This window comes from Ceratotherium simum, chromosome 5 (assembly GCF_057802395.1).
Source record: "Ceratotherium simum simum isolate JZ-2026a chromosome 5, ASM5780239v1, whole genome shotgun sequence".
Taxonomy (NCBI): domain Eukaryota; kingdom Metazoa; phylum Chordata; class Mammalia; order Perissodactyla; family Rhinocerotidae; genus Ceratotherium; species Ceratotherium simum.
The window spans coordinates 25,758,736-25,891,735 of NC_141904.1; the positions used below are offsets into that span (position 1 = coordinate 25,758,736).

General features: G+C 38.1%; 3 protein-coding genes across 3 annotated transcripts; 1 reads left to right on the plus strand and 2 right to left on the minus strand.

The window, feature by feature from the left end:
• Nucleotides 1-11,604: 11,604 nt before the first annotated feature.
• EFHB (EF-hand domain family member B) lies at nucleotides 11,605-59,617 on the minus strand. Its single transcript, XM_004419412.3, has 13 exons — nucleotides 58,654-59,617; nucleotides 42,636-42,698; nucleotides 42,035-42,178; nucleotides 41,120-41,300; nucleotides 38,997-39,107; nucleotides 35,249-35,378; nucleotides 30,490-30,573; nucleotides 29,849-29,916; nucleotides 25,745-25,899; nucleotides 19,618-19,825; nucleotides 16,227-16,439; nucleotides 14,269-14,450; nucleotides 11,605-11,891 (listed from the first exon to the last, which is right to left on the minus strand). The coding sequence occupies exons 1-13, from the start codon at nucleotides 59,587-59,589 to the stop codon at nucleotides 11,718-11,720; spliced, it is 2,649 nt and encodes an 882-aa protein (XP_004419469.1). The 5' UTR covers nucleotides 59,590-59,617; the 3' UTR covers nucleotides 11,605-11,717.
• Nucleotides 59,618-64,011: 4,394 nt separating this feature from the next.
• Nucleotides 64,012-96,456, plus strand: RAB5A (RAB5A, member RAS oncogene family). The gene is made up of 6 exons (XM_004419413.3): nucleotides 64,012-64,358; nucleotides 67,994-68,250; nucleotides 88,449-88,600; nucleotides 88,903-89,025; nucleotides 90,830-90,923; nucleotides 95,020-96,456. Exons 2-6 carry the CDS (start codon nucleotides 68,088-68,090, stop codon nucleotides 95,133-95,135), a joined length of 648 nt encoding a protein of 215 aa, XP_004419470.1. The 5' UTR covers nucleotides 64,012-64,358; nucleotides 67,994-68,087; the 3' UTR covers nucleotides 95,136-96,456.
• Nucleotides 96,457-96,615: 159 nt separating this feature from the next.
• On the minus strand, nucleotides 96,616-115,634 carry PP2D1 (protein phosphatase 2C like domain containing 1). Its single transcript, XM_004419948.3, has 3 exons — nucleotides 115,612-115,634; nucleotides 110,631-111,694; nucleotides 96,616-97,472 (listed from the first exon to the last, which is right to left on the minus strand). Exons 1-3 carry the CDS (start codon nucleotides 115,632-115,634, stop codon nucleotides 96,616-96,618), a joined length of 1,944 nt encoding a protein of 647 aa, XP_004420005.1.
• Between the last annotated feature and the right edge of the window lie 17,366 nt (nucleotides 115,635-133,000).

Sequence of the window (133,000 nt, forward strand, 5' to 3'; positions counted from 1 at the left end):
AAGGGCAAGACAACATGCAAGAACGGGTGGGTAATATAAGCAGAGAGATGAAAACTCGAAAGAAAGAATCAAAAAGAAATGATAGAAATAATAAGCACTTTAACAGAAACAAGGAACGCCTTTGATGGGTTCATCAGTAGACTTGACATGACTGAGAAAAAATCAGTGAGCTTGAAGATAGGTTAATAGAAACTTCCCAAACTAAAATACAAAGAGGAAAGAAAAAGAACAAAACATCCATGGGCTGGCCCAGTGGCACGGTCGTTAAATTCACACACTTTGCTTTAGGGGCTTGGGGTTCACGGGTTTGGATCCTGGGCACAGACCTACACACCACTCATCAAGTCATGCTATGGTGGCATCCCACAGGCAAAATGGAAGAAGATTGGCACAGATGTTAGCTCAGCGACAATCTTCCTCAGGCAAAATGAGGAAGATTGACAACAGATGTTAGCTCAGGGCCAATCTTCCTCACCAAAAAAAAAAAAAAATCCAAGAGCTGAGGGACAATTTCATTTTCAAAAGACCTAACATGCATAATTTGAATACCAGGGAAAGAAAGGAAGGAAGGAAGAAAAGAAGGGAGGAAGGAAGAAAGGTCAATATAAACTCATGTTTAACTTAATGTATATACAGATGTTTACACATAGAAATATTTGTAAATATGTGTATATTCAGGTTAATGTACACATGTATATTTGCTTGCTCTATCGGCTGAGAAGACATAGAAGCAAAGACACCCCAGTAGCAACTAGCACACTTAGTGCCCGGAACTTGGTTTCCAATACCATTCTCTACTTACAAGGGCTGGTTAGGGCTCCATGGAGAAATGGCTAATTCTATGACTGGGGCAGCAAATATATTAAATGAGCCTAGAGCATCTCGTAGTGCCAGAAAGTAAAAGAATGCTAAAACACAAACAAACGAAAAAGAAAAACTGCAAAATTTTGAGCAACAAAATAACGTAGTATGGGATTATAACCCAAAGTATAAAATAGATGTCTATGATATAAATAAGTGGTTAAATAAACATATAAATGAGAGGAAAATAGACAAATCTCCCATGCAGAAGAATTGCAAATAATTTATGTAGATACTCCACCCTCAATGAGGTGGAACATAACTTTCCACTTCTTAAGTGTGGGCTGCGCATAGTGACTTCTTTCCATAGAGTACAGTATGGAAAGGGGAGAAAAGTGTAACTTAGGGTGGAGAAACTTGACAAACACGACCTCAGCCGGGTGATCAAGGTTAACGTCAACAGTGATAAATGATGTTGACAGTATGTTCCTTAGATATGATGTGATGAGAACGGCCTTTACCTCTCTGGTCTTCCCCCCAAAACAAATAACGGCAGTCTAATCATGAGAAAAAAATCAGACAAATCTCAACTGAAGGACTTTCTACAAAATCCTGAGCAGCACTCCTCAAAACCGTCAAGGTCATCAGAAACCAGTAATGTCTGAGAAATCATCATAGCCAAGAGGATCCTAAGGAGACAGGACAAGTAAAGGTAATGTGGATGGATGGGATCTTGGGACAGAAAAAGGACGTTAGGTAAAAGCTAAAGAAATCTGAATAAAGTGCGGACTTCAGTTAATAATAATCTATCAATATTGGCTCATTCATTGTAACCAATGCACCTTACTAATATAAGACGTTAATAATAGGGGAAACTGGGTGTGGGGGACTATCTTCACAATTTTTCTGTAAACCTAAAACTGTTCTAAAATTAAAAGTTTACTTTTAAAAATAAAGTGAATGCTACCAAAAGAGAGAGAACATGTGCACACATGAGCAAAGAACAGGAGTGCAAATAGTAAAAGATCTATATAAACCAGGAAAGCGAATAATTGAGAGCTGATCTGCATAAAACATAGTCACAGAACTGCCAGAAAACTTAAAGCTTTGTCACTCCAAGTGTGATCCCTAACCAGCAGCATTGCATCAACTAGAAACTTTAGAAATGCAGAATCTCAGGCCACCTGGACCTACTGAATAAGAATCTGCATTTTAACAAGATCTACAGGGTGACAAAATTTAAAAGGCACTAGCTTAGTGACTATCAAATATAAATTGCCTATTTATCCTGTCTCCCCAAACCTCACCTGCCCCCAGCAAAATTCTTCTACCTGTAAATCTCAAGAATTCAGCTTTTCTGATAGATGTATTTACTACAAAAGTTGATGAATTTACCAAGGATTCTACTTGTGAAAATAGTTCTAACAGGACAACTACAGGCTGGATCTCTGGACCAAGACGTTCTTAGTCTTAATCTAAATCCTGTACTAGTTTAACTCCCCTCTCACAACAGACAGTTGGGATGGGGAGTGCCTTTTCAAAAAGGTAAGTGTATATTAATCAGTTCAAGATCTTGATATACACAAGCTCACACCAACAGAGAAAGAAAAAGACTTTCCCTCTGCCCAGGTGAAGGTGTGTTCACCTCCGTGTACAGAGTGGAAAATCAGACAGAGTAATTACAGGTGAAATAAGGACTATACGCTCCAGATTACTCTCAGGAAACATTTCTGAGTCTAAACGCACTTTTTAATTAGCTCTTCTAATAGCATCAAGCTAATTGGCTAATTTGGAAATGATATGAGACCCAGTGTGCTTTAAAGAAAATCTGTTTGTTGATATATTTATTTGCACCTGAGACTGTCTTATTGCTGGCAGGACAGATATTATTAAAACAGAATCACCTGCTTATTTTAACCAGATTTTTTTAACGAACACACATGAATTGGATTATCCCTAGGGTTTCAGGAGGAAGTATTAGCATTTTGAGTGACGGGGAACTGCCACTTAGCTGGGAAATAAATGAGCTTTAAATAGATCCCATTATTTTTTACAAGGTTATTACTGTAAATGTTTCATAATAGAAGAAATGCCCTTCAAGTCTATCCTCATTGTTGGTTTATGATTGGGGTGTTAACCTCTAACCAGCTCTTCACATCAAGCCACAGTGAGTTTTCATAAGTGGTTATTACATAAAATAAAATTACCTTTTATTGGTCCACATATTTCCAACAAGTTTCTCGGTTTGTTAGCTATGTTGTGAAGAAAATGTATTAAGTTTATTTGCCTGGGCTAGGAAACAATGGCTTTTTAACGTGTTTATGGGTTTAATATATTCTACTATTAACAAGACTATCCTGAACACTATAGAAACATGATTTAGGTGAGAACACGGTGATATATTTGGATATTTATTTATATCTCACCTGAATATTTCACACTGCTTCACTTGTTTCACTAAGAGGTGACACTGTATAATCCAAACAAACCTCCCCTCTAGTTTACTATTTTAAATGTTCCTTTCCAGCCAATTACTGCCACTAAATTACATAAGAAGAAACTGTATGGATCACTCTGGATTTCAGAAAGTGCAGTGGTGAACAGTCTCCTACCTCCAGTTGAACATTCTCCTTTTTTCTGAAAGTATTGTTGAGTGGGCTGCAGCTAGTTTGCGCTGTGGGCCAAGGCTCATGGCTGTTTGGAAATGCTAGGGTGCCCCCTACTGTTGCAAATGGGGAAGCACTTTTCTTGGCCGTAATAGTCAGAGAACAGGATTCTTCCAACAAGGACATTTTACAAAATTTCAGATAAGCAATGGTTAGTCACATGGGTGAATGGGTGGGTGGATGGATGGACAAACGAATGGAAAATAGGGACATATAAGTAAACCTGAGGACAAATTTAAAATTTTGGAGCAGAGGGGTTTTTGTTGTTGTTGTTGTTGTTGAGGAAGATTGGCCCTGAGCTAACATGTGTTGCCAATCCTCCTCTTTTTGCTTGAGGAAGATTGTCACTGAGCTAACATCTGTGTCAATCTTCCTCTACTTTATATATGAGACAACGCCACAGCATGGCTTGATGAGCAGTGCGTAGGTCCACACCCGGGGTCCAAATCCGCAAACCCTGAGCCGCCAAAGCAGAGCGTGCAAACCTAACCACTACGCCACAAAGCTAGCCCGGAGCAGAGTTATTTTAATGTTCACCTGGTCCAAAGATCATGGGTTAGGGTGTGGGGGGGGGGGGAAGAGGTGAATATTACATGACCAAAAGTCTATGTGTATGTGCACTTTTCTAAAATGACAGTGTATAGCTTTCATCATGATTCCAAAGGGTTATGTAACCTTCCCTATCATCTTTCTTTTCTTTTCTTTTTTTTTGTGAGGAAGATCAGCCCTGAGCTAACATCCATGCTAATCCTCCTCTTTTTGCTGAGGAAGACTGGCTCTGAGCTAACATCTATTGCCAATCCTCCTCCTTCCCCCCCCCCCCAAAGCCCCAGTAGATAGTTGTATGTCATAGTTGCACATCCTTCTAGTTGCTGTATGTGGGACGCGGCCTCAGCATGGCTGGAGAAGCAGTGAGTTGGTGCGCGCCCGGGATCTGAACCCGGGCCACCAGTAGAAGAGCGCACGCACTTAAGCGCTAAGCCATGGGGCTGGCCCCCATATCATCTTTCTTGATATCAACATCCAAGTAAATGTTCCTTCTACTGAACACCAGACTTCTCACTTTTTGAACTCCTCTCCTTCAATGATCCTGTTCTCCACCTACTTTAGGCACTCAGGCCCATCCTAACATTGTCACTACCAACTCTACCACCTCCAGAATCTCACTTGCAAGCATTCCACTCTCTGATCACCAACTCCTATTTTTCTAGCTTATTCTTTTTATAGAACTCCTTCTTCACAAATCTTTGACCCACTGGGATGGCCCAATCCATTGACCCTGCCATCTTTCACCACCATTTCTTTTCTGAACTTCCTCTTTACCCATCTTAGTTTCCATGGTACATCACTAGAATCACTTCCTTCCATGCACTCAACTCCTTTGGCCCTTCCTCCCACCATCTTATTCACCAGGTGAAATTCCAACCCTAGCTAAATCCAGATGTCCACTTATTCCAAATCTGAAGTCCAGCAGTTGCATATGAAGAAACTAACTGAAGGAAAACACAAAACCAAGTGATCAGTCTCACTTTAAATTTATAATCACAAAATTCAAGAGGGCTGGCAATTTTACTATATTATTGATAAATTGGACTTCATCAAAATTTTAAACTTCTGTTCTTTGAAAGACTGTTAAGAAAATAAAAAGACAAGCTAAAGACAGGAGAAAATATCTTCAAAATACATATCTGATAAAGGACTGGTATCTAGAATATATAAAGAACTGTAAAAATTCAATAAAAAGAAAACAAACAAATCAATAAAAAAATAGGCAACATATTAGAACAGACACTTCACCAAAAAGATATATGGGTGGCCAACGAGCCTATGAAGTCATTAAAAAAAATGCACATTAACAATGTGCTATTACTGCAGACCTATTAGAATGGATAAAATTTAAAACTTCCCATTTAAAGAAACTGACAATACCAGGATGCACTAGAACTCTCATAAATTGCTAGTGAAAATGCAAAATGATACAGTCATTTTGGAAAACAGATTTTCACTTTCTTAAGTGAAAACATTACAGTTAAACATATACTTGCCATATAGCCCAGCAATCTTACCCATAGGTATTTTCCAAAGAGAAATAAAAACTTATGTTTACACAAAACCTATACACGAGTGTTCATAGCAGCTTTATTCAGAATTGTCAAAGACTGGAAACAACTCAAATGTTTTTAACTGGTGAATGGACAAACAAATTGTGGTATATTCATACGGTGGAATACTACTCAGCAATAAAAAGATTGTGCTACCATGCAATGACATGGATGGATCTCAAAAGCATTGTATTAAGTGAAAAAAAAGAGTCTCTAAAGGCTGGCTACATATTCCATGATTCTATTTATATGACATTTTGAAAAAGGGAAAACTATAGAGAAAGAAAACAGATCAGTGGTTGTGAGGGGCTGGAGTGAGGAGGGGGAGATGTTTACTACAAAAGGGCCCAAGAGAATTTTGGGAAGTGATAGAAAAGTTCTATACTTTGCTTGAGATGGTGGTTACGCAACTGGTACACATTTGGCAACACTCCTAGAATTGCACACTAAAAAGAGTGGATTTTACTGTATTTAAATGATATCTCAATAAACCTATCTAATAATTGATACAATTTATCACAACATCAAAAACAACAAATACTTAGGAATAAATGTAACAGAAAATGTACAATATTTCAACATGGAAAACTAAAAAGTGTTCCTGAGATAAAGAAAAGCTAAATAAATGCATGGATGTACCAAGTTTATTGTTTGGTAGTAAAAACATTATACAAATGTCAATTCTCCCAATTGATCTTTAGAGTCAATGTAATCACAATAAAGATCGCAGCAGATTGTGTGCATGCACGTTTAAAAAAAAAAAAAACAGAATGAGGAGCTCTGCTCAAAGCATAGAAAAGTGATAGACACGCCATGGTAGGTACTCTGAGTTACCTAGAGCTGTGGCCAGTGGGAATTGTCAAATCTGCCAAATTCAACAATGGACACCCAGTTAAGAAAAGCAAGAATCTCAGGGATGAGAGCAAAACCAAGAATAAGTCAACATAATGATTACATTAACAGATGGGGAACAAACCATGAACTACGACCTAAACTAGGCCTTTTGATTAATATTTACTGTGCTAGGTGCTCATATATCCATTATTTCCATAAACATCAAACCACCTTACAAGTTGATAAAAAGCCATTGTTATTTCCATTTTGTAAATAAGAAAGCCACAGCTTTGTAAGATTAGGTGTCTTTCCCAAGGTCACAAATCCAGTGAATGACAGAGTTATTATTCATATCTAATGCTCCCAGTTTGCTCCTCAGGAGGGGTCTGATTAACAAAGCAAAATTGCTAAGCTTTATAACACCTCACAGGTAGACTTAGTGAATCATGAGGGCCTGCAGACTGTGTCATGCTAGGGACTAGGATTCTTGCAAATGAGAATCAAGAAAGCAGCACTAGGTATCCGATGCCATAAGATTTGGGGAAAAGGGTGTCACTGAAGCAAAAAGTAGAAAAAAACTAAATGAAGAACTAGAAATCGTTGAAGGCATGAAACTTGACCGAGATTACAGTTCTTCATACTTTATTAACACAGCCAAAAGTAAGAGAGGGAAATCACAAGATGCTCATATTCTACATGAAAAGAAAATTTCTAATATCATGTACCTTACAGCAGCCTGAGCACCATGAGCAGCCATACAACTGTTTGATTTCAGGAGTCTACGTGGTGAAATGCAGCTGGCTTCACAGTTGGGCCATCGCTTTTTTGAGCCCCGGTCAGAGATGCCTGCAGCTTATGGCAGCCTGGTGCACAGGTTAAAGGCTACTCCTTTAGCGACAGGACTACACATGCAAATGACATCAAGCAAACAGCAGAGATGCTGGCCTTAACTAAAGATAAACTGGAAAGTTTCCAACTGCTCAGATGTTAGGAAAACCACCTTTATAAAGCCTTAAGGGGGCCTTGGTGACACCACAAGCTATGGAGGTGTTCTCAGCCAGACTTCTGGCAGTCCAACACCAGCCAGCAGGCCTATAATAGGCATGGGTGGCCTCAGGGTGCAGCCTGCTGCAACTTGACTGTACACTTCAGTTAGAGCACGAGGTATACTTGTAGAGGGCAGTGACCTCGGCTGATAGCAGATTACCAAGACCCGGTAAGAAGCAGCTAAGGCAAGGATTCAATTCTAGAAAAGAGAGTCTTTCCACATACATAAACCTTTTAGATATTAGCAGGTGAAACTTTTAAACAGTAAGTCAATTCAGATGCCCTTATGCTACAGAGCTTGATAGTGAGGCTCTAGCTTTTAAATAGGGCTTATGCAAATAGGCATCACTAGCTCCATTGCCCCAAAGCCATCCCGCTTTCAGGGCAGGGAGCAAACCATCAGTCAGCCTAACTTGGATTCATGTGGCCCAAGGATCACCCCACCACATCCTCCACTTTGGCTCTAGATGGTTTAATTCATAGGAGAAAGAAAACTTCATGAGAGGTAGGTTTCTGAATCCTAAGCAATTCCAAAGCAAGAAGCAATGGAAACAGTTCCTGAGCACAGGATTGAAGGGGTCTACCCACAAGAGACTATTGACAATAGGCTGTGATGTAGCACCTACACTCAATCCTGTCCCTAGAGGCTTGGATAACACCAAGAGTCATGAAGCCGAAAGATAGAAGAACTGTTTCAGATTAATGGATACTAAAGAGTCATGACAACTAAATGCAGATTGTATGTGTGATTGTAAATGTGATTGTCGACTGGATCCAACCTAAACCAAGAGAAAATCTGTACTTTTTCTATGCGCTTTAAAGGACATTATTATTATAAAGGATTAATGGAGACATGTGACTAAAGTCTATAGATTATATAATAATGCCATAGCAATAATAATTTCCTGATTTTGAAAATTGCACTATGGTCAGGTCATAGAATGTCCTTGTTTTCAGAAAATACATACCAAAGTATTTAGAAGTGAAGTGTGCATGTGCATATGTGTGGATGGGTGGATAGGCTGATGGATGGATGAATGGATGGATGGACGGATGGATGGATGGATGGATAAATTTTTTAAAGAAAACATAGCTGGATAGTAGTTAAAGCAGTAAAAGATAGATGTTATTCAGAAACTATTGCAACAGGGAAAAAGAGACCTCAATATAGAACTGGGCTCAATTCCAAATACAACAGAGAAATGTGGGGATTTATAGCCACAGATCAGGTTGCAGGAGGTTGGTGGATAGAAAATTATTAAAAGGAGACATCATGCGTAGGGGGAATTCTTGCTAAACTGACTTAACAGGAGTTCTTGCTAAAGGCAGGCCAAAGTTTTATACATCAAAGATGGGGGATGAAGAATTTGATCGCAGGTAAAGGGTAAACATATATCAAGGGTGGGAGGATTCTCTAAACTGATTTAGTAGAATTCTTGCTAAAACTGGGCAATGCAGGCCCAGTAAGGATAAACACAGAAACCCAAAGTCAAGACTTAGTTGAGAAAAGGGCTCAGAGGAGCCTGACTAAAGTTTGGTCAAGAGTCTGTCTTTGTCAATAGATGGATAGATAGATACACGACAGATAGATAGAAAGATAGATAGATAGATAGATAGATAGATAGATAGATAGATAGATAGATAGATAAGTAGATAGATGTAGATGTGCTTGTAAATATTTAACAACTGGCTCTTTGGAGAGGAAAAATTCCTGATCGGTAGCATTTGTTGGTTTCCTTAGTGTAAATACTCCCACTATATGGGCAAAAGAACTGAACAGACATTTCTCCAAAGAAGATATACAGATGGCCAACAGACACATGAAAAGATGCATCATTAATTATCAGGGAAATGCGAATCAAAACTACAATGAGATATCACCTCACGCCCGTCAGAATGGCTATAATTAACAAGACAGGAAACAACAAGTGTTGGAGAGGATGTGGAGAGAAGGGAACTCTCATACACTGCCGGTGGGAGTGCAAACTGGTACAGCCAGTATTGAAAACAGTAAGCAGATTCCTCAAAAAATTAAGGATAGAACTACCATATGATCCAGCTATTCCACTGCTGGGTATTTATCCAAAGAACATGAAAACACCAATGCGTAAAGATACATGCACCCCTGTGTTCATTGCAGCGTTATTCACAATAGCCAAGACGTAGAAGCAACCTAAGTGCCCATCAAGGGAAGAATGGATAAAGAAGATGTGGTATATATACACAATGGAATACTACTCAGCCATAAGAAATGATGAAATTCAGCCATTTGTGACAACATGGATGGACATTGAGGGTATTATGCAAAGTGAAATAAGTCAGAGGGAGAAGGTCAAACACTGTATGATATCACTCATTAAGTAGTAGATAATAACAACAAACGAACACATAGAGACAGAGATTGGATTGGTGGTTACCAGAGGGGAATGGGGGAGGGAGGAGGGTGAAAGGGATAATTAGGCACATGTGTGTGGTGATGGGTTGTAATTAGTATTTGGGTGGTGAACATGAGAACATGATGTAATCCATGCAGAAACAGAAGTATAATGATATACACCTGAAATTTATACAATGTTATAAACCAATGTTACCACAATAAACCAAAAAAAAAAAAAAGAAAATACTCCCACTATAGCTGGTTTCAAGCTAGCAATGTGAGGTCATTGAACACAGTGCTGGGAAAAAAATGCTCACAATTGACTTTAGAGAACCATTAAGATCAGGTTCCCACACACCACTACATAAATTACCTATATAAGAAATGTATTATAAAATTATTTTTTCAAGGGGGCCAGCCCTGTGGCACAGGCGGTTAAGTGCGCGCGCTCCGCTGCAGCGGCCCCAGGGTTCGCCGGTTCAGATCCCAGGTGCACACCGACTCACCACTTGTCAAGCCATGCTATGGCAGCATCCCATATAAAGTGGAGGAAGATGGGCATGGATGTTAGCTCAGGGCCAATCTTCCTCAGCAAAAAAAAAAGAGAAGGCTTAGCAGATGTTAGCTTAGGGCCGATCTTCCTCACAAAAAAAAAATTATTTTTTTCTAGAGACTAGGTAAAGCAATTTTTCAAACCTTAGGTCTCTTTTTTTTAAAGTAATAGAGGGCCGGCGCCGTGGCTTAGCAGTTAAGTGCGCGCGCTCCGCTGCTGGCGGCCCGGGTTCGGATCCCGGGCATGCACCGACGCACCGCTTCTCCGGCCATGCTGAGGCCACGTCCCACATACAGCAACTAGAAGGATGTGTAGCTATGACATACAACTATCTACTGGGGCTTTGGGGGAAAAAATAAATAAATAAAATCTTTAAAGTAATGGAAGACTACAGTATAACCACAAGATGTAAGTTAAACAGTAATTTTTCATACTAATAGACAGACAAACAACAAAAGGTCAAGATCTATCACCAAGAAATATTGATAGAATACATATTATTGGTCATTCAATCAGTCAAGTTATATTACTGACAAAGCTTCAGTCGTGGATTCAACTGACACCAGGACTCTTTTGATATACAGAAAGAGCACACTGTGCTGAGATCACACACCCCCACCACCCCCATCTGAGCCAGGCCAAGGCACCACATTTGTACATCAAAGAGCCAAGATGATCGGAGGGAGGGAATGATTCAGCACAATTTGCTACTAATAACTCTCTAAAGGTACATCTAATGGTGGGTCAGCTGCGTCATCTTCAGATGCTTCAAGGACAATAAACTTTTCTGCTCAGAAAAAGATATTAAAAACTAATGGCCATTATGTCATTGTTGAAACTCAAGTTTTTGCTCTCTAAATTCGGCTCCTTGTGATTAAATTTGTCTTCTTCAGACACTAATAGAGACTAAAAGCCCGCTAAACTTAAGTCACGTCATAGTGACACCTAAAGAGAAAGATAACAAAATGTTGTAGGCAAAATCTTGTGAACCTGGCATCACAAACCAGACTTTGAATTTCAGACAACCTACTAAACCGGGTAGAATTCTTCGGCATACTAAACATTACAACTTCTAATGTCATTCTGAACTACGCCTTTGGTGAAGTTAAAGGTTAGCTCCAAGTGCTTGTCAAGTTCTTTGGTGCTTTTATAGAAAACAATAAAATAAATTTTAAAATCCAAAATCTAATTTATTAGCAACACATACAGGCATATGAGGCCTACCACAGTGATTGCTGAATTGTAACAGAATATCTAAAACCAGAATGGACCGAACATTTTTTAGATGAACACAGATTTAACAATTTTTTTGTTTAAATGAATGAACTCCAAAAATATCACACGGTTGTTTTACACTTGATCCGGTCTGCATGTTGTAGCTCATCTAAAACATTTCTGATGTTCTCGACACAAACTTCTCCTCTGTGATGTTTCTTTGATGCAAGATTCCATATATTTTCAAATTCTTCATCAGAAAGCTTGACGCCAATGTTACATAGTATCTTGGCAATCTAGAAAAAAACATTGACAGTCAGACCAAGATTTATATGTTTTTTTAAATTTGTATTTTAAAAACATCTTTATAACATCTAAGACTATGGATATTTATCCCCAAAAAAGTATGTGTAGAGGGAAGGAGGATATTTGTATGTGTGTATGTGCTCATTACATATAATGAGCAAATACCAAAATTCCAGTATTTTCAGTTCCGGAATACTTTTGTTAATAAGAATGTGAGGGTGTTTAACTAGATTAGCAAATATATAAAATTACTTTCAACTTTAAATGTTTCTGGTTATTTTAAAGAGAGGCAGGAAAATTCAAGCAGAAAGAGTAAAAGAGTTAAAGATAGAAAACTTGCTGGAGTTGCGTTCCATCTCAGTCACTTCTTGTCACGATGACCTTATGTATGTCATGTAAACCCCTTGAATATTAGTTTCTCTTCATTAAAATAGGAATATTTATAAAACGTCTCTACTTGGCCTGTTGTAAACTTTAACTAGAGTTGTGGGTGTGCAAATGCCAGCAAGATGGCGCATGCACAAGCAACTGAGCAGACCAAAAGTGGAGCATATTGAAAACCAGTTATTAATAATCTCTCTGCAACGATAATTACAAAAGAGATGAAGGGAGAGGGAAAACATGCTTCTCCCGTCCCAGGGAAAATATAAGAAAGGAAAGATAAAAACTAGTAACAGGGAGAAATGTTAGAATGAGTGTAAGGAATAAAAGATGTGGGTAAAAAATGAAACTAAATTTAAAAGAGGAAAAGCATTTACTATGAAGCATACAGAGAAAAAGCCAAGAGGGAAATGGAAAGAAAGGTTAGATAGTGAATAGGAAAGCCAAAGAAATGGAATAGTTGCAGAATCCACCTATTAACAGAATCTTAACAACAATTAAAAGATCCCCTAGAAATGACGGGCCCTTGTGGGAAATTAATAGTCTAATCAAATACACTTGAAATTCAGAAGAGCAGTGCTGCCAGCAGCTGCAGCTGTACAGCAAAAACACCTCGATGCTCCCCCACATCGCTGCTATTTTCCCCCCATCCAGTGGCAGGTAAAGAATGTCCCCACAGAGTGAACTCGTGAAGGGGTCCCAATCAGTCTTGGGCACCCCAGACGTCCTCCTCTGCGTCCTTCCCACTCCTCAGGAGGCATTCCTCCTCTAGTTCAGCATTCCATCTTGGTGTATTGATTAGCTAACACTTTTACAGAAACCCATCTATTCTCAACTTAACATTATTACTCAAACCAAGCCTTTGGGTTCTTACTTTTTACCCGGACTTTTGAGATAAAGGATGACTTCCTACTTAAAAGAATTTTAGGCATCACGAAACAAGCAGGAGATTTTTGTTTCTTTTGGCAACCGTGAGCTTGTATTTCATAGGCCCTTTGGAGCAACTGAGGGAAGTGAGAATACACTCTGGGAGTGTCTCTTGTCTTACGTCGTGGGGAGGATCCTGGGTTCCTTCTTGGGGACCAGCCAGTAGGCATTGTCCTCTGAGTTTCTCCCTTCCTTTCTCCCCCACCTCAGTGGGAATGCATCCTTGGAATGGATCTGTTATTAATTAAGTTAGTATTTAGCAAGTTTTCAAGCCATCAACCCTTCATCTGAAGTCCCAGAAGGCACCACATGTCTATTCATATCATTTCTATCTCTGAAGAAGCACTTGCTCCCTAGATCACACCCTGTTTTCCACAAGTACAGATGGAGGCAGGCTGGTCTGACCAAGCACTGTTATTTATCCTTGGCCCTTAGAACCCCAGTGAGTGTTCTGACCCAGCCGATTGCTCCTGCTTTATAATCCATTTAGGAAGAAAATCATCTGGGATGTGAGGACCACGTTTTCTGAGTGAAAAATAAAACAAGATACATGGGCCGATATACGGTGTGGCAACAGGACAGAATAGTTTAAATCAGTGCTTGTTGCAGATACTCTGAGACATGTGACAGCAGTACATAAGGAAGGTGGCAGAGTGGCCCTCCTCATACTTACTCTTTGGTTTTGGAGACTGAAGACCATAAGGATACTTACACAAGGAAGGGATTGATCCTTTTTGCTTTTTCTCAACTAAGAATAGTGTTGAACGTCTTAGGAAAACGTTTTTCTTTCTCTACATAGGTCATAGTGAATATATGATGTGAATGCAATGCTTCCTAACATAGAGTAAATTCTACTTTAGGACTTGTACCAAAATGTCACAACCAAATTGAACATTATCCTCAAGAATCCTATATTTGGGGATCCTGATGACTTTTGTAATATAAAAGCTCAAGCTTTAAAAAGTCTAAAATAGTAGTTGTTGATAAATAAACATTTTCATCTTTGTGTGTTTATGAAGTTGACATTTCTTTCAACCCTTTTGAAATAAAATGCTGTACCTCTTTTTTCGATCTGGTCTTGAAGAAGTCTCTTTCAAACACTCCTTTCTGGCCAAAGATGGTAGGGTGTAGCAACGAATAGGCATTGCCTTCTTCGCCATAATTAGTTCTATCACTGATGCGACGAATTCGGGGGGCAGGAATATCAGACCGAATAGTCGGAACACCATAGATGGGATAACCTAGGACGTCAATGAGAAAGGAAAACAGACATTCTAAAAGTGAGCTGTACAATACAATAGCCACCAGCCACATGTGGCCATTGAGCACTTGAAATGTGGCTGCTCTAAATTGAGATGTACTGTAAGTGTAAAATACATACTGAATTTCAAAGATTTAGTACCATAAAAAGCATGTGAAATATTTAATTAATCATTTTATATTAATTGTTGAAATGACAATATCTTAGAGATATATATTATATATAAAATATGTGTTATTAAAATTAATTTCACCTGTTTCTTTTTCTTAACGTGGCTACTAAAAATTTAAAAATACATATGACTCCAATTACATTTCTATTGGACACACTATTCTAAAAGGCGTAGCAAGATCTCATTACACCAGAATGTATAGAATGTCTAAAAACTCCAGTTGAGAAAAATATGTGAACTCTTAATCATGTTCTTAGTCCAAGAAAATGATCTTGACCAACACAAAATAGTCTTTCTAAATAACCAATATTCATCATGCTCGATATTGAGATATAGGGTGTTATGGGTTGAATTAAGTTAAGATGAGATCATCCTGGAGTAGAGTGGGCCCCTAATCCAATATGACTGGAGTCGTTATAAAAAGGAGACATTTGAATATAGACACTCACACAGGAGAACACCATGTGAAGACAAAGGCAGAGATCGGGATGATGCAGCAGAACTCAAGTAGTGCCAAAGATTGCCAGCAAACCACCAGAAACTAGGAGAGGGGTCTGGAACAGATTCTCCCTCACAGGCTTCAGAAGGAACCAACCCCGCCAACACCTTGATCTTGGACTTCTAGCCTCCAGAACTGTGAGATGATAAATTTCTGTTATTTAAGCCACCCAGTTTGTGGTACTTGTTATGGCAGCCCTAGCAAACCAATAGATGGGGGACGAAAATAAAAGAATATTTTGCAAGAGCTCTTCAAATATTTGAAAGCAAATCTGTTTGTAGCTAAGAATCATGTGGTTTAAAAGTCTCCTAACACTTGAAGTTTGAATTACTACAATGCATAACATGCAGTGTTCTGAACCATGATGGTTTCAATTTCATTAATACAGAGAGAATCATTTTACTTGGGTCATTATAAACAATAGTTCAGTTCAGCCTACATTTATTGAGACCCCTCAGGTGCTTAGAATACATAAATGAATGGAAGGTCCTAGGCTTTGAGAAACCAACAATCTGATGGAGATAGAGGCTGGGGACAATGCAAGGACAGACAAAGGACCCTTCCCTGCTACGTTTGCTGATCCTTTTAAAACTCAACAGCTCTCTCAGCCTTAGCGCCATCTTCCTAGAAACCTCCGCGCCATGAGAGCCAAGTGGAGGAAGAAGCGAATGCGCAGGCTGAAGTACAAAAGAAGAAAGATGAGACAGAGGTCCAAGTAAACCACTAGCTTGTGCACCCACGGAAGCCACAGTAGCAGAAATAAGGAAGCCAGAGGCTGGGAACGCTGGTACAAACTGTTGGACTGCATGCCTACTGTCTAGAACTTGTCTCAGTGGATCTAGAACATGTCTCAGTGGATCTAGAACATCCATCACCATCTGAGTGCCGTGACCACGTTTGAGAGAGCCACCCTACTCACACCAAAACAGTCCCTTTTGGTCCTTTGCCCTGGACCTGTGACATTCTGGACTAGCTCTCTTCTCAGCTGTGGCTGAATGTAACACATGTACAATAAATCATCTCTCCTGCTGTCTTAGCTGAAGGGGGAAAAAAAAAGAAAACCCAACAAATAACGTGACACTCACAAGTGGAAGGAACAGCTCCTACAACCGCACTGATCTCAGCAGAAGTGGTCTTATAGTGATTCGAAACTCTGTCGCTTGGCCTCAGAAGTGTCCGGAGAGTCTTTTCTGAGCTCCCTGGTTCTTTTAAGACAATATCTTCAGGCTTTATCAGGAGAGTTGGTTCAGATTCATCAACATTAGCTTCAGCAGGATTTGCACAATCTGGTTTTCTACCTTTTAAGTAAAGAGGGAAATGGGAAAAAAAAAAAAAAAGTACAGGAAGAAGTTACTACTTGGTGTTTGCCGCTTTGCAACAAAATCAATTTTCCATTTAGTCTCTTCTTGCCAGCAGAAAGCGAGACTGGGCTGGTGTGAGCCCTCCACTGATGCCAGTACCCCACTGTGGAAGAACAAGTTCAGGCCAGCGTCAAAGACCAGGAAATCTGAACACGATCTCATGTTTCTTTTTACCACTCCGCTCACTTTACTCTAGAATAAACCTTTTAAATCTGCAAGACCAAAGGTAAACATAGAACCTATTATTTTTCTTTCCTCTTGTTTTAAATTAGAGTTTATTTTCATATTTAACTTGAACTACAGGATTACCAGAGTTGTTCCTAGCGTTGGGTCCTAGGGAGGGATAAGAGAAGACATTTGGAGTTGTAAATTCCACACATACCCGATCATGGGGGGAACCCCTTGTATTTCAACACTTGGAGAGGCGATGAAAACTCACTGTGAGGTCAGGAACCGATTACATAAATATAAATCAGTGTATTTACATAAGTATAAATACACTTCAAATCAGTGTATAAAAGAAAACCCTGAGGTATGACTGAAATTGGAAGACTGTCCTCTTTGCAGATTTGCTTTGCTGAGTCAATTCTGAAATTTAGGAGTCCATTCCTGACACATTCTTTTTCACAGAGCTGGTGACTCCAGAGCTGGCACTAGAGGGCGCTATGGTCTTTCAGTGCCTAAAAGAACTCCAGGTCTGGAAGGCCCAGACAAGGGTTTCAAGGGCAAATGGTGCCCCAGCATCAGAGAAGGGTGGGAACCATGGCAAACCAGAAAGACAGCCTCTCTCAAGTCTGCACCCCCCATGCAGCTCCTGCGAATCGTTGCCGTGAAAGCGTTCGGGCCCAGTGTTCCAGGTTCTCTAATCCCCTGCCTACCCTCAAAAAAGCAGACACCTGTCAAAAGTATGAAAAACAGCTCCTCAGAAAACCGTTTGAAAGCCATCGTCTAAGACTACTTACCCTCCTTTCCTCCAGAAGTCAACAGTAAGATAGAATTTGATGTAAGAAAATTCCTGGCAAAACAATCCTGAGCCCCTTCTGGCCCACTGGCCACTATCTTAGAAGACGAAACACCTCAAGAACTCCATTGAAAACGGCTGATGAAGTCAGGATCCAAAAACCAGGAACAATCTGAAGAACCATCTGGTTTGAAAGCAGCCTTCTGCTTCCCCTACTACTTTATGAGTTGTGCCACGAAAAAACACACCCCCTCTTTATTTCAGAAAGGATTGGAGTAGAGTTGTTTTCTATAAAAAGCTTCTTTAGGTAGAGAAGATTCTCCTGCTTTCCTAGTAGGCAGAATAGAAAGGCCATCCCACAAACTTGTAATGGCTCGTATCATCAATAAAGCCCAAAATGTGGTTATGGCCTTGCAGAACGGCATGACCAGAATAAATGTGAAAACAGTAGTATCTTCACTTTTTAGAAGAGAGATATTCCAAGAGGAAATAAAAATGCAAATAACCTTTTTAAAAAGTTAATCCTCTCTAATAATCAAGACTTGAAAATTAAAGCAAATGATGTATCATTATATACCAACTAAATTACAAGAATTTTCAAAATAACACTCAATGGTAGCAAGGTTGAAATAAAACCTTCTCACAACCTTGACTGATAGAGTTGCAAATTGGTACAATCACTTAGAAAAGCAAAATGAAAATATATAGAGTTACTTCTGGGACAATAATAACATTCATAAGAAATGAGATATAATTAGAAACAGAAAGCTTTCTGAGAGACGATAATCGTTATAATGTTACCCATATTACTTTAAAAATATCTGGAAATAACCTAAATTTCAGAGTGAGGAAATGGTTTAGTAATTCATAATGTATCAGCATGAGGGAACTGAAAATGAAATTTACAGAAACCATAAAAGTATCTCTTCATTCCATAGAAATTCGAAAGCCAAATTTTACAATTCCAAATAAAAATGGTACATTCATTGTGATTTTAGCTACATTTAAAATATGTGCTTATGTATGTATGTGTATCCATCTATATATGGCTAGTGATGCAGGAGGGTAATATGTAAACATGAAAATATTTGAATAAAGGTAAGGATTATATTTTCCCTTTTTTTACAAAATTTAAAAGATCAAATTTTCTTAAGTCAAATTCTATTTTACTATTGACTTTTCCTGGGAGTGGGGAGCTCTACTCTAAGACAATGGTTTTCAAACAACTTTCTGAGGAACTGTCTTTCATATTTGGGGTTTCTGTGTAACTTGTTTGGTTTTAATTTTTTTTCTTTTGAATGAGTAATAGTTGGTTCCAAATTCAAAAGATACAAAAACATAGGGGCCAGCTCCATGGCATAGCGGTTAAGTGCACACACTCTGCTGCTGGTGGCCTGGGGTTTGGATCCCGGGTGTGCGCAGATGCACTGCTTGTCAGGCCATGCTGTGGCGACATCCCATATAAAGTGGAGGAAGATGGGCACAGATGTTAGCCCAGGGCCAGTCTTCCTCAGTAAAAAAAGAGGAGGATTGGCATGGATGGTAGCTCAGGGCTATCTTTCTCACACACAAAAAAAAGATACAAAAACATAGATTAAAAAGTGAGTCTTGCTGCCACCCTGTCCCTCCCCTACCCAGATGCCCCTCCCTGGAAATAATAAATGTTATCAAATTCTTTCTTATCCTTCCACAGATATTCTATGCATAAACAACCAAAGAGAGCCGGCCCTGTGGCTTAGCGGTTAAGTGCGCGCGCTCCGCTACTGGCGGCCCGGGTTCGGATCCCAGGCGCACACCGACGCACCACTTCTCTGGCCATGCTGAGGCCACGTCCCACATACAGCAACTAGAAGGATGTGCAACTATGACATACAACTATCTACTGGGGCTTTGGGGAAAAAAAAAAAGGAGAAGGATGGGCAATAGATGTTAGCTCAGAGCCAGTCTTCCTCAGCAAAAAAAGGAGGATTAGAATGGATGTTAGCTCAGGGCTGATCTTCCTCACAAAAAAAAAAAAAAACAAGCAAATAAATAAATATGCATATATGTGCATATTTTTAAACATGTAATAAAGTTGACGAGAGTTGAGCTCCTAGAAAAATGAAAATATAAAAGTCCACTTAAGAATTTAGCAAACCTTCAAACATTACATACCTTTAATAATGACCCTCTCTTCATATTCTTTAAGAGGCATTTTATCTTTCCAGTTAAGAAAATTTGCAAATTCTAGGTAGTTAATCAGCCCATCATTATCTACATCACAGTAGTCAAATAGCTGGTCCAGGAGCTTCTCATTTAAGTGCAAGTTGACCTGGTCACAAGCTTCCTGAAGCTCGGCTTTATCTATCACTCCATCTCCCTTCTGTTAGATACGAAGCAAGAAAAGATGAAGTGAGCATTGCCTTCAAGAGCAGAGTATACAACATCTATTATTTTGTTTAAGAAAAAAGAGAGAGTTCTATCACATAAATTCAAAAAAGTTGTCTCAGTTTTCACATAAGAGAAATCAAACCTTAAATGAGATTGGTCCTCATTGTATTGACCTGGTATGTGCACAGTAATTTCAACCCTGGTTGGAGTGGGGTATGGCTCAGAATCTTTGTTCATTCTATTTTAATAATTTTTTCTTTAAATCATGCTGTTTATACCATGGTAGAGCAGGTATGACCATGATTTGTGCTTGACATTTCATTTGACCAGTGTTGTGTACTTTGATGGCTCTCTACAATTTTCTATGCTTTCAAAGTTTTTAACCCCTCTGATGTTCCACCCGGGCAGTAAATGGTCCTCCACTCCATTGCCTGGTGATGAGGAGAAACTGGGGAGGTAGTTGCCAGCCAAGTACACAGAGGTAGATTCAAAGACAGTTGCCTGCTTGTTGCTAACACTCCTAGGGGCAAGAGGGATGTGCTACCCATCTGGTGTTCAGCCCCCATTGTAACAATTAGCACTAAGATTCATCCTGATAGGGGGAGGAGGAGAAGTTTCCACCCTCTTTCAGACAATAAAGATAGGAGCACCCACACTGAGTGTGGAAGGAGGGAAATTTATGAAGGCTCTGGGCAGAGCTGGCTGATTCATTTGGGAGATGAAGGAGTGGAGCACATAATTCTCATTAATGAAGAATGGCAAGAGCTAGGACAGCTTAGTGCTCAGCCCCTCCTGCCAATCAAGCCAATCTTAAATCCATTCGGAGATGACAGTGAAAAACGATTTTTGTAGTAGGTCCTGGCTGCTATAAGGAAGCTTTGGCCCACTCAGAGAGATTTCTCTGAGACAAACTCCCAAGGGAAACCATAAATGACTCATTGACTAGTATTTAGCTCTTACGACCAGGATTGGATTTACAATGCTGATGAAGGTGATCCCCTGGAAATGAGAAACTGACCCAATGAATTCTAGATAAATTCCTGCAGTCAGAGCCATAGGCCTGGAAAACATCCCTAACCCTTATGTTGAACCAGAATGAGAATTTAAAACATATTATCTTGATAAGGGAGCTGTGCCCTGGATTAGAGTATACTCCTTTATAAAAGTCTCTGCTGCAAGCCCAAATCAATGCAAACCCCACAGCCCTAGCTGAAAAGCAATGTAGGGGGTAGCTGTTGAAGCCAGAGGTCTCCAAAATTGAAATAGATGGTGTCATCAACGATGACTTTGTTGCCCAATATAGGGCTTTGTGTGGACTGAAAACATTGGTGGTTTGTTTCATTGAGCTGCATGCCACCAACATACCACTCAAAACTCAGAGTAAGTGTTTCTTACTCACCGGGTGCCGAGCCACTCTCTCCCTCTGCACCCTTGATCTCTCCCTTCCCAATACCCCAACCTCAGATGCTCTAAGGAGAAAGATGACTAGATGTGGGACCAAGGTCTCCCTGTCCCCAAGGAGGATCAAAGGCCACATGCCTCTGTCCAGTGAAACTATGGACAGATATCCAAAAAGCTATGGAACTTTAGGGGGGCAGAGACTCAACTTTCATGTCTTCTTCGGATATGGGTGCCAAAGTCATCATCCTACTCAATCTGTAGGGGGAGAAGAGGTCTGGATTGAACCAGCAGGGTTTGGGCAGGGTTTGTTTGAAGTGGAGAAGGAAAGCTAACAACATGGTATTTCTGTGGCTTCCACTGCTGAATGTACAATTGGTATTGATACTTTATATGCCTGTATTGTGAATGTTCATAAGTGCCAGAGGCCACTTACAATCAAGAAGAGCCACATGCAGAGAACTGCTAGTACCTTTGGGGCCCCACCACCCTAATGACCACTTTGAGCTACAAGTCTCTATGACACTTAGAGCCTCTGAAAAAGAGAGGCAACCTCCACTTGGAGATGCCCCCTTGTGTTTAGGATTCATTGCCTCCCTAACCCGGTTACCAGGTAGACACCCTTTGAAAAGCAGCTATTAGCCAGTTCCTGAGCTCTTGATTAAATTGAATGTTTGACCTATGGAGGCCTGTGACTCTCCAATATGATAATCATTTTAAGGTGAGCCAATTTGGACTCAATGACTAACAAGGTGGAAAGGACCCAGGAAGCCTCATTGTGAAACAGTAATGGTATATTCAAGAAGGCACCCAGCCTGGCCCCAGTAACATCTCAGCTCTACATGAAAAACTTTTAGGAAAAACTATTCACCATTGGGCCACCTGAAGCAAAGCCACTTGTTCAATGAGACCCTCAATTCACAGAGGCTTCCCTAAGTGCCTGGGCCTGGTTCACTAACCTGAAACCCAGTGTTCTTCACTAGGCTGCAGTGGCTTTCAACCTCAATGAGAGCTATGAAGGACCAAAGATGGACATAGTCACTCTACTCAGTGGGCAGAACTCAAGGCTATTCTCATGGCTCCAACCAATACTCCCTTTGATGAACCTACTATATTTTTACTGACTTTTGTACTGTTGCCAATGAACTACCTGTTTGGTTTGCCACTTGGAAAGCTACGGACTGGAAGATTAAAGACACCTCTTTTTGAGTCTGAAAACAAATCATGGAAACAAATCATGGCGCTGATTGAACCATCTGCGTAATTCATATAGATGCCCATGATAAGAATGACTGGAATCAAGCTTCTGACTAAGCCTGAACCATCTAGATTGCCACCATTGCTGCCTGGATCTATCCTTGTACCAGACATGGCAACACACCCACCATTCCAGACAGGGCACAAAATAAAGCACTCTACGTTTCTGATGCAGAGGCTACCACCTCGTGCCAAACTTATGACTCCTGCCACAAGTTGGCTCATTTACCTCATGGTGAGGGAGGACATATCACACACAAGGCATTGCCCCCATGCTCCTGGCAGACTGACTACATCAAACCTTTGTCCCCTCTCAGAGCTACTGGTGGTGCCTCACCACTGCTGACACATTTCCAAGTTATGGAATTGCTATTCCACTCCAATCAGCCGGCACAAGTCACAACAGTATGGCCCATGAAATTAATCTGAGTCATGTGTTTTGCTTTCCGGATCATTTTCAGTCTAACAGCGGTGTGGCTTATAGCACAAAAACTACTCGACAATGAACTGTTAGTTAAGGTGGTCATGAACCTTTCCTACTCCCAACCACCCACAGCCATGTGGTATTCCTGAGGTTTGTCTTCCTTCCTTACCAGCTCCCGTTCACACATCTTAGTAGAGCAGTTTTGTCCCTGAAGGCAGCTGTCCCCAAAAAAGGAATCATCTCATCTCACCTGTTTCTGGATAATAATTAAATGAAAGGAGTGGGAATTATATAGACCTATTTTGAAAATTTGGGTCTCTGCTATGACCATTCTGGACAGGATGCGTCTTTTTTCCCCTCTAGATTTTAAGTTCCCTAAATAGAAAGTCTACACGTTATCCAGAATAATGTTTGATGTATTGTGAGTGTTCCCTAAATAGCAGAATTAATCCTCTAAGCCGAGAAGATTCATTCAGGAAATCACGGTTTATTTGTTCTCTTTTGTTTTGTTTTTCCATTAAATTAAATCTGGGCATTCAACAATATAAGATTCAAATAATCAAAAATTATCCTACAGCTATACTTAGGAAGAGCCACATCTTATTACCCTCTCAGAAAACAGCTCCTCAAGGACACTGAGCACTACATTGTGCATATGAGAAGTTAACTATTTAAAAGGTATATCAGCATTAAATAATTCTCAGTAATTTCCTCCCTGGTTAATTTAATTTTATCATAAGGAATGTGCCTGGTGGTTCACTAAGATAATCAACAGCTATTAAGATGATCATCTTGTCTATAATTACATTTAAAATGAAGAATTTTTAAAAAGCAGAGCACTATGTATTGTGGTAAGTTCTCTTATTCACGTCACTAATATGTAAATTTCCCCCAATATCATCTTTGTAAGACACACGGACGTGAGTAAAGTTTAAAATGTACTTATTTTAGCTTACATATTTTAACTCTGAGGAATCATTTTTAAATTACCTGTAAATAGTAATTGGTCTCTATTAAAAACCAGAGAAACAGTTGAATACTTACATTTTCTTTAAACACAACTTTGTGAGTAATGTAGTTGATGACTGATTGGTGCTTGTCCCTACATAATTGGTACAAACTTAAATGAGATATTTAACCCACTTTTTATGCATCAGTATGACACAGGCACACAGGCCTCTAACCTATAAACAAATAAAATGAATGGACTCAAAATGAATTAGTCAATGAGTGATCAAAATTTTTTTAAGATAAAAAACGTGAAATGTAACTTTTCCAAAACTGTACTCAACATTGGAAGGGAGATAGAAATATTATCTCTTCCTTTTGAGATAAACCAAAATTATTCTGCTCTTTTTTCCTTCTCATATCAAGATTACGATGCACTGCATCATCACAGATTTATGAGGGTTTTTTTGTTTATATTAATTCTAAAGTAGTTTTGAGGCTGCCTAGAAAAATAAGTACAATTAAACAGAGCCCAAAAAGTGAGGAAATCAGGGCAAAGGGAAAATAAAGAAGGAAGAAAATAAGATGAAATTTGGAATAATAAAAGCACACAAAATGTATGCTATAAGATCACATTCACAAACGAGATGTGCTTCATTGAATTGGCTCTGAGCTTCCTGGCAGCCAAGTCAAAAAGGTATGCACAATCAGTAAAAAATTCATGCTGTTCATGAGGTAAAAACAAACCAGATACTTAGATGAAGCACAGCGATTTCCTTTAGAAAGACTGGGTTTCCTTATAAAGAGGATACATGTGACAAAAATAAATAACAGCTTCATGGGCATACTAACAAAAAATATGCCATGTTTCACAAGCAGTTTGTATAACAGTGCTCCTTAGAGTAAGTAAGCTAAAGGCAGTGCAGCTTGGTAAAAGCAATTTGTGATGGCCTAAAATGATGTGCGGTAATTATGCAGCCCTAGATTGATCTGTAGGAAGGACCTGGCCACCCACTTCCAAAAAAACTGGCCATGAAAACCCTATGACTAGCAGCACAGCATCATGTGATAAAGCATCAGAAGGGAGAGGATGGCACAAAAAGACCTGCAGGGTTCTGACTGCTGTACACAGAGTCACTGGGAGTCAGAACTGACCCAACGGCACTAACAACGAAAACTGATCTAACTATATTAGAGGATAAAATTTAGAGTGGCTTGAAAATTGAATGATCTTCCTCTCTCAAAACTGCAACCACACTCTGCTCCCCCATGGGAGAGATGGTCTAAGCTTGACTTGGACCTAGACAGACAGTCCCATGTGTACATATTCAGGTTTGGTATAGATTATCTAGATCCCAGGAGTCTTCCCAGGGATCCACAGTGCTGTCCTCGCCTTTCTCCCAGCACACCTCAGTTTAATAATCTACAACAACGGTTCTCGGACTTGAATGCACATCAGAATCACCTGAAGGACTTGTTAAAACACAATTGCTAGGCCCCAACCACTAGCTGCTAATTCAGTAGGTCTGGGGTGGGACTTCAAATTTCTAATACGTTCCCAAGTGATGCTAACAGTGGCAAAAGAACTACACTGTGACGACCACTGATCTACTCCAGGGGTAGGGAAACATTTTCTGTCAAGGGCCAAAAAGTGAATATTTTAGGTTTTGCAGGCCATCCAATCTCTGATGCACTACCCTGCATTTGTAGTGCAAAAGCAGCCATAGACAATACTTAAAACAAATGAGCACATAAAACTATTTACAAAAATAGGTAGTGGACCAGATGTGACCCACCGGCCATCTCTGCTGACCCCTGATCTACACCAGCCTGCTGGGGTCTGTAAGCCCACGCATAGACAAAAAGCTCTGCTCCACTACTGGCCTTGTCATAGTGCCTGAAGGCTGCCAGCAAAGTGTCAAAGTTTTGGTAATTAACTTTCTTCAAGTGGTGCCGAACTGCTGCAGTCAGGGCTCGCTGTCTATCCGTGCCTCGAAGGCATTCACCTGGAGGTCTGTTATGGATGAGATCACCAGCTCCTATTGAAGAGGGAAGAAAAGTCTTTTATCTGAATTTAAAGTCTGTCAATATTATTCCCATCCTAAAAAAGAGAGAGAGAGAGAGATCTAGCAACTTCTGTGAATGAAAAAACCTCACACCTAACTCTGACGCTATTAAACAGCATCACAGAAAATCCTTGCACATAAAAATGTACATCAAGTGGGGCCAGACCGGTGGTGTAGTGCTTAAGTTCATGCGCTCCGCTTTGGCGGCCCAGGGTTTGCAGGTATGGATCCCAGGTGCAGACCTACACACTGCTCATCAAGCCATGCTGTGGCGACATCCCATATACAAAATAGAGGAAGATGGGCACAGATGTTAGCTCAGGGCCAATCTTCCTCACGAAAAAAAAAAAAAGTACATAAATTGAAAAAAAATTAATATTTCTGTTTTATGTGACTCCTTTGCTTTATGAAAAAGTCTGAAAAAAAGAATCTTGTGGGGGAATCCAGCCCCACTCAGCTGCCAAATCCTTTCCTAAGACAGTGAAGCCCTTGCTAAGAGGCAGACATTAGTCTACAACGCTGAGGATCTGACAGCTGGGGCTGCTTTCATGTGGGGACCAGTCTGTGTGCCTCACAGCTGACTAGTCCTCTGGGAGCCCTTGTAAAAACTGGACTCAAATTTCCTACTCCCTCCTAATGTGAGTTTCTAGTCTGCCTTCAGTCTGCATATCAAGTTTCCATTTCTCAGCCCTGCTTCCCCCTATACCACCACCAGCACAGGAGACCTGCCCCCATCAACAGCTCCATTGACTGAGTCCTGACCCACAACCCCCTCAGTTATCTGGACGTCATGAACTCCCCAGTCTACCTACTACATCCCCCCAGACCTGGCCCTTACTTTCATTTATCCTTCATGACTTAAAGGAACTTCCCTGAACTATGACACAAAGAAAGTACACACAACTACACTGCCTGTAAACCCCATTCCTTGCCATTCCATTTTGGAAAACATTCTTGGATGTTAATGGTGGCAGAGATCAGACTAGAGTTGACCATGTTGCTTCAGACATGATGGCTTGGTGGATGTCACCAGAAGAAATCTTCTGCCTCTGTTCATTTTCCCCTGGCCTACCCCTTCCTTTCCTGCTTTCTTGGGGCAGGGTCATGCTGGCAGTTGGCTGTGATATCTTGGATGGATTAATTTAAATTACAACATAGGTTGCAGTTAAAGGCAACTGATATTTACACCCACTCTGTACAAGGCCCTCTATTAGGCTCTGTCAAGGGTCTCTTTTAGTAGGTTCTCATAGCACCTCTAAGTTTCTTACTTATTATGAAATCAGGAGCTAGTTCCACACACTCTGAGAGAAGTCTTGTTTCTAAGGGTAGACCCTGAGTATGGGTGAGAAGCCCACAACTAATGCTGGTTCCAGGAACTGGGCAAGTACTTAGACCAAGGTCATCTGAAATGGGGTCAGCAGCCATCCCACCATCCTAAGACAGGCAAAACACAAGGCTCTGCGAGAGGAAATCAAGACGCTTAGGGGTGATTTTTGACAAATAAGCATGGCTTCCTTTCCTCCTCCACATCCCTTCCGGGAAGTAAACACTTCGGGTGGCTGTTCCGTGTAACAGAGGTCCTCCCTCTTCCACAAAATGGCTCTTGGTTGGGTTTTTTATCTTCAGAGGTCTTCCCTCTCCATTAACATCCAAAAATAACCTTTTGAATGTTTTAACAACTCCACCTGGTTGTCCCACAACCCTATCAGGTGTAACTGCCTGGTGAGTTGTATGCTGATACCTGCTTCTGGCCTGGCCCTGAGAGAATATTTACGAAGCTCGTATCAAATCACTTGTAATTACTCAAGAGCCATTTCTAAAGAGCGGCAATCAGGAAGACAAGCTCTGGCCCTGTGAGAGAGACCCATGACCTAGCTACCACACCGCGACCATCAGAAAAGCTAAGCGAGCTCCTCAGTCAGACTCTGCCTACAACCATTTCCCACAATGCACCACTGTCCACCTGCCCCAGATTCTCCTTCAGATTGCCTCTGCTTTGGTGCGTTCTGGAAGTGGGCACTGCCCTTGCATTCTTCCTGGAGGCATCTTACCATAACCAGTAACTCCAGGCCCTAGGAAGGAGTCATTCTTTGGGCAGCTGCCTTCATTTCCCTAAGCAAGGGTAAGGGAGAAATCCAGGCCCAGTAAAGAAACCAATATGTCCCTGAAAGCAGGCAGACCCTGAAGCTTCCCAGAGAACAGATGCTATTAGTAACCCCAATAAGAGTCTCAAAGGTAAGAACTTAGAGTTAATCTGTGTCCATCCATGAGCTCCAGAAAAAGTCCAGAGAGGATTTATAGTCCTGTTTCACAGTTACGCTAAGCAGTACCAAGACTGGTACTGATACTTACATATTTTTTAAATTATTAATGTCAGTGTTCTTCCTTTTCATTTTATAACACTATTTTATCATTCAATTTACAAGAATAATGTTGATCAACTATTAGGAAATTTGTCAATGTTGTCAAATTGTCAAAATGACAAACTGTGTGTTGGATCCATCGATTCATGCTATAAATATTGGTGAAAAATGTACTGGGTGCTAGACCCCAAGGATCCAACAGACAGCAAGACAGAGCACCCACCAGCATGAAGCCTGCCCTCGAGTAGGCAGAGTTTACCAGAATAACCTACTTGTTTTTCAGACTAATGATGGGTTTCCTAAATCATCCTTTACCCCCTCCTACAGGTTTGAAGAGCCTCCAAGATGGAGAGGCATCCATTAAACATATAACAGTTTAGGGCCGGCCCCGTGGCTTAGCGGTTAAGCGCATGCGCTCCGCTGCTGGCAGCCGGGGTTCGGATCCCGGGTGCGCACCGACGCACCGCTTCTCTGGCCATGCTGAGGCCGCGTCCCACATACAGCAACTAGAAGGATGTGCAGCTATGACATACAACTATCTACTGGGGCTTTGTGGGGGAAAAAAACAATAAATAAATAAAATCTTTAAAAAAAAAAAAACATATAACAGTTCATCTAAAAACAGAACCAAAATATCATCTCCAAATGTGGAAATTTATGATGCTCTAAAACACCATGTTGCATAAACTCAATAAATATTTATTTTATTTGTCAGTGAGTAGATTTCAGCTAAAGCATTTTCAGTAGTGGTTCTTAAACTTTAGTGTACATAAGAACCTACTGAATCACAATATGTGGGCATGGGTCCCAGGAACCTGCGTATTTAACAAACTCCCTGGGTGATTTTAAAGCAGGTAGACTACAGACTATATTTTAAAAACCACTGATATACAACCCAATCCTAATAAGGTTTAGCATAGTTTTCCCTTTGGATGTCTGCTGTTTAGATTGCTTAGAAATAAAGACAAAATCCTGCTAAGTTTTTCTGCCACTTTATGGATTGATGGATTGATTGATTGATTAGCTGGTGGGAAGAGAGTGGTTCTTAATTATGTGATTGTGGAGTATAGTGCTTTCTCAAACTTGAACATGTCTACAATTCATCTGGAAATATTGTTAAAATGCAGTTTCTGATTCAGTAGGTCTGGAGTGAAGCCTGAGATTCTGCACTTCCAGGAAGCTTGCATGGGATACCAACACTGCCAGTCTGCAGACCACAATTTGAGTAATAAGGGCCTACGACATTATTTGAATTCATTAAAAAGCTGCTTCACTTCACTTTTGCTTGTTTAATGCAGGCCATATTATTTTCTAAACAAAATTCTGAGCCTTAATTACACTTAAGGTATTCATTACAAGGGCTTTAAACTGTACCTATTTCAAACATAATATGAAAAACTTTTTTCTCTCTTGTGCTACAAATTGTTCTCATTAATGTTAATGTAATATTTAAGCCTCTAAATTTAGAAGCTTTGAAAGAAGGAGATAGCGAACTTAACTGCATCACTTTGTGCGGATGTTGTTTGTTTGTTTTTTAAGAAGAAAGTTTGCATATTTACCATACTCCTCAGGACGGAGACAAGCTCCAAATGTGTGGTCTGGGGGAACGTTCATTGTTTCCGCAATGCTATCAAAGAAAACAAATCCTTTAGTTAAAATACCCACACACGGCATCTCTGGAATTTAAAATATGTTTGCCATATGTTTTTAATAGCCTATATTTTGTCCTAAAACCAAACTATGAAGATCAAACAGAAGTTCTCCAACAGATCTTTTATCTAATCTTCCACTTGCATTAACAATGGCTGAATATTTTCACTTGCTTCTGGTAGTCTAGATTTAAAAAGGAAAAACAGAACATATTCAAAGCAGAATTATGGAAGTATATATAGAGAGACAGAGACAGAGAAGGGAGAGAAAAATGCAACACAATAAGTTAAATTTCAGATATCCTAGAAATAAAGCTTTACACACAATTCTCCCTCCCTCTTCTCCAAAAGCCCTCTCCACCTTGGAGAACTCAGCACTTTCCTGGAATTCCAAGCTCTACAGAAGCTAAAAGAGGTCCCTGAATAACACAAAAGGATTTTTCTTATTTAATAGATAGAATATAATAGAATACAGACCAACATTGACCACAAGAGTACTTTTTTAATTCAATACAAAGACACTATCAATTCTAAGTTAATCATCAACTTACGGATCTAAAACTCTTCCAAGTTTATGCTGAAACTTTTCTTTGAAATCATCAACTTTCTTGGATACAATCTTAGCTCCTCTTTTCCTATAAAATTAGAAAATTGTCAAGATCTATATTACCTAAAGTGTTCTTGGCTGCCAAATATACATATGGTGAGGAATACTATAGTATCATTTGGGCCATCAAAAAATAAATTCAGTTTCAAAAGAAATTCTATACTAAAAAGAAAGCTTTATGTGGTCACGCATCTATCATTTATATTCTATTATAGAGACAATTTTATAATAGAAGATAAAATTTTGATTAAAGAATAAGACAAAGAGACTCAAAAATTTTTTCAGTAAACAAAACCAAAGTGTTAATATCATTATGTGTTAACTCCTAAAATTATAAAAGAAAATTAAGCATCAAATAAATAAATAACCAAAGGATATAAACAGATAATTCACATCTAGTAGGCAAATATATGGAGAAGTTGTAATACTGTCTAGCAATAAAAGAAATGTAAAATAAAATAACAGCAAAATGCCACTTTTAACATAGTACATAAGCAAATATATAGAGAGAGAAAGACAGAGAGAATATCCAACATTGGCAAAAACTATGGCAAAACACTTGTAGATTGCTAGTGTAAATTGCTATAATCCTTTAGGAAATAATTTGGCAATACTCAAAAAGCATAAAAATGTTCATTCCTTTTTATCTATATCTGGGAACCAGTCATAAGGAGATAATCCACATAATTAAAAACATGGAAAAGTTATATTTATAAAAATGTTTGTAGCCTCATTGACTATAATGGAAAAAAGAATCTAAATGTTCAGTGATGGAGGGTGATTAAATTATGTCACATTAACAAGAATATACTCTGCCTACATTTTAAGTGTTGGCTATTAAGAATACACAACAATATAGAGTTATTTTATGTTAAGTGAAAAAGCAGGATATAAAATGGGATTGCACTCTGATTAAAGCTATGCAAAAATCTACACAGGAAGCCATGCTAGAAAGAAATACATTAAAAAGATAATAATGGTTGATTTAAGGTGACAGGATTATGGGTGATTTTATTTTGCCAATTTTCTGTAATATAATTTCATTACTTCTATCACTGTGATTAAATGAATAAGATTCCTTTTGAGAACTGTAAAATTACAATACTACTATTTAATAATATTAAAATTAATAAATTATTATTTCGCTAAGACTAAAAACAATGAACATTAAATTCTTAAACTCCATTTGCTTTTAAAACTACTTCCTGTACTATAGAAATATCGAGCTGAGTAAATTTCTGGAGAAGAGTGACACTCTGTGGAGAAACAAAAGATGAAATATAAAGTCATTCATCTCTTATTTCTTCATTTACTTCCCATTAGCTCAAAAAGGAAAAAAAAAAAAAGAACAATATGGGTAAAGTCAGAATAAATCAATGGCAGTTTAAGGGACATAATTTGAACAAATAAAGTTGACAATCTGAAAACCAGCTCCAAGGGGCATAATTAGGAATATACAGGGATTACAAGGGTAAGGATTTTAAGTCATGGGGCCTACTCTTTTCAGTCAAAAAGTGCCTGGATTATGTTTCTGGGAGAAGTAGGAAGTATCTATGAGTAGCCATGTGTGTCAGACTATAGATAACTGTAAAATCATTACACAGCCTCACAGCATTCACTAACCAACTCAGAATAAAGTCCTTTGTGTACCACTGTATTTTTTTATTTAGACACACACACACACACGTGCACATGGTTCTAACTGATTCTTCAAACCAAAGGTTATAAACAGAATATAGATAAAGGTAGTTTTTACAGAGGAAATATACCCCTTAAAAGCTAAGAGTAAAACAAATTTACATTAAAATAGTGCATATAACATTGAGATGCCTTAAAATGTAAACAAACATGCTTAACTCCAAGTTTATAACAGAAATTACACAAGAATGAAGTAGTGAATTCTTTTTAAAATCTGACAAACCAAAGGAATAAAGAATCTCTCTATTGTTTTAGCAATAATTTTCCAATTAAGCTTCAAAATACAAAAAGTACTATCAAATAAAACATTGTTTCATGAAGGATGTTTCCTTGGGGATAGAGACAAGTTGGAGGAAAATGAACCCTGCCTATTGCCTGCTTTTATAAATTCAATGTATTTTTTTAATTGAGATATAATTGACATGTAGCATTGTATTAGTTTTAGGTGTACCGAGTGTATTTTTCTATGACTATCCCAAATCACTGGTAAATATGTCCTTATTAATGACCCAAAGGCTCTGCTCTTGGGATGTTCTTAAGTACCAGATTGTTGTTAATGTGTTTATTTCATATCTTTTATAAATTGATAGCACGTTCATATTTTTAAGCTTTCAAAAGTGGATAAGCCATATTTGTCATCTTCCTGTAAGTAGCAATTTCTATATTTAATTATAAATATCTATAATTCTTAAATATTTCAATCATTTGTTCATGTTTCCCTTTATGTAACACCTTAATGATAAATTAATGAATATTTGTTGTATGAGCTCTTCTATATCTTAAAGAAAACTCTCATATGGGTTTACTATAATACTGTAAGAATTTCCTTTGTGTTTGTGTTTTACCATTATCGTTTTGAATAATTCAAGTATCAAAAACTCATGAAAAAGGAGTGGAAGAGGAATGGAAATCAGTATTTCAGGCCTGTGATCAGAGAATCAAGTGCCTATACACCTGGTATGGTGGTTAAGGGCAGCCTGTGGAGCCACACTGCCTGGGTTTCACCCCTACTCTCAGCACTCCTTAGCTGCATGATCTTAGGCAAATGATTCAACTTCTCTGTCCCTCAATTTCTTCATCTGTAAATGGAAAGGATAAAAATTATCGTATACCTACCTCATGGAGTTGTTGGTAGGATTAAATTAATAATATATAAAGCACTTAGCACTTTGCCTCTACAACTGAGAGCTGTTATCAAGGCACCAGACAGGCAATCGAGCGAGGCAGGTTGGGTGCCTGTGGGAATACAAACTTTGTGTGCACACTGGGGCCTATGGAAACTTGGGCCAGTGTCTCCTTTAAAGAGGGCAGAGGGCAAAATAAATCCACTCCCACCACTGATGTGCAGAAATGCAGGCCCAGGGCCGGCCCTGTGGCTTAGCGGTTAAGTGCGCGCACTCTGCTACTGGCGGCCAGGGTTCGGATCCCAGGCGTGCACCGACACACTTCTCTGGCCATGCTGAGACCACATCCCACATACAGCAACTAGAAGGATGTGCAACTATGACATACAACTATCTACTGGGGCTTTGGGGGAAAAAAAAAGGAGGAGGATTGGCAATAGACGTTAGCTCAGAGCCAGTCTTCCTCAGCAAAAAGAGGAGGATTAGCACGGATGTTAGCTCAGGGCTGATCTTCCTAAAAAAAAAAGAGAAAGAAAAAGAAATGCAGGCCCAGTATATTAGTTTCCTGTGGTTGGTGTAACAAACTACCACAAACTGGTGGCTTAAAACAACAGAAATGTATTGTCTCAGTTCTGGAGGTTAGGAGTCTGAAATCAAGGTATCGGCAAAGCTGCATTCCTTCCAAAGGCTCTAAGGGAGAATCTATTCATTGCTTCTTCCAACATCTAGAGGCATTCTTTGCCCTTCCTTGGCTTGAGACCACATCACTCCAATCTCCTCCACCTTCATATCACCTTCTCCTCTGCTGTCTTCTCCTCTTTGGTCTCAAATCTTCCTCTGCCTTTCCCTTTTAAGGACACTTGTCATTGGATTTAGGGCCCACCCAGATAATCCAGAATGATCTCTTCATCTCAAGATCCTTAACTTAACTACATTTTCAAAGACCACTTTCCCACATAAGGTAACATTAATAAGTTCTGGGAATTAGAACATGGACATATCTTTTGGGTGGCCACCAGTCAATCCACTACACTAGTGGATTTTTTATAAGTATAGTAGGAAATATGGATATTTACAAGTAATTTCCCAGCGTTTTAAGTGTTGCTTTGATATATATTAGTAACGCTATTGTTATAACACTATAGAAATGAAAAATTAAAGAAACATTTTAATTTTCTAGGCAATTTGTCATCTATAGAATGAAAGTGTAAAAAGGTCACAGTTTGCAAGAGTTAAATCAAGATGCTCAGGTGCCCAAATAACTATTAAACAAAGCTGAATGATAAATGATAGGTTAATTATACATGACAAGAATGTCTTCATAGAGATTTGAAAGCCCATTGTCTTTAAGAAACATAAATAGAGTTGATCCCATAGATTAAAAACATGCATATATGTTTTCAGATCTGCTCATAAAGACATGAAGTAACTTTACAATGATACACACACAAAACAGTATCGTGGTTATCTCTGGGGGAACTAGACAGTTTGGAAGACATATCACTATATAGGTTTTTCTATTAATTATATGTTTGAACCATGCCAATGCATTATCTCTTCAAAAAATAAATTTAGTGCCGGCCCTGTGGCTTAGTGGTTAAGTGCACGCGCTCCGCTGCTGGCGGCCCGGGTTTGGATCCCAGGCGCACACCGACGCACCGCTTCTCCGGCCATGCTAAGGCCGCGTCCCACATACAGCAACTAGAAGGATGTGCAGCTATGACCTACAACTATCTACTGGGGCTTCGGGGGAAAAATAAAATAAAAATAAATAATTTAAATAAATAAATAAAATAAATAAATTTAATAAATAAACTTTTCTTTAAGTCCATATGCCATACATTTAACACTTGTTCCAGGACACAATATAATCAAACTTACATTTGTAGTTCATGGAGCCAATATAAAGTTTTTGCCATGGTTCGTCCATCATTAAAATGTGGTGTTGGAACCCCATACAAGTTAAACCTATGAAAACTTGAAGGGTTATACTTTCGGTTCTTTGCTTCTCCTGTGGGAGAAAAAAGAAAGCTTCTGACTTAAGCAACACAAATAAACTTATCTTGCAAGAAGCACATTATGTTCTCATTGAAAATGAAAATGAGAGTGGGAAAAAGAATGAAACTGCAACAGTGCGAGGCATGGCACAGATTTGGCTGCAGATGACAGAAGCATTCTCCACCTGAGCTGGGAGACTGGTAGGACAGGAGCTCCCTGCATTAATACTTGGAAAGTAAGTAGGGAAATGATGTAGGAGAAAAGACAGATATAAATGATGAAAAGTGTAGGCCCCATTAATGTTACAGAATTCCGGAAGCTCAGGGGAGGTACTACAATGCTTTGGGACCCCAGCAGTCTTTTCCACTGTGCCCGGATTTGAGAGGTTGGTGTTTTGTACTTGTTCTCACTGAGATTTAGTGATATCAGCAGAACATTGCAACTCTCACATTTCATTATAATCACTTAGCTCATATTAGAAACATTCAAAGGGTGATTGAGGGCTGAGAATCCAACAGGGAGGTCTTTATATTTAAAATCTAATACTGTACCTTTTTCAAGTCATGAAGTGGTGTTAGTATTCTATTTCTAGGTAAGAAAGTAAGACTGAAACCACAGATCAGCTAAAAGCTTAAGAAATGATGGAGAAAAGATTTTCAGCCTCACTAGTAACCCAAATAATGTAAATATAAACAATAATGTGAAATCATAATTTGTCTCTCAGTTAAGTAAAAATAAAGAAGATTGGCAAAGCTCACTATTGGGGAGGATGTAGGGAAATGGAAATTCTCGTACACTTGTGGGTGTGAGGGCAAATTGGGGCAGCTATTCAAGTGAATAAGAGTGAATATTTCAAATGCTCAGAAATCTAGGAATAAATCCTAAGGAAATATATCACAGTCACAAAGATATATAAACAATATATTTTCATAATACTGAAAAATACAATATAGATGCTGACATGAAATACAACCAAGATATTTCATAAAATGGGGGAGAAAAGCAAATAAAAAAAAGTATATAGAGTAGGAAACAAAACACACACATATACTCATATATGAATGTGCAAAGAAAAACATCTATGAAAGTATCATCTGTGAAAGATTGGGAATTGTGGGAGATTTTCTTTGTATTTTATATATTTCTATGTAACTGCATTTTATGAAAGAAATATCTATTACTTTAGTAATGATTAAAATTGAGTATACTTAAAAGATGTTGCAGATATATATTTATTGTTTTTTAATGGTGTCCTTGCATATTATTTTAAGTAAATATTTAAAACGTATATAGCAGGTTCCCCAAAAGGACGGAGAGTATTATCCCATTTAACTAAAGATAGATGGCTCAGTGGACGGAGGTTAGAAAGATGTTGAATATATCAACTGTAGTTAACTCTGGCTAATGGGATTTCTTTTTTTTTTTTTTAATTTTATTTATTGATTTTTTTCCCCCAAAGCCCCAGCAGATAGTTGTATGTCATAGCTGCACATCCTTCTAGTTGCTGTATGTGGGACACGGCCTCAGCATGGCTGGAGAAGCTGTGCGTCGGTGCGCGCCGGGGATCCGAACCCGGGCCGCCAGCAGCGGAGCGCGAGCACCCAACCACTAAGCCACGGGGCCGGCCCCAGCTAATGGGATTTCAAAAGATTACCTTTACTTTTTCATCTCTTTTCCTGATATTTACATTCTCTACAATTATTATGTATTTTTATAATAAAAAATAAAGCTACTTGCATTATGAGAAAAAAATGACAATATTAAAAAGACTGGATTCTATGACTTTTCAAGAAGCCAATGAAACTTCTGTAAAAATCAGCAAATGCTGGTAATTTCAGTCATTTTATAGTCCATTGGAGCTCTTGTAAATGTAAAAAAAATCTACACTCATTTTCCTCCAACTGCTAAATGCATGTAAGATATCTCATTATAGGTTGTCTATATATGTGTTCATTGCTATAGTTCCTTTCTAAAACAATTAAAAGACATTGGATTAGATTGTGTAACAGATGCTAAACTTTTTCAAAAAATGAATAAAATATTTTCCCAAGAGAGGGAGGGAGAGGAGGAGTAAAGGAAGGGAGGACCAGAAAGAGGAAAGGAAGAAAGGGAGGGAGCAAGCCAAGGAAGACAAGATGGTAGAGATATGGAGAGAAGTCAAGGTTGTGAGAAGGAACGTGGTGACCTGTGACCGAGTGGGTAGAAGCAGTGGCAACCTGACAACCTGAACGGGAGGGCAGAGACAATCTCAGGACTGGGATCATGTTAGAGAGTATAGGGAACCAGCAGAGACTGGCCATGAAAGAAGAGAATGGCAGATTCCAGACAGTGGAGCAATGGGCATAGGAGACAAGCCCCAGCTATGAGAAGAAATTTAGGAGGAAGAGGATAGAGAGGGAGTATGGTGCAAGAGGGTGGTGGAAGAGAAAAAGTAAAGAAACAAAGAGGAAGCGAGGGAGAGAGGGGCCTTGCACTGCAGTAAAGGACCAGTCTTGCTTCTAGCTAATGAAGATTGAGGTCATAAATCATGCAATCCATCGGCTTTCTCAGGACATGTATTAGAGTCTAATTCTCAATCCTTTATTATATTAAGACTCTACTTAGCATCAACATGTCAACAATTAAGTTGTATTTTACAGCACTATAAACATCTAATGCCTTTTAGTTGTGCTATAGTGTAATTCTAGTAATAGGCTACTATTATACAAGATCACTTAACAATAATAATAATAATAATAATAATAATAGTTATTGAGCCCTTACTATGAACCAGGCACTATGCTAAGCATTTTGCAGGCACTCAGTTAATCCTCACAATATTATTATCTCCATTTAAGAGATTAGAATAGATGATGATAGGATAAGTAAAATATCCAATGTCTAAACATTAGTAAATGGATGAGCTAGGATTTGAACCTGATCTATCTGTCTCAAAAATTTGTGCACTTGACCGTTACCCAATATTCCTCATATAAAGCTAAGCACTTAGAATAATACTGACATTTGAATAAGAATAGTATTTTTAAGCCTAAAACTACTAAAATGAGATAAGACTAACACTTAATATTTCTTAGCTGTTTTTTCATTTTAACGATACATATATTTCTACATTTTATGTACAAAATGCAGGGCCGGCCCCGTGGCTTAGTGGTTAAGTGCGCATGCTCCGCTACTGGTGGCCCAGGTTCGGATCCTGGGCGCGCACCGACGCACCGCTTCTCTAGCCATGCTGAGGCCGCGTCCCACATACAGCAACTAGAAGGATGTGCAACTGTGACATACAACTATCTACTGGGGTTTTGGGGAAAAAAAAAGGAGGAGGATTGGCAATAGATGTTAGCTCAGAGCCAGTCTTCCTCAGCAAAAAGAGGAGGATTAGCACGGATGTTAGCTCAGGGCTGATCTTCCTCACACACACACAGACACACACAAACAAACAAACAAACAAAATGCATAAGTGTATGTGTTCCCAGCTATCAGGGTATATGACCTTATGAATAATAAGTTATTATTTATTGATCATCTATTATATGCCAGGTATTTAACTATATGCACATTATCTCCTTTATTCCTCTTCACAAATCTGAGAGTCCTACATCCTCATGCCTATTTTATACCAGAGGACACCTACCCACATAATAATCATTGTGAGAAACAACATACAGATCATGTCCTTCCTTTCCTTCTTTAAACACTTCTTCATAGGATTTTGGTGGATTCACCACATCTCTAGCAGATAATTCTGCAGGAAGAATTAATGAAATCAGTTTTAAGGTATTATTCATCTATTTATAACATATTTAAATTGACTAGAACAAATGACAAATGCTGATTACATAGGCTACACAGGCATCCTGGGAGAACAGAAAGCCAACATAAATGAAGATTTATCAAGAAAGACAGGATATAGCCTAGGTGTCACTGTCCTAGGGACCCCCACTTGACCTGGCTCACTCCAAGAATTCTGAAGAATATCAGAACTCTGTATTGGTTAACCATTTAGGTTGTTCTGAGCCATAGTCCAAGCCTGGTTAAATTCCTGATTCTGAGAATCTCAGGACAATTTTGATATCAGCTTGCTCCAGACTTCCCAAGATGATCTAAGCAAATTTGAATTACAAATCAGTTTCAGAAACCTAATGCCTTGTGGTGCCTTAGTGCAAATTTTCACAGCTGTAGACCGAAGCACACATCCTGAGTCTGTTTTGATCTGAATATCCATCTTCAAAGTGGCCAAAGTGCAGGGAAATCACTGGAATCAGGGAGAAATTCTTCCTACTGGTCCCAAATCTAGAGCTTTAAGATGTTTGTTTAACAGCTGTTTTCCCATGACTGGTGGTCCCCAGTTTTGTATACAGTGAATTATTTAGTTTTTATTGTTTTATTTAATAATTTTTAAATATAATTCCATTTACAATTTCACTCTTTCCTGTCAACCTAACAACATAGATTAAGATGTTTTCTTCCTTTTGGACTTTCTGCCAAGAACTGGGATCTGTAAACAAACAGTTAAGAATACCAGAAGGTGGTCCTACTCAAAATAATCCTATAAAGCAGCACTTCTTTTGATATATGAAGCATTACACCTATTAATACACATATACATGTTTTGGAACATTCTTTCTATTATATATTTAAATGAGGTACACTTAGTACTTTCCATATTAAATAGACTAATCCCAGATAGCAGTTATGATATAATTACTATAATACTATAATGCCATGTCTACATAAATACAATTTTTTAAACTTATTAAAAAGAAAGAAAAGATATTTTATCTGTTCTAAAACACATTTTTTCATGTTTCAAATTTTAACAAATTTTAACTTTAGATCTGATACAATAAAGTACAACTGCAGATTTTGCATTCCAAGAGAGGCATAATTTATCTCCAGAGTGGATGTTACTATGTTAAGGAAAATAATCTAATGGGCCTTCTGGTAAAAAAAAGATAAAGTTCCCAGAGCAGAGCCTTAATGGATGCACAGGGACAAAGAGAGAACCGAATTTCTCTGCAGGATAAAGAGAGATGGAATTTGAGGTCTCCTGTGTTAAGACCCCTGGGGAAAGGAGGTAAGAGACCTGAAAAGGGCAGTAAGAGATAAATGTGAGAAAGGTATAAAGAAAAACCCCCAACAACGTGGCAGGAGGCTGGGGCTGCAGAAGAAATAATGGCCTGTGACCAATTCCATTATAAGCTGTTGTTTGTTGAAAGATGTGCTCCACTCCCTCTCAAAATGAGAAGGAAAGTGTGCTCTACACACCGCCTGTGTTTGGTTAATACGCGAGTAGACTTCGCGGATGCGCATGAAGGGAGTGCAGTGCACAGCATTTACCAAACTTATTTGCTCCATAGTCTATTTTATGAAACAGAGTTTCGTAAAGACGTAAGAGTTATGAACACATCAGAGGCATTGGTGGAAATAAAACACACAAATGGACTTCCAGGGAGAAAGGACTGCAGCCTTCACAGCTGGCCCTAACGTCAACTTTCCCAAGTCTCCTTCCTGTCTTTATACCATCTCTTCCATGCTCACTGATCTCCACTCCGAAACCTGAATTTTTACTGCCTTGACACACATAAAATCTAAGAATTCTGGGTCTGAGAGTAACTTTCTTGCTATGATCCCATCTTTCACTCTTGAAGCATCATTTACACCACCACTAAACACCATACTAATGGGATATTTAGCCCCATTTTCTAAGAAAACTTACCTCCCCACCCACTCTCCACCCCTTATTTTTTTTACTACCTTTGATGACTGCTGTCCCAAATGTGGTATTGAGTACATCCAAGCCTTTGGGTAATCCTGGCGTTTGATCATGAGATTTTCCTAATGGTGCCCGTTGATTGCTAAAATATACTGATTCCTTTTTATCTTTAATTTTCTGTTGAAACGTTGTAATAGGCTGTGGGTTTATCAATACTTTTGCCTAAAGAAATCACACAAAGCACAGATGTAACAACAAAAAAAGTAAAAATCTGAAAACTAAAATTCTAATCAATAGCTGGGGAGAAGAGAATATGATTGTGGAAAAACATTTCATTATCATTGCCTTTGCGCACCTTCAAATGAACTGTCAGAATTGGGGCTATGAAGCTTAAACATGCCTAAACATGAATTTTCAACAAGGTTAAAAGGTTTCAATGTGGCTAAAAGGTTTATGAGGGGAGCTCCCCAGTTACTCAATTCAAATATTCCAGAGAAGTGGGAATGTCAAGCACAAGAACCATGTGATTTCCACAAGTTCTCTCCAGATATGTAGATAAGGCCTTAAGAATCTAAACTGGCCATTCCATCAATGCAGATAACGGTCAGGCCCCACCTCCACTCAAGGTATATAAAAGCTCTCTGTGGTGCCTCTAGACAATATCACCCAGTCTTTGTCCTCTTTGTACCTAACAAAGCCGGATCGCATTTGTCTTCACTGCGAGCAAGTAGAGTGCAATTCGGCTTTTTTTTGTCTGAGGGGAGAATATATAGTTTGTGGCTCAAACCATTAATTTCTCTACACTCTCTTGACTGTTGCTTTTTGTTTTTTTTTTTCACTGCTCGAGATTAAGAGTGAGAAGGAGATTGGAACTAATGATTTCACTAATACCTCATTTGTGCATTTTCACCTCAGTAAATTAATAATGTACAAGGAAAAAAAAGAAAAGAAGTTACCGGTATTGAAATTTTAGATCTTATTCCATGTGTCAAAGAAGGTGCAATTTTGGGATCATTTGCTCTGCCATAAAATACCCTTTCGGCTCCAGCAGGTGGATATCTGAAGTTGAAAAATTTTTTTGCCTCAGGTGGAGTAATTAACTACAAACAGTGAGACAAGAAAATAGAATTATTAAGTGTAGTTTTCTAAATATTAGCAGGACTGATATATACCAATCAATGAACAGCCTTCATTGCATGAGTGTAGTAAGTACATGAGAAACTACAGCTCTGAATAATGAAACTGCCTAAAATGTATTTTTTTCTGGAAATAAACAACATATTTTAAAAGTTATATTTAGAAAACAATCAGGAAGTATCCAGGTTAGAAGGCATACCATAAATGACCATTTCCTGTTGAAATAAATGGAATCTCCGGTAGTTTTGGAGAGCTGGAAATTGTAAGCCTGGAATTTTTACTTCTTTGGACAAACTCAATAGAAGGCCTCAAAATACAGTAAAGAATCCAACTGACCACATTCAATTTATACAACTTTCATAAGGAATATTGAGGGTTGTCTATTTTATGTTCATACAAATACATATTGAAAATGCTCACCGTGGGAAGTTTTTCAGTCAAGCAGTCTGCAACTCTGTATCCAATTGGAATAACTTTCCCTGCCTAAGGAAAAAAAAACGCAATAGTTGGTCATTGTCAGGGTAAAGGGGGATTATTGTGAAGAATAGAATTTACTTCAAATTTGGCCTATGCTTCTAATGCTACAAAGTTACTTTCAACTACTTAACACAATTAAGAAAAAAAGTAAGAACAAATAGCAGATCAAAAGCAATCCTGATATAAACACTAAATGCCAAATACATATAAGTATACCTTTATACAGCACTAGGATTGTCAGCAATCCAGCCAATTACAGGAGCTTTGTGACATGCTGAGGGATTCAACTTTCAGATATAATCTTGTCATCATTCACAGGTGAATCGTGGGAGTATGGCTGCATTCAAGCTTAACTCAAGATAAAAGTGTTAGGTGTTTCTGAGTGTGTGTGAGAGTGTCTGCGTGTGCGTGTATTCCCACTAACACCCTAACTTTCAGCATTTGCAAACATGTCACTTCTTGCCAAATGTCTTCAGTGAAGGGCCCGAATCTCACTTGGCTTTGGTCACTTAATTCTAACTTGGGTCTTATCTGCCCTGTCTGTGCCCAAGGCAAAGATTATAACTGTTCATTCCCAACAATGCACCTCTTATCTAGTTCCCCCTTATCGTTTCAAGACAGCTGATAGTTATTTCTGCAAAGCACAAGTTTCTCTTTGAAAAAGCTGAGGGAAAGAAACTTCCCATAAAGAGTGTTCTGGGCCTCTGGAGGGGCCTGGGGGGAATCAGTGAGGACAGAGAAAAGCAGAGAGATTGAGAGTTGGGTGGATGGATGAATGTATAGATGGATGAATGTATAGATGCTGGCAGGGGGATGGATACATTTAGATAAATGGAGGGATGGCTGGATGAAAATATAGACAGATGGATACAGATGGGTAGGTGAAAGGTGTTTATTATGTTAAATGTTGAGTACAGAATTCCTCTTAGGGGGAGAACTATCAAGGTTTAAGAGAGTATCTTGAGGCATCTCTGTATATGAAAAAGGAAGCCCACAGACACGGCCAGACAGAGAATTTAATTGCTGTGCTAAAAAATGGGAGATAATATGAACTATTGATGGGATAGACTAAGGAAGGAAGGATTAAAGGACATGATAGATAGATTGAGAAGAAAGTGAAAGGAGGGCAAGACCCAGCAAGGAGGTGAGAGGCCAGGGGGCCCAAGATGAGAAACTGGCCAGCAAGAAGCGGCCCAGCCTTCAGGCCAAATCTTGAGTAAATTCTACTCACATAACTACATTATGTGTGGAGAACCTTGCGTAAAAAAAGAAAAGGCTGTGTTCTAACCTGGGCTGAAGCAGGGTGGAGAAAAGGGAGGAGAGATACAAGTGATTTGTAATTCAGCTGGAAATTGTGAGAAATCTCAGAGATATCAGGGAACATAAAGTCTTTCTTGCTATGCGTGTTAGAGGAGCTCGAGCCATTCTTTTAAATATTCAATAGAAAGATGACCCCATAAGGCTGAAGAACATGGAGATACCAAGGCAGCTACTCTCTGGGTGATAGGTGGTTAGAGAGAGAAGGATGGATGGATTGATTGATGGATCAATCAGTCCGTGGCCTGACAGATAATTTTACTTGTCCCTCATCTGCTTCCCTTCCAAGTGTTTACAGTGGATATTCTAGGTTTCCATAATTGTAAATATTTTATTGGACAGAAATGCCCTTGGTATTCCTCATAGAGCTGCCCACAGTAAAAGGAATTTGATTGCAAATCAGCAGCTGTGATTAGGTTTTGATATCCTCATGCCATTTGATTGGGGACACAAAAATGAAAGCCATTATGTTGGATTTCTATCTACAGTGTCATAATATGTTTGACAAGTCTCCCCCACTCTACCCCAGTTATGGATCTCTTTATTACAGTTGTTCTCAAGGATGTGTGTTCATCAATTTGAGGTGTGAAGGGTAGCAGAATATGCCACCCCAAAATATGCCTCTTCGGCATAAGAATTATTTTGAGCTGATTATTTTAAGAAACAGCAGATGCAAGAGAAGCTCTGAAAACAGAGTAGAAGCTACCCTTTTGTAAGGGACATTTATATTTTACAAAGGAAGTCATTTGTAAAGATGTCTACCTCTCTGAACCAGGAAGAAAAGGATGACTCCAAAACTCCAGAAACTCTTATCAGCGTGAGAAGGCACCGACTTAAATCTACATAACAAACCTTACCCTTGTTTACCATGCCTTCCCTGGTAACCTCCCATAACTGGCCTTCTCCTTGCCCCAAGATCTTTCTTTTGTCTTTAGCTGAAGATGGTATTTAAGGTGAGGGCGTGGGCCATCTTGGGGAGTTACTCAGTTTTCCTGGGTATCTCCCCTGCATACATGAGGTATATATGTTAAATACTTCCGTTTGTTTTTTTCTTGTTAATCTGTCTTTTATGATGGGGATGTCTCAGCCAGGAACTCAGAAGGGTAGATGGACAATTATTTTTCCTTCCCTAAAGTTTCTCCACTGATTCCCACAATATAAACACGTTCTTTTTTTCACAGTCTACACTTTGAATCTGGCTATCCCAAACATACTCTCCAAGTTTGGTGAAAATCTATAGTGTCATTTTTCATATGGTCCAGTAAGAGACAAACAGAATGAAATTGTGTTTTATTATAAAGATAAATTAAACACACTAAATATGCAGCAATAGGTAAATGGCTAAATAAATTATGGTACTGTCCAATGATATATTACTGTGGCACCATTGTAAATGATGTATACAAATCATTTTTAATGGTATAGGAAAATGTTCATGATATAATATGAATTAAAACAAAGAGGTAAATTTGCATCATACAAATATACATCTCTATAAGCAGTACGCCCAGAACACACAGACAAAAAGTAATCACAAGATTACTTATGATTCTATTTCTGAGTGGTGGGATTACAAGTGACTTTTATTTTCTTCTTTGTATTATTCTTCTCAATATTTTCTACTATGCATTGCTTTATTAAGCAAAAGAAAGCAATAGTTATCAAAAAGTCTATAAACAACATGAAACAGAAGGAAGAGCAAGAGCACTAGATACTAAGAATGATAACCAGGCATCTGCAGACCCATGACCGAATTTAGAAGCAGCTTTAATGGCCACCTTGAGTTCTACTTCCTGAACTCTAAAAGGTGGCCTAGGGTGATCCTAATGACCTCCCTCATCTGAGAAAGAGAATGATGATCTTCCCTGAGATGTTCTTCTGCCTCAGGGGCCTTTGGTGTTAGGATCCAGCCAAGAAACATAAACAAACATTAGGTGTAACCCACACCCCAACAAGCCCTAAAACACTCTCAGTACTGTGAACTCCTAGCAGGGACCTCTTCCTGCACCACCAGCAGTGGGCGGAGCTCCTTAGCACTGTTTCCCGAACTTTAGTCCCATGAACACTTACAGTTAATAGACATATTTTAAAAAATTCTGCTGGCAAAAACTTGGGAAATGCTGGACCTTTAACATACTAATGTACATTTTAAATCTCAAAATGGAAGATCATTTAGTGATTTCCCATTAATTTGACCTTGGAGGCTTTGTTTTTTTGTGACATTAGACCAGCCTTGCATGAAAAAACCTATAGGAAAACCTAGCTGGAAGTTTCATTTCTCTAAGTATGTTTCTACTACTGACTTCATTTATAAAATAAAAGTCATATTTTCCAAGGTTGACAATCAAAGAAAAATCTCCATATAGGTAAGACAGTGGGTTTTTTATAACATAAATCTTGTCCCCTTTCTCTTTTTTTTTTTTTAAAAAGATTTTATTTATTTATTTTTTTCCCCAAAGCCCCAGTAGACAGTTGTATGTCATAGTTGCACATCCTTCTAGTTGCTGTATGTGGGATGCGGCCTCAGCGTGGCCGGAGAAGTGGTGCGTCGGTGCGCACCCGGGATCCGAACCCAGGCCGCCAGCAGCGGAGCACACGCACTTCACCACTAAGCCACCGGGCCGGCCCTTGTCCCCTTTCTCTTAAAGATTTCTTCCCAGTTACCATCTCAACCACAGATTGGTTTTAGAGGAAGAAGAGCTGCCCCCTTAATTCTTGGGTTCAAACTTATATGAATTCCCCACAACATGACTAAGACCAGCCTGGAAAAAAACACTTCAACAATGGCTAGCAGATTATTTCAAAGGAGAGAGGGAGAAGAAGCTCAAGTCTCAAATCCAGGGAAGAAAAATGACACCAAATAATCTATTTTACAAGGTGTATGCATCTACATCTTTGTGGCTCCTGCAGCAAGGACTCCCTACCCGATTCGTCACTCACCTCCACATGGTATTGTTTTAGCACCCACCACCCAGAAGGACAAGCTGCTCCCCTAAGTTCAAGTCAAACATTTATACATGACAGACACCGCAAGAAGTCCATACGGCCGGATTCAAAAGTGTTAAAAGAATGAATGCCTGCTGCTATTTTCTTTCTTTCTTTCCTCTCTTTTTCAAAATTAATTTTTGTCTAAGTAATATACGTTCTTCATTTAAAAATCAAAGGGTTGTAATAAAAAACAGCATTTCTCTGACCCATTCATACCTAGTCCTGCTCTTTAGAGCCAAACGTCTTCTACATGTCCAGCTATTTCTTCTGGTATTTATCTTCACATTTCTATATAATACCCTTATAGTGCTATGTATTAATTAGTTTTAGACATTATCTACTGACTCCCTTTTTTTTTTTCTTTTTGTGAGGAAGATCAGCCCTGAGCTAACATCCAGGCCAATCCTCCTCTTTTCGCTGAGGAAGACTGGCCCTGAGCTACCATCCCTGCCGATCTTCCTCCACTTTATGTGGGATGCCGCCACAGCACGGCCTGACAAGCTGTGTATTGGCGTGTGCCCAGGATCCGAACACAGGCCGCCAGCAGCAGAGCGCACACACCTAACCGCTACACCACGGGGCCGGCCCCCCTGACTCCCTTTTATAGTCGAGAAGGCTATAGCTCTCTTACACCATCACTTCCCCTCCCCCATCCTCTCAGTAAGGTTACATCACAATTTTTGATAAAGCCAATAGCATTTACATCATCATAATTAGATTACTGTTCGCTGCTGAACCAAGAAGGTGTATTATAAATACGTTGTTTTTTCCTAATCATTGCCTTTGGTTTGCTTTTTGTTTTTTAATGTGCCCATTTCTAAATTTTTCCAAGTGATGCAACTCATCTGTTGAACTTCAAAGGGTGTATTTTTTTCTACTATAAACTCCCTCCTACAGTCCTTCCTCTTCCTGCTTCCATCCCAGCTGGTTGCTCTTTAGGTCTGGTGCAGAGCTCTTGTCCTCAGAATGTTTCCTTTGCCATACTTTACAGCTGGATTGCCCGTTCCTTGAATTCCATCTATTTCTCCTTTTGGGTTTATGCTCCCACTTCACTGAGGTAAACTCTTTAGTCATTTCCTAAGAAAGAATGCATAAAAAGCCAATTTTTGATTCCTTGAATCCTTGAAAATGTCCTTATTCCATGCTTACATTTGGTTAATAGTTTGGCTAGTTACAAAATACAAAGTAGCAAATAACTTTCTTTCTGAATTTTGAAGGCCAACGCCAATTTTTTACGCCAATGTCCTTCTAAAACATGGATTGACAAGTCTGATGCAGTTCTGAATTTTGTCCCACTGTATGTGACTTTTTTTCCCCCATGGAAGTATTTAGAATCATCTCTGTATTCCTAGTTTTCAGAAATTTCACAATAACGTTCTGTGGTGTGGGTCTTCTTGCTTTCATTTGGCTTGATGCTCAATTAACTCCTTGGAATCTTTATTTGTATCCTTCAAGGAAATTTTGCTGTATTTCTTTGATAATTTTTTCCTACCTTATCTATTCTCTCTTTCTGGAACTACTATTAATCAAATGTTTCCTAATGTTTTTCTTTTTGTTTTAATGCCCGGGAAAATGTCTTTTATTTCATTCTCCAATCTTCTATTGAATTTTTATTTAGATTATCATATTTAAGTTTTAAAAGCCTCTTTTTTCTTCCCTGGTTGTTCTTTTAAAAGTTTCAATCTTGTTTTATAGATGCAACATCTTTTATCTCTCAGATAATCCTTTTTGTTTGTTTGTTCACATTTCTCTCTGTTCGCTCTATGTTTGTATATATATTTTCTGTTAACCTGTTTTGGCCCCTCCTTTTCAAGCTGGAGTCTGATCATCTTATTAAAAAGTTAGGCACTACAAAGATGATTAGTAGTTATGTGTGTATTGCAGGGTTTGTCGACTCTTGGGCTTTCCTATAAGGAGATCAAATGATGAGGCAGCCTTTATTTTGGTAGAGTCCCCAATATCAATCTTTTTCCTCTAGACTATTGAGATTTTCCAGAGAATGGTAATAATAGCTGACAATTATAAAGCAAAGAGCACATACTGAACACTGTTCTAACCATTTTCTCTTTATTAATTCATTTAATACTCATAATGATTTCTATGAGGTAGGTACTATTATCATCACCATCTCCATTGAGTAATAGGGCTACGCTTATATATTGGCAGATATCTGGACCCAAGAAGGCTGGCTTCCAAATCTCTACTCTTATTAATGATGCTCTACTGCCTCTCTATGCACTGCCTACTGGAGAGGGCTGGCTTTATTCCTGGCTGCTGGCCCTCAGGGGCCCTTTGGGAGGGGATGCTAGGGAAACTGCATTGCAGAAAGTACATTTTCACTTATTAATGCCCCCTGGCCTTATCGTGGGCTGGTGTCTGATTCCAAAAATCACTTAGGGAAAATAAATCTACAGCTTTGGAGGAAAGGAGTGGGAGCCAGTACAGAGAGGTAGGGAGTTAGGGTACCATAGGATGGAGAAGGGTACTGGAAACCCAACTATGCTGAATACAGACTTTCAACCAGTCCTTCGATTTTCAGATCCAAGCTTTACTACACCTTCTTCCAAGGACTGAGCTTCTCAGGGATTATTTCAGGCAAATTGAATCATTTCTGGTGGTAATTACCACTTGATTTCCCTCAAATTTCATTTTTCCTTGCTCTGCAAAATCAGTTACCATATCTCTACCTTCCTATTTTCTAAAGTTCATTGAAATTTCTTAACTATTGTCTCTTCTTCTATTTTCTTTTTCCTTGTGGTTTATTATCTTAAAAAACAAAACTATTACAGGCCTCAAAAACAAGGAAATTAACACTAATAATAGTGTCTAATGTAAGGGCCCCATTAAAATATCACCAGTTGCCCCAAAACTATCCTTTGCAGCAAAAGGAGCAAATCCAAAATCACAGTGTGACTGGTTTCTCAGCAGACACCATAATTAGACATGTAAGAGATTTATTAGGAAAAACATGCACGAAAGATAAAGGCGCAGGAGTAGGCAGGGAGAGCTTTCAGACCATGACACCTGTGAAAGGAGAGAGGGAACGAAGTATTAAGAAGGAAGAGCTTCAGACTACAGCACAGTTTTGAGAAACTTTTGGCCAGACCAATGAGTGGTCTCTGAGGCTAAGTTTCCAATTAAAGGAATCCCATGTTGGATAAAAAGGGTCCAGTTCTGGTATCGCTGCCATGCTCAGGCATTGGCAGCATGGCCTGGTGAACGCTGCAGTAGATCCATGGAGGCAGCAGGTGGAGGCTGTCAATCACCTGTACTCCCCACAGCAGGTCCTCCTGAAGGGACATATGAGCCAGGCACCGCCATAGCCACCACACATGCATAGCATTTAGTTGTCATGTCTCTTTGTCTCCTTCGGTCAAGAACAGTTCCCAATGTTTCCTTGTCTTTCATGACTTTGACATTTTTTGAGTACAGGCCAGTTATTTTGCAAAATGACTAGTGTTTTCTTATGATTAAAGTTATACATTTTTGTCAGGGATATCGTAGAAACAATGCTGTGTTCTTCTATCAGGGGGCACACACACTATCAATTTGTCCTATTACTAGTAGTGTTAACTTTGATCACTACTGAAGGTAATGAAGGTAACGTCGGCTAGGTTTCTCCACCATCAAGTTATTTTTCTTTTGTAATTAATAATTATTATATGTAAATATCCAGTTCCTCATTAAACTTTCACCTACTGTTTTAATATCCATTGATGATTCTTGTCTAAATCATTACTGCTATGATGGTTGCCAAATGGTGACCTTCTAATTCTATCATTCCATCCACATTTATTAATTGGCATTATACTGCAAAGAAGCTTTCTTATCTTGCTATTTATTCAATCATTCATGTGTTTATATCAGTATGGCCCATGGATTTCTATTTTATTCAACGGTAATTTTATTCAATGCTCAAAGTATAATAGTTTGGGCTACTGGGAGCCCCTTCAAGCTTGTTTCTGTGCCCCTTCGACATACCTCCATTATTCTTTGAAAATTTTCTTACTTTTTGGCTCTCAGAGACATTCCAAGTTCACATTGTACTGCACCAGCCCTACAGTCAGCCATTCCTCCAAAGAGTCCTGATTCCTTTTAATAGACAATGGCATTTAGAAATCAAGATCTGGATTTTGGTGTGCTCATTGCTACTAGATAAACATCGCTTCCAGGTCCTCTTAGAGGATAGAGTTAGGAAATGTATAGATGTTTACACACCCCACACACTAGCATCTACATCAATTTTATAATTTTCTGTTTAGTTAAATGTGTATACATACACAGATGTGGATTTTGACATGGACATAGACATAGATATAAATATAGATATACCACTGATACCTCCAATTACAGTCCAACATAATAGAATTCCTTCTATCCTTCTCCTTTTCATATTTGTAACTCTTTTCTCTATTAGCGAGAAATCTGGCTCCTATTGTCCTCAATGTGTTCACTTATACGCTCAGGCCCTCTTTATGTAACCAAAATCCCAACTGCGCTGACCACCTCCTCACTCAGCCACCTCCCTGCTCAGTTCCTAACCACACCAGTGCCACCTCACTTGGCCACTCCCCAATCAGCCCGCAATATTACAGCTTTCAGTGACCAAGTACCTCTTTCACTTCTCACACAATTGGTTTCCAAGATTCAGGTCAACTCAGGAAGGTTGACACAAGACCATTTTTAGCTGCTGAAGACCCACAGGCCCATAATTATCATGCCACCTTCCATTCTCCAAACTCAGTGTGGGCTAGCATAATGGTCCCATCTCTCCCACGGGGCCTTGGTCAAGATCACTCTGTTTTACCCACATATATCCCTAAATCTGAATATCTCAGAGGAAAAGTTAAAAGTGATAGCATCAATTCCTTTCTGCCCAGAAGGCTCTGAACCCATTGTGCAAATGAAACCATTCACTACTCAGAATTCTGCAAAGATGGGCTCTTTGCAAATTAGGAGAAAATGAATCTTTGTACTTTTTTTTTTCCAGTACCAGGGCTTGCATAACTAGCAAGTTTTCACAAGATTTACAAATGGGTGACCCCTTTGCCTCTCTCCATTCCCCAAATAGCTATCAGGTTCTCTTAATGTAGAACAGGGGAAAAATAAGGCATCTCTCTGCATGACATTTACCATATTATAAAATTATTTGTCTATTAGTCTCAAATCTCTAGACTCTGTTTCTTGAAAGTAGGTACTGTATCATTTTTCATCTTTGTAGCCCCAGTGCCTAACATACTGTCTCCTCATTGTAGACACTATCATTTTTTTAACCTTTCTTTGAACCTTTCCTTCCTTCTTTCTCTTTGTACTTCAGGGCTTAATACTATTTACCACTGCCCTTTGTATGGTTCAGTTGTTTTTTCACAATAACACCAGGGTTTCTGCCATAGATAGTGCATTAATGACCATCAAGGGGTAAACTCAGAATGTCTTGGAGAAATAACCATTATAGAGATTTTTATCTCTACCAGAGTGCTTTCCAGAAACCAAGAGCCCTTTCAAGAGCTCCCAGGCCTTCACACAGAGAGGACCTCTTTTTACCAGAATCTTTTTGGTTCTTTAAAGATACTCTAAAAAATCTCTCCTCAGACCACTTTTTCTTGGAAAGTTTTCCTGACTACAGGTCCTTGCTGCTATACCAATAACTGTTTTACTAGAAGGACTAAAAGGCCTAATGGGGTCTCATAAATCCATTAGAGTAGACCTTCACTTGCAGCTCAACACCAACTTTGGGCAGCAACTTCAAACCACAGGATGAGTGTCCATACAGTAAGATGTATCTGCTCCCCTTCTCCCAACACAAGAAAGGCCTGTCATTGAGATGAGGACCCCAATTCCCTGAATGCACGCTGACACAAGCAATTGTCCTCAGGGATTGATTTTAGCAGGCTCTTCACAATAGGAATTTCCATCTAAACTCTCCTCACAGTTTTGAAACTGGGTTTTGACCTCACTCAAATGCACTTCCTTCTCCTCTGAGACTGGATGAACTCAGGGACATCAAAATACTTTACCATCCCATCCCTTGGTCAGGATATGGGGGATCTCCTGTCCTTCCCCTTTCAGCTTTTCTACCAACCCTACTAGTAGTAGATAATACACATAATATATAAAGTGTGACAAGCATAAAGAAAATTGACAAGATGGAAGGCTCCCCAATTCTTTTTATATACTAGCATTACCCTAATACCAAATTCAGAGAAAGATAGCACAAAATGGAAAACTACTGTCCAATTTTACGTGGGATCATAGATGCAAAAATCACAGCAAAACATCGGCAGATCAAATCCAGGAATATAGTGTAATAATAATATATCACAACCAAGTAGGGCTTAGCTCAAAAATATGGAGATAGTTCACTATTAGAAAATTAACCATTTCAGGGCCTGCCCCGTGGCTTAGCGGTTAAGTGCTCGCGCTCCGCTACTGGCGGCCCGAGTTCAGATCCCGGGCGCGCACCAATGCACCGCTTCTCCAGCCATGCTGAGGACACATCCCACATACAGCAACTAGAAGGATGTGCAGCTATGACATACAACTATCTACTGGGGCTTTGAGGGAAAAATAAAAAATAAAAATAAAAAAAAAGAAAACCATTTTAATTTGGAAAAGATATATTTTGACAAGTGTGGAAAAAGCTTTTCAGACTTCGAGGTCTAGTCCTGATTTTTTTTTTTTTTTTGTGAGGAAGATCAGCCCTGAGCTAACATCCATGCTAATCCTCCTTTTTTTGCTGAGGAAGACTGGCTCTGAGCTAACATCCATTGCCAATCCTCCTCCTTTTTTTTTCCCCCCAAAGCCCCAGTAGATAGTTGTATGTCATAGCTGCACATCCTTCTAGTTGCTGTATGTGGGACGCAGCCTCAGCATGGCCGGAGAAGTGGTGCGTCGGTGCGCGCGTGGGATCCGAACCGGGCCACCAGTAGCAGAGCACGCGCACTTAACCACTAAGCCACAGGGCGGGCCCTCTTGTCCTCATTTTTAAGCATTCTTAGCAAACTGGGAATGGATATAGGTGTCCTTAACTTGATATATCAGAAATCTTCAGTAGAAATAATATTTAATAGTGAAGCATTAGAATTATTCCCACTAAAGTCAGAAAAAAGACCTTACTTTCAATATTGTGTTATTGATCATAGACAATGCAATGAGATAGGAAATAGAAATGAGAGGTATATATACTAAAGAGGGAAAGACAAGTGTCAATATGATTGTCTACCTAGAAAATCCAAAAGAAATAATGGTAAGCAATTAAGACTAATAAGAGTTCATCAAGGCTCGATACAAAAATAAGAAAAACGATGAAAACAAACATACGGTGCAATTTTCAATCTCATTATAAATCAAATAAACATGAATTAAAACAATGTCTAACAAATCATTATCAATTTTTAAAATTTAGTGATACAATGTTTTGGGAAGGTATTCGGCAACAGACCAAAAAGATCAATCCTCCTACTTCTGTGGAAACTCTATCCTAAGGAAATATGCGAAGACATATAAAAAGATATATGCATAAAAATGTTCATAGACCACTGTTATAGAAAAATCTGGAAAAAAGTCAAATTCCCAACAAAAGAGGGAATGAGTTAACTAAAGAATCATATATTGACTTATAGAAATATTGTTTTTTTATCATTAAAAGATCTCTTAAAGTCTCTGTAATAAATCATATTAAATAATAAGTGAAAAATCAAGACAAATTTTTATGCTTGATTTTACAACTACATAAAAATGCATTTGGAGGAAAGCATCACAGAAAGTGTAGTATACAGTTGGCCTTCTGTATCCATGGGCTCTGCATCCGTGGATTCAACCAACCTTGGAAAGGCCTACCATGGTTGCATTTGTACTGAACATGTACAGACTTTTTTTTCTTGTCATTATTCCCTAAACAATACAGTATAACAACTATTTACATAGCATTTACATTGTGTTAGGTATTATAAGTAATCCAGAGATGATTTAAAGTATATGAGAGGATGTGTGTAGGTTATATGCAAATACTACGCCATTTTATATAAGGGACTTGAAGACCGTCAGATTTTGGTATTCATGAGGGTCCTGGAAGCAATTCCCCCGTGGATACTGAGGGACGACTGTAATCAGGAACTCAGACTCTTGAGTCAGAAGTTGTGACTTCAAATTCTGGGGCACCACTTTCTAGCTGTACGACTTTGGCCAAATTATCTAATTCGCCTCAGTTTTCTCACCTGTAAAATGGAATTTACTAATAGGAGCTGCCTCATAGGGTTGTTATGATAGCAAATGAGTTAATACCTGCAAAGCTCCATGAATAGTGATGTTGATACTATAAGCTGCCAATAAATGTTAATGTGAATGCAGCATAATGCCAGTAGGCATTGTGTTAGGGTGATAAGATTGTGGGTATTTTCATTTCTGTTTTCTAAATTTTCCATAATGTTATCATTTTTGTTTCATAGTAACAATAGATATTTTAATATACAAAAAAAAAAAACCACTTTTTTAAAAAGGAGGCTTATTTCCAGGCAAGTCTAATTTCTCGTCTTGCCTATGATCCTAATTCCACTCTCTCCTGCTTATGTAGAATCTTGTTTTACCCATTATCTCCTTCGTGTTATTTCAAACTCCTCTACTGATTCACTAAGTAAAGAAAAAGATTCCTACATGGAATCTTTACTCCCTTCTATTCACTGTCATACTTCTTGAGGAAAAAAAAATTCACAGTAACTTTCTTGAATTGTAATTTCCCATTTGCCCTTCAGTATATTGGAATCTGAATTGTCCTTCCTTTATGCCATTCTAACAATGTTGCTAATTTACTTAATTACCAAAGCTAATTAATCTTTATCCTATCCTATTTACCCTATCAGAGAAGTTTGAACACTGCTAGTCACTTTCTCCTTGAAACTCTCTTCCCTGTTCTATCACATTTAGAAGGAAGGATGTGAGAGGTAGGAGTAAGCAGAGGTTTTAGAATTGCCTGTGTTAGAAACTGGAACCTGCTGTCTGCTTGTGTATGAGATTAGATCTGAATCCACAGACTGCAGAACCAATCCAGAAAGAAGAAGCAGGAGAGGTCCAGTGCGAAGAAAGTGGCTGGGGAAATTCAATAAGGGAACCAGAAAGCAAAGTGGGTCAAAGACAAAAGTACACCCTGAGTCCCAAGGGGAACAAAAGTCTACAGACCCAGACAAAATTCTGCAGAATTCCTATGACTTCAGCTGAATTGTACTCTTAAATCTCAATGTGTGGAATCTTTATTTCCAGAATGCCTTAAGGATGCTTCCTTTATGTTCCTCAATACCACCCTCTCAGACTTACCTTTTTCTTCTCTGACTGTTCTTTCTCCCATTTAATCATCCAGCAGTTCTTTACACTTTCAAGTATGTTTACTGAGTGACTACTATATGCCAGGCCTTGTGATATGCCATGAAACTACACAATAAATAAGGTAAAGTCTTTGTCCTCAAGAACTCATCTAATTGATATTTCTTTCTTTGACCATCTTATAAATGTGTTTCCCAAGGTTGTTGCTTAGACCTTCTACCATCACCACCCATGGCTGCAACTGTCTCACATTAGCAACTGTCTCCCTGGCTTCTTCATCTGATATCCTATAGATATCTCAAACTCAGGAAGGCCAACACCAGATATTCATTTGCCACCAAACCAGAGGAGATCATTATCAACTTAGAAATTCCTAAGTCATCCATCAACCTCCCTCTCTTTCACCACATAGATCTACTACTGGATGGCAATTCTTAACAATATCATCTCCTAAAAAGCTCTCAAAATTGCACTCTGCTGTCTATTCTTTATAACTCTACATTAATTTCAGGCTGTCATTACTTTGGAATAGACTTCTAACTTTTTCCTGTCATCCAATATCTCCCCCTTCCAGTCCATCATTACTTCCAATATCAAAATTATTTCTAAAACACAAATTTATTTATTTCTCCCTTTGTTAAGATCTACCATTGTTTCTGTACCCATATGTTTTACCCCTGTATTCCAGACTTTTAGATTTCTTCCACATATTTCTTCTTCATCTCTTAACACCATGCTGGCTAAACAGAATTGCTTATACATTTGATGAAAATAATAATAATAATAATTTTTCACATATTGAGGTATATGGGGAAGCCATTCTGGTTTAAATCTGATTTGGCATAAAACTTGTTTTTCCCAGAGCAGCCTGACTTATGGCCCACCAAACATGCATTGTACATCTGCTTCAGACATTTTCTCAAAACAAAGAATGCACCCTTTAAAGACAGGAATGTAACATCTCCCTTTCTCTGATGCCAATACCAGTACTTCTTTAAAGATAAGCTTGTCTTCCTGGAGAACTAAGGTCAAGTTGACCTGCTGTAAAACTGCGGCAAAACATCTCCTTGTGACTTTTTTTTTTTGTGAGGAAGATCAGCCCTGAGCTAACATCCATGCCAATCCTCCTCTTTTTGCTGAGGAAGACTGGCCCTGAGCTAACATCTATTGCCAATCCTCCTCCTTTTTTTCCCTTTTCTCCCCAAATCCCCAGTAGATAGCTGTATGTCATAGTCGTACATCCTTCTACTTGCTGTATGTAGGACATTGCTGTATGTGGGACGCGGCCTCAGCATGGCAGGACAAGCGGTGCATCAGTGCGCGCCCGGGATCTGAACCCGGGCCGCCAGCAGCGGAGCGCACGCACTTAACCGCTAAGCCACGGGGCTGGCCTTCCTTGTGACTTTGGGAGAAAAAGAAATTGTATTCCTGTCATGTATGTTCTTTGCTCTGAAACAGTATATAACCATGCTGTAAACTATGCTTCCCGGAGTGCTTTCTTCCCTGTGGAAGGGAGTGCTTCTGGACTAGCACTCACATCAAGCTCATTAAATATCACTCTACCTTTCTTGTCTATAGATTGGTTATTGACTATTTCTGCCAACACATATATCTCCCAAACACAAGAAGCTTTAGTCATGCTCTATGCCTTTCTTTGCCCAAAATGCTCTCTTTTTTCCATCTGACAAATACTGATACCTTTCTAAACTAGCTCAAATATTACATGCTCTATAAAGCCCTTCCCATCTCCTTCAAATGGAGCTGTCCAATCTTTCCACTGAGCTCAATGCTTAGAGTGTACTTATATTAAGGAAGAATCACATCTGTTTTCTATTCATTTAGATATCTACATCATATTTGTTTAGTTATCTGTCTCCAACATTGGAGCGAGTGCCTAAACCCAGATGGTAGGGATCAAGTGCTTTTCGTTTTATATTGCCTTATACCCAGCATAATGGCCAACACAAGTCTTTGCTGAAGGAATGAATAACTCACAGAATAAATAATGAATATTAGGATACAATATGTATCTCAGTGAGAGGGATGAGAAAATACAGATAGAGGAATGAAATGAAGGTCAAAGGAGAAAGGAGAGAGAAATCAGGAGGAAACACTGGTGTGCACAGAAAACAAAGCTGACAACTGGGAAGCAACGCAGAGAATCAAAGATCAGACAAAATAGCAGTTGGAAAGAGTCCACTGGGACAAGGGATATCACAACCCCAAAGAAACCTTTGCAATTTGACTCCACAAATCCAAACAAGTCTCATCAGTTTATCATCTCAATAAAGAAGACATAGCTATACATAGTTCCTACAGAAGGCACTAAAGAAAAACTTACACTTGGCCAGCAAGGCATCCGATCAAAAAATTTCCCGGAGTATATGGGTCTGACGTGATCTGGAGGTTCTACTCCTGGTTCAATGTTTTCAGCCTCCTTTTTCTCTTCAGGTTGTTGGGCAAACTGGCACTCAGGAGGTTCTATCACCAAGCCCATTTGGGGCTCTGTATTCTTAGTTTCATCTGGCTCCTCTGCTTGCGGCAGCCCAATGTCCACCTCTACAGGAGGCTTCATCGCTGTACTGGGCTTCATTACCATACAGATCGACTCTTTGTCCAGTTCCTCTCTAGGTTCTGTACCCAAAGCAGGCTGCTTCCTCAGTGAAGCCCCTGACCCTTCAGAGGCAGCAGCCGCAGGACCTCTCCTGCTCCCTAGAGCCTGTGGACTTTCACACACCATGCCCAAGGGAGGCTGTATTATCCTTCCAGGAGAACACTCTGCCAGAAGACACTCATTTTCTAAACCCACTCTTCCTGGCAACATACCCAGAGGTTTTGTTTCCTGTGAGGCTGAGACCCTGTTGACTTCTAAATTATTTTTCTCCGTGAGCGTTCTAGAAATATTCTGTCTTTTTAATCTCATTTCAAGCCCCTTGCTCAGTGGAGATTTTGTTTCTGGTGATGCCATCCTCTCCTCGTATTTATTACTAACCAAGGGGCTCTCACTCCATGGGGAATGTTCTTTTCCTAATCCCACTCTGAACCCCAACTCCGTGGGAGATTTTGTTCCCATAAAGACCCTCCTCTCTCTTAAGTCATCTTTTCCTTCGTGGGTGAGGCCGACCTTCATGCTCAGGGGAGATTTCCTTTCAGACACTCTCATTCCTTCAAGGGCACTCATCTCTAAGGGGAAAGCTGTACCTGGCTCGAGGGAAGTTCCCAATTCCTTGAGGGGGCCCAACCCTTTGGGAGACTCTACTCTCACGAAAGAGCACATCTCCGCTCGAACTCCCTGCCCGCTACTTAACACCTAGCGAAGTTCACAGGGAAAACGGAGCTGGAGGTCTGTTTACCCGGTTACCTGGGAAACAGGGGCGTGGCTTGGCGTGCAATTCTCTCTCCCGAGCAGATCCCCGCCCATCTCTTCCTCTTTCTCTTCCGTCCGTTTCTCTCTCTCCTCTTCTCCCTTTCCTCTCTGTCTCCCTCTTTCTCTCTCTCCCTCTCTCTCATTCTGTCACTTTTCCCCGCTTCTTTACCAGATTTGGAGGTCAAGAAAACTTGAAGGATGTGGTCTTCGGCACTAGAGCAAATGCTCACCAACTTCTCTCTAGTTTCCCAAGCAATGCAATCCTCTTAGGATGGGTTCATCCATGGGGTTCCTCCTGGCCGGTGGCCGATTCATTTTACCGGTGATCAGGGAATAAATAACCCTTTTTCTGGTGGTGGCCACTAATTTTAGGTCCTTCCTTGTGCAAGTACATGTACACTGCATGTAGTTTAAAAGCACTAAAAAACTACTTTAAATTCTGTAAAGTTATATTTGGCAGCTGTGGTATAGAAACATGTTCAAATCTTTGAGAACACATACTTTAATAACTAGCCTTTAAATATCATTTAAAGTAAATATATTAAAGTTTGAGATGTGTTACACAATAATGCATACTGAATTTTTAAAATATTGTGGCAAATTCAGACTTAATGTTTTTAAGTATGAGATTTTCTTTAAATTGGGGTTACACCTCTGTCAGGTTTTAATGAGAGCGTGTTTGGTGAATATTTGTCATGTTCTATACATACAGGAGACATAGAACACCTAGTTTAGAATTTGAATGGAATTTATGGGAATCCAATTTTTTTAAGAACTCTATGAAAAACTTAAAATCCAAAAATTTTTAAAAAGTGATAAGGATACTATTTCACATTTGTAAAAACTGTGTAATTTTCTAGATAGTTAATATAAATATTCTTCTCACCCTAATCACTTTAAATGACTTGATAGTGTATAAATCAAGGTATGTTTGGATAAGAGTTCATTCAATTCTTTCATTTTACAAATAGCTATTGAGTCCCTACCTTGTGTCAGTGCTCGGAATACAGTGGAATATAAGCCAATCCTTATCTCATGGAATTTATATTCTAGTGGGTATAAATAACCATCAAGTAAACCAATAAATAAGATCATTTCACATAGTGATAAGTGTTATGAAGAAAACAACGCTTTGATGTAAAGGGAAGCTACTTTAGAATTGGGGGGCTTAGAAGTCCCTTAGGTAGGTGACATTTGAGCTTGCATGATGCCCTGCAGAAACATGCTTTTTAAAGATGACTAGCTCAAGTTTCCACAGCATTTTTCTCACTGTCTTGTCATCATGCCTACAATTCTTTATGTTAGAATTACCTTTTGGTTTGTCTCCAGACCCAGTCAAAATGTTACCATTCCTTACCACTGAGGCAGACTCATTCTTCAACTACACAATGGAGGAAAGATTTCCTGGAAGGGAAAGTAGAAGATAGGGGGTGCAGTGGATGATTGAGAGATGCAAACTGCTGGGAATTTGTGAGTGGGTGTTTAGAGATTTGAGGGCAAAGGAAGCACTAAGAACAGTGTTCAAGTCTTTATGACTTTATTTAGGGCCCATCCATTTTATAGTTAGTCTATCAACTAGTAGGATCCCACATTTCCCACTAAAATATATACAATTATCAGTCCTCAGTCATCTGGAGTTAGGAAAAAACACAGGCATATTGTGAGTGGCAATATAAGAGCAAAGCTTACTGTGGCATTTCAATCTCTCCAAAATTACCACAGGATTCTAGAGGTGCTAGCCACTGGAGCAACACCCTCCCAAGCAAACACTATGACTAAACAATAAAATATAGTGGAATGTATTCATGAAGGAGGTGAATTAAAAGATAAAATTGGTAGAAAGAAATGAATGAGGAAGCAATATCCTAGAACAATGAAATGGGGAGTTTCTAGCAATTTATAAATTTCAGCATCCATGTGTTATTTGTTAGGTCTTCTTAAGTCATACGTTCACCATTCTAAATGTAATTAAGTTCACCAATATTTTTGGGGTCCCTATTATATGAATCAAAGGTCCTCTGGAGGAATTGATGATTAAATTATGGTCCAAGCCTTCAAGAACTTTAAAATCCTAATGGGAATGAAAGTCTAAGGAGAAAAGTCTAGGCACACTCTAACTGTAAAATAAGGCAGATATTAGAACCATTATAGACAGTAAGGCAAAGTATCATGAAACTATAGGAAAAAGATAACTAAATCCAGTGGAAGTATCATCAGATGTGGTCCAGAGGAGTTGGCATCCTGGCTAAGGTGAGACCTGCAGTGACAGGCAGTAATGGTGTTCCAAGTGGAGAAAACAAAGCGATCAAAGACACCAAGATGAGAACACACAAGCAACATTCTGGGAACACAGAGTAGACTGGTATGATTAGGGCACAAAGCACGAGTTTGGGATAGAGGGAGGCTACAGAAACAGAATGAAAGAAATGTGGGTTGGGACTAGAGTTGAAGAACTTTGGACTGTATTTAGCAAGTAATGAGATATCATTGAACATTTTTGAGTAGGAGAGTGACTGGCTACAGCGTAAAGAACGGATAGAAGAGGCAGGAGCATGTATTAATTCCGGTTTATATGAATACAGGCTTTGGGATTACATCTCAGATTTAGGGATTAGAGAATTTTGGGTGATAGAATGGACAACGGTTTATGAGGGAAAAAAGGACGAGCTGAAGATGATTCTGCTCTTTCAAGCCCATGTGACTGGGAGGCTATTAATACCAGTCACCAAGCAGAAGCAGGTTTGGGGTGGAATAGGTTTGGTTTTGCACATACTGTTGACATGCCAAAACTGATGTGACATATCCTATTTCCTGATTCTTCCTAGGATTGTCCCAGAGGTATTACCATGACTAACACATCATATTGGAACAACCCCTGGGGATAAAGTGCCACAGACACCACTTATGTATGACACATTATGCTCTTCTGGTTAGTAACTGGGGAGTTGATCTGAAAGACTGGCTATTCAAGGGTTTAAATCATCTTCATTACATAATGTTGACTGAGCACCAACAAGATACCTTACCCCAAGTACACATAGTAGACAATCCATATCGATGTCCTCACAACAGGGCTATAAACGGTAAACTGCACACTGAAAAGTAGCCCTTATCCTGAGGGAAAATCATTTTAACATTCTACCAAGTTACAAAATGAATTTTTGTTTTGTTTTGTTTTGTTTCAGATGCCTGGTCAGAGACTGTCTATCGTGTGAGATTTAACCAAAGAAGCTTGTCTTATATAGGTCTGCAGTGGAGGATAATTAATGGCTTGTTTTTCACTGCAGTCGTGCTTAAGCACTCAGGTTCTGGAGCCAGCCTGCAGGTTAGAATGCAATTTCATCACCAACTCCGCGATGATTTTGCACAAATTACTCAATCTCTGTGCCTCAAATTCTTTACCTGTAAAACAGGCACGCCTCATTGACTAATTCCACACGCATGACTTAAGACTTCCGGCTGCCAGGCACTGTGCTAATCAGACAGCGGTGAGGACCACTTTGGGGAGTTAACATTCTAATGCAGGGAGGCAGACGATGAAGTCAGTTTCAGAGTGAAAGCTTCATGGTGTAAGAATAAAATGGGATAATTCCTGTAAAGTGCAGGACCCGTGAAGGGAAACTCTGAATGAAGTTAGCTATTATTCTAGGATTTGCCCCTCCCCACCAAAAACAAGTAAACTCGCAATAAAAGCATGTTATTACTTTAAGACTTCCCCGCCTAAAGACAACTTTTGGGATGGGGAGGGTCTCATCCTCCTCCCCGCAGTAAACACCACTTACCGGCCCTGACCGACCCAACCATCCACAGGGACACGTTGGGGGGCTCTCTCGTGGTAGAAAAGTCCCCTCAAAAAAGCCTCTTAGCCGAGTTACCAGGGTTGGGGTGTCGCGGGGTAGGGTACGGGGAACTGTGAACTCATATACACAGAGGGAACTTCGCCGCCCCACGTAGGCTGGAAGCAACAAACCCAAGATCTCTGGGGCTTCCCCGAAAGCTAGGCGGTAATGGAGCTTCCCCCCCGCCCCTCCCGCCAGGAGGCCAAGACCGCCGTCCAGATAACAATGGCGCCGGCGGGGGCGGGGCCGCGCGCGCCTCGGGTGAGGGAGGGAGGAGGGAGGCGGCGGGATCCGAGCCCACTGCCCGGGAGTCAGGTGACAAGCCCCGCCCCGCGAACTGGCCCCCGCTGGGAGGGCTTTGAGAGGGGCGGGGCAGCGGTTGGAGCGGTCGGACAGGTGACGACCGGAAGTGACGAAGGGGCGTAGTTCGCTACGTGCAGCGACGTGGCGGCGAGGTCGGCGCCGGGCGGCGGAAGTGGCTCCCGCGCTGGGACTTCAGTGTTTGTGTTTTGGTTCGCGAAGGACCCGGCGGCCGGCCTGAGGGGAGGAGGCAGAGGAGGGAGGAGGAGGAAGAATTAGTCGGAACTCGAGCGCCGGCGGCGGCGGTGGCGACGGCGGCGGAGGAGAAAGGAAAGAGGAAGGCGGAGCGGAGAGAGGCGGAGACGGAGCCCGACGGGGGCGGCACCACGGCACGAGCACCGCACCGTCCAGTCTAAGGGGAGCAGCGCGAGGAGACGCGCCGCCGCCGCCAAAGCCACAGCCTCGGCCTTCTCTCGGGACACGCCTGTGACCTGCTCCCGGGAAGCTTCAGCCCCGCGGCTCCGCGTGCTGCGGCCTCAGGTAACCAGACCGTCCCTCGCCCTGCCCACAGCGGGCCGGGACCCCGGGCTCTTCGCGGTCCCCAGTCTGTCCGCGGCCCTGCCGGCCCCGAGCCCCCCGCCCCTTCTCCCTCGCGCGCGCGGGTGCCCTGGACCGGAGTGCTGTCGAACCCGGCGTCTCGTCCTGCCGGCCTGGTGACTCATCCTTCAAGGGGCTCTGGAGACCAGGATTTGGGGACTGGCTGCGGGAGCGACGGGTGTCACCCTCTTCCCTTCTCAAGATGGCGCCGTGAAAGAGTATTGGAGGCCGCGGTCCCGCCTGGCTCCTGCCCTGGCAGCCCTGGGGGGTCCCAGCCAGAGCCAGGCCAGGTTCAGGGGAGGAGAATGGGAATGATGGCCAGGAGGCCTGGCGGGTCCTGCTCCTTCAGGCGATCCGGAGTTTGGTGTCAGTTGCTCAGGTTATCTCCAAGGAGGCACCGGGGCCTACGGCAGGTGTGAATTTGGGGAGCTCCGCCTGCCTTAGACTTCCAGAGATGGCTAATGGAGGGAGGAGGAGGCTCGTCAAAATAGGCTGTCTAGAGACTCTTGTCTCATCTATGGAAGGTGGTGAACCGCAGCTTTGAAGAACTCAAGACAGCTAGGCCGCTGAACACCCTCAGTGGGTAGAGACCATTAAACCTGCTCTGCTGTTCTCTTTCCTGGAAGCTGCTTACCCCCCTGAGACTTTTTAAGCTCTGAACGTCGTAATTCACATATTTGGTTTTTGTCTTTTGCTTAAGTGGAGTCACAGTGTTGAATCAGTTGGTTTTCGCATAACTAGTAGGAAAAAAACACGTATACACCATTGATAATTCAGGACAGCTCACAAACTTTATTCATAAGGTAAAATGGGGATAATCATATAAGCTCATAGGGTTGTTGTAAGCAAAATTCATAGAATAGTGCTTGGCACAGAAGTATCTAGTAAATGTTAGCTGCTGCTATTAATACAATTTTAATCAAAGAGCACCCAGAAGGACTTTAACTATACAATACCAGTTATTTTCAAAAGATTAAAAATGCATTTTATGGAAAATCTTGTTTTGCAAAATAGAAAAGTTTCAATAGTGAATACAAGTGTGCGTTTTTTAACTGTAATGTTATGCTAACTATATATATATATAGTTAAATTTATTTTCTGTTTGAGAGCCTTAGGAGGAACCATAATCCAATAGCTTTAAACCTTAAAAGGCAAAGCTAATTCGTAATTTTTTTTAATGGGAATCTGATGTTTTCCCTGAAATTTTGGAAGTACCATGGAAATTCGGAGTATATTGTCCTTGATGAGTAATTTAGTTTACTGTTTGTAGGTAATCAGACAATTGGGAAGTGTTTCAATTGCTGTTCTATGTAATCTAAAGGTGTGTTGGTGCATTTTCATCTACGTGACATTCTGTTGATATTTGCTCATTATCTCATCAACGGTCCACTTTAATTGCCAATTTTCAATCCCTACTATGTGATGACCACTGTATTAGAGGGTTTTTACATATATTCTCTCATTTAATTCTCTCAGCTATGTAAGTTAGGTATTCTGCAAGTAGAGATTTGGAAATGAAAGCACTTGTTCCAGCAGAAATTGGTATAGCCAACCAGGATTGTATCCCCAAATCTGGTGTGTTTTGAAGGGGATGGGAGGATAGATATGGGGGTTGTAGCATTTTTTCATTATGGAAAATTTTTTAAATATTCAGAGGTAGGGAGGATAGTGTAATGAACCTGTCACCTGACTTCAATTATCTTATGGCCAGTCTTGTTTTATTTACATTCCCATTGTTTGGAAGCAACTCAGACATATCATTTCACCTGTTAAGTATTTTGGTATGTATTACTAAAAGATAAGGACTCTTCAAAGCTGCTGTTTAGATGAGGCAGAGGTGATTTTATTGTCTCGAGAATGTAAGGGCTCATGGATAGGTTTATTAATGAATTCATTGTCAAGAGGAATTCTTGTATAAACTCATTTCATGGGGAAGGCAAATTTGCTTATATCAGGTTCCTAAATGAAACATAACAGTGATTTTAGGGAGAGAATCATCAGATTTAATATTATTAGTAAGCCCATGATCAGATTTTGATTAAAGATAGGAGAAAACTATTATGATTGGTTTGTGAATGGATTGGAAAAGAGTTCTTTAAATGTTTACTAATTTTTTTTGTGTGTGTGTGAGGAGATCAGCCCTGAGCTAACATCCGCCAATCCTCCTCTTTTTTTGCTGAGGAAGACGGCCCTGGGCTAACATCTGTGCCCATCTTCCTCCACTTTATATGGGACGCCGGCACAGCATGGCTTGCCAAGCAGTGCGTCGGTGCACGCCCGGGATCCGAACCAGCGAACCCCGGGCCTCCGCAACGGAGCGCGCGCACTTAACCGCTTGCGCCACTGGGCCGGCCCCAAATGTTTACTAATTTCTTTGAGATTGAAAATTAGCGTTATTAGATAATGGTAAGAGAATACATACAAGTTGCCATTCCAGCTAGTTTCTTCTAAATGTGTTAAATACAAAATAATGACATAGCCCCAAAACTACAGAAAAGTATAAGTAAATAAGACACTAATAAGCTCACCACATAAGAGAACCATGGTTATCATTTACCTGTATGATGTACTTGAGCACATGAGGAAACAGTTCTGTCTTATAGCCACTAGACACAAACTTGGGAGCCTTTAAATATTTGTTGCTCCAAAATTACCATTAATTAAACAAAGAACATGTACCATTTATTTTATTTATATATTTTTTTTTAGGAAGATCAGCCCTGAGCTAACATCCATGCTAATCCTCCTCTTTTTGCTGAGGAAGACTGGCTCTGAGCTAACATCTATTGCCAGTCCTCCTCCTTTTTTTTCCCCAAAGCCCCACTAGATAGTCGTACGTTATAGTTGCACATCCTTCTAGTTGCTGTATGTGGGATGCCGCCTCAGCATGGCCAGAGAAGCGGTGCGTCGGTGCGCGCCTAGGATCCGAACCCGGGCCGCCAGTAGTGGAGCGCACACACTTAACCACTAAGCCACGGGGCGACCTGAACGTGTACCATTTAACGGAGGCCTTCAGATTATAATGGCCAACATTTATTGAGTTCTTACTCTGTTCTAGGATCTGTTCTACTTATTAACATAATTTTCCTCAAAACTGCTTTAACCCATGTAGTCTGGCTCCAGAACCTGAACTCTTGAGTCACCTCTCGGGTCTCCTGGCTTTGAAACTCAACTCTATCACAGTAACTGTGTGACCTCAATCAATTTACTTAACCTCTCTGTGCCTGTTTCCTCATTTTTAGGATTGTAATAATCTAACTTTATAGACTTTTGTTCAGTGGCTATGTTAGGTATTTAAAACTACCTGGCACAAAGTTGAGTGTTTAATAAATGTTAGCTTTGAAAAATAAGAAAAAGCCCTAAAAATTACAGCATGATTTTAGGCTCAAATCTCATGCCTTTACATTATTTTGTTACAAAGGTAGTGAATTAAGCTAAATGGCATTCAATGTCCAGTAGAGGTTATAACTGTCATAAAGTAATGGTATAGGCAAAGTTTACTAAAGTGATTAACATTAGATTTTGTTTTGTTTTACTGATTTGTATATTTAATTAGTTCATATTTGATTTCTTTACAGGTTTCTTTACCTCCAGAAAGAAAAACGTTTGACACCTTGCATCCTGGAAGTTCATTTAAGAGAGTGAAATTAGGGACTTCTTTCAAATTTGGACATGGCTAATCGAGGAGCAACAAGACCCAACGGGCCAAATACTGGAAATAAAATATGCCAGTTCAAACTAGTACTTCTGGGAGAGTCTGCTGTTGGCAAATCAAGCCTAGTGCTTCGTTTTGTGAAGGGCCAATTTCATGAATTTCAAGAGAGTACCATCGGGGGTGAGATTTTTTTTCCCTTCTTCATTTAATTGAATCAAACATTGGCCAAAAAGATTTTGCAGTTCCAATTGTGTGATGATGAATACCTAAATAGGTCACACAGTGAAGAAAAGAGCTGTTCAGTAGACCTCAAGCTTTAAAACTTTTCTTGATTTTTGTTAAGATAACATCTTTTTAAATTTTGATTTCCTGGTTATCCCCAAGATGGTTGTATGAAAGCTAAAATACTTGTATGAAAGTTAAAATACAGATGCAAACATAAGTAGAATCAGTGTGCCAAGTGATAAGATTTGATCTGGTATCTATGTCTTGATAATGATTAGAAACTTCTTCAAATTAATACATATTTGTGCTGAATTATATTGGCTTTAGAATAAATAGTGAAAATAGTAAAAGAAAATAGTAAAATTCTAATTCTAAATAACTGGACTATTAGTAAATTATACTGATTTGTAAAATTAATTAAATTGTGTTAAACTTGTTTAAGAATGCTCCTAGGGTAAGGGAAGAGAAAAGGTTAGTGATTAATGGAGAAGGACATGAAAGGAAAATGGGACCTAGGGAGGAAGATGAAAGAAGAGGAGCAAGAAGTAGAGTAAGCACTCCACACAGTGGTTGTAGAAGGACCGAGATGAGGGGAAGGTAAGATGCAGGACAGAGGAGACAACTAACAGTACGGTGTTGTGGATAGAAGACAGGAAATTAGATAATTGAATTAACTCCAGAACTATATAGCAGTGGGGCAGAACAGCCTTTTTTGGGCCGCAGTTTCATCTGTCAGATGAAGCTTTTGAATTAGATGATGTCAGGGGAAACACACAGCTTTAAGATTCATAATGTTTTGCAAGGGGTATGTAATTAAAGCGGTACTGTATTTTTTGAGGTATATATGAATACATTGTAACCTCATAGATTTAAAAAGTCAGACTTTTGGAATTCATAAGACAGATACCCACTGGCATGTAGCAACTTATAGGATCTATTTTTCAGAAGCATAACTTTATGCTGTGCATTTACTGTATGTTCTCAAGTAAGTATGCTTGAGGATTTTATTCGTAGTCTCAGACCCTTCCAGTAAAATACATTACAGAACTCTACTGCCTCCTGGCTTTTCCCTACATATAGGAAATAGATAAGTGGTATTTCCACTTGAATAGACTCAACAGTATAATAGTGATTGTCAACTGCTTACATTTATGTATCAGTGTTACTGTTTTAGTGCTTTATGTTTTTTATAATGGATGAGCATCAAAAATGTAGTCCATATCATGGAGCTTTTATTTAATAAAAAGTCAGAAATCTTGGTGTTTTAAAAAATTTTAGTGAAAAATATATCACGTTCTTCATGGCTTCTTTTTTTTCTTCTTTTTTTTTTTTGTGAGGAGATCAGCCCTGTGCTAACATCTGCCAATCCTCTTCTGTTTTTTTTTTGCCAAGGAAGACTGGCTCTGGGCTAACATCCGTGCCCATCTTCCTCCTCTTTACATGGGACACTGCCACAGCATGGCTTGACAAACAGTGCGTCAGTGCATGCCCGGGATCCGAACCGGCGAACCCCGGGCTGCCACAGCAGAGCTCGCGCACTTAACCACTTGCGCCACCAGGCTGGCCCCTTCATGGCTTCTTTGTTAATACATTTATATACATATCTGGTTTAGTAATGAAATATTACCTCTCAAGGTTTAGCCTGCTCCAGAAAGCAAATTGGGCCAAAGCTAACTGGCCCACATGGTAGGAAGAGTTTTAAAGACTGTTAGGTCATGTCTACCCACCTTAAACTGGGTGCAAAAAGTTAGTTAGTGTAACCGTTTGTTGGCAAGTGATTGGCAATGGCAGCATTTCCCGAAGTACATATGCATTCTAGGCTAAACACCTGGGCCAAATGGGTTTAGGACTTGCTATATTCTGTCCCCTGCCCGCTCCCCCTTCACAGTACATATTAAAATAATGAAAACAGTGAAGTACTGTAGTAAAGAACTTAATTCTTGGGTAACTTTGTCAGAGCCTCAGGAGCCTAAGACTAGAATTTTTGTTTTTGTTTTGGATACTTTGATTGTCTTCTAAGTGTATTTTTTCTTAATAACATCTCGAAGATGTTTGAAAGAAAAATTTAACCCCATATCAGTGCATCATAAATATACATATTCTCTGATATGTGTATGTATATATACTCCATTTCCATTTAATATCAGTTACATTGTCTACATTTCATTAATGAATTTTTCAAAAGGTTTTCGTTCCTACATGTAAAGCTTCCTTAATATTTTCTACTTGTACAGATCAAGTCTGGCTTTTAAAACCAACTTTAAAAATAGAGTTTACATCCAAATTTCTGTGTTAATGGTTATTGGACACTTTCACCATGTTGACCACATATTAATATCTTCAGGATGTATGACAGTGCCATTATAATTACAGCTGTGAGCACTGTTTTTTTTTTGAGATATAATTGACGTATAACATTGTGTAAGTTTAAGGTGTAAGACGTGTTGATTTGATGTGTTTATATAGTGAGCACTATCCTTTTATGCTCTTTGCTAACAGCTCTTCACCCTTAGGGACTATGATAGATTCTAATCATTCAAGGATTTCAAGGTTTGAGCTATTTAATGATCAACACCAAAGGTCCATAACTTGTAAGTAATGTGTATTTTTGTTTTCGCTGATGTGTGGTAAGAGTTATCTAACAAATGAACCTGGTCAAATGTTTTGTATTTCACCTGTTCTTTCTTTTTCACTTGACTATTTATATCTAGTAATATTGGTTATTGTCTGAAGAGCTCACTTAAAATTTTCATCTCTGTTTGATTTTGTTTTAAGATGGAAATCATATGCTGCACTTTTGAATTTGTGTATCCTAGAACCTTATATTCATCAAGAATATCAAGGTTTCTTCTGTAGTTTGTGTGGTTCTTGCTAGACGTGATAGCTTGATTTAAGAATCCATGTTGTCTCGCTGTACAGCGTACCCTGCTCCTTGACCCTATAGCACTCATGAGATTAGGTAGTTAGCTGGTGGGTTTAGCATTTTGGGGGGGTTCCAGCTTGTTTGTAGGAATTTAAAGTGTGCATGAAATTTGTTCCTGTTCTTTGTCTAAGACTAGCCCAGAGGGTTAGCAAGGAGCATTACGCTCAGAAGATAGTTTTTCTTTTTTATTTGCTGTCTCATCTGGAGGCTCAGTAAGTCTTCAGCAAATACTTGTTAGATGATAGGGCTGGCCATTTTTCACTTAGCACCTTGAATACCTAAAGATTTCTAGTGAGTTCCTCTTGTCAAAAAAAAACAATATTTGGGGGCTGGTCCCGTGGCATAGCAGTTGAGTGCACACGCTGTGCTGCTGGCAGCCTGGGTTCGGATTCCAGGTGTGCGCCGATGCACCGCTTGTCAAGCCATGCTGTGGCGGTGTCCCATATAAAGTGGAGGAAGATAGGCACAGATGTTAGCCCAGGGCCAGTCTTCCTCAGCAGAAAAAAAAAGAGGAGGATTGGCACGGATGTTAGCTCAGGGCTGATCTTCCTCACAAAAAAAAAAAACAATATTTGTGTTTTAAAAGACATTTACATGATATTTATAAACAAATAGATCCTCAGCGTAAGTCAGAGCAAGATTAGAATATATGAGATAGCATGCAGTCATTCAATCCTTCTTTTTCTTTTGAGAGAGAAATGTTTGATACCACAGTTTAATTTTGTATACACTAGTCATCTAAAGAAATGTCTTACATTTCATTTTGCATAGATTATGGAACTGTACATGAGAATATTAACAGCATTCCTCTTGCTGATACTATAATTTTTGAGCTTTAGTTTACAGGAATGGTTCTCAAAGAGTGTTCCCTGTACTAGAAGCATCTGCATTACCTGAGAACTTGTTAAAAATGCAAATTCCTGAGCCAGCCTTGATGGTCTAGCGGTTAAAGTTTGCCACACTCCACTTCGGTGGCCTGGGTTCGATTCCTGGGCACAGAACCACACCACTCATCTGTCAGTAGCCATGCTGTGGCAGCAGCTCACATAGAAGAACCAGAAGAACTTACAACTATACACAACTATGTGCTGGGGCTTTGGTGGGGGAAAAAAGGAGAAAGATTGGTGGCAGATGTTAGTTTAGGGCAGATCTTACCCTGCAAAAAGAAAAAAAATGCAAATTCCTGTATTGAATCCAAACACTGGGCCAGTAATCTTAAGTTTTAATAAGTCTTGCAGGTGATTCTGAGGCATGCTAAAGTTTGGGAACCACTGCTTTCTGTGTTCTGAATAGTCAATATTACATTTACACTAAAGTTGTTCTCCCATAAATGGTATAATTGCTTTTCTTTTTTTAAACTGTGATTTTTAAAAACATATTCATCCAACTACTCCAGTTTAAGAATTATAGATATTGTGTACTGCTTACATCACATATTGCCTTCCTATGAATCTGTTAACCTTCTAGGCCTCTTAGAGAGAAGATGGCCCCTTCTTTGTCCCGTCAAGGATAGCCTGCCTTGTCTTTACTAAGAGAGTATCTGTAGTTTTCAGTCATCTGTACCAGTGCTGCTCCCTTTTATTGCCACAAGTAATCAAGGACTGATTATGTACTAAATTAATTAAAGAAATAAGTGTCTTTTTAAAGCTACTTTCAGCAATTATTAACTCTAAGTAGAGTACCTAAAGTAATTATTTCAGGCATGTTTTTACTGCAAGAACAAAGTTCATTATACTACATTTAAGGTTCATCCAACTTCCTCATCGGGGGGCTAGCAGGACTTGTTTTTCTGTTCAGACTCAAAAACACCGAATTGGGGAAAAAATTATTCTTAAAATTAAGAAAAAGAAGGCTGATTTCAAAGTTGTTATTAACACAGTCTTGTACCTTATCAGTTTATGGCCAGGACTTTCTCAAGAGTCAAGCATTGTGGTTAAGAAAGGGGATTCTGTCTGCATTGTCTGATTTTAAATTCTAGCTCCAGCACATACCAGGTGTGTGATCTTGGGCAAGTTATACCTGGCTTTATTTTCCTCTTATATGAAATGGAAGTAATAGTACCTAACTTGAAAGGTTTTTTGGTCAGGATTAAATAAAAGTATGTATAAATTTTTTAGCACAGTGCCAACACAGGGTAAAATGCTTATTAAACGTTTAGCTGTTACCACTATCATCACCATCATTACTTTTTGCCGAGTTATTTTTATCGCTGTTGATATTTTTATTGTATTATCATGACATGGCATTATTTTGGCATCATGACTATTCCACCTAGGGCGTAGCATTTGATTTAGGATTTGACAATGTTAAAGACTTTTATGTCTAGATTATCTTCTCTTAGAAGGTAAAATGTCTCATTAAAAATATTATAGGAACAAATAAGATTAAAAAAACTTTATAAGCAAATACTTTCTAAATTTGAACCTTCCTAAAAGTAAAGTTTTTGTGATTCATTCAAGTAGATAGCATGAGCATTTACAACTAAGTTTCTTAAAATTCTGTGTGGTAAGTTCTTACTAATTTCCCCACAGTTTATTGGTTTCCACAAAAGTGGTTAGTCATGTATATTACATTAAATGCATGCCACCCACGTCAACTAAGTTATTTTTGGAAGTTTTCTCAGAGGGAGAAGTTACACAGTTAAATAGAATACTACATTTATGTTGATATTTAAGTTGCTTCCTAAACTGAGAAACATAAAGGCAGCCAGAAAATTGAAATCTGAAATTAAAAGTTAACTTGAAGTTAAAATTTAAATCTAAAGGTTTTCCTGTAGTAGTATGCTTTCTACTATTGCCCCTCACTTGTTAGCCTTTATAAAGACTTATTTGTATAATTGTAATCTATGCATTTATTTAGTTGCCTTTCTCTTTTTGCATCTGCACATTGTTTTCAATTAAAAATACTTTTGAGAAAGGACAGAAGACCTAGAGACAAACCACCAGCATATGGTTTTTGATTCATGAGAAAAATGGTTTTTGAAATATTCATTGTTCTTTCTGATAGAGTGGGAATTAAGATTTGTGGAAGTTAATCATTTGGTTTCAAGTGAAAGAGTATTATCTTTATGCATAGTATTATTCTAGAAAGTAGATATTCAGTAGTTGAGATAGGTTATATTACTCAGAGAAGTTGGTAGAGATTTGATATTTTATGTCAGTTTCTACCAGTTTCTACCAATTATCTGATAGTCTTCGCATCAGTTATTCTCCAATGTGCTAGTTTAAAATGGCTCCGTAAGCATTGCTGTGAATTAGGAGTCAGTAACCTCAGTTCTCATCCTGGCACCCTTTATAAACACTTGTGAGAGCCCTGTTTACGCATTTGTAAAATGAGAGGCTTGAACTAAATAAGGATTCTTCTCGAGCAGACTTTCTTTTAAAGTGTGTACTCTCCTCCACATTCAACAATGCAATCAATACAATTTAACTTTTTTTCCCTCTTAAAATTTATTTCACAATTTGGGATCATGAACATCAGTTTTTGTTCCATGTTATTCAGATGCTCTCTGGTGCTGCTGAAGTGTTTCGAGCTGTTTAATAGTATGATTTTTTTTTTTTTTTTGGCGAGGAGATCAGCCCTGTGCTAACATCTGCCAATCCTCCTCTTTTTTTGCTGAGGAAGACTGGCCCTGGGCTAACATCCATGCCCATCTTCCTCCACTTTATATGGGACGCTGCCACAGCATGGCTTGCCAAGCAGTGCGTCGGTGCACGCCCAGGATCCGAACCGGAGAACCCTGGGCCACCGCATCGGAGCTCAAGCACTCAACCACTTTCGCCACCGGGCCAGGCCCTAGTAGTATGATTTTGCCAATTAGCTCTAACTATAGTGAACTGCCTCTATTGATTCACTGATGTGCTGCTTTTATTCTGTTCCATACTGGGAAATAAGATTATCAAGCTTCTCTAAAATTCATTTACTCAACAAATTTACCAAGCTCCTAACACTGTGCTAAGTACTAGAAACCAAAGATGATCTCATGGTTTAGGATGGAAGACAGATTGAGTACACATAAGGTATGAAAAGTGGTATTATACCACTTTTTAAATTAAGCCTAAATTTTCAACTCATCTTCCTGTTTTCATTTGTTATATATATCCCAAAAAAGATATACGTAAAAAGTATATTCTCGGTTACATACTGAAGAAATCTGTAAGTTCGTATAAGCTTTGGTGCATGGACTTTATGACATCTGTTTTGGCTGCTTTCAGTCTATATTGCTACCTTCCTGTTCTTTGCTCTGTTCTGAATATTTAAGGTTTCCTGATAATTGACCTTTTCATAGACACAGAGGTATATAAAAGACACTTGGTTTTTAAGGGTATTTGGGGAGGGTAGTGGGGTGGGGAGCTTTTTTAAAATTTGCTTTTAATAGAGTAAGACTTTTGACTTGATAAAAATGTAAGAAACGGGGCTGGCCTGGTGGCGTAGTGGTTAAGTTTGTGCGCTCTGCTTCGGCGGCCCAGGGTGCGCAGGTTTGGGTCCTGGGTGCGGACCTACGCACTCCTTATCAAGCCATGCTGTGGCAGGCATCCCACGTATTAAGTGGAGGAAGATGGGCACAGATGTTAGCCCAGGACCAGTTTTCCTCAGCAAAAAGAGGAGGATTGGCAACAGATGTTAGCTCAGGGATAATCTTCCTCATCAAAAACAAAAATATGTATATATAAGAAACTTTGTTTTTGAAAAACGTTTCCTTTCCCCTTTTAGGTCTTACACTGTAGTAATTTGATACTTCTTATACGTGATCTTGCTTATGATGCATATGAATTAATTTATCATAGGATAACATCTTTTAGAGTCATCATTGAGAGAGCCTTTTGTTAGCAGGCCTCTTGGTGGAAGAGAATAGGAATGTGTAAGAGTGAGAAAAGCAACAGGAGTAATTCCAGAGGTTTTTGAGTTTTGATCATTGTCTGTGTTGATGTAAACATGATCTCTAGCTACCAAAGTACTAAATTCCTCAAGATGGAAATGAGTATTACTGAAGTTACGTATTGAATTTTGAAAATAATAAATAATCCTTAGTGTTTTACAAGTGTTGCAAAACAATATTTGAAGTAAGTGTTGATGAATAGCATTCATCCTCTTTTCAAGGTAATACAGGTAAAGAAAGGTAGAAGCAAGATGAGGAACCAGTCATTCATGGTTTTTTAGCTTCTGTTTCCACAGTTGAAGATAGCAGGTGCCCTTTGGACTCAAAAAGAAGAGAGTAATCTGATGATATGGGACTCTAGTCACAATGTAATTATTGGACACCTTCAGCATTTCTCAGTCAAAAAATAGTTCATCTTTGCATAAAACTAAAGCTGGAGGGTGTTCCACTTAGTTGTTATCAGTTCTGTTTGAGGTGCAACATGACTGTATCTTGGACACGTAAGTTACTTTAATATTAAAAGGCTTGTAAAGAATCCTAATTTTTCATCTATTGCATTCGTAAATACTTTGTAAATTTTAGAAAAATGTGACTTCTAGGAAATACAGGGTAATTTTAAGATAATTTGTAAGATAATTTTTAAATGGTTACATGTTATGTGATACAATCTTAGAACTTAGAAGGCATTTTCACAAGTCTCATCTGGACCTTACCGTGGCTATATATGAGGAAATACTGATTTTATAGATGAGGAAACTACGGCAAGAAAAGTGATTTCCCTGAGGTTTCACAGCTCAGTGGCGGCTGGGATTAAAGACAGATCTTTCTTTAATGCCACTTGTATTCTGGAATTGATTTTGTGTGTGTGAATGTGTGTATCTGTAAATTTTTTGCCTTCTTTTTTCCCAAATTGCTAAAGAAATTATCAGACTAAAAAATCTGGTTCAAAGTTAGAGTTCACATATGCATGACGTAGCATTCTTTTATAAAATGTGTGGTACTTGACAGATAATGGACCCCTGTATAGATTACTTAACAAGGAAAGTAATGTGAAAGTATTTTGAAATAAAAATTCAAATCACCCATATTCAAAAATTACCACCACTGTGTTCGGTTTTATGCCATCCACATGCATACATTTTAAAATTTTTATTTTATTAATTTGTTCTTGTGAGTCAAAATTCAAATTTAAAAGATTTACTTTGAAAAGTCTGCCTCCCCTCCCGTCTTCTACCCCACTCAGTTCTTTTCCCCAGAGACAGTGTTACTTTATTGTATGTGCTTGCAAAGTTACTATTACGTTCAAATCTATATGTTCTCTCCCCGTTTTTATGCAGTTTGAAACATATCAGACCTACTGTAATATACCTTATATTTTTTACTTTAATACTGTTCCAGTTATCTGTTGCTCAGAAACAAATGACCCCAAAACTTAGTGATTTAAAACAATCATTTTATTATCTCTCATGATTCTGGGAGTTGAGTAGGCTTAGTAGATGGTTTTCTAATCTCTCATGGGTGTGTGTGCTAGAATCATCTCAATATATCTGGCAGCTGATGCTGGCTCTTGGTTGGGAGCTCAGCTGGAGCTGTCAGCCAGGACCCCCTCATGTGGCCTTGCCACCTGGCTTAGGTTTCCTCACAGCATGATGGCTGGGTTCAAGGATGAGTGTCCCAAAAGTACCAGGTGGAGGCTGGGTGGCCTTTGATGACCTTGCCCCAGAAGTCACATAAATAGCATCAATTACGTTCTAGTCAGAGGCTCACACAGATTTGAGGGAGGAGTGGCAATGTCATGTTGCAGGAAGAATGTGGTGTGGGAAATCTTGTTGCAGCCATTTTGGAAAATATAATCTGCCAAAGTTTTATCCATATCGTGTTATGAAGAGCATCCTCATTTTTATTGGTCGCATCAGTATTCCATGCATGGAACATACCAATGTATAATCTAGTTTTGGATTTGCACCTTGTTTTATATTTTTGGCTGTTAACAGTGCTGCAGTGAATAATTTAATTCATAGTCATTTCTCACATATGTTAAGTATTTCCATAGTGTAAATTCCTTAAGTTGATTGCTATGTCAAAAGGTATATACTTTTGTAAATCTGATAAATTTTTCCAAACTTCCCTCCAACCAGCAATGCACAGAAGGCCTGTTACCCTACACTCAAGGTATTATACTTGTCGATCTTTGCCATAGTCTTATGCATTGATCCTTGCATTTTTTATGTCATTTTTTCCCATATTATGTGCAAAGTCAAGCATCTTTTCATATTTTTAGAGCCCATTGTGTTTCCTTTCTCTGCAAACTATTTATAACTTCATAATTTTTTATATAGATTCATTTATAATAGTCATACTATTGTATTCTGTTTCATTTATTAATGATAATAATTCTCAATACCTCTGTATTGTATTCATATTTATTTTGCTAATTGGTAATCTCATTTTTTAACCATACCCTTATTGTTGGACATTTAATGTATGCATTTTTGTTTGCTGTTTTAGGTTATCTTCTAATAGTGGATATTTTCTTGGAACTTTTTTCCCTCTGGACTTATTTCTGTAAGATCAGTTTCTAGATGTGGTTACTAAACCAAAAGTAATTTTATCTAATGATTGTGGGGTCAAAAGGATTCCAGTCTTTTCATCACTTTTTTCCTCCTTTAGAGATACTCCTAATATCTTTGGGCATTGCTTGGCATAGATAAATATGTTCTGGGATTACAGGTTTCCTGTACCTGATACTCTGGGGGTTAGAGTCTTCCCTGTGGCTTCTTTCTTCTTTAACTTGCCCTTTTCCATTCCTGTGTTGTAAAATTATCAGATACAGAACTTTTAAGCTCACTGAGTGGATAAACTTATTGCTAAGTATTAAAGAGTCACTTTTCAAGGCCAGTAAAGTTTTAAAGGTCTAGGAGATGCCCTTGAGGTCTGGGAAGCATTAAGTGCTGAGTTCTTATTTTTTTTTTTTCATAATTTTATTTATTTATTTATTTTCCCCCCAAAGCCCCAGTAGATAGTTGTATGTCATAGTTGCACATCCTTCTAGTTGCTGTATGTAGGACGCAGCCTCAGCACGGCCGGAGAAGTGGTGCGTCAGTGCACACCCGGGATCCAAACCCTGGCCGCCAGCATCAGAGTGCGAGCACTTAACCGCTAAGCCACTAAGCCACGGGGCCGGCCCAAGTGCTGAGTTCTTGAACCAAAAGGAGAAAAAGGGATATCACTAATAAGAAGGGGGAAAGAAACTTACTTGCAAAATAGCCTGGGCACTATCCTTGCTTTTCTTAGTTTGAAAATGGTATGCTTAGGTGTAGATATTTCAGCATTTATCTTTCTTGATGTTCTCTGAGCTTCCTGGATCCGTAGTTTGGTGTCTGATGTTAATTTGAGGAAATTCTCAGTCATTATTGTTTCAAATATTTCTTCTATTCCTTTCTTTCTTCTCCTTCTGATATTCCCATTTTGAATGTATTACACCTTTTGTAGTTGTCCCACAGTCTGTTGATATTCTGTGTTTTGTTTTGTCTTTGTTCTCTTCGTATTTCAGTTTTGGAGGTTTCTATTGATATATCCTCAAGTTTTGAGATTCTTTCCTCAGCCATGTCCAGTCTTCTAATAAGCCCATCAAAGGCATGCTTCATTTCTGTTAGTGTTTTTGATCTCTGGCATTTCTTTTTGGTTCTTTCTTAGGATTTCCATCTCTCTGCTGACATTGCCTGTTTGTTTTTGCACATTGTCTTCTTTATCTATTAAGGCCCTTAGCACATTAATCCTAGTTGTTTTAAAATCCCTGTCTGATAATTCCAACATCCCTGCCATGTCTGATTCTGATGCTTGCTCTCTGTCTTTAAACTGTTTTTGCTTTTTAGTATGCCTTGTAATTTTTCTTGCTAGCTGCATATGATGTAGTAGATAAAAGCGGTTAGGCCTTTAGTAATGTGATGGAGAGTTGTCGGGGGAAGGGAAGCATTCTATAGTCCTATGATTAATTCTGTCTTTTAGTGAGCCTGTGTGTCTGGACAGTGAACTTCATAAGTGTTTGTCAGTTTTTTTCAACCCCCTTAGATGGGGCAGGATGACTAGAGTGGGCTGGAGTTAGATATTTTCCTTCTTCCACATGGAAGGCTAGAGCTGGCTGGAGATGGGTATTTCTTCTCCCAGGTCATTTAGACTATTAATCCCAGCAGGTTATGCTCAGATTAACTAGTTTCTTCTGAGGGCAGGCCTTGTTAAGAACAGAGTGGTCTGGCTTATTTCAAAATAGTTTCTTTTCCCCTCACCCTGCCAGAAGCACAAGGGGATTTTTTTGTGATATTTACTGTGAGAACCTGGTCAAGTTCCTGGAGGTAAAACTCACAAAAGCATGGTGGTCTGCCTATCACTGGGTTCTCCTGGAGTGTTTAACTCAGACTTGTCCATACCTAACCTCCAGCAATTTGTCAGTTACAGTTTGGATTTTCCTACTCTGGCACTGATTTCCTCAGGTTTCTGCTCTGAGATGTGATTTTCTGTATCCATCTGTCTCTCCAATTTGGGGGGCAGCAGATTGCCTTGTGACCTCACTTCTCTTGCAGATCTAAGAAGAGTTGTTGATTTTTCAGTTTGTTCAGCTTTTTACTTGTTGTCAGGATGAAGTGGTGACTTCTAAGCTCCTTACATGCAGAACTAGAAACCAGAAGGCATCTTTTCCTTGCCCATTATAGGAATTTAATAAAGTACTATTTAAACTATTTAATAAAGTATCTTTTGTCCATAGATAAAATGTCTTTCATAGACATATATCACTTAAAGCTAAATTAATTTAATTAATTTCATTAATTTCTTCTCTGATATTTGTTGGGGAGCATTTGTTTGATACTAGTTAGTAACCTGTAACAACCTCTCCACTCTCTCCCATTTCTTTACCTTTCCTGTAGTGTGTGCCTTCATTCTGCTTTCCAGTTCAGTATTTGGTACATCTTTGTTATATAAATCCAGTGTAGTGGTAAAGACTTTATAAGGGTTGTTCCCTTGATGGGGTAACCACAGGCTCTTAGCCTTGGAGGTTCAAATACTGGTTTTATCAGTTCATTCTAGGGTGATCAGGTTTGGGGTACTAACTTAATACTAAGCAAACTCAAACTCCTAAGACTAGTTTTAAAACAATGTATTAGTTACTATCAGAAGTACTAGTATGATAATATTCAGCTGGTGACGTGACTAGCTTATATCCTAGTTAGTGGATTCCCTTAAGGAGAGTTGGGTGTCCTTTACGAGTAACTATCAAGCTGTGAAAGTAAAAAAAGCGCATTGACTTACCTTACTCTTGGGTTATTTCTGAAAAAATTACATAAATTAGTCTTTTTAAAATACCTTTCCCCTAGACAATATTGGAGAAATACTGATTCTTATTCTTTACCTCATTTTGCTTGACTTCATGCAAACTCTTCCCTCTGTATCATTAATATTTTCCAAGATTGCAGTTCATTTGGCAACAGTTACCTCAGATGTTGCTGAATGTTTTTTGTTGTGGTAAAATATTCATAATAGAAAATTTACAGTTTTAACCATTTTTAAGTATACAGTTCTGTGGCATTAAGTACACTCACATTGTTGTGCAGCCATCACCCCTCTCCATCCTCAAAACTTTTTCATCTTTTCCCAGTGAAACTCGGCCCATTAAACAGTAACTCTCCGTTTCCTCCCCACTGCCACCTATGGTAAATACCATTTTACTTTCTGCCTCTATGAATTTGACTACTCTAGGAACCTCACATAAGAGAAATTATGCAGGGCAGGCCCCATGGCTTAGCGGTTAAGTGCGTGCACTCCGCTACTGGCGGCCTGGGTTCGGATCCTGGGCGCGCACCGACGCACTGTTTCTCTGGCCATGCTGAGGCCGCGTCCCACATACAGCAACTAGAAGGATGTGCAGGTATGACATACAACTATCTACTGGGGCTTTGGGGAAAAAAAAGGAGGAGGATTGGCAATAGATGTTAGCTCATCTAACATGGGCCCAGTGGTCAATGCCTGCCCAGCTCAGAAGGGAGTTTGAGGCTACTTTCTCAAAAAGAGGAGGATTAGCATGAATGTTAGCTCAGGGCTGATCTTCCTCACAAAAAAAAAAGAAAGAGAGAAATTATGCAATATTTGTCCTTTTGTAACTTATTTCACTTAGCATGTCATCAAGGTTCATCCATATTGTAACATGTCATTCCTTCCTTTTGAAAGCAGAATAGTATTCCATCATATGTATATACCACATTTTGCTTATCCATTCATCCTTCGTCAGACTCTCGGGTTTCTTCCATATTTTGGCTATTGTGAGTAATGCTGCTATGAACTTTGAGGTACAAATAATCTGTTCAAGTTCCTGCTTTCACGTCTTTTATGTATATACCAGAAATGGAATTGCTGGATCATATGGTAGTTCTATGTTTAAATTTTTGAAAAGTCTCTATACCATTTTCCACAGCAGCTGCACCATTTTACATTCCCACCATCAATGCACAAGGATTCCAATTTCTCCACATCCTTGCTAACTCTTATTTTCTGTTGTTTTCATAATAGTTATCCTATATCCTAATCAGTGTGAAGTGGTATCTCATTGTGGTATTGATTTACATTTTCCTAGTGATTAGTGATGTTGAGCATCTTTTCATGTGCTTCTTGGCCATTTGTATATCTTCGTTGGAGAATTGTCTATTCAAGTCCTTTGCCCATTTTTTAATTGGGTTGTTTGGTTTTTTGGTGTGGCTGAGTTGGAGTTCTTTATATATTCTGGATATCAATCCCTTATGAGATGCTCATAGCTTTTTAAGAATAAGTCCTATATGATTGATGTTTATAGATCATCTTATGATGGATTTACTTTTGGGAATATTGCCATCTTTTTAGGTGTTATTTATATAGTAAATTTTTTTACCTTGTTGCTAGGCTTTTGTAATATGAATTTCTGTTTGGCTTTAGTCACTGTGTATGCTTTTCTCTCTGCCCTAATCTATTTTTATCCCCTTTGTTCTCTTCTTCTTTGCATTAATTGAAATGTAACTCTTCCCTGAATATGTGGTTTTCTTTGCTGCCATAATCTACTGGGTACTTCCCCCTATACACACATACAATTTTAATGAGAAATGAAAATGGCCGCAGTTTTTATTTTGCCTGTTGTCAGCTCTAGACCATCCATATATTCTTCTCTGTGTACAATTTTATCATCTGAAATCAGTGTTCATCTGTCTGAGAAAATCCATTATATTAGATTACTCCTGTTGATACTCATTTCTCCAGCAAACAAATTTCTACCTTCACTGATAGCTTTGGTACTTGGTTCTTGGTGCTACTTGGTCAATTCCTGCCGTCCTTCACCCTGATTGGATATTCGTGTTGAAGTTTGATCCAGATTCACTGAACTCATTTATTGAATTCCTTGGCTCTAAAAACTTTTGCTTCCCCCACATATCACTTCCAGACAATCTCTAACTTGGATTTTATGGTTAGAAGCCCCTTATTTCTGAGATCTTGAACAAGGCCCTTCCCCTCTCTAGCAACTGTATCCTTTACCTTTCAGTTTTAATAGGGCCTCAAATCCACCACTTCTGGAGGTTTTCCATAAGGGAGAACACTCAGTCATGATCCCACTGTGGGGACACTACTGCTATTTCAGTTCCTTCTCTTCTGTGCTTTTCTCTTCATGTTTTTACATAGAGTACATTTTCCCTACCCTGAATTTATATACTTTTTTACTTTTTGGCAATTAAATAGATCATTATAACTTATCGAGCCACCAGTACCTTTTCATTTATACATTTAGGTTGTTTCTAATTGTTAAATACAAAAATTCTTTGAGCATAAAGATTTGTTCTCCCTATTTTGCTGCCCCTGCCGTCCCCCCTCCCCCATACCATCTTTTGGAGATTCTGTGAGATATTAGGTTAACAAGTATCAGCATTTTCATGGCTTTGCCACATGTTGACAAAATTATTTCCAAAACAGTTATAAGATATCACTGGCAGTGAGTGAGTTTTTGCCACACTCGCTTTTTTTATTTTTTCATTTTGCTAAGTTAGGAGATAAAACTTAACTGTTTTTGCTGTGTGGGTGATTTTGTTGATTACTAGTGATATTGACTTTTTTTTTTAAATGTATATTCCTTTTGTGAATTTTCTTTACACATTTATCCTTGATGCTTTTGTAGTTTTCTTAAGATTTATATGAGCTTTCTACATAATAAAAATTAATCTCTTTAACATCTACTGTAGACATTTTAATGTGTTCACCCCTGTGTTTTGGGTGTATGATACATGTTTTGCAAACCTGAAGTCTCAGATTTTTGTGTAACCAAACCTAATAGTCTTATATAGGATTTTTGGTCAGTTCTAATAAAGTAATTCTTTCCTATCAAAAATTTGATAAATAAGTTAAAGGTTGGGGTGGTATTGGTTCCTTGGTTTTTTGCTTTTTCACCCTTCTGTTTAATTCATGTAGAATCATTTTAGTTTAAACTTCTTTTCTCAGTTGTTAACCTTTGGTTAATGCTATTGATTTAGATATTCTTTCCCTTGCTGAGTGTATTGCAGTGTCTTCTCCTTGCTTATTATTTGTTAAGTCCTTACGCGTTGTAGGCCTTTGGATGTGCAGATTTAACATTTACAGTTTCAGCTATTCTCAGCTGACACCAAGGTCTATGATTCAGTAATTTGTAGTCTGGCTGAGACTGAAATGTTACTTGCTTGCTGCCTGGCTTGCAAATAGGAATTGATCATGTAGCTCAAAGAGGGAGCCTATTAGACAGGCCAGCACCCGCATCTCAACGCAGCTTTGTTTTTCTCTACTTGTCGTCGCGTACACAGTAACTCTCGAAGTGATAAAAGCTGTTTCTTTGTGAAATATGGGCCCGAAAAGAAAACCAACTGCTAGTGCTGGTGATGGAAGTGAAGAGAAAATGAAGAGGTCTAAGAAAGTGATGGTTCTTAGCCAGAAAATAGACGTTTTGGATAAATTAAAGTGGTTTTGCAGATTCAGGTAAGTTTGTGGTTGGTTAATGTTGTATTGATGTAGTAGTTTTTATTTTGAGTGCCAGAATTTATTTTTATAACTTTATAAATGACTAATAATGTATTTTTAGAAGCACCAAGGATTTGAAGATGTCAGCTATACTTCACTGAATTTTATGGGGAAGTTAAAAGCTGTAGTAGTATTTGAAAACTTGAAAACTTTGGGGAATCATGAAGGTCTTGTGGTATATAATGTTTATAATAATACTGGGTTATCCTATTCCCATAATATTTCTGTCCTTGTGGCACTATAACACTTTTAATTGTTTTAATGTGTTTTTGATGAAACAAACTCATTCTCCTGGCCTCTAATATTGGCCTTTTTCTCCTCCTCCAAAATTATACTGTTTATCATACCACATGAACAACGGTACAGTGTTATAAAGTTAAAAGATCTTGATGGTATTTTGTTTGAGATTGTGTTAGTTATGTAATAACTTGAGTAGAGGCCTTTTGAAATAGACCTATGTTTTCCCATTTGGGAACTGTCTATTCAAATATTATCTAAAATAGCCCATAAATAGTTCCACATATCTTTTATGAACTTGTTTTAGCAAACATTTTTATGCACTGGGGTTTATATTAGATGTTGGGTGTGGAGAAGAATAGCTAATAGTGATTTTTCAAGGAACTCCCAGTCTAGGAGAAGAAAAAGATAATATAAACCAGTGATTATACAGTGTGAAACATGTTATTGCATAGGTAACTCTGGAACCATGAGGTATAGGGTGTGAATGGAGGATGATTTCTTAGAGAACTTGAGGAGTGAATTGATTCTTTTTGTTCTTTGTTGATATGATTGGAATCCATTCTTCCCCCAGCACAACACTGAAAACCTGGTTATTGCCAGTGTGTAATGCTGTTGACTTTGATCTGTTCCAGTCAATTTAAAGAACTCATTATTATCTGCTTTATTTTAGTTGATGCCTTTGGATTTTCATGTCAATCTTTCTGCTTCCAAATATGGCTCTTTCCAATAATTTATTACTTTTATTTTAAGGATGGCTGAAACAGTATTAAGTGATGGTCATAGTGGATATTCTTGGTTGGTTTCTAGACTTAGAGAGACTGCCTAAGAGCTTTGTTATTAATAAGCAAAATGCTGAGTTTAGACTTAAGGATGGAATGGACACTTGATAGATTTTAAGGAAGAATCCTATGTGTATATTAGGAATGGGTATTGACTCAAATGCCCTTTTGTAATTTATTTAAATAATACCTGATTTTTCTTTTTTAGCCTGTGGTGTAAATGCTTTGTATTTCTGAAAGAATCTCTTCTTGGCATGGGCTTTTGTTCTTTTAATGTATTTGTTGGAATTTCTTTGCCTGTATTTGTCATTTTTGTACATGCATTTATAAAAAAGATTGGTGGCCTTTTATGATATCTTTAACTGGTTTGAGAATCAGATTATATTTCTTTTAAGGCAGCATAACTAATAGTTACTTCCCTGAGGATAGATGATCTATGAAAGTGTAAGTGAATGGTTTTACTATCAGTGTACTTTGTGGTCGTGAAAAGAGAAAGCAAAGTCTGAATGCAAATTATAATCCATCTTTTTTTTCAAGTTGCATCAAACTGTGCTTGAGAAAAGACTTATATATTGTGATCCATTCCTTTCCTTTTTTCCTTTTTATTGAAAAAGGAGTACTTAGAGGCTTAATTTTGTTTAAAAATAATTTTTGATTCTAAAGGAGAACCTTTCATTATAGTGAAAAAGTGACAGTGTTTTCTTGGTATCTTTTACCATACATACAGGATTTTAGAAAATGGATATTTCTGCTAATTATGTATGGTAAAAGAAGTTTGATGAAATAGAATATATTTTAAATATGACTAGCCACCTGTGAGAATTCACAGAACTATTACTTAGAATCTAGCTCAAAAATAAAAACATTTCCAATTATGATGTTTGCAAAATTGAGAAGATTATAGTTGCTAATATTAAAGCCAGCAACCACTTAACCTAATAACAATGGTATGAAAAATTAATATTATATCTAATATAAAAGAAATATAATATCTAATTAGACTTGGCTTATTCGGCACATTTGATATTAACTAGTGAATCTCTTACGAAATATTGCCATCACTAGATGAACTGCTACAGTTTACAGAAATGGATCCTAATTCTTTTGCATGATAGGACAGAGTTCTAGAATATTTTGTAACTTAATTCCATGCCAATTTGGGAGAAGGAGTTGAATACCACACCTTGAGCTGAAAGGAAAAGAGAAGAGCATACCAATTAATGATGAGTAATAGAGCAGCAGGGGTTTAACTACCAAAGTTAATGAAGAAAAGAAACTGTAAGGTCTGGTTACTGTTGGCCAGCATGCTGCTAAAAATGGCTGTGTGTAGGTCTTGTTCGTAAGTATCTTGAGCTAGCTACGCTTAGAAGCTTACTCTAATAGTTGATATTTTAAAGTTCAATTCACTTGATTATAACCTGCTTTTTATAAACCAATTTCTTGTTTTTCATTCTTCTTAAGTATCCATTGTGGTGTCTTTCCTGATGTTTATTCCTAGAGCTAAGAGAATTATATTTATAAGAGACATTTTACTTCATAGTGCTCTCGTGAAGCAATTCAGAAAATAAGTGATACAGTAATTCTTTGCAAGATTTGACAACCTCTTAATTTTAAAAGCAAAAATATTATTATAAAATGATGCTTTCTTATTGTTAAAATTAAATCCAGAAAATTTTTATGGCAGGGAATGAAAGAGCTATAGGAGTTAATATTGAACCTATATTTAACAAATTAAGCCTAGGTTGAGGTAATAATGATTACAAAAATTAAAGTGTCGTAATGTTTTGAAGGAATAATATCATAACAAAAATATTAATTTAGTGGTAATGGACTGAGACTAAATCCCCAGAGTATGCCAGTAAAAACCAGAAAACTGGAGCAGGGGGCGTGGTGTTGGCAATGTAGATGGTAGTTATAGGTATGCTGATATCCCTCTCCTCCTATTTTTCAAGAATATCAATATATATACGTTTCTTAAATTGTTTTACTATTTTAAATTTTTTAAGTTACATGTGGCAAAACAATTTAAGAAATGTATTAAACTTATTTAATATTACAACAAGCTTTAAGAATGTAGAAAAAACTTTCAATCTGTGATTTTACTATAAAGGTCTTATGTGTAAGCATATATATTTTATCTAGCTTTGAAGCACAGATCTTTTAACATTTAAAGCCACTATTAACTATGGGTGTGCAATATATCAGGTTTCCAGATGTTTTCTATATTATGAAAATATTAGGGGGAAATGATAAACTTATTGCAGACATTTTCTTCTTTCAGCTGCTTTTCTAACCCAAACTGTGTGTCTTGATGACACAACAGTCAAGTTTGAAATATGGGATACAGCTGGTCAAGAACGATACCATAGCCTAGCACCAATGTACTACAGAGGAGCACAAGCAGCCATAGTTGTTTATGATATCACAAATGAGGTAAGTAGAAATGCATTCTACAGTGAAACTAGTTTGAATATCCGTTTTTGGCATTCAGACTTTCGATTAGAGAAAAGATTTTTTAAAATCTTTTTGATAGTCAAGCATGACATTTCTGCCAAAGCTTTTGTGAGTTAGAAAAGCAGATTTAAAAATGTAGGATGAAAGTGTCTCATAATACAATAATCCTAAGAATTTCTTTCCAAGAGTCACATTGGACAGTCTTTAAAGGCTTGTCTCACAAAGACGCTCCCTAACCACTTTTTGAGCCTGTGCCAAATAGCTGTTTCTTTGTTTCCCAGGAATCCTTTGCCAGAGCCAAAAACTGGGTTAAAGAACTTCAGAGGCAAGCTAGTCCTAACATTGTAATAGCTTTATCAGGAAACAAGGCTGACCTTGCAAATAAAAGAGCTGTCGATTTCCAGGTATGTTGAATTTAACTTTCACTTGAAGGCACATCTTCATTGTAAGTTTTTCTTCTGTATCCACACTTGAATTACAGTTATAATTTTAAAACCATGCAAATAATAGAAAATACAAATTTTTAAAACAAATTTCATGTACTATATGTAATAAAACGCTTCTCATGATAAACCTGAATTTTTTTGTGTGAGGAAGATCAGCCCTGAGCTAACACCCGTGCTAATCCTCCTCTTTTTACTGAGAAAGAGCGGCTCTGAGCTAACGTCTATTGCCATCCTCCTCCTTCCCCGCCCCCCCCAAAGCCCCAGTAGATAGTTGTATGTCATAGCTGCACATCCTTCTAGTTGCTGTATGTGGGACGCGGCCTCAGCATGGCCGGAGAAGCGGTGCATCGGTGCGCGCCCGGGATCCGAACCCAGGCCGCCAGTAGCGGAGCGTGTGCACTTGACTACTGAGCCACGGGGCCGGCCTAAACCTGAATTTTTAAATATCTTTACATAATTGTAATATGTAAATTGATTCAAAAATTTTGTTGATCTAAACAATTACAAAAGAAGTAATTGTTTACTAACAGTGCAGAAATAATATAGAGCAAAAGTGATTGCCTCCTACCCTATTCCCTCCACCCCTACACATAATTTAGTATTCTTTCTAACCTTTTTCTGTTTATCTACCAAAAAATATATATCAACACATAGCCACATGTACACATACACTTACAGTCATGTGGTTATTCTTAAATTAGGCCTTCAAAAATAAAGATGAAAAATCTAGCTGATAAAGAATGTTCCCTGCTACAAAATAGAGAAAGTATAATCATTTAAAACAAAGCACGTGTCTCTAGTTAGACATTTTTAAACTTCCCCTGTTCTGTAGCTCTTCAGCTTCTCTACCAAGAAGTTTGGTTGTGGCCATTGTACATATAATTTCAGTGAGGGGATAATTTTCTTTCTTGATGATGGCTCTAGATGGAGTACATGTACCGAGAGAAAGGGAACTGATATTTCTTGCACCATTAGGCAGTAAGCTGAGCATGTTGCACATGTGGTTTCATTTAATTCTGGTGACAACCATGTGAGGTATAGGATCATCTATTACTCTTTCTAAAATAGTTACCTCCCCAGCATAGAGTGGTAGATAAAGCATTTACGTTATAGTCAAAAGTCGCCCTGTCACGTAACAGTTCAAAGGAACCTCATTTTTTCTTTGTCAAATGAGAAAGATAATTGGTTGCTCTTCATAACAGCTGTGAGGATCAAAGGCATAATACATATAAATTGTAAAGCATGACAAAAATGTAGAGTAGTAATATAATTTTCAAAGGAGTGATTCATGATATATTGAAAATCAAAATGTTGCTCGTAGAAGTCATTCAGAATTAAATATAAGGGTGTCTTTAGTGGTTGAAGCCAGTGTTGGATGTTTTGTTTCCATTTGTCTTCATTGCAAATAATGAGCATAAGTAAAATTTGCCATAGAGATCAAAGAGAGTTTTATGTTTAGGATAGGATAATTCCCTCCCACCCCCCTGGAACTCGTCATTTGAAAGCAGATTTAATGTGAGACCAGATGAATCGGGATGGAATAGTGCAAGAAGTTAAAATAAAAAGAAAATTATAAATGTATCCTACATAGTGCTCTTACTTTTGTTTTACTTTAAACTAGAAATAATTGCTTATTACACAGTTGTTGATTATAGGTAATCAAATTGGAGTAGTAATAAGGGAGCCTCTTTTTTTCTAACAAAAATAAAGCAGGTATAGGATGTGCAAAGGATATATCTCATTTTTCTTGTTCTATAAACAGGAAGCACAGTCCTATGCAGATGACAACAGTTTATTATTCATGGAGACATCAGCTAAAACATCAATGAATGTAAATGAAATATTCATGGCAATAGGTAAGATTAACTTTTTTCAAACAATAAATATAGACAAAACAAACTGGGACATATTGGTTTTCTTTTACATACTGTCTTCTTTTAAAAAATTCTTGGATTTTCTCCTTGTGTTTTTTTTTTTTTTTTTGTGAGGAAGATTGGCCCTGAGCTAACATCTGCCAATCCTCCTCGTTTTTGCTGAGGAAGTCCGGCCCTGGGCTAACATCCGTGCCCATCTTCCTCCACTTTATATGGGACACTGCCGCAGCATGGCTTGACAAGCGGTGCGTCAGTGCGCGCCCGGGATCCGAACTTGAGAACCCCAGGCCACCGCAGCGGAGCGCAAGCACTTAACTGCTTGCGCCACCGGGCCAGCCCCCAATTTCTCCTTGTTTTTAATGATTATGTTACTATTCTAGATCCCTTCCACCAAGCATTACTTTGTTAGGAATATTGTTAAATTTGAAAGATTATTACTCATTAGTTTATAGTGCTTTCAGTTTAGTTAAGTTTCTTCTAGGTGAGTTGAAAGCCTGAACTTTGAGCTGATAGTTTAAGCGATAGGTTTTCTAAAGATTTCACTGAGAATTTTGGAGAAATATGTTTTTCTATTAGATTATACTTTTTATATAAAAGGAAGATAAACTCAGAGCAGTATTTTTCAATGCAACATGTAGGCATAATGAGATTTCTTTCTCACTGATTAGTAACTATTTTCGTCTCTTCTTTGCCCTGAATAGAGCACTATTTTTGTTTTTCAAGTTTTAAATCATTGATTATTGACAAATATAACATAGAAAGGTACATGATACATAAGTATACAGATTGACAAATTATTTTAATGCAAATATTATAATGGAAAAACTTTCAAAGCATTGAGGCACAGAGAAAGAGGGGAAGCAGAACAACCTCCAAGCTTTGTATAACCTCAGTGGTCATTTGATGCTACACAGTACTCTTACCTTTCCTTTAAGGGACTTTAAACTGATGATGATTGCTATTCCACAGTTGTTGATTATAGATGATATAGATGTAGTAGTAATAAGGAAGCTTCCTTTTTTCTATAAGAAACATAAAAGTATTTCTATTGACTCTAACCTCTTTCCAGTAGTTTTAAGGTGCAGATTCTGTGGGAAGGTCTTGGGTGGCTCTCACAGTTTACTGTCTCCACACTAGTCATATGCCACGCACTCTTCTCGTCCTATAACATCTTTTATTCAGCAGTGGTGATTAACTAGGGTGTCCACATTTCTATCCCCAAATAAGAAATATTCTTTTATATTGAAGTCATACAAATTAACCAATTAACATCTGCTTCAGAGGTTAAAGAAAACTCAGTAAAAGCTGCAAGTACTGTTAGAATATCTTTCACTAGGTGAGAGAGATAATGGTGGCTCATTTAGGAAAAAACTTACCTGTTTGTTGTGTGAAATATTTTCCTGAGAAACTCAGGCTTGCAATTTGCTAGGGAAATAGTAGCACAGTTGTGAAGGATTGTGCCAGCAATATGTTCTTTTTATAAATTGGACAGATTATACCCAGAGCCACATGTGAAAAATTAATAACAGGAATTAAGGAGATAATAGGTCCCTCAAATCAGGCTGAACTTTAAACCTTTCTGAGGGTATGAAGACTCCCCAGATGAGCTTTATTTAATTTGTACATTTTATTCAGATGTGCTAATAAAGTCATTTTTCCAGTCAGAAAGTACCCTACATATTAGAGCTTTTTTTCTGAAATTACAATATTTCTTTCCTTGAAAGAAATCCCAAGTGTAAATTGAATTGTGGCCTTTCCATTTCTTTTACCAGATTAGTAACTTAAAGAAGTCACACAGTACACTCATATTTTCACTATTGATGAAAGGGAGTAGTGGGAGAGAGTACAATAAATTTATCATCTGCTTTTAATTTGATAAGATCTTGAGTGGCTTCTTTCATTGCACATGTTCATTAACTTGATCCAGGATTTTTTAGCTTCTCAACAATCCTAATCAATTCAGAGACAAATTGATAAGCTGCAGTTATCCATATGCAAAACAGATGGTACCAACTTCACCTTGGTAACATTTGATAAGACACGAAACAGGAGACGACTACTTTTGAGACCCCCAACATGTGTTTTAGTTTATCTTCACACAGCAAAAATTAACCAATAGAAGTTAAAAGTTCCTAATTTCAGGTTGCTTCCTAATTTCACTCAGATCTAGTTACAGAAAACCCTGGAGAAGTATGCTAAAGGGAGAAATGATCACTCAGTCCAAAACCTAACTTATTGTTAATTATAATAAAGTTTATAATGCTAGTCTACTCTTTGTCCTTACAGGGCTTTGTTTGTAAATACATTTGGCTGGGTATTTACCATTTTATTACCATTTATGCTGCCATTCCTAGAGAAATGGCCCAAGGTGAAGGCTTTTCTTCCCAAATCTCAATGCTCCTGGCTCCCAGATCTATTGACCAACCCAGCATGTAGGATTTTAAAGATAATTAAACCTGACGTGGAATACTATAACAAATAAAGGATAAAAGATCCAAAATACAACTAGGCTTTTAGATTTTGAAGTAGAGCACGTTCAGCTTTTATGTAACCCGAGCCAAGGTGCTAAGGTAAAGCTAGTGTCTTACCATAGTAGTCGATCCCCAAGGGTGATAGAGACCAGTGTGTCTCGCCACCCTTAAAATCAGTACTCTTGGCAATATTTAAGATTTAATGAAACCAGGACATCAAGGATCTTTGGGATCCAAGCAGACTACATCTAGCAGGTAAATTTTTCAGTCGAGGGAGCAACGCTCCAGAGAACAGCTATTAGCTGTGTCGAGCTTAGCCAAGTTAAAGCCGTAACTGCTGGTTGAGGAGCTTTGTCTAAATGTGGCAAGCCACGCTCATCTGACTCAAGATTGGGAAATAGTTTTTTCAGATAGAGCATTTAGGATCAAATCTACATATATTAGGCAGAGCTACTGGTGAATCAGATTAGAGTGTTTTTTTTTTTTGTGAGGAAGATTAGCCCAGAGCTAACATCCGTTGCCAATCCTCCTCTTTTTGCTGAGGAAGATTGGCCCTGGGCTAACATCCCTGCCCATCTTCCTCTACTTTATATGGGATGCCGCCACAGCATGGCTCGACATGCAGTGCGTTGGTACGCGCCCAAGATCCGAACCCGTGAACCCCGGACCGCCGCAGTGGAGCGCGCACACTTAACCACTATGCCGGCCCCCAGATTAGAGTTCTTAATCAGCTAATTGAGAGGAAAATGGTATATATTGGAAGGGCAAAGTCTGTGTAAACTAGAAAGAAAATAGGAGATGCAGTCTCTCGTACTTTAGGTTAGTAATTAGGTTGCACATAAGAGGACAAGTTCTGCTGGGGTAATCGTGATGGTATTTGTTTATATCCCAACTTGTTCCAAAAAGTGTTTGTGATAGTCCAAAGAAAATTATGAGCTGAACTTTTTAACCAGATTGTCTGGCCATCATCTTTATTAACTTCGATTTTCTTTAAATAATAGAAGTATTAATGATTATGAAATACAGTACTTCTCTGGTTATTAAGTTAATTTGTATAAAGAATTCAATATAGCTCTGGTGAAGTTAAGTTTTAATTGTGTGTCTGCAGCTGGTCCACATTTTACCCTTCCCTCAGTTCACTAAACTCCCTAAGGACAGTGACCAGTATTTTGGTATTTAATAGATGATGCTCAATAAACATTTGAAAAGAATGAACATATGGTTATGTGATACTTTGGGATAACCTAACTGGAAAGGAAGATTATAAGTAAGCAGATGAAAGTTATTCTAATATGAATATTCTTTTTAAAGACCAGCCGTGAGCTAACATCTATTGCCAATCCTCCTCCTTTTTGGTTTTTGTTTGTTTTTCCCTTTTTCTCCCCAAAGCCCCAGTAGATAGTTGTATGTCATAGTTGCACATCCTTCTAGTTGCTGTATGTGGGACGCCACCTCAGCATGGCTGGACAAGCGGTGCGTCCGTGTGTGCCCGGGATCTGAACCCGGGCTGCCAATAGTGGAGCGCAGGCACTTAACCGCCAAGCCGCAGGGCCGGCCCCCTAATATGAATATTCTAATTGTGTTTATTTTGATAATTTCTCTCTCAGCTAAAAAGTTGCCAAAGAATGAACCACAGAATCCAGGAGCAAATTCTACCAGAGGAAGAGGAGTAGACCTTACTGAACCCACGCAGCCAACCAGGAGTCAGTGTTGTAGTAACTAAACCTCCAGTTTGAACTAGCTGGAATATTCTTCTGCTTCCTAAATGTTAATAACGGTGGAATTGGAGCATTTAACCAGCCCAGTATGGCTTCAAAAAGAAGAGACTTATGATAGAGTCAAGTTTCTAATACAGAATTATTTTAAGTGTTTTGAACTTAATTTTTAATAACATGCATGTGACCCTCTGAATAATGTTTCAGCAGTAGAAGGGGGAAATGAGAGTTGTGTGTACACTTGTTTCCTTGGAAGGTTAGGGGGAATCGTTTCTCATCACCAGGGATGTAGACAAATGACTGTCTGAACCCACAGTTAACCAGCTAGTAATATGAAAAAGATTTGGAACTTATTCATTTGGGCTTTTCAAAAACATTCTTTTTTTAGAAGGGAGTTCTAAAGATACTTGTGCTTAACTGCAGTATTCAGGCAACCAGTAATTTCTCTTAGTATCCATATTTAAAGTGTACATTCCATATTTTAACAAATGAGCCACAAGAAAACAGTCCCACATATTCAGGGGGAAAAAATGAATAATAGTGGCATCTAAATTATAGCCAGTCTTGTTATTTTTTAAATGGAGTAAATCAAATGTAACTCCACCTTGTTTTAGGAATGTGAAAACTGATAAACGTATCTTAATGGATAGTGTTCCCTTCAAACGTATGAGCTCTTCTAACAAAAATGAAGCAAACCAGGTATTTGTGATTCTGTTTAATCACTGCTGGCCATTACATAGGGTTTGTTGTTTAGGGGCAGGGAGGGGGCTTTTGTTCCCTTTGGACATAATGTAGTCAATGCACTAACAATTATGTACATTCAAACTTGATTATTTTAAATTTGATCTTCAGCTGTACTGTAAATAGGGTACTGCATTGTAGTCTCCATATATGTTTATTACTTTTCTGTAATATTTAAGAGTTGCTTAAAGTATACAAAATGTACAGTTACTAAAACAGCTAATTTTTTCCTTCTCTCCCCCTTTGAAAGGAAGGGGCTTCAGTTGTTCCTACACGGCTAGAACCATAATAAACAATGTACCAGTAATTTGTAACATAAGTATTGCAATATGTTAGTAACAATCTGGCAGCCTTGTTTTCCAAAGTTCATTTTATTTTCATCAGTTCAGGATATTGCACTAATTGTTTTAGGTATTTTCATTATATGAAATCTACCATGTGTCAGAGATGATTTAATCTATTTAAGTGTTGAACTGCTAGCAGAACTTGTACATTTACAGTAATTCAGAATTAGTAAGGAAAACAGTTCACCAGTGTTTAGTTTTATATTGAGGTGCTCAGGTTGGAATAAAGTGGTATAAAAAGCAAGTACTGGTTTTCTCTCTTTTTTGGCATGGAACAATGAACGTATATAAATGGTATTATGTAACATAAAATCTGCTATTTTCTTTATTTACTACATTCTTAAAAATGATTTGCATGGTATTGATGTATTATCCTAATATCTGGTTCATTGAAGAATTGTCTTTATGTTTTTGTACTCTGGATAATAGAAACTTTATCTTTTATGTCAGAAAACTGATACTCACTTCCATTGAGAAGTATTACCATAACTGTAATGTTGTCTCTGGAGCCAGCTGCTAAAGCAGCATTTACAAGTTCATGGCTAATATACTCAGCTGCACCTTCGTAGAAACCCTTGGTGCGTGATTCTTTTTCTTTTTCACTTGAATCTTTTGGCACACCATCTACATTGGTTCGTCCATCAGTTTCTTTGTCACTGCAAGGATCACGATGAGTCATTTCTGGTGGAAATGTTTGTTCATTTTTAGGGTTACAAGTGAAACATTTAGAATATTTTGAATCAGACAGATTTTCTTTTGAATTTGTATTTGACACACATTCTTTAGATTCGGATTTATACTGAAACAATATGTGGATATTGCTTTCTGATTTAGTAATGCTTGGTTCATTGATTGGGCAAAACAGAGGCCCTTTGGATGGTGAAGATTTGTTTTGTGTGATAGAACAGTATGTTTCTTTATACACTTGAAACATTGTCATTGCTAGTGCAGTGACTTCCTTTTTATCCAGAACTTCCCAGAGTCCATTAGTAGCCAAGATAAGGAATTGACATAAGTCATCTATAGGGACAGAAATAGTTTGAGGAGCTGGAATAATGAATTTTTTCAGTTTGAGATTTCCATGAAATCCAAGTCCTCGTGTAGTTTTTATTTGCCCTTCTAGGAGCCCGTATGGTTCATTTGGACTAATTATTGCTCCATTCTCAAGCACTCTTCTTCTTTCCTTTATGTTTCGCGTAGTGTGTTCTTTAGTTAGGCAAAAGCCTTTCCCATTTCTGCATAAGACTGCTTGCACACTACCTAAAAGATTATTTTAAAAAATTGATCCTGGAGATTTAATAACCAATTGTATCAAAGTATGCTGTCAACTTCATTAATTCTGTATTTCAATGCATAAACAGCAGGCCATTTAAAAAAATATTTTTAAAATATGCATAATATTGATATCATCATTGGAAGATTTATAGTAATTCAGATTTCAAACTGGGAGGAAATCTAGTGTTTAAAAAAATTTAGTGTTTAAAATACTTTATTTAGTATTAAAATAACTAAAACTACAGATAATGAAAAATAACTAAATATTTTACGAAACAGCTTCCGAAAATTATTTATTTTGTAGAGCCAAGAGTTGAACTTTTTTATAACTAACTTATATTCCATAGACCATTTTTAAAATGTTTAAATAAATGCCTTTTCAATTAAAACCACAAACTTTGATTTTTTTTTTTTTTAAAGTGCAGTTTAGTAATTTTGTAACTGGTAAAAGTTAAAACCTGAACATATAGGTATGGGTGATGAAAATATTAGATTGCCGCTGTTAATGTCAGTCTTATGAGGTTTCTAGTATGTGTGGTTAAAAAGAAATTAAGTCAGCTAGGCCTGTGAAGAAAAAATAGTATGTGTTATTAATGTATTAAATGGATAAGAGCTAGCCAACATTAAATTAAACCCTTTGATTGAAAACTGAAATCTTAAAGAGTTGGCTGTAGTTTGCTCATGGTTCAGATGAACTTGTGTTGAGTGCTTCAGTGAAATCTTTGGGAAAACTAAACATAATGCTCTGATCAGATTCTGGGATGGTTGTATTTCCAAAGCTTTCTTTCATTTATAAAAAAGAAGAGACTCAGAGTTTTTTTAGTTTGTTAGGAAAAATTGATTTTCCCAAAGTTTTTAGGAACATAATTGTATATTAAAGCATGGGCAATAGTTTTTCTTGATGCATATTCATTTATCACTTATAAAATGATATCTAAATTATTCTGATAGAGTTAATGATGTTTGAATATTATAATACCTTTCAGAATTCCTGGAATCATGCAAAATTTACATTAGAATATTCTGGTTTCAAATGTGGTGCTGTACCTGGAGTCAAAATTTTGTTGCTGTGGGGGTTCAGTTCTAATCCTCCAGTTTTTTAGGTAAAGGAATTTAGGTTTCAGAAGTCTGAGGTCCACGTAGCTAGTATTGTTGGACAGAAAGCATAAGTTGGTGAAACATTAGTGTCAAGCATAGACTGAGCCTACTGCCTCATTTACATAATGGGAATTGTTAATAACTGAGCTATTGAATGGGACCAAAAGATGATAATGATGTATGTGGAAAATGTTTTGGAAACCTGAAGACTGTATAAATGATGGTCCTCAAAACGACATGACTTCTTTTATTTCTCTGTAGTTTGGTTATTAATATTTTGTATTGTCTTTTCTGCTGGTCATTCTAATTACATTCTACAGAAGGTAAATCAGTAAAATAACTCTTGACTTTTGCTGAAAATTGTAAATTATTACTGTACCAGCAAAGCAACATGGGATGGTATTGAACATGCCAACTCGGTAAAACTGAATTGTTCTATTGGAGGGACGTATGATTTAATAATACCTCTCAAATTAGAAAATTTCTTTATGTGTGTACATTCACATACAAATAGTGCAACTGAACCTCTGAAAACACAGAGGACAATTTGGCTCGGAATAGTCAAATCCACTGACTTGCTAACTGTTTGTTTGCATGTGGCAAGCCAAAGCCCACTCAGCAAAAAGAAAAAGCTTTGTTTCTCTGCTGTGTGATTTGAATTTAATACAACTATGTAGCTACAATGGAAGAGTGGTAAACTGGTATTTTGATTTTAGTTGCCTCTGCAGAGAGAGAGCTTGGTAAACATAGCCTTATGCACTATTTGCCACCTTTTTTTTTTTTTTAATTCCCTGGCTAAAGAGTAGACAATGCCATTTTGGCTGATTTTACTATTGTGAACATCCCTTGGGCTCAGCACAATAAAATTTTGTAGAAGAAGGAACATTAAATCCTGGTTGCAGTTTTTGCTCAACCATTGACTTGCTGTCTGACTTGAAGTGAGTTCATTTCTTTGACAGTTGATTCATCCTGATAAAAAGGGAAATAGTGCCCTCTGAATAACTCATATCCTTACCTGTGTGAATGGTGCATGAAGGAAAGAGAAAGTGAAGGAGAGGTACCTAGCATTTCTCAACTATTCATGCATAGCCCAGGAAGTAGAGGATAAGAAAGATTCAGGCTGTGAAAGAATATTAATAAAAACACATGAAGAAAAATTAGATGTGCAGTTAATAGTTTTATTTCCTGAACCTAGGGTTACATATGCAGTTAGTGGCAAATGGGATATTTGAAACAATTGACTACACTAAACTGAAAGCTAGAATAGAATAATGAACAAAACCCCCAAGGAAGATGGGAATTTGGAGGAAGATATAAAAATAACACTGTTATGTCCATTTGTTTGGAGAACTGAAGGAAGAGAGAGGAGCAAGTCATCACAGTTTAAGAGGGAGGACAGATTGGCTTTAAAGAAAGGTTCCTGTAACACCTGTTTGGAGGAAATGAGAATAAGCAGTGAACTGTGTGATGAAGACCCTTACACAAAAATTTGAATGAATCTGAGCATAAAAAAGAATTCAAATTCCTAGACATAAACTTATTAGCTTTCAGTAGTTTGAGAGATTGTGCTCTTCAGAAAATGTTAGAAAAATGGAACAGAGCTACTGCAAGAGCAACATGTTTAGGGACCTTAATCATATGGGAATTAAAACTGCTTTGAGATGATACTCAAGCTTTTTTAAGATGATGTGTATGGTCAAGCAAATTGTTCCACATGCAGAGGAAAATGATGTGACTGCCTCCTGCGATGGCTGGGTTATCTCCAACTTGTGAAAAGGAAGAGTATCCCTGTAAACGTGAATGGGCAAGATCAAGATTTTTTTCACATAAAGCCAGCAAGGTCACTTACTGTTGAAGTCAACAGGAAAGTTTTAAGAAAAAACTGGAGGAAAGAGAAAGAGAGGTTTTATGTGGTATTAAGAAAAGAAAATACACCTAGAATGCATGAGTGCCCTGGGATAAAAAGATGACATGGTTTAGAAGAAACAGCATGAGGAAGTAGAAAGACTTTGGGAGCCTGACACACTTGGACTGCAGTCCCAACTTTGTGCCTGTGTGACCTTCATTAAGTCACTTTATTTCCCTGAGTAACAATTTTCCACCTGTAGTGTTATTTTTTTGGTCAAGGTTACTGTGAGGATTTAAGAAGGTAATTTCATAAGTAGACACCTGATAAAGGTTACTTTGTGTTCCATGAAGAGGAAAGCAGGCGAAGAGGCTATCCAAGAGATGGAGACAAAGCTATAAATGTTATATTTTAGACCCATTTATAAAAAAAGGTGTAAGAAAGTCCTTATGAAGTAGAATTATAGGCTTAAGAGAGTAGGGAGCAGTAACTTGAAACTTGGAAAATGAAATAATTGGGGAAAGAAAAAGCAATTAAACAGGAGCACAAACAAACTAAGGAAATTTAAACAAGAGTGAAGTGTACCTAACTTGGAAGCATAATAGAAATGCATGTAAATGAGATTAGGGAAACAACTTACAACTAGTTTTCTTCGGGACTCTAGTTTTGGCAAAAGAGGCTGAATTTGTATGCATGGACACTGGGTTTATGACTCTTCCTACTGATAATTAGCATGAGAGCCTTACTGATGTGGAGCTAATCTTCATTGGATGTTCAAAAGATCCCTTTGTTTTGTAAGATGTATGAGCATGAAACTCATGTTCCCTGTTGTACATCTGGAGCCTAATGATACTTTACACATTAGTCTCAACTATTTGTCAAATGTTTGTTGAATGTATTCTCAGAATCAGGTTTGTATGAATATGAGTCCACCACCAACACCCCCCAAAAAGGGAGAGGAGGAAGGTAAAGTATATAAAAGATCAATCTTAAGAATATGGTTTCTTTCCTATATGAAATAAGGCAATTCTGGAGTTGAATTAAGTTTTAGGGAAAAAGGATAGGGCTGGAAATAATTTTAAAAGCAATTATTAAACAACTACGAGTGAGCAGAAATATTCACATCTATAAGAATAATCACATATAGACAGGAAAATCACAAAAAGTCAAATGAGATCTGCAAATACAGTATCAGTCATGAATGAAGAAAGTGAAGGCTACATAAGAATGAAGATAACACCATAACAACAGAAGAAAGCTGTTGGTGTTTCTTTGAAGTAGCAGGACTTAGAGTCTAAAGGAAATAAGTCCTGGCTCACTATTTATGTATACTTATATAATACTCTGGTGAGCTTCAATCTTCTCATGTATTAAAATGTGATTATCCATACCTCAAAGGTTGTGAAGTTTTGATAAAGGATCGCTTGGTAAACTTAAGAAGAAGAGAAGGAAGGGGGCTTGAGGTGGCCAACAATTATGGAATTGTGAATAATATAGAAGCAGTGGGTAAAGTCATGGTTGGTGTCTGTATCTAGAGTGAGCCCATGGGACAGAAAACTAGGACACCAGGAAACTTAAGTTTCTGGAGGCTCATTAAAAAGAATTATTAAGAATATGTACAATCTAGATGTAAAAAATATTACAAAGGAACAGTACTGTGGCAGTGTGGGTCTTGGATTGACTCTCACTGGGAGCAAGAGAATATCTGGGTTAATATATATGCTTTGTCATACACATTGATGAGCTAATAAGAAAGTAAAGATTCTCAGGTCAAAAGAGTAATGGCTGAATCCCAGAGTTTGACAACAGCAAAAGCCAGCTTTTACCTGAGGGCATTTATTGAGCTTAATAAGTGAGCTTTGAATTTTCACAGGGTTGTGGAACAGGAGACAAAACCTAGGGCTTGTCCAAAGTGGGGAAGACTAATGATTCTCCCCAACAAAGCTAGGACCCCACAGGACCATGCCCTCACTGAAACAGTGAACCAAAAATAGACATGCCCCTCACACCCACACTGCCAGAAAAAAATGGACTACTTCAAACTGATGCCCAACAGCAGAGGAAAGAAAGGGAACCACAAAGAATTTGGAACCAACCTCCATGTATTTGTAGTCTGGAAAAACCTCAACTTGATCATTTAATTCAGATTGATAGTGTTAACAGGAGAACATCAGGCAGTAGTAAATGCATACTCTGGATGACACAGACCTCAAATAATTCCCCAAAATATAAATTCTAGGGAATTTCTTCTGCTTCTGGCCAAGATACAATAAGAGTAACTGGATTTACCCTTTCGTTTGTGTTGAGGAGACAGAACTGAGAGTCCAGGGAGACCAAGGCAGCTAGAGTTCACCTAGGACAGAATACCGGAAAGAAGAGAGCTGCACAGAGAATCCCAGAGATCTGCAGAGAAGCCGCCTCAAGTGTTCAGTAGGGTACTGATCAATGTGTGTGTATGAGGAAACCCACCAACATTGGGGAAGAACTATCTGAGAAGGATTATTGAGAACATTGCCCAGGGTTCACATGGGGCAAGATCAAAGTTTGTTCCCACCAGTCCGACTGGAAAAATATAATTAATGGGTCATTGGGTAGCATACTTAGGAATGTCTTGCCTCAGTAGTGGGAGATAATTCACCCAAATTGGGCACTGGTCTGGACCATATCTGACAAATCATAGAAGCAAGATCTGAAAGGATCAAACTGTTTCTAAGTAACTTCATCCCAGAACAAAGCTCAAGAAGATAAGTTCAAAAAAGTATGTCCACATGCTAACCTCTATAACCTGTGAATATGATCTTATTTGGAAAACAAGTTTTTGCAAATGTAATTAAGTTAAGGGTCTTGAGATGAGATCATCCTGGATTATCCAAGTTGGTCCTAAATCCAAGGAGCAGTCTTATAAGAGACAGAGAAGAGACACACAGGGAAAAGAGTAGAAAACCATGTGAAGATAGAGGTGGAGATTGGAGTTTTGCAGCCACAGGCTGAGTGCCTGGAGCCACTAGAAGCTGAAAGAGGCAAGGAAAGATTCTCCCCTAGAGACTTCAGAGGACCTTGCCAACACCTTGATTTTGGGCTTCTGGCCTCCAGAACTGTGAGAGAATGGATTTTTGTTGTTTAAGCTGCCAAGTTTGTGATAATTTGTTATGACAGCCCTAGGAAACTAGAATGCCAGGCATGCAAATAAGCAGGAAAATACTACCCAAAAAATGAAAAAATCAATCAATTGAAACCAACCCAGAACTGACACTGATGTTACAATTAGTAGGCAACATTAAAAGTTATAACTGCATTCTATATGTTCAGAAAGTTTACAGACATGAAAGATAACCTTAAAAATAAAATTTTTGAAGATGAAAAATACATTGTTAGAAATAAAAAATGATGGATGTGAATTATGGCAGATTAGACATTGCAGAAGAAAAGATTAGCGATCTTGAAGACACAGCAGTAGAAACTGTCTAAAGCAAAGAATAGAAAAAGAAGTTTTAAAAAATGAAAAGAGCATTAAGGAGCCATGAGACAATTTCAGTTGGCCTAAACTACATAACTGAAATGGCTTAGGAAGAGGAGAAGTTGAGGAGAAAAAAAAAAGTTGAGGTAAATCACAATCAAATTGCTTAAAACTAATGATAATATCTTTAAAGCAGCCAAAGGAGAAAAACCACATTATGGATGAAGGAACAGAGATAATGGTGACAACAGATTTTTCATGATAAATAATGCAAGCCAGAAGACAGTGGAGTGATATTTCTAACAAACTGAAAGGAAAAAATATCTGTCAACCTAGAATTTTATACCAAATGAGTATATCTTTCAAAAACAAAGGTGTAAATAGAGTCTTGATAATTTATCACCAGAAGACATTAAAAAACTATTAAAGGAAGTTTTTCAAGCACAAGGAAAATGATCCAGACAAATATAGATCTGCACAAAGGAATAAATAGCACCAGGAATGGTAACTACATGGGTAAATATATCACTTTTTCTTACTGAAATCTATTTAAAAGGCAATTGAATGCTTAAATAAACAAAAACAAATATCTATTATACATATATGTTATGTATTATATATATAAAGAGAGAAGTTTTATGTATGTAAACATAAACTTCTTTATTATATACATATAAATTGTGTAATCAAAATAGTATAAAGTCTAGGAGGGAAAAAATAAAAGTATACTGTTGTAAGAATTTTATTCTACATGTAAAGTGGTATAATATCACTTGGAGGTGGACTGTGAGTAGTTAAAGATGTATACTATAAACTCCTAAAATAATATAACAAAGAGTTATAGCTAATAACCCATCAAAGGAGATAGAATGGAATCAAAAAAAAAGGTCAAAAGAAAGGAGTAAAAGAGGAGGGAAAAAAAGAACAGAACAAATAGGAAAAAAAAATACCAAGATGATAGATGTACACCTAACCATACTAATAATCATATTAAATATAAATAGAATAAACACCCAATTAAGAGGCAGAGACTGTCAGAGTGGATAAAAAAGCAAGGCCCAAATATATGCTGCTTACAATAAGTGCATTCTAAATATGAAGACAAAAATTAAAAGTAAAAGAATGGAAAAAAGATATACCATGATAACAATGATCAAGAGCTGGAGTGTCTGTAGTATATCAGACAAAGTAGACATCAGAACAAGAAAATTTTCCAGGGATAAAGAAGGGTATTTCATAATGATAAAGGGTCAATTCAACAAGTGAACGAAATAATGCTAAACATGTATGTACCTAATAAGAGGGCTTCAAAATACTGGAAGCAAAAACTGATAGAGTTTCAAGAAGAAATAGAAAAATCCACAAGTATAATCACAGATTTAAGTAGCCCTCTCTAACTAATTGATAGAATAAAAAGTCAGTAAGGACATAGAAGGAAATCAGTAAAGATATTGAAGACTTGAACACTAATGCCAAAAACTTGGCCTAACTGATATTAAGACAACACTCCTCCCAACAATAGCAAAGTACATATTCTTTTCTAAGAGCATACAGAACATTTAGCAAGATAGACCACAAAACAAATCTCATTAAATTTAGAAGAGTTCAAGTCATATAACGTATGTTCCCTGACTATAATCTAATTAAATTAACTTTTAGGGGAAATGAATTAACAGAATGAAATAAAACACCATAAGCAAGAACCAGTAGAAATCAGAGAGCAGAAACAGACCTACAAAGATATTAGATACTAGAATTATCAGACACACAAAATATTAAGTAAATGTGTAATATATTTTTTAAATAAAACAAATTCATAAATATACGCGTGGAGCAACAAAAAGAAATGACCAAAAGATGTAAAAAAAAATTCAACTGACAATAACAACAACAAAAAACAAAAGATTAGGAAAATGGAAGCACTTGAATATATTTTATACAAAGAGAGAATTAGTGAATTGGAAGAGCAATGTGAAGAAATTGTCCAAAATAAGACACAAAAAAAATGGAAAAATGAAAGAGAAGTTAAATTATATTAATGCTACACAAGGTCTAATCAGAACTCCAGAATGAGAAGAATGAGACAGAGGCAACATTTGAAGAAATAGTGACTGATGCGAATTGACAAAATCAAGAAGCCAAAAACATCACAAATAGAATTCAAAAAATCCACTTATAGACACATCGTAGTGAGATTGTGCAGTGTTAAAGACACAGAGATACTAAATGCAGCCAGAGAGAAAAAACAGAGTACTTTCAAAAAGATCTGTCTTTTTTATCAGCAACAATAGAAGCCAGAAAAGGGTAGAAAGAGATATTCAAAATGCTAAGAGAAAATACCTGTCAAATGAGAATTCTTTACTCAACAAAAATGTCTTTCAAGAGAGAGAAGGGAATAAAAACAGTTTCACACAGTCTGAGTTTGCTGCCAACAGATGCTCACTAACAGAAATACTGAAGGTTGTATTTCAGGCAGGAGGGAAAATATTCCAGATGACAGAAGGAAGGATACAGACGGTAGTGAATGTATGCATAAAGATATAAAAATATTGGGACTGGCCTGGAGGCATAGCAGTTAAGTTCATGTGTTCCACTTTGGCCGTCTGGGGATGGCTGGTTTGAATCCTGGGTGCAGACCTACTCACCGCTCATCAAGCCATGCTGAGGTGGCATCCCATATAGAAGAGCTACAACTCTACAAGTATGATACACAACTGTGGAGTGGGGCTTTGGGGAGAAAAAAAGAAAAAGAGGAAGATTGACAACAGATGTTAGCTTAGGGCCAATCTTTCTTGAAAAAAAATGCTAAAAAAAAAAGATAAACAAATATCAAACATATAAACCAAAAATAATATATCATAACATTTTTTTAAATGGAACTAAAATAACAATATAATACAAGTTCGGAGAGGGTTAATTGAATTAAAGTGTTCTAGAGTCCTTGTACTGCTTGGAATGAGGGTAAGACAGTGGTTAACTTTAGAGTGTGGTAAGTCAAGAATGCATTTGGGAAGGGGCACACAGATTTTTTTTTTGAATAAACATGGTGGAACAACAGAGTAAGGATCTCTGAAAATCTATTCCTCAATAAAAGCATTGAGAGCACTGGCAAAAACTGTTAGAGTCAACTTTTTCAGAATGCTGGAATTTAACCAAATGCTTGCAAAAATCTGAGCATTATTGAAGAAAAACAACTTAAACTAGGTAAAGTCAGAAGAGTCTGTGGCCTTGTATCTTGACCTACTCCCAACCACTTCTCTTCAGCTCTGCAGTAGCCTTGAAAACCAAAAGATTCATAACAATGCTAGCTGTGAAAACCAACACTCTACTAGCCTCTACAGGAGAAAGGGTGGTTTTGGACTTCCCTAAAAAAAAATCCATCCCCAGAGAATTGTCACTATTCTGACTATCTTGCGCTCTCTGAAAAAAACTCCATTCTCAAGCCCTGTCATTATTTGACCTGACTCAGAGCTTACTCTATGCAAATAAACTATCCTCAGGGTGTTTGTCAAAAACAATAGCAGCAATTGATTAAAATCACAGCTGCTTGAGGCAGTGAAAGCATTTGGGCTGACAAGAGGCTGACCAAAAAAAATGTATAAGAAAAAGCTGAAGAATGAGAATCCATCGGGGGTTTTGAAAAGCTCAGACATGTGCCTGGAAAAATAGAAGAGCATGCACATGTGCAGGCTGTATATGCGCCCAGGACCTGAAAAGGCCCTAAATTCTCTCCTATGACTGATCTTGAGGCTCTACCCAAGCAGGAAGTAAAAGCTAAGGCAGATTGTAAACTGCCTGCCATTTCTTACAAGATATGCCTCAACAAAGACACAGAGGCCCTCAACAAAGAACGGAAAACTTACTAGTTCAAGGCATTTAAGACAATCTCCACTTAGTCATTAGCTGATCACTAAGATAACCAAACAATCATAGATTTTGTGTCTGCCCATGACATAGAGTAGACTTCACAGAATTAGTCCATGAAAGTCACAAAACAAACGGGGGCAACAACAAATCCTAGAAAGGGAGGGCACTATGTTATTTTAAATGTTCAGTTTTCAACAAAAAATAATGATGAGACAGGAAAAGAAACATGAAGGTATAGCCCCATACACAGGAAAAAAGTCAATAGAAACTGTCCCTGAGCAAGTCCAAGCATTGGACTTACTGGACAAAAATTTTTAAAAAGTTATAAATATGTTTAAAGGGAAATATGGCTAACAACTAAAGAAAAGCATGAGAACAATGATTCACCAAATAGAGAATATCAATAAAGAGATAGAAATTATAACAAAGAAGCAAATAGAAATTCTGGAGTTGAAAAGTACAATAAATGAAAAATTCCCTAGAACAAGCAGAAGAATGAGAAAATTGAAGATTGGTAAGTCTGAAAAATAGAAATTATCCAGTCTGAAAAATAGAAAAAAAAGAATGAAGAAAAATGAACAGAGTCTCAGAGACCTATGGGACACCACCAAGTATACCAACACACAAATAATGCGAGTCCAAGAAGGAGAGAAGAAAAGTGGGCAAAAGTGATATTTTTAAAAATACCCAAAAACTACCCAAATTTGAGGAAAAACACTAATCTATACATCCAAGAAGCTCAACAAACTCTAAATAGGATAAACTAAAAGATATCAGTATTAAACATATCATAGTCAAAATATCAAAAGGCAAAGACAAAGAGAGAACCTTTCTTTTTTGGTGAGGAAGATTGGCCCTGAGCTGACGTCTGTTGTCAATCCTCCTCTTTTTGCTTGAGGAAGATTGTCATTGAGCTAACTAACATCTGTGCCAATCTTCCTCTATGTTGTATGTGGGATGCTGCCACAGCATGGCTTGATGAGTGGTGTGTAGGTCCACGCTCGGGATCCGAACCTGCTAGCCCTGGGCCACCCAAGCAGAGCATGCAAACTTAACCACTATGCCACCGGGCCGGCCCCCCAAAGAGAGAATCTTAAAAGTAGCATGAGAAAAATGACTCACCATATATAAGGGCTACTCAATAAGATTAAGAGTTTATGTCTCATCAGAAACCATGGAGACTAGATGGCAATGGAATGACATATTTAAAATGCAGAACTATCCTTTTAAAAATGAAGAAGAAATTAAGACATTCGCAGATAAACAAAGACTGAGAGAATTCATCACTAGCAGACTTGCCATACAGGAAATACTAAAGAGAGTCCTTCAGGCTAAAATGAAAACGCTAGATTGTAACTCAAATCCATACAAAGAAAGAAAGGTAACTTATATAGGTAAATATAAAACAGTAAAAATGGATTTTCATTTTTAATTCTTTTAATTCTTTGTTCATTCATTTTTAATGCTTTTCTTCTCCTGTCTGATATTTTTAAAGCTGCATAAAACAATAATTATGAAACTTTGTAGGCTTATAATATATAAAGATACGATTCTATGAATATAGAGTACAGAGGAGGGTGGAGGAAATAGAGCTATATTGGACAAAGATATTGTATACATCTTTTAAAATTAAGTTGACACTAATCCAAGCCAAATTATTTTTAAGTTAAGATGTTATTATATATGCTCAGGACAGCCATTAGGAAAATAAGTTTTAAAAATATATAGTAAGACAAACACAGGAGTTAAAATGGTATACCAGAAAATATCTATTTAACACAAAAGCAAGTAGTAATGGAGGAATAGAGAAACAAAAGAAATATAAGACATATAGAAAGCAAACAGCAAAATGTCTGACATAAATCCTACCCTATAATTAACTACATTAAACGTAAATGAATTAAATACTTGAATCAGAAGGCAACCATTGGCAGAATGGAAAAACAAATAAACAAACAAACATGGTAGCAGGCTGAATAAAGGCCCTGGAGATATCAGGACCTAATCCTTGGAGCCTACACAATGTTATATGTCAAATATCTTTAAAAAATGGTATTTATATATCATTAGATATCAGGGTTCTTGTAAGACTAAATGAGAAATTACTCTGTATTCAATATTCAATAAGTGAACACTATCATTAATAATAATTTTATCCATGAAAGGGGTGGTGGAACTCTAATTAAGCATCTCATGGAACTGAGCGTGGACCTCAGGTTACCTTTGCTAAAACTGTTTTACCTCTGTGCTTTCCATTTTGGGAAGCTCCTAAGTTAGAACTTTAGCACTGAAGGACAAAATAATTGTTTCCTGAAATATAATAAAAAGAATACAGCCAAATTTTTGGAGAAGAAGAGAATTTAAGCCCATAAAACTGAGGCATGAACTATTGTTTTATCTAAGATGAAATTGATGCCGCTTGGCCAGTAAGCACAAGAGTGATCTATTGCAAATGTATCAGTTATCAGAATAACTGACCAGTTTGAACACCTGTACTCACGACACTCAAAGAACTTTCCATTCTCCTGAAAAAGAGAAGTGTGGGAAATGTTTTTTGTTTCACTCAGATCTAAGCAAATGTAATATATTTGTTTTGCCTTTATCAACAGCTGTATTGCTACCCCATTTAGATTTAATGTTTTGGTCACATTATTTCATATATGTGCCTCCTTGAAAAATAATTACAATTATTTTTGTTCCTACAATCTGCATTTAAACTGTGGTTATTGACAGTTTCTTAAACTGGTCAATGACATTCTAGGCATTAATTAGTCACTAAATAATAGGTCACTAAATAATTCCAGAAGCATGAGAGGCTTTGCTGCCGGGAATAAAAAATGTTAAGGTGTAACCTGGCAGTATTCAATGTACATACCAGTGTTTGCAATGTGTAGTACTCCAGAAATTATTCGTGGCATCGTCTGGGAAGAGAACCTCTCTGCCAAACTGTAATGGTCATTGATTCTTCTCCAAGTCTTCCTGGCATTGGGACTTTCAGTGTTGCCTTCCAATATACAAGTAACTGCAGAGCAGCCACTCCATCGAACCCTGGACACTTCTTTCCTTCCAAGACGTAAAAGCCTATCCATTCTCCAAAATGCTTTTGCAAAGGCTTTGTGTATGTTCTCATACTCAGACCCCAATGCTTTTCCCCATTTCTTTACGGTGGAGAAAATGTCTTCTAGAGCTGTGTATTCTTCCGTAAACACTGTGTGAAAGGAATCGATTACTTTTTGCTCTTCAGGGGTCATTTGGTAGGAAGGATCAAGTCTGGAAAGTTGTTGGAGAAGTAAAACTGGGAGTTCCATTGAAGACAAGTCTGCCGCTGAGGCACCATGATGCCCATCAAACAAACCAAAAAAACACACATTGGGTTTATTGCCAAAATTATTCACTACAGTGAATTTATCATTCATGTCAACTTTCCATGTAGAATTCCTGTCTTCACAAATGGCTACTCCTTTAATTAATAGATGGCAGATTTTTTGAGAATATATGGAACTCCTATGAATGTTGTCAATAATCTTATAGTATGCTGGTATTTGTTTCTTCCAAAGTAGCTCAAAAGCATTATTAATGCTCTGTAGGAATTTTTCACTGAACATAAAAGATGACAATAGTTTAGTAATTATAAACTGTCTCTGAATAGCAATTACTGAGGGCTCTGGTTTCTTTCCACCCATCCATTGAAAACCCAATGTGGCCAGAGCTACATGTTGCTTTTTATGGGAGAAGATTCCAGGTAGGTCAATTTCGCACTTGCATATGGAACAGGGAAATGTGATCCCTTGTTCATAGACCTGCTCATCATGGTCTTCAGAGTCTCTTGATGGTCTCTTCTCTCTTCTAAAATGCTTTCTTTCCCATGAAGCTGGGATTTCCACATCTGCGTCAATGGCCAGTCTTCTCATATTCCAAACCCTTGATTTCCAAGACAGTCTGCAAACAAGATGAAAGATATTTACATACCAGGAATGATTCAATGAAAATCACTTCAAGTAGGCCCTTATCTTTGCAATTTGCTTTGGCACCTCGCAATTTTATATAGGCCTAGAATTGAATATTCTAATGCATCTTTCTGTGATTCCCAAAAAAACACATAGCAAATACTCAATGAATTGGTGATTGACCTGCATATGCCTGAATGAAATTAGACAAAATCTCCACAAAGTCAGCTAGACATCTAAGAACAAATACTCAGAGAAATCAGCACAATATTTTATCCCAGCCATGTGAAAGTATATGATTGAGTCCTCAGAATTTGATTTCAAATACGAGCATAATTATTTTTATACTCCATTTTATCTTGCTTAAAGCACTTTTGTCCTAATTAAAGGGTTAACAATAAAATGAATGGGAGATTCCAAAACCAAGCAGAATAATAAAAAGACTTGACAGTGAGGACAGAATTTTTCAGGACTACAATGGGAAAGAAGTGTGGGCTGAGGAAAGGAAGGAGAGATGTGGAGCTGGATGATAAATATCTGGAGGGCAGGCACCCTTTCTTATACTCTTTCCTATCAGAAGCATCTAGAATAGTACTCAGCACATGGGTCCATTTTTATCCATTTTATGAACAATTCCTAGGGCATGAGGGTTTTGCAGGGGCCTATGGAAATGTTAGAGACCTGAAAATAAATGCTTTGGTTATAAAATATTTTAAAACCTGAAAAATCAAAGTTAATAGCTCTAAATGCTTATGAAGTGTGACATTTTGCAAACTAGTTAACTTCAACTCAACTCATATATAAATTGTATTTAATATGGTACATTTAATGTGTTAGATGTGATAAGGAGTGTGGCCTACAACAGTAAGAATGCCTGGAGCCCACAGGGACTGAACATATCCTGGGCATAATAACAGGTGTTCAACAATGTTGATGGTTGTGGAAATAAGAAATGAGCCCATTTAGTAATAATGACAAAATAATAATAATAATATCTTTTAGCATAAAAGTAACATAATCATTTTTTTAAAAGTTCAATACAGAAAGATACAAAGTAGATATGAAAGAATGTTCTCCTTGCTTCTCCACCGTACTCCCAACTCCCAAATCCAGTAGTAATTAACAGCTTGTTATCTATTTTTCCATATATAATATAAAAATATGTTAATTATATTAATATAACATAGCAATACTATTAATATATAACAAATATATTATTAATAATATATGATATATTAATATGTTAATTACACAAATATATTTATATATGTAATATAATATATATATAATCTTTTCTGAAATGTAAGTGGGGTCATATTTTGCATATCATCCTAGAATCTGCCATTTTCACTCAACACTATGTCATGGCCTGGTATTGAAAGTCCAAGTATTGAAAGTTTGAATATGGTGAGACAAAACAATATACTGTGAACAATGTAGACTTCGGATTAAAAAAAAACTCTCTTCACTTATAACTGTATGACCTTAGTCAAGTTACTCAATTTCTCTGAGCATCTGTTTTCTTCTCTGTAAAGCGAATAGGGCTGTTTTTAGCATCAAATGAGATAAATGGTGAAACAATTGGCAATAGGGGAAGCTCGAAAAATTCCTGCTCCTTCTACCCTAAGTGAAAAGGACACTGAGGACTGTATCAAATGAAAACATATTACATTAGGGCATGAAATTGTAATGCTTAGGGAGAAATGTGTTCCGTATAAAACTAATGTAAGAAAAAATCAGTAAACCAACACTGGGATTTTTTTAACAGTAGAACCTGATCTGAGTATTTCAGAATTATGTAATGTGTATTTTTTAATACATTGTGGTAAACTGTTTATATCATCATTTGGTTACAGCTATGTTACTCAGTTAACAAATAATAATACACTGAACAAATAAAATAGAACACAATTTTGAGAATTGCATGTAAATTGAAAATGAATGAATGGTTAGAAGTCAGTAAAAAAAAAATGAATGCATAAGTAAAATAATATAATGGCTAAAAAAATTAGGCAAATATCTTTAAGATTCTTGCCAGTAAATTTTTCATCCTATAAACTATGCAAAAATCTTATTTCTAGGAATGAAAGACTGACAAATGATAAATAAAATGATGCGCTATGTGTCAGGCAAAAGGGCTTTAGAACCTTCATATATGGTTTACACATGGCCATGTAATTAAAAATTAAGGAAATAAGCAAGGCGCTAAGGAGTTTGAAGTGTTCTGCTATTCTCCTTTTTTGTATTCAGTTCCCCGAAGTACACGGCTATATTGGATATAGCTCCTTGTCCCTACAGTAAAATTTTGTTTATAAATTTCAACTTCTAAATGCTTCTAGAACTATTAGCACATTAACAAGCCTTCCTGGCTTTGCCTCACCAACAAATTGTTGTTTCTTTTTCTTAATGGAAAATTTAAAAATTACACAAAAATAGAAGAACATAATTAGCCCCCATAAAGCCATCACCACCTTCAACCATTATCAAGATTTTTCACTCTCATTGCATCTGTGTCCTTAGCCACTTTATTTTATTTATTTTTTACTGGAGTATTTTAAAGCAAATCCCCAAATTATATGAGTTTCACTCATAAATACTTCAGTCTCATCAGCAGATTTGATCAGTATTTATTCACTTCTTCAATACCTACAATAAGCCATCTATAGTATATGGTGCTGAAGATGCACAGATGGATAAGGCTTGTTTCCTGCCCTTGAAACTAGGAGGGAAGGAGTTTGCAGTGCCATCCATAAGCTCATACAAAGCATTTAACAGGTCAGAGGGAGCCCAGGACAGAGCCCCGTCACAGTGCCCAGCCAGGACTTAATCCTTCATCTAGCTAGAATGGCGTCATGAGACCTGAGAAGCTGACCTAGAAAAACTCACAGTTGAGAGATATCAGCAAGGGGTCCAAGGCAAACCCAAGGAAATGACCAATTAGCAGGCAGAAGGAGGAAGAGGACCCAGCAAAGGAAATGGACAGGCAAGCACAGAAATAGGGGGAAGAAAATGGGTACTGGCAAAGCTTTTAAGCTCTTCTGACCGAAATGTATATCAAATATTTTTAATTGCTATTGTTTGGTAATATTCATGTAAAGGATACAGTTTTTCTGAGGCTTGATGAACTTTTGGGACATAGGTAAGGCACCCTAATACTATTATTTGACCTAGAGTCAACCACTTATGTCCGAACTTCATTTTTCTGTTTATAGGGGACAGTTATAATACAGCTCCCTCTCACATTGAGTCATTCTTAGAATATAATGCGTTATTCATATTTCCATTCATTCATTCAACAAATACTTGAGTGTCTGCAATATGCCAGGTACTGTTTTATTTGCTAGGTATAAGCAGTGAACAAAACAGGCATGGTCTGGGATGAAGCTTATATTCTGATACGAAAGACAGACAATAAATAAAGGAAACATGTCAACATATAATATAAGATAGAGGTAGGTACTATCATGAAAAATATAGCAGAGTAAGAGTAAAGAGAAGGATGGAGGTCCTCTTTTGCATAAGGTGTTCAGAGAAATATATGACGCTTCAACATACATAGTCCAACAGGAAGCCGAGATTTCTTTTTTTTTAGTGAGGAAGATTAGCCCTGAGCTCCTCTTTTTGCTGAGGAAGATTGGCCCTGGGCTAACATCTGTGCCCATCTTCCTCTGCTTTTTTGTGCGATGCCTGCCACAGCATGGCTTGATAAGCGGTGCGTAGGTCCCCCCCGAGGATCCGAACCTGCGAACCCCGGGCCACCGAAGCAGAGCACACGAACTTAACCACTACGCCACTGGGCTGGCCCCCGAGATTTCATTTGATTACCAAGAAAGTGGGGGAAAAGGAATACTGAAATTATAATTGTTCATTGACTACATTTGTAATCCAATAAAAAAGAAGAAAATTTACCTGAAATCACTATTAATTTCCATGTTTCCTTGGAATTGTTACCTTCTTTCGCCCTCACTTGACCACCTTTCCCTAGCCTCTGTTCCTCCGACTTGGGTAGTGACGGCGGTGGCAGCAGTGGAGGTGGTGGTGATGGTGATGATGGTGGTGGCGGGGGCTCCACTGACCTGATGGTAGACCTCTGTGTGTGGAATGTTTACCACATCACCTGGAACCTCGGCCAGAACTCACTTCTGAAGGACTATGAAGTAATAAGGTCACAAATTGTAAGTACACAAACTTTTCTTTGAAATTTCTGAAAGAAGGATGGTTCATTAAATACACTGTCTGATGCCTATAGAATAGGATAAAAAATAAATAAAAAGGAGTGACTATCAAGTAAGTTTTTTTTCTTCTAAGTTGTGGCACTTTTAAAATAGTGATTCCGGGAGACTATCCTTAATGTATAGATGAGTTACATTCCCACTCAGGGGTGAGGTATCTCAGGCCATCTCTTCAGGGCACCCCCTCCAACCAGCCCTGTAGAGCCTGCCCACTCCATCTTGCTGCCCCAAGTCACTGCCTGAAAGTTGCTGACCTTGTTTGGACTGTTGTTTTGATTCTTGAGCCTGCCTTCACTTCTGGCCAATATCTTTAGTTCCTAGGTTCTTAATTCACAGCAGCATTCTATTCTCTCACCCCAGGCTGGATTAGAATTAGAGTCCTAGAGCAGCTGGTTTGCACATTGAAGGAGTTTGGACAAGCCCAACGGCTTACTGGGCATCTCCATGGGGATGTATCACAGTCAACTCAAAGTCAACATGTCCAAAATGCAACTCACCACCTTTCCTCTAGAATCTTCTCCTACCATTAACTTGGTTAGGCTGGAAACTATGTTTCCCAGAATCCTTTTTCCTGCGTGGTTCCAGGTTAGCATCAGCCAAGAAAGATATTTGGTGCCACTATATCTGAATGCCCTCACGGCTCAGTGAGATGACCCACAGATGCAGAGGTACCTGGAAGGTTCCAGCTTGTCCTTGCTTCTTCTACTCTGCTTCCAGCTCTTCCTCCAGACTGCAGGCCCTGCTGACCAATAGCAGCCCCAGATCCATCAGCAGACTCCTGCCTGTGGACCCACCAAGGCAAATGCTTCCTCTAGACTTCTCCACCAGCCTTTCCTTTGTGGTCCTACTTTGGCAGCTGGATATCCTTGCCTTCTCAGACTGACTGGTTGGGCACTTCTCTGGTTCTCCAACTCCCCTTCCCAGATGTTCATTTGGGCAGCTCCTCTCACAAACTGTGTAAGGTCTAATTTCAACAATGAATTCTTCATTCCATAACTCGTAGGGTTTGGCTTTTCTGATTGAACCCTAGCTGATACAGGCACCACCGATACACGACCACCACCCTGTCCTCCCTTGCAGGATATATTCAATTGATTACTAGTGCCTGTCAGATCTCTCTCTTCAATATCCCTCTACTCTTCCACTTGTCTCCTTCCCTACTGCTATCACACTGTTCTAGAGTAACAAAATATTTTGCCTGGGTTACCGCACTGGCCTCCTAGCTGCTCTACTGCTTCCAGTCTGGTTGTCTCTCAGTGCATTCCCCTTGGAGCAGCCAGAAGTGATCCAACTGCCTAAGGCTTGTCACTGCCTTGCCTTTATTCTTTTGTGTGTGTGTGTGAGGAAGATCAGCCCTGAGCTAACATCCATGCTAATCCTCCTCTTTTATTCGCTGAGGAAGACTGGCTCTGAGCTAATATCTATTGTCAATCCTCCTTTTTTTTTTTTGCCCCCCAAAGCCCCAGTAGACAGTTGTATGTCATAGTTGCACATCCTTCTAGTTGCTGTATGTGGGACGCGGCCTCAGCATGGCCAGAGAAGCGGTGCGTCAGCGCGCGCCCGGGATCCAAACCGGGGCCGCCAGCAGTGGAGCGCGCGCACCCAACCGCTAAGTCACGGGGCCGGCCCTGCCCTTATCCTTGGGACAAACTCCTTAATGTGTTTGATGAAGCTCTGACTCCCATGGCTTCTGCTAACTTGTCTAGCCTCACCTCTCATCATTGCTACCTCACCCCGGCCAGTATTGTGTAGAGTCATTAAACAAATCTTTGCCAGTTTGGTAGGAAACGGTATTCAATTGTTTTAATCTGAATTTGTTACTATTGAATTGCTTTTTAATTCACACCAGGCAAGCAGGTATTGCATATTCATTTCTGGCAGCCACATCAGCTCCATGCCAGTGGAAGTGGGGGAAGGTTAATGAGGCAGCTCCTTCAAGCAAGTACTGAGTCTCCTACTGTAGGCTCCCGCTCCCTGGGGTGGGGTCAGGCATCTTGCAGGGCGGCTGTGGTCTCATATCTCACCTCCACATGCAGCCCTCAGGCCCGGTGGTGATCAGGGTGCTAAGAAAATCTCCTTACGGAAGTTAACTGGTGACTTAATATTAACTTCTTTCCAGAGAGGCAAAAATAGAGAAAATATATTTCTGAAATACTTCCCAGGGGGGAGGTGGGAGTATCTCTACTTGGGGTCTCAGTAGCTTGTTTTCTTCCAAAATGCATTTGCTGTCTGTTAATTTTGTCTATGTATTAATTGATTATTTTATTTATGTTATTTATTTTATTGACTTAAATAAAAACATGTTGTACTTTTACTTATTTACCAGATACCCAATTAATGCATTCCCCTTTTTAAAATATTCAAACAATTCAAAAATATGTAAACGAAAAGCAGAGGTCTCCCTTTCCCCAAGGTAACCATTGCCAAAAATTGGGTATGTATTGTTCCAGACCAGTTTCAATGTATTTTCATATATACATGAAAACATAGACGCAATCTATTTTTAAATTTAGATTTAGTTTGCATACAGTCAATTGCACAAATTCTAAATGAACAGCTTGATAAATTTTTATATAGGAATACACTTGTGAACTCCATTAAGTCTTGTTTTCTGTATTTTTAAAAATAACTTGGCAACATAATCGTAATATTATTCTGTGAATGTTTTCTGTCACTTACTAGTATGGGGTGGGGATTTTTCAGTTCAATACCTATCAACCAACCCCATTCTTTTTAACCGCTGTATTATATTCCACAGCAAATGTAAAGATGCAACATCGATTATTTAATCATTTACCTCTAATGATGGAAATTATTTTTTTTTTGCTATAATAATCAACATTACAATGAACATGACCATGTACAGGCCTCTTCATGCAGATGCTGGTGCTTGCTGGATGTCCAAACCATAGAAAGTCTACACAGCTGAGTGGAAGAAGCAAGGGCTTAGGAGCAGGCAGGCTGGACACAAATCCTAGCTTGCTAATGACTTGGTGGTGCTCTTAGATTATTTAACCAATTTGGGCCACAATTTTGTCAGCTGTGAAATAGAGAAAATAATAGTAACCTTGCTGGGTTGATGTGAAGTGAGAAACATCTGTCAAATTCTGAGCACAGTGTACAGAAAAGATGCTCAATACGTAATTGTTATTAATATTAACTTAGTAATATTATTTAGTATTCCCCATATTCCACAACCATCTTTGCACATATATTTCTACTAAATTCTCTTCTGCTGATCTGCTTTTATCTACGTTTCTTTCTGCTCACTTTTGGCCTTCCTTATGCCTATGTCTATCTTCATTGCTCTAGCTGCATATCACCTTTAACTACCCCCCCCCACACACACACCTATATAAATATGTATGCAGACAGATAGACAGACAGACACACATTTAAAAGTAACTTGAAAGAGAGAGTAGGAGAAAACATGATGTAAAGTTATTTCAGAGTCTGAAGCCCTTCATATTTTTGAGAATATCATATGTCCACTAAAATGGTAACTTGTACTAGGTTTGCCCAAATAGAAAGGAAAAAAATAAGGTAAGTTAGTAAAGTGGAAGATTACATAATTAAAGTACAACAACTAATTTGAAAATACAAAAGGAAAAAGAACTCATTAGATATTACAACAAAAAAATTATTTAATTAGGAATAAACAAAAAAAAGTATAAGAAAAAAATTCATATGGAAAAACTATAAAACTGTACAAAGAATGTAAAAGAAAGTATGAATAAAAGGCAAAGACTCGTTTTGGATTTGGATTGAAAAACTCAATATTGTATAGATGTCACCCTAAAAGAGAGGAAAGCAAACCATCTACAGGGAGAAGATATTTACAGCACATATAATTGACAAAGTATTTAAATCCAGAATATGCAAAAATATAAATAACTCAAACAAATCAATAATGGAAAGACAAACATTCCCTTCTCCCCAAAAGGCAGAAGACCTGAGAGACATTTCACAAGAGGAAATATGATTAATAAACATGAAAATTACTGCATCTCAGTAATAACCAGGAAGATGCAAATTTAAATCACAATGAATTAATGTTTCATATCCACCATATTGGCACAATGCGCTAGAGTCTGACCATCCCAAATATTGGCAAAGACATGGAGCCATGAGAACTCTTATACCCCTACGCTACCGGTGGGAGGAAAAATCGGTACCATCACTTCAGAAGACACTGCCGTGTCTTGAAAGTTGAAGATGCACCTATCCCAAGGGTCTGCGAACTATGGCCTGTGGGCCAATATGTCCTGCCACCTGTTTTGATAAATTCTGCAAGCTAAGAATGGTTTTTACATTTTTAATTGGTTGAAATAAACCAATACAATAGTATTTCATGACATATGAAAATTATTCAAAATTTACATATCAGTGTTCACAAATAAAGTTGTACTGGAACACAAGCATGCTCATTCATGTTTATATTATCTGTGGCTGCTTTTGTAATACAATGGCAGAACTGAATAGTTGCAACAGAGATCACAGGGCCCACAGAGCTTAAAACCTTTACTATCTGAGTCTTTACAGAAAGAGTTTGTCAACCTCTGTCCTACCCTTTGCCTTAGCAAGTCTATTTCAAGTTATTTATTCTATAGAAACTATTGTGTGTATGTACCAGGAAATGTGCATCAGAGCAGTTATATTAGTATGGCTGATAATCACGAAAACCTGGAAACAACCCAAATATCTATCAACAAGAGTATATTAGTTATCTGTTGCTGCATAGTAAACTACCACAAACTCAGTAGCTTAAAACAACATATATTTATTATCTCACTTCCATAGGTCAGGAGTGTGGGCAGAGCTTAGGTGGGTCTTCTGCAAGGCTGCAATCAGACATTGGTCAGGGCTAGGTTCTCATCTGGAGGCTCACCTGGAGGAGGATACACTTACAAGTTCACTCAAGTCGGTGGCCGAGTTCATTTCTTTGTATTTCCAGGACTGAGGACCCTGGCTTCTTGCTGGCTGTTTACTGGAGATCACCTTCAGGTCGTAGAGGCTGTCCTCATCTCCTTGCCATGTGGTCCTCCCAACATTGCCTTATTTCTTTACAGCTAGCAAGGGAGAGAGTATGCAAACAAGACTGGGTTTTATGTAGTATAATCATGGGAATGACCTCCCATCATCTTTGCCATTTTCTAATGGTGAGAAGCAAGTCACAGTTCCCACCCACACTCAAGGGGAGGAGAATTCACAAAGGTGTGAATACCAGAAGGTAGTGATCATTGGGGGTCACCTGTGAGTGACTACAAGAAGAATGGACAAATAAATCATGGTGCATTCATACAATGGAATATCATACCTCAGTGGGAAGAACCACTCTGAGTACCCACAATGTGGAGGAATATCAGGAAGTATATCTTGATGGAAAGAATTGCCAGTTACAAGGGGTTCATAGAGGAAGATTCCATTCATGTAAAGTGCATAAACTTGCAAACTAAACAATACATTTTTTTAGGATTCAAACATAGATGACAAAATGATAAAGAAAAACAAAGTAATGATAAACCAAAATCCAAAATAGCACTTATCTCAAGTAATGCTGACTAGATGATGGATGCACTATTGTTCATAGTATTGCTATTATATTTACATGTACATTTAAAATCTTACTTGGTGCCTATTCATTATTTTAAAAATGGGGACCGGCCTGGTGGCATAGCGGTTAAGCTCGTGAGCTCTACTTCGGCGGCCCCTGATTGGCGGGTTCGGATCCCAGGCGGGGACCGATGCACTGCTCATCAAGCCATGCTGTGGCGGCGTCCCATATAAAGTAGAGGGAGATGGGCACGGATGTTAGCCCAGGACCAATCTTCCTCAGCAAAAAGAGGAGGACTGGCAACAGATGTTAGCTCAGGGCGAATCTTCCTCACAAAAAAAAAAAGAGGGAGGAAGCATTGTTTATAGTGCTAAAAAATAAGTGATTAGTTTACTAAACGAGTCGTAAATACAATGGCATACAAACAGGCATAAAGCTTACACAAACAATCTGATTTATTTAGAAAGAAATCCACTGAATATTGTTTGATGAAAAAAGTGGACTACAGAGCAGCATAAATAGGATGAACCCATTTATGTAAAATTGTACAGATGCATAAAGAAATAGCCAGAAAGATGTTCACCAAACTGCTAATAAAGGTTTTATCTTTGTAATAGATTTTACTTTCTTCTTTTTGCTTTTGTATATAAATTTTTAAATGAGAATGTGTCATTTCCCCCAAATAATTAAGGCATTTTCAAATAAATATGTCTGTGCCCTTTTTATGTATTTACATAAAAACATTCATATGTTTTTGTTTTAAAAAAATAAATCAATTTAAAAGAAAAATTCATAAAAATTGTACTTGATTTTTATTAAAGTGGAAAAAGTAAGCAAGTAAGTGGGCTCTGAGGTGAAAGTGTTCTTTTCCTCCTTGCTCAATCCACGATCCAAAGATAGACTCACTGGATGACATGAATCCTTCCAGTATGGGCCATAAAACAAGTTGATTATATTTACCTGTTCTCATTTTATGGATACTCTTCTATAATTTGCTTTTTCACTTAGCAATAATATTGTTCCGTATCAGGTCGTATAGATCTGCATTATTCTTTTTCGACAGCTACATAATATCCCATTGTATTAGTGTACAAGAAGCTATTTAATGTTTTCTCTTTTGATGGACATTTAGCCTGTTAATAGCATTTGGTTTTTGCAAATAACGCTACAAAAATAAAATCCTTGTACATGTATCCATAAGGTAAATTCCTAGTAGTAGAATTCCTCTGTCAGTGACTAAGTGCACTTTGAATTTTTCAAATTTATTCAGCAATACTTCATCGAGGATGTATCACGTGCCAGGCGCTGTTTTTAGCACTGGAGATTCCGTGTGAAGAAAACAAATTCCTTCCTGCAAGAAGCACACATTCCAAGTATTGCCAACTAGCCACCTATATCTTTTATACCAATTTATATCATTTTTTGAGAGTTTTATTTCCTCTATCTTGATTAATAATGGGCAGAAAAGAGAAAAATGGGAGCTTGCTGCTATTTCTTTTGCATTTTAAATTAAAAGAAATGTTGATATCTTTACAAATATTTGTAGGCCATTAGACTTCCTTTTTTTCTGAAACTGATGATTCAGATACTTTTTCTTTTTTTTCCTCTTGTGTTGTTGTTCTTTTTCCCATTGATTAGGAACCAGTCTTCCACAATAAAGTAAACTTTTAACGTATGTGTTAGTTTTCTGTATCATTGAATTTTTTCTTTATAAGCACGCATAATTTTTCTGAAAACAATAAGACTACTTTAAAATATATAAGTAGCCAACACAATATTGAAGGAGAAGAACAAAGTTGGAGGACTGACATTACCTAACATCAAGACATACCGTAGAGCTAGAGTGATCGAGACAGTGTGGTATGGGTGAAAGAACAGACAAATAGATCAGCGGAACAGAAGAGGGAGCCCAGAAATAAACCCACACAAATACAGTCAACTGATCTTGGATGAAGAAGCAAAGGCAATTCAATGGAGAAAGGATGATCTTTTCAACAAATGATGCTAGAACAACTGAACATCCTCGTGCAAAAAAAAAAAAAAGAATCTAGACATGTATCTTACAGTTTTCAAAAAAATTAACTCAAAATGGTTCAAATACCTAAAAGTAAAACAAAAAACTATAAAACTCCTAAAAGGCAATATAGGAGAAAGTCTGGTGACTTGGGTTTGGCAATGACTTTTTAGATATAAAAGCATGAGCTAGGGAAGAAAAATTGATAAGTTGACCTTCATTAAAATTAAAAATTTCTGCTCTGCAAAAGACACTAACAGAATGAAAAGACAAGCCAAATTTGGGACAAAATATTCGCAAAACACATATCTGACAAATGACTGGTATTCAAAATACACAAAGAACTCTTAAAACTCAACAATGAAAAAAAAAACCCAATTTAAAAGTGGACATAAGATCTGAACACTCACCAAAGAAAATATACGGATGAAAAATAAGTATATGAAACAATGCTCAAAATTATATGTCAGAGAATTGCAAATTAAAACAACAATGAGATACCACTACTTACCTATTAGAATGTCTCATGTCCAAAACACTGACAACGACAAATGCTGGAGAAGATGTAGCACAGCAAGAACTGTCATTCCTTGCTGGCAGCAATGTAAAATGGTACAGCCACTTTGGAAGACAGTTTGGCAGTTTCCTACAAATGTAAATGTGTATTTACAGTATGATCCAGCAGTTATGCTCCTTGATATTTACCCAAATGCGTCAAAAACTTATGTCCACACAAAAAACTGCACATAAATGTTTATAGCAGCTTTATTCATAATTGCCAAAACTTGGAAGCAACCAAGATGTCCTTCAGTCAGGGAATGAATAAATAAACTTGGTACCTCTAGACAATAGAATATTATTCAGGGATCAAAAGAAATGAGCTATCAAGCCGGGAAAAGATACGGATGAATCTTAAGTGTGCATTACTAGGTGAAAGCAAGCCAATGTGAAAAGGCTACATACTGTATGATTCCATCTCCATGACACTCTGGAAAAGACAAAACTACAGAGATAGTAAGTGTCAGTGGTTGCCAGGAGTTGGGGGCGGGGGGGGATGAATGGGTGGAGCACAGGGGAGTTTTGGAGCAGTAAAACTGTTCCGTGTGATATTGTAATGGTGGATACATGTCATTATACATATGTCAAAAGTCATAGAATGTATAACACAAAGAGTAAATTTTAATGTAAACTATAGATTTAGTTGATAATAATGTACCAGTATTGGCTCATTAGCTGTAACAAAAGTACCACACTAATGCAAGATGTTACTAACATGCAGGGAAAGGAGTGAGGGGGCATATGAGAAATCTCTGTACTTTCTGCTCAATTTTTCTGTAATCCTAAAACTGCTAAAAAAATAAAGTTTATTAATTAAGAAAAATATATGTGTAAGTAGAAAGATATCTAGAAAGGTATCTTTCTGGAAGTGAATTCAATAATTTTATTTTCCTAATTCACATCTAAACAGATGCAAAAAAACAGTAAAGACTGTAGGAAATTAGACGATTGACTATCTTGGGAAGGCTGACAGTGCAAGAGAAGAATTTCTTTACTATATGATGGCTATATCAATTATTCGTTTTATTTACTGAGCACCTACAGGAGTAGGCACCAGACATAAAGGCCAATGGCAGTTCTCTATGCTTGAGGAGCTCAGCGTCACAGGGACGAGAGACACACAGATACATTACTGGATAATAACAATGCCAGTGCTTACCATGTGCGGTGACTATTTCTAAGCATTCCATCCACATTGTCTTACACCCATGCAACCCTGCTAACAGGCACTATTACCTCATTTTACAGCCAAGGACACTGAAGCTCCGGAAGGTGAGTTAACTTGCCTGGAGTAAAGGGCAGAGTGGAGAATCAAGCTCAAGTATGTTGACCAGCAAAACGGGTGACTTTTCTATTACGCCAGGGACAGAGGTAAAATCAATTCATTTGGGGAGAACAATCAGTGATCCTTTTGCTTAAGGAAGTTGGACTCTCATTATTTGAAACTTTTGAAGTTCAAATACATTCACAAGTCTTTTTTCTTGTTTTCACTCTTCTTTTCTTGCCTTTTTCCCACTGGAATAAATTCTTTGCCTTGTCATTCTCCAAAATGAAGATTGATCAACCGCATGTAACTCAATGGAGAGGTAGCCAGACTAGAAAATATTGAAAGTCAACTTCTCTAGTAGGCTGCCTTTGTTCAGCTTAAAACTGCACGTCAAATTCAAGTTTCCTAGATGTTCCACAATTACGATTGTAAAAGTCAAGGCAGCAGGCACCGGCCTGTGTGGAAGAGAGTTATATTTAACAGTCCCTTAGGGGCTGTCTCTTTGGATATCGGAGAGATTCTGGTACAGCCTGTTACTGTTTGAGGGCCTTTGGGCCTGAGGCAGAGAAAATGGAGTGGGTGGTTTGCTGACAGTTTTTATAAATACCCCAGTATTTATTTAATGGCAGAAACACACAGAGAGAACACACAGAGCATTAGAGGAAAGAACACAGCTTAGCTCCATTCATCCTCTGGGCCCAGGACCAAGCACTTTTAGTCTGTTCTGAGGATCTGCCTCTGGAGCCAGCTGCAGCCCTGTGTCTGGGGGAGTCACCTGCCTGCCTTCGAGGGGAGGAAGGAAGGAAGGAACAGGGAACAATGAAGCCCTTGTTAAAAGCCAAGTTTTTTTTGTTTGGTTTTGTTTTTAAAGTTTATTTTCTAATCATGTCACTCCTCTGCTTAAAACCTTTCAGTAGCTAGCCACTGCTTTTAGAATAAAGGTCAAAAGCCCTGATATGGCAGACAAGGTTCTGTAGAGCCTGCGTCTTCAGCCCCGTCTCTCCCCACTCTCCCTTTCTTTAAAGTTCCTCAAACACGTCCATAATCTGCCCACCTCAGGCCTGTACATGCTATTCCCTCCACCTTGAATGCTTTTCCCTCCACTGTTAATTCTAACTCATTAGTTTTTCACCTAAAACATCACTTCCACACGCTGAACTTGAGCATCATCAGAAAGGTGTTTCTCGATGCCTCACACAAATCCTCCATCCTTGTCGAAGACCTTCACCACTCCTTTTCTTTTTCTTTATTTGAGTTTCTAATGATGTATTTGTGAGATTATTTAATTAATGTCTGTCTCTCCAGTCCTGTCTTGCTCGCCATTTTAACTCCAGAGCCAATACATAGACTTCCTGCCTTGTAGGAAGAGTTCCATATATATTTGCGAAGTAAATGAACCAATGAAATAAGTGTTGGAGCACTTAGATATTTTGTTTTTAGTACAGGGAGTAAGAAACATCCTGATTCTTTTCCCTCTTCCTCAGTTCTTCGCCGTGCCTCCGTCTGAAGATCCATGCCCCAGAAGCTGGCAATAGTAGAGCTAAGAGAAAGGAGAGGGGAGTATCAGAAACTCCGACCCTTCTGGGAACTTGGCGGCCAAGCAGTCTCACGCTCTACAACTGTGCTGTCCAATACGGTAGCCACTAGCCACGTGTGCTATTTAAATTTAACCAGTTATAAAATTTCAGTTCATCAGTGTCACCCACCACATTTTACACTCTCAATGGCCACACATGGTCAGTAGCTACCATATTGGACAGCGTTGATGTAGAACATTTCCATCATTGTGGAAAGTTATATTGAATTGTGCTGTTCTAGAATGAAAAATGTCCTCTTCTGCACAGAAAACAAGATTCTCAACAGGGTGAAAGAAGAAAGCCCACCTTCTCTTCTGCTTTCAAATCAGGAAGTGGGGGAGAGCCCCTGCACCCATTACTACTATTGTCTCTATTACCTGTAATTCCAGGTGCTGCAGCTGAAGGTTCTTTGTCTGTAAATGGGACTCCTAAGTGCTCCCCACTGGGACTGTTACGAAGACTAAATTTGTTAGACGCATGTTCAGGCCCTTAGTCAGTTCTCAACAAATGGCAGCCACCATCATTATTGGCTGAAAGTTAAAGTGGTTAAGAGCAGAAGAGAATCTGGTGCACGTTACTTGACTTCTCTGAGCCTCAAGTTGCTCATCTCTAAGGTGGGATAACAGCTTTAACATCCTGGTAAGGATTAGATAGGTTATTTTGCAGGGGTTAGCACAGTGCCTAGCATGTGGTAAGTATCCCCAAACTGTTAGCTATTCTTATTTTATTATTGTTGAGTGCTATAACAAATTTGAGCTTTCTATGAATCACCTCAGAAATTAGATTCTAGCTGTTAAAACATTCCAGGTGTGTCTGAAGACGTGTGGATGTGGCCAGTAGTGCTAAGATCCTGAAGCTTTCATTTGATTTTGCTGAGGGCTGGCAGCCCAACCTGGAAGTCAAATTGTTAGTACGAGTCAGTTCAATTCCCTTTGGCCGAACCCACATTTCTGAGATGCCCATGACTTCTCTCTAGGCCAAGAAGTGCCTGACACATGCCGTATGTCAGAATTCTGCAAAAAATAATTGGTCCCCTCAAATCATTGAACTTTTATCTAATTTTTCTATTTGGCCTCAACTAGATTCCTCTAATGTCTCCTGTCAATTCTCCTGGCTCTGTTTTCTTCCAAATTTTAGGCTTGTTTCCATAAGGCAACCAAATTCCAAACAGGATATGTATGTTTGTATTTGGAAGGTGGAGAGTGGGAAAGGAGGGAGGGAAATGATGTTTAATCTGATGTCAAGTTAAAACCAAGAGAGGGACAGTGGGAGTGGCAGAAGGAAATCCTTAATATTTATCCAGTACCCACCATTTGCCAGACAAAGTTCTAAGCCCTTTATTTTTCTTACGGACTTTCTTTTTTCTTCTTTTTTATTTAATTTTTAATTCAAAGTAATACATGTACATGGTCAAAATGTAATCGTATTTAAAATGTACAAATTTTGAATGTATTTTCACCCCAAAAATGTGAATGACAGTAAATGTAAAAAAATTCAAAAATTCAAATTATTTTTCATGTTTTTAAAAATGTTAACTTTCTTCTAAAATATTCAAAATGACCTATCAAAAATAAAAGGCAAAGTGAAGTTATAATCATTATTAAATTTTCAATCAAAGATATTAAAATAAGCTGAATGTTTATAAGCTTTTTAAAAAATTCAATTAAGTCTCCTTAAATAATTTCATAAAACTGTTCACAGTCTTTGTATTTAACGCTCATCTACTGGCCAATGAAAAAATCTATGTCACGCTTCCCATATGTAATGTTTAGATCTATATACATATAAATTTGAGGGTAAAACGAATTGTTTAATATTACAAAATGTTCCTCAGACACTGTGCACCGTTAGTGAATACTGTGCTAATTTATGAGGATCTTCAGAACCATGAATTGGAACACAAAGAAGCAAGAAACGGCTGCTCGGCTCTGGGAAACAGCACTTTGTTATGCAAGAATCTTTTGCATTCATGCTAAGAAGGAGGATTTGACAAGTTAATTAATTTGTCTTTTCTCTTACCTAAGCATTCCTGCCACTCAAATCCTTCCTGCACTCCAAAACCGTGACACTCTCACATGCAAAACTTCTCAGTATTCCAATGCGGGTGCCTTCTGTTTTCACGATCTAGGACAAGAGAAGCAAGGAAACGTGTCTCCCTGGGGCTTGATACTGTTAGGTAGAAGAGTGAATGTCTAGGTTTACAGGGTTGCCTTGTCTGGAGCTCATACCAAGTGACAAGCGACAGAGTTGCTCCCCCCACCCCAACCTCCATTCTGCCTTTGAGTATTTATGACATGAGGAAGTCTTTACACTATGGGTCCCAGAGTAGGGGCTCCTCTAGCCTAAGGCCAAAGAGGATGCTGCTTTAAAAACTAATTAAAGAACGTGTAATCATTAATGGGGTGCAAGACTATTCTTAAAAAACACTACAGTGAACTTTCAGTAAAGGTTGAGCTAAAAGGTCACGCTATAAGGCACTCCTTCTGCTCAAAACATCTAACAACGCTAGTTCAAAAACGAAATATAAAGAGAAAATTTTAATAAGATGGTGACCACCACTTCACACTATACTCAGCAATTGATTAAGGTGCAACAGGGACCGAAATGTGAAAGATAAGAGCAATAAAACCCAAGGAATACATAGGAGAACGTCTTCACAAACATGGGTTACGCAAAGAGTTTTTAAATGGGACACAAAAGTATTAAACGTAAAAGAAAATATTGATAATTCAGACCAATAAGAGTAAGAGCTTCTGTTCATCAAAGGACACTATTAAGAGAGCGAAAGGGCAAGCCACAGACTAAGAGATTTGCAACACATACATCCACTGAAGGATTCAAATCCAAAATACACATTAAAAGTCTACCGCAAATCAAAAAGAAAAAGACAAACTAATTTTAAAATGGGCAAAAGACTTAAACAGGCATTTATTTCACAAAAGAAGATATCCAAAATGCCAATAAGCAAACGAAAATGTTATTAAGCGTGTTGTAAATGCTAATTAAAACCACCAAGAGATATCCCTATACAGCCAACAAAATGGTGAAAATTAAGGAGATTGATGATACAAAAGTTTGGTGAGGATGCGCAGCATAGTCATTTTCACACAATTTATAGGAGTATAAATTGGTACAGTTACTTTGGAAAACTGGCAGTATCTATAAAAGCTCAAAGTACACTTTCCCTATGATCCAGCAACCATACTCCTAGGTATATACGCTGGAGAAATGAGTATATATGACCACAAAAAAGCATTACAAGAATGTTCATAGCAACCTTATTCATAGTAGTAAAAAACTGGAAATGTTCATCAGTAAGAGAATGGATAAATAAACTGTGGTATAGTCATATAATGGAATACTACACAACAATAAAAAGAAGCGACATACGGCTACATGGAACAACATGATGGATATCATATACATAATCGTATTCAAAAAGGAGCCCGACAACATGAGTCCATGCTGTATGATTATGTTTACATGGAGTTCAAGCACAGGCAAGACTAATCTACGATGAGAAAGCCAGAATAACGATTGCCTTAGGGTAATGACTGGAAAGGGGCAAAAGAAAGCCTTCTTGGGTGTTGGGAATGTTCTTTATAATGATGTGGATAGTGAGTGGCCAAGTATATGCGTATGTAAAAATTCTTGAGCTGGACAATTAAAATTAGTGCACTTAACTAAATGCATGTTACATCTTTAAAAATAAAGTCTACCAAAAAATAGAATAAATATCCCAGAACAGAGAGACAAAGGAGTAAAAGTAGCTGGAGATACAAACATGCTGGGTTCTGACTCTTTCTTTTCTTTCTTTCCTTTTTTCTTTTGACATGAACAATACACAAATATTTATTTTTAAAAATTGACATCAAATACCATTGCAATTTAGAAGACTTCATTTTTATTTGCAGGTTTTTAAAAAATATTATACTCATCCTAACTAGATATAACACATTTGTTACAAATGTTTCACTTCCTATAGATTTAGGGCCTTCCCTAAGTAGAAGACTGGATGAGTCATGGTTTAGATTCTCTCTGAAAGAACTACTAAAGGATATGTTCAGCAAGAAAAAAAGCAAGCCTAGATAAAGGAGTATAGTGCAAGAAACAGTTAGCATGGGAATTCTTAAAATATGTTGGTATAAATATGTTGAATATGTTAATTAACTATTTGCTGCATGTTATGGACTGAATTGTGTCCCCCCCAAAATCCATATGTTGAAATCCTAAACCCTAGTACCTCAAATGTGATTATACTTGGAGATAGAATCTTTAAAGAGGTAATTAAATGAGGTCATTGGGTGGGCCTTAATCTAATGTGACTGGTGTCCTTATAAGAAGAGGAGATTAGGATGTAGACACACACAGAGGGAAGACTTATGAAGACATTGGCAGAAAATGGCCATCTATAAGCCAAGGAGAGAGGCCTCAGAAGAGAGCAATCCTGCCAACACCTTGATCCTGGACTTCTAGCTTTCAGAACTGTGAGGAAATAAATTTCTGCTGTTTAAGCCATCCAGTTTATGGTACTTTGTTATGGCAGCGGTAGCAAACTAATATATTGCAGTAAAATAAGAAGTTGCTTTGTGTCAAAAAATGTAAACCAAAAATTCTAGCTAAGAATAGCAAGAAAAAAGGGAATGTTTGGTTGTTAGTTATAATATGCTAATATCCTGCTTCCTTTCCAACTATGTAAGAGAAAGAAATGTTCTTTCCCGGAACACTACACCTTAGCGGAGTTCAGCCGTTGTGATAGCGACTACTACGACCTGCAAAGCCCAGCCTTTTACAGCAAAAGGTCACCCAACCCTCTCTACAGGGTTTGTTTTATAAACGTCAAAAAACACCAATAAGAAGGATACACACTTCCTTAGAGTGTTTACTTCTGGGGTGGGCAGGCACTTGGGAAATGAGATAAAGAGAGATATGAGGAGGATTTCTTAAATTAATAATATATCTATCTGGCAAATGAAAGAATATTAAGAAAATCTAGTTGGTGATATACAGATACTGTATCGCTCATTGTATTTTTCCATGTGTTTGAAATACTTTATAACAACATACAAATTTTTATGTTTTGGGAAGATATCATGTTACTATGCTAAACATTTTCTGTTTTTCTTCCTTGTTTTTTTAACCAAAGTGGTTGCTGTTGTATAGGACCTATTTCATAAGCTGAAACACACTGCTCTGAACTTTGATTTTGGATCCAGTAGGTCAGCTACAGTGTGCTCAGCCAACCAGGATTTAAGATTAAGGAATTGAGGAAGATGGTTTTCCCTTATAAGGGGGCCCTAAACTAGAAACCCCATCCTGATAAAAATATTTTTTTCTTAATTTGTGAAATTATGTGTATGAACATTTTCACAGAGTTAGAGAATTAGAAACCCTCTTAGATTTATTTTAAACAATTATCTGGCACTACCAAGAATAAAATTCATGATATTCAGATTGTTACAGAAAATCTAGGTCATATCAAAGTTTGGTTCTTTGGAAATTTGATTTTCTTACATAATTTTCAAGTTGCTCAAAGAGATAAATACTCATATTGCTCTAGAAAAGCAGTCAGCCATTTAGCTTGAGTTCAGAAGAAAGGAGACTTCATTTTTTTTCCTTACTTTGTACCTTCATTGTAAATGGCAGGTAGGCTGCTAAAACATGCATGTGTTAGTATTTAAAACAGAAAACAACCCTCTCTCCTTACAAGGGCAATGCTCTGCCAATCACATTTAGGCCCATTCATATTAAATATGGGAAATTGTTATTTAAGAACAGCTAAAAATAAAAATGAATAAAGTAGCAATAATTGTATATGAGGCATGGTTAAGACTCACATCAGAAATGACGATTTAATCGGGTAAATGCTTGAAAACTAGAGATTTTATGTCTCCCCACCATAGGATTCATTTTATAATTTTTTTTCACTACTTTTTCTTTAGAAGTATAGATTTTGTTTTAGAGATTATTAAAATAAATGTCCAGTACTCACAGCCACTTTCTCCAGTGGGAAGTCGGCCCAAGGAGCTCCACACTGAGACGTCTACCTGACGTGTCTTTATTTTACACTCATGTCAAGCCGCTGTCTCTAAAAGC

Coding starts and splice junctions, on each gene's coding strand:
- EFHB (XM_004419412.3), bottom strand. CDS start 59,589: ATGTGCTCTTTCGTGAGAGTAGAGTCTCCCAAAGGGTTGGGCCCCCTC. Junction 41,301..42,034: donor GATCTAAAATTTCAATACCG/GTAACTTCTTTT, acceptor TGATTTCTTTAG/GCAAAAGTATTGATAAACCC. Junction 39,108..41,119: donor TGGGACAGCAGTCATCAAAG/GTAGTAAAAAAA, acceptor TTCTTCCTGCAG/AATTATCTGCTAGAGATGTG.
- RAB5A (XM_004419413.3), top strand. CDS start 68,088: ATGGCTAATCGAGGAGCAACAAGACCCAACGGGCCAAATACTGGAAAT. Junction 88,601..88,902: donor TTTATGATATCACAAATGAG/GTAAGTAGAAAT, acceptor TTTGTTTCCCAG/GAATCCTTTGCCAGAGCCAA. Junction 89,026..90,829: donor AAAGAGCTGTCGATTTCCAG/GTATGTTGAATT, acceptor TTCTATAAACAG/GAAGCACAGTCCTATGCAGA.
- PP2D1 (XM_004419948.3), bottom strand. CDS start 115,634: ATGGAAATTAATAGTGATTTCAG. Junction 111,695..115,611: donor GAAATTAATAGTGATTTCAG/GTAAATTTTCTT, acceptor TCTTGTTTGCAG/ACTGTCTTGGAAATCAAGGG. Junction 97,473..110,630: donor ACTACACATTGCAAACACTG/GTATGTACATTG, acceptor ATAATCTTTTAG/GTAGTGTGCAAGCAGTCTTA.